Here is a 144,179-nt window from a genome sequence, read left to right on the forward strand (position 1 = left end):
CGGTGTCGAGTGTGACGCGGCGCTGGTATTCTGGCTGGAATGTGGATTTGCTAAATGGGTCTGGGAAGTGCCAACTGCATAGAGTCACGTACTTATTGAGCATGCGTGGAACAGCCGGGAAACTGGAGAACATTGGTGACGCAACTGGCAGAGTCTGGTTGCTTAAAGGGCATTAACACTTTGTAGCCGGGATCCACCGTCTCCTTCCAAACGAATACCTACCACAACCTAGTTTTCAAATGCACTAACAAAGCAATATATATATATATTTAAAAAAAAACTGTAACATAAGACTACCGCCACCAATTCAGTGATTTCCACCGGTCACGACTGACATCTCTCCTTACAATTTCCACTTTCCCCCCCACAGACTGAAAACATGCTGACATCGCTTTTGTCTTCTGAAATCGGGCGCAATCCGGACTACTGCGACGGTTTGTTTTTTTGCGGTTTTAAGGACACACCACGCAGGAATGGTGTTTTCATTTAAAAAAAAAACAACTGAAAAAAAACACCACCAACGTAGTCCCCCACGTAGGTTATCCAGCACGTTTTTTTAAAAAAAAGCAAAGCACATTAAAGTTTTTTTTGTTCCCTCCTATGAATAAGGTCTTCCCATTGCCACAGTCCTCTCTAAACGGTGCTTTCTTTTTGTTTAATAAATTGGAAGGAGAAACGGAAGCAAAGTACGAGTTGAAGGGAGAGAGGGGGTGGGGGTAGGATAAAACAGCAAACAGTTGAAGTCTGCCTTCCTGCAGTCATCGGCTTTGCGCTCTCGGGCTGAGGTACTGTAGTATTTCTGGCATCGGTTCAATTGATTTTAAAAAAAGGGGGCAGAGACTGCTAGACAGCGCATGCGCTGGAGGGGGGCTGTCGAAGAATCAAGTAAATAGAATTGGAGCTGGAACCACAAGTTTAGTGTTCGCGATGACGTCACCGCTCCACATTGAGCCGGAGCAGTAGTAGTGTGGGAGATAGATAGAGCCGCGCTATAGTAAAGTACACACTGCCATGAACTTCTGTTTGTAACTTAATTGTTGTTGCTGCAGTCAGGAGGGGAAAAAAGGAAACAACAAAAGTTTTTTTTTCTTTTTCTGGCTGTATCTGATTTTAACAGCAACGAGCACGCAGGCATCTGGAGGAAGACCGTTGAATACTTTTTTTTGCAAAAGCTATGTCGTCCGCGGCGATTGCTGCTTCCAGACGGCAGTCATGTTATTTATGTGACTTGCCCCGCATGCCGTGGGCTATGATCTGGGATTTTTCTGAGGCTGTCTGCAGAGGATGTGTCAACTACGAGGGAGCAGACCGGATTGAGTTTGTGATCGAGACAGCCCGGCAGCTGAAGAGGGCTCACGGCTTCCAGGAAGGGAGATCGCCGGGGCCGGTGAAACCTCAGCTCTCGGGGAAGGAGATCCAGCCCATCAACCACACAGCGGCGGACCCGGGATCTCGCCTGCCGCAGCCCCTGGATCGCTACCCCCTCGCCTCGGACCGGCCGCCGCGACTCGGTCCAGAGTATCCGACTGGCAGGCAGTCTAACGGCATCCCTGTCCCAAATGGATTCCCCAAACCCGACGACCCCCCGGAGCTGAACAGGCAAAGCCCCAATCCCCGCAGGACTAGCACGGTCCACGCGAATATAGTGCCTTTGGTGAACGGGACCCTGCCGCCCGTGCACGCTGTCAACGGCAGGTCGGCGCAAATGGGCATCCCGGCGGCGCTAACAGCGGCCGGCCAGAACGAGATTAGCGGCAAGCGGCCGGCCTCCGTGTCCAGCACGGAGCACGACAGGGAGCTGAAGGACAAGCACAGGGCGGACAGCCTGTCCGAGCTGGGGGAGAGCCACAAGAACCGGCCGGACGAGTGGATTACCAAAGGGAAGACGGTCAGGGACTTAATGGCGTTCCACACGATGGACGGCCGGTACAAGAAGGACCACGCAGCGATGCCACAGGGCAGGGTGATGGGCTACGACGCCAACGCCACCGCTTCGAAGCCAGGTAAGCGTCCCCCGACAGAGCCCCGCTTTTCTTTCACCCCCTGTTTTCGCTGAGCGTGTGTTTTCAGACCAGAAGAACGCGTCTCGACTGAGTCAGCCTCTCTGCAGCAGACGTGCTAACGGGTATTTCCGCTGATTATCATTCTTTTCGTGTGAGGGCTCAGGGCTCTACTGTACAGGGGGTGATTACAGTACACAGCAGCACGGTTCCCTGCCTGCCTCATTTTTTCCATGTGTTATTTGTGTTGTAATTTAAAACGTGGGGGGTTGCAGTGCGGATCAAAGAGCGGACCGAAAGCGGCGCCTGTTTAGGGCTTTCATGCATGATTTTATGTGCTTGCCGTTAGCCCAAATTTACGTGTTGTTTTTTAAACTTCCCCAACCCCTCCCCCCCCCGCCACCACCAACACCACCACCACCAGACAGAGGCAAGCATCCCCGGAACATGAAGAGAAAGGCGTCGCCAGAGCCCGAGGGAGAGAGCACCGCCGGGAAGATGAATGGCGAGGGTCAGTGGCAGCCGGCCGCGGCGGAGGTCCTGAAGATGCCCACGGTGCCCCCGAGCTTCGCCACGGCGCCGTCCACCATCTCGCCCCATTCCAACCGCACGACCCCGCCGGAGGCCGCGCAGAACGGCCAGTCGCCGATGGCCGCCCTCATCCTGGCGGCGGACAACGCTGGGGGCAACAGCTCGCCCAAGGATGCCAACCAGGTGCACTCGACCACCCGCCGGAACAGCAACAGCCCGCTGTCGCCGTCCTCCATGAGCCAAAGGAGACTGGGGCAGAGGGAGGCGCCGGGCGCGGGGACGCCGCACGTGCCGGGCATGGACCAGGTGCACCCGCAGAGCATTCCAGACTCTTCCGTGCCCAACAGCATCCCGCTGTGCTGCACCCTCTGCCACGAGCGGTTAGAGGACACGCATTTCGTGCAGTGCCCGTCCGTGCCGTCACACAAGTTCTGCTTCCCGTGTTCCAGGGAGAGCATCAAGCAGCAGGGCGCCACCGGGGAGGTGTACTGCCCCAGCGGGGAGAAGTGTCCACTGGTGGGCTCCAACGTGCCCTGGGCGTTTATGCAAGGTGAAATAGCCACCATTCTTGCAGGGGATGTCAAAGTAAAAAAGGAGAGGGACCCTTGATTTTATTATCGTTTTTTTTTTAAAAAAAAACAACGACAACAACAACAAAATATATAAATATAAATTACACGCATACCATCCAAACAAAACTAATGGACTTGTACATATTGGACGCGAGCGAGGAAAGTGTATACTTCATAAACATGGCTGTATAATTTTTGATTTTTGAATACATTGTGTTTCTATATTTTTGAAGATAAAGGTATGTACTCATTATAATGGACTACATTTCCCCCCCTTTTTTGTTGATGTTTAAGCCGAATCTCTCGATGTTACCTTTTCGGTCTGGTGGCAGTTTCTGTTAAACGTAGAATGTGACTAATGCTACTCTAAGCACTTGACGCAACTGAAATGCTTTTAGCTGTACTTGTATGCACTTGTTTAAAAAAATTGCCAAATACAATTTCTGACCTTGTAATAATAACTTAGTGTCTGTGATTGCTTATTCTTCGTAATCAGCAAAGCCCTAGAGAGGTCTACCCTGTCGATCATGGATCAACGCAGCTAGTGACGCAATTAACTGGAGCACGAAACCAGCGATAGTGTAACACCGCGCAGAAAAGAGAACCGATATCGAAGCCGTAGGCTTGCTCGTCTTCCTAAAGCATTGTATGTCTCGACACTTTCGCGACGTGCTTGTTTTGGCTCGGCAACAAAATATTTCCCTCATTTGTCAGCACTGAATAACAAAAACTGTGAGGCGGCGAGATACATCTGTGTCGTTGTATGTGTGTGTGTGGGGGGGGCAGTGAGTGACCTACTGTACGTCTTCCTAAATAGGTCTCGTAATTGTGGCTTTTGTAAATGGTGCTTGAAAGCCTTTTTTACTGCGTGACTTACGAAACGAATCATGGCCTGCGCGTGCTATAATTTAGGATAATTTATCCTAAAGGCAAACAAAAAAGCATAATAATTGTCCAAGCGTCACAATCGGTTCATGCTGTGAAGTTGGCAGGTCAGATTCGTACTCATCCACCTGTTAGTGGCCTTTGACATGTTCTTATCGGGGCTAATCGTCGGTTTGCTAAGTAGTCTACGCCCACTTTCGCTTGTCAGTGGTAGGTACAGTATGGTACGATGATGCAGAAGAGCCCGGATCCCGCCAAACAAAGCTGCAGTTACGATAGTGCAGAGTCACCAATGGTTGGAGCACGCTAAGGTCTTCCTGTAGTCTTACACAATTCGATTTCAAAATAAAAAAACACCCTGCCAGCCGAACACCTCATAAAGACCACGTCGACTGGCAGATCAGCTTGTGCCGTTTTAAGTTGCGTCAGCTGTAGCTCCAGCGTCAGCTGCATTCCCAATTTCTCACCCTTGACAAATTTGGAAATGGGTTTGCATTGTGATATAGGAGGAGGAAAAACCCACCAAAAACCTCACAATGGCAACGGCGCGAGCAAAGGTTACGCTGCAGAAAATCTCCTCTCGTGACAACCCTTCCACGTGAGAGGAGCCACGTGCTCTCGGGATGAAAATGAGTGTGCTGCAGCTGTCGCGTGTTGACTGGATCGCACTGATAGTGAGATCTGTTAGGTTTCAAACAATTAGCGCAGCAATGGCGGAAGTGCTTGCTTGTTTTAGGTACATTTGGGAAGAACAAGGACGACATTCCTGCTTCTAGATAGAGCCAATCAGTCTGATTTGACTTTAAACCCGTATTTTCACTCTGCTGTAGCATTAACCATGTGGCGCAAGGCTTGAGCTGAAATTTCAGCATGCACAGATGGTGTCGTTTAAAAAACCTGCGGGGGGTGTGCACTTTTTTTCTCACGCTACTGCGCCATTCGACGTGACAGCAGGAATAATGAACGAGATAAACCGTGCAGATACTGAAGTTGTATTGAAAATTATTCGAATTGACGAGTGCATTTTTGTCGGGGTCTTTAATCATTTCTTGCATGAAACCTGAAGAAAAGAAATATTTGCACTGATACTTTTTATTAACGTTTTTATACAATTTTAAAGTCTTGACACTATAGATGTGTACCATTTACCAGAATTAAAAAAAATGAATATCACGTTTTGCACTAAGTACTTAGCTTGCAGAAACCGTGCCTACGCGATTAAAAAACTTAATGAAGTAAATACCAACAGTAACACCCGGGCCCTCGCGTTCTCTTGCTGCCCCTCGACCTTATTAATTTAAGGTGGTTTATCCACCGACTTTTTAACCTTGTGAAATATCGGATCATTGAGAAATCCGCGAGGCCGATCACGTGCTCGCCGATGGAATTCCTGAGTCACAGTCGCCCGTCTGCCCTGCCTGGTTCACGAGCCAGCCGCGCGAGAACACGCCTTCCCCTGTTCAGGGACGATTATACAGCACAGCCGATGAATGGAGGCCTGTTCTCTCCCCATCTTCACATGCGCTAGCCCTTCAGGGTTGGTTAACTCCCAATTAACTCTTCACAAGCCAAGCTGAAATAGAACAAGCGCTCGTTGTTTCCGAGGGACTCTTTCTTTCTATTGTACTGAAAGCCAGGAATTGCAGTACAGACATTCAGAAATACCTACGTGCATGTTAATATGCAGGCCTTGTGGCTATGTTGTAAATGTTCCATGATAGTTTTAACTGCCCAAATTCACGTTTATGTGCAACTATCCAATAATCCATATATATATAAAAATGGAAAATGTGTTCTATAGCACAGCATATACTGTACTTCTGTGATTTAAGAGCAAGACGTGCTCCAGAGACGGGCACATCTATAATTTCTTTGCTTGCAGTAAATGTGCATTTTCCTTCACCAGCCATGTAGTTTATAGGCTTACACATCACCTAAACACTTCATAAACAACCCAGAGATCCTCCTTGGCATCTGTTTGTGAATGTTTGGAAATGGAAGCTTGTACAAAGATGAGGTGACGTTGTCTCTGACCCCAATTTTAAAAAACAACCTGGGGTCTTCAGTTCATGGAAGACCCTTAGCCTGCCAGGAAGAAGATTGTTTTAAAATGCAATAAGTTGGGCGATTTCAAGGAGTGTAAAAAGAGTGCAGTGTATTTGTTTTTAGGCATTACTTCCACACCTCATTAAATCCTTGTGCTTGAACTTTTTTTTGCCAACATGCACCAAACGTGTGATGTAAGTGACCTTAAAGCATTGAAGTCCATGAATTATCATCTTTAAGACCTAACTTCAGATTCCTCAAAGATTCCTTTAAACCTTTAAAAGTCTGCTGTAGATGAACATAAAGACATGATTTTAGTTGCAGAAAATGATCCCAATGTGGTGACCTGCATCGTCTCAAAGGGCTCACAAAACTCCTAATGAAAATTTAGTACTGTTAATGAGGCCCGGTATATATGACGTTTAGAGTTTTAGCGAATTTCTTTCACAATTAGAATATTTTCTCAACCCGGATGTAGTCTGCGAAGTGACAGTTCGACACACGGCGTGCCCTGGCTGGGAAACTTTCCTAGATGCGTGAAAACCCTTTGATACAGGTTGCCGGTTGCCGTGCAATCTCAGCTGTTGACGTTACAGAAGTATTTTCCAAGTTTGCCTCGTTACACTTTACCGTCTTTTCGTGACGCAAGAAACAACGTTGCCATTCCTTGTGAGACGAGGCACTGTATCAACATACACGCTGGGTTCAAGGCAAGGGAAACGGAGGGAATGCTGGATATCCAGCGGACCCACAGCTCTCGGAACCAGCTTGGATCAGACAGACGACCCGCGCCCGGCTCGTCTGATTGTGCGCGCCAGTGCTGTTTTAGATTCCGGCTTAGCAAGCTCATTTCTTCTCGTCTGTTACCGAGACTCAGCACCCGCAGGAGAGAAAAAAAACAACAACCAGCCATCAGAGATTAACAGGTCAACACAAATTACGTGGCACAGACACAAAGGATCACAAGCTCCTGGCTTTTTCCAGCTGTCTTAGCTCGTCGCCTTGAAGCGATCCCGATTACATTTCCGAGACCGCTGATTTACAAACCGGGGAAGACACGAAAACGGGTTTGAAAAACGACTTCTCGTCCACGAAATACAGATTTCAGAGATCTGGTTGGATGTAATAAGTGGGCCCACCTGACTTTTAAACGCACACTTAATTTAATTTCTCATTGAAAAATGACATCGTAGCAATAATGGCGTTTTGTGTGCTGATTTAGTTCAATCACACTACAGCTCTGCTCATTCTTATTAATAATTCTATTATATTCTATAATATTATTAGCAATTCTGCTTCCCCGACTCTGCTCACTTGACAACTGTAGTGTGCATTGTGTTTATGTGAATGAAAAGGTGTGAAATACTAAATCATTCAGTAAATTCCTGGGGGATCCGGAGTCATTTAGTGGAGTTCAGGCAAGTTGACTTCAGTTTAAGGACTGCAAGCACTATCATGACAAGAATGTGGAGCACCATGTGGATTCAACACAATGCGGGCGTGCGAAATCCGTCCAAGTGTTTTGTAAACAGACGGCAATAATAATGTGTTAACCCTTTGCATTACAGACGAAAGCAACGCCGCAAAACAAGTTTGGGGAATTTGCAAGTATGGTCATGTTCCAGGTTGCATGACTATGCGGCTGTTAGTTGCAACCAAATTTGAAGAATAACCGTTTAATCTCCCCTAATACCAGTTTATTTTTAACTGGTAAACCTTAATTTTAATGCAAAAGTCTTAATTTTTCCTTTAAAAAATCACGAGGATTTCCCAGTTTTTTAATATATATATATTATATATTATATAATATATATATATTATATATATACAGGAACATATCATTGTAAACTATGAATTCAGTTGATTAAACCTGCACTAACGTTAGAAGTCTTTTAAAGGCAGTTTCTGCCAGAAGGAAAAATGCAAGACACCTTAGTGATAGTGCTACGATTTAAGCTGTGAAATCTGCGTTTCTGAGCAGCCGCTGCGAGACTTACACAGTGTATTGCGTGCGTAAAACACTCAAGTCTTCTACACACTGCATGAGAAAGTTATTTACTCGATGGACGATGCCGTATTCTAAAAACAGAGTGTCTTCAAAAGGTAAGTAACCTAACTCAAAGCCTTCACCTTGCCACAATGTTGCGGGCAGGCGGGCTGAGAGTCCGCTTCGTCAACCATTTGAAAACATTCGCCAGGGGATCTCGGAAACCTGCGGAGAGCTCCCTTCTTGTTCGGTTTACGAGCTAGACTTGGAACAAGTGAAAAACGCTTCTCTCCGCATACCAAGGCGTCTCATCCCCAGTCAAAGGAAAACACTAAGGAGAACAGAGAGAAGGGAGGGATCCGCCAGCTGCGCTCACTATAATTAGACAGAAAACAGGCTAGCTTCTGCCATCATTAATCACCGACAGCCAACTCCAAGAAAGGAATTTGTGTTCTGTTGACTTGAAGTCTTTATCTGGAAAGGGTTATGTTGAACCAAATATAGTGATCGCACACTCTTTGAACTTTGGATGTGCCATAACAGGGTTCCGTTGCCTGGTTACCTTTCAGAACAGTACACAGAAGGTATCTGGGTATGTCGTGTCAATCTAAGTACAGAGCCCATCAGTCTCAACGGCTTTATCCATATGTCAAAGGTTTTATGGACCGATTAGTGCCGGGAAGCCAGAAACAGTGGTGGAGGTGAAAGCAAACAAAAATGATAGTATATTTCTATTTTTGGATTCTTGTGCAATTCTATATGCAGGCAGTGTGCACCCACAAAGGCATCAGACCCTGCACAAAGATGGGATGCTTCTTCTGCATATTCTGAATGTTCCAAAGTTTTGGGGAAGATAAGAGATGGAATTATATCGTTTCATGAAAAATAAATACATATTGTGGAGCAACATTAATGAGGCATGATGATAATTGATAGCATGAATATTTTCCCTTATGCTTTTGGTTTAGGCAGAGAGCTAAAACTCTCTGCTTGCCCAACTGCCAGAACCTGCTATATTGCAGGGACTTACATACCTAACCTGTGAATTATGTCAATACCAGATCCAAAAAGACATTAAGGAAGCAACTGTATCTGAAGAGATGCATAGGAGAGTGTGGTGTAGCTGCAATACTGTACTACATGTAATGCTCAGGACTGTAGATTCATTTCACCTCTCACCATAGAAGGGTTCCTATGAACAAATATTTGCATGTGAAACAAGTGTTTATATTGCCATTAAAAAAAGTGTTGCATGACTGTGATGGAAGCCTTCCTCATGGAATTAATGTAGGTCACCTGCTTTTTACTCTTGGGCCACATGGGCGATGGAGGTATGTAATCTTCCTAAAAATCTTGGCTGAAAGTATAATGACGTGAAACCTTTGAAAAGCTTTTCTTCTTTCAAGCAGCGGATGAATGATTCCTTGCAGCACTCCCTACCTCGCTGATTGTGTGTCAGATTAAGCACCTCAGGGACCAAATGTCCTTTCTGCTTTGTCGCAACAAGTCAAGGCTTTAGGCCTCAGATCCTGTAGAAACAGGAAGGTGTTTAGAAAAGAAGGGATTAAGCGGTGCTTTTTTTCAAGAGCAGACTGTCCTGTAGCGCGCCTGACAAGTTGTACCTGAAGGTAAGAGTTAGAAATAATGAAGCAATGTATCTTTCTGATATAATTTATGCGTTTTCTCATTTCCTTGACTCCGTGCTTACCGCAAAGCCATGTTTTCGTTTTGTACAGTTTTTTTCCTACCCAGGTCTCATGAATTACTCTTTCCTGGGGCATCCACATGGTCTGGGGATTGGCCTCACTCCTATTTTGACCTGGCGCCCACATTCACATTACTACACCTGGCACGATCTCCCAGATATCACAGTTTCCTGCTGCTGAGGTCAGTTTCGACCGAGGCACCAAGGTCAAAGCCAAGCAGCTGAAAGATTCAAGAATGGAATGCATGTAGATTGAATTTAGGAGCAGTGTAAGCCTTTGGACTCATAATTGTAAGGTTGTGGGTCATTGCAGTCATTGCCCTTGTACCTTGAGTGAGGTGTTTTACCCCAGCTGCCCCGTACTCTTGGTTGTTTAAGTGGTGACCAGCATAGCAGGGGGTAAATACTGTGATAGAGGAGTCATGTGCTCTCAGTCTGCTTAATGCCCCACAAACCAGGATAAATTCTGGCCCGATGAGCTGATGTGGCTTCGATATGGACAGTTCCTTATTGGCTACTTTAAAGATAGATGCATACAAATGGTAGTTGTGCCAGCTGGGCACAATGCTTCATTCAGTGCTTAAATATCATGCGATGTGCCCATGAACTGAACTCTAAGCAAGTGACAGGGCACTTTTTCAGTCTTGTTATTTGCTATAAGCTCTCGATCTGGTTTGCTTATATCCATGTGTATGACTTGAAACTGCAAACCATGGCAAATAATTGCTGTTTTACTCCACATTTCACATTTTATAAGAATAAAATGTGCTTTCTTTGGTGAAGTGCCTGGTATAATGGAGAGCTGCTTTGTTGACTTTAGAAACGTGCCGTTTGCCATTTTTAAATTAATTAGTCTAATTTTTGCCTTTAGTTAAACTCTTAACAGTATGTTTGAGGTTTCCCTAAGATCAGAACTTTTATAAAACGTTGAAAAGAAATCTTAACAAAAAACAAACCTCTGTTAGTCTATAACATTATATAATTGTTCCATTTGTTGCTGTTATTGATTTTTTAAATTTTATTCTATATAATCCCTGAAGTATTGATGAAACAATATTAATTTATTTGTTCTGTTTTCAGCGTGTTTTATGTACAAAACCTTATTGTACTTGGGAGTCATTTGGTATGGTATACTATCAAAAGGGTTTCTTTTCATTGCCTCATTGCAATTTTTCAACCAGTATCCCATTTCAGGAAGAACAAACTTTGATTCATGCTTTCAAGCAGATAGTTCACATCCTTCCTGACCTTTTTTGTGCTGCTGCAGCAACACGCTTGCTATAAAAGGGTTGTTTTAGAGAAACCTACCCTTCCTTGTGGGGTGTATATGCAGCTTCCTTCAGAGCTATAAATGTAAACTTTGTAATTAAACATCAAGGAGGTTACTCCAGGTTTTTTTTACAAAAACCTCCATGACCCCATTAGTTAATGTTTAACAGCATGTGTTGGTATGGCCAATGTTTGATTTTCATTTCACAACATCTTCTGTTGTCAACCCAGTGCAGATCTTTGAACTCTGGAAGCCTTTTTTTCTTTGTTTTATTAAAGTGGGTGGTTACTAGTATAAAACTAAATCATAACAGCAGGCTCGTACGATGTCAGCCTCAAAGACCAGGCACCTACAAGATTTGTTAAGGCAGCCATACTTTAAAAAGTAATGGGTTATTCAAATCAAAGCAAAATTATTCTACCAAGCTTTGCTCTACCGATGAAATGAATTTGGCTGTGCATTTTTTAATTTAAAATGATTCAGTGGTAAAAAATGGCAGATTAAATATGAGCTGTAGTATTAGAAATATAGTCAAGTGTTCCTTGAGCTGCAATAGTAGTAGTATTTTTTCAAGCAGCAAAAATCTAGATAACTACATTGGCTGTAGCAAATATGAAATAAACAGAGAAACAAATCTATGGGTTTTTAATTCATTAATAGTCAATGAATATATTTAAAATTAAAATATAGGTGATTTTTATTGGGTGAACTGTAAGATGTGTGCCTTTTGTGTCTTTAACAACAGAATGTGAAAAATAAACGTCACCTTTCTGTAATCATTGGCCTTTTTAAGTCATTTTCAGGTTTAAGACAGAATTTAGCGCTAACAAAGTTTAATGTATGGTTCATAGAAAAGTTGTTCAGTTTTGCATCTAAATTATGTCAACCTTGCAACACATTGGATTCTCAAAATAATTTCACACTGTAGAAATTCCTTCTCATTGGGGTTTAATGGATTTATCTGACGTGTGAAATCTGGTTAAGTTGCTGAGCTGACAGAATAACATTATCTCTGCACGTTTCCATGCAATCGCTACACCTACAGATCGTCACGTCTGAGTTGTGTCATGAAGCTGATGCAACAGGAACTTTTCTGTAGGTAAAGCTGTAGTCAATAAAAAAATATACATTAGGTCAGATGGCAGTTATAAACTACTCAGAAACATTTATTGCAAAGTCCACACAAATCTCAGTGTTTGTCCAAGGAACACCTATAGGCCAGCTCATCAGAGAAATTCACTTTGACGTTTTATAGGGCAGAATTCCCTAACATTGTACTTAAAGCACTTAATTCTCTTTTTCTGTGCCTTTATCTTTGCATTACAATTTATTGCACCTAATTTTGTGAGTCACTGTATTTCATAGCTAGTGCCATTTCTGTGATTGTATTTTATTACTCCTGTTAGACCTCACCTATTTCATGCCAAACACCTTAATGTCACGAGAAGCATTAAAAAGGAAATCTTATAATAAAACCTGTGATAGACTAACCTTCTGTGCAGTGTGTTGTCCTACCTTACATGTCATTTTTCCAGGAATAAGCAACTTGCACTTACATGTGGATGATAACATAACTTTTTAAAAGGTGATACGAATGATGCTTCTTAATCAGGAATTTCTCATCCGGTCACCAGTTGTGAGTTTCAAAAGTATTACTGAACAAATATCTTACTTCAATGACTAGCCAAGAGTCTATCCACCCGGTACATGCTTAATAAATCAATTTTTTATAACGTAGTGGAAGCTTGTTCAGCATACAAGTCATCAGCTGGTTGGTTACCTGATGGAAACTTCTCAGTGGCAGATAAATACTGATACATATTAGATAAATATTAAGTCAAAGTTTTCTCAAAATTCAATAAACGTGAATGCACACTGTACCAGTGAGCAGTCAAAATGTTTTTAAATGCTCCTATATAATCTTTACATGCCTCCTGCCAAGTACTAAATTGACATGTATAGGATCACCTCATGTTTTTCTACATAAATGAACAAATGCAGCAGTTATCATTGAAATACCTCAAGAGCCTAACCATTAACAGAAGCTGCAATGTCTACTGCCATGATAACCTCTGGAAAAAGTTTCACTTGGATAACGACATTAGGAAGGTGTGCAGGTGTAGTACAAAGGGGTGGCTGTCCTTAGCTAATTGCAAGGCAATTTTTGTTTTCAGCTGGCACCTCACTGTTAACATGTAAGTTGGTGAAACATGTTTCTCTGGCAAAAAATTGTGAATTATTTTTCCATGAAAGCTTTTTTATTTCTGTTCACAGTGTATTCCAGTGTTATTTCTTTGTAATAAAAAGAAGGCATTTCTTGTAGTCTTATACTGTATATATATACAGTATGTGTGTATTCTTGCTACATATATTATTAAAACAGGTATTGCCTTAGGAAATAATATAATTTTTAGTGGACACTTAAATTTTAACTTAAATGTACATCGATGGGCTTACCTTTTATAACCTATATATACTGCTCAGTCAAAATGTGATCTATATTGCTATATGGCGATGGGGTGTAAAGGTGAACCACAAAGGCTGAGATGGGCTTGATCTGGAAGATATTCTGTTATCTAGAATGAAACCACTTTAGTAGTTTACACAATACGGTTCTTAGTGATTGTTTGGATCATGTGCTCGGCTGTTTGCTGTATTTATCTGGTGAGGTTTACACAATTTTCTTAAAGGGGCTGCCATCCAGACAAGAACTCTATTGATTTCCCACATTTATTATTGTAAGAGAGACAGATCACACGTCTGTGTAATGACCCAGATAAGAGCTTAACGCTGTAAACATTTGAGATGATCTTTATAGTCATGAAATTGGTAGCCTCACACAGGCGGCAATAAACATTTTATGGTTGCCCAGTATGCCTGAATTGTAATTTCCAAAACAAATCACTTGTCTTATTTTATTAAATGTGTACCTACTGTATGCGTTACATGCCCAGGATGTTAAGGTAAAAAGCTTTTCCAAGCCTTGTTTCAGACACATTATGAGGATGTTTATTCTAATTCTTAGCCCAGCAAAGGTTTTAAATATTTATCTTCTGTATCGGCATCAGCAATTAATCAACTATTACAAAACTGGTTGCATGCATTGTGAATGACCCACACAATACGAGGAAAAATTGAATTCATTAACATTGGTTTTTGTCACAGAGGGGCTGTATTTCAGGGAACGGAAAGGTTCTGTTTGTTGAACGTGTTTCCTGTTTTGTTTGCTCTGTAAAAGGAAACCTTTTTTGTCTACCCCAGCCCCTTAATTTGCCCAGCATGTGTTGCTCAAGGATGGAAGGACTGAGGTGATCTGCTCTTCATGGAGATGTTGACTTCTCCTTGTGGACTTACTGAGTTACTGTTTAACCTATTGAAGGCAATTCAGACCCTTTGCAGTGAATGCCCTTAACCCCACTGCAGCAGTGTGTTGCTGGTGGGAAGTTTTTAAAAAAGTAAATTCAAAACACAGCCCAGTGCTCGTCAGACTATTCAGTTGTCATTTAACAGAAATCAACTTAAAAACTGTTTCAAATTATATCCTCGTTGTCCATGTCATCTGGTCAGGCATTTTCTGGCCTTGCAACATGTTAAACAGAGAGAGGTTCATGTTATCTGTGGTCTTCTGTTTGCACTCGCCCGAGATGGCCTGTTCACCCCAGAGAATGTTGTATGTAAGAAATATGACTTTTATTCAAGATCAGAATCATTGTCCTATGTAATTTCTGTGTGACTTTAATTGACTTCTCCGCAACCATGCTGTCTTAATTGCAGTTACAATCTGTTGAGTTTCTGCTGTTAGCTCACAGTGCTTCTGCTGTGTATCCCTTCTCCAGATCCCTGGCTAAAAATTTTAAATCAAGTCAAATTCAGTTGAACCGTGTTTTGTTTAGCCTGAATGAGGAAATGCACCTATTGCATTTTGGAGACTGAGATTGCACTAAGCCTGTAACTCACTGGGATGTTGATAACAGGCTGGTGCTGACAGAATCACTGTCTGGTTAAATATGAACTGCTTTAAGAGGTAATATTAACTGTGCCAACTAGCTATTCTGAAACTGTTCCACAAATGTGATCACGTGTTTCTAAATTCCCAAAAAGAGGACTGTATACCAGTCTATAACAAAATGGCCCACTTTACAGGGGGAATGGTGTAAACATCAAAGCTTAAGTTTTGTTTTTGGTTCTCTGGTTACCAGTGAATACCAGAGGCACAAGACTGGATATACATGTCAATGAGATTTGTTTGGTGATGTTCTTGTAAGAAAGGCAGTCATTTTATATAGTGTTTACCTGACTTCCAGAATGAAAGTAAGATAGAAGATGCTAAACTGACTTAGAAAGAAAAGTACTTTCTTCTTCAGTTCCTGACTTCCAGAATGAAAGTGAGATAGAAGAAGCTAAACTGACTTAGAAGAAAAGTACTGCATTGTCACTGAAAGATGCTAGGCAAGTCCTCTGACGGTGAAAATCGGGGTCATGTGAAAAATGATAGGTGTTCAGGAAAGACATCGGTAATACATGTGAGAAATGGCTCACAAAGATGATTGCGTTTTTTTGCAGATCTTGACTCCAGTTGACTAGCCTTTCCAGTCTGAATTCACTTTTATATCATAAACTTACAGCTCTGCAGTCGCCATCATAAAACGAGAGATTAATGTCTAGTTGTTTTTTTCCCATGTGTTAAGGAAGACACTCATCCGCCAGGATGAAGATCTCAGCTGTGCTTCCAGTGATGGTTATGTCTCTCCAGCTTTCTGCTTGGCTGGTTCACTGAAAGAGTGAAACAGCTCTGAGTATAGCAGTAAATGAAACATGAAGCACCTTTACAGCATGTAAGCTCGGTTGTTGATATTTCATTTCTTGGTGTTTGAATTTCTCAAATGAATGTAAACTATAAGGCAGCATTTACAAGGTCAGAATCTCAAGAGATTTACAAAATTTCCTCCAATGTGCCAGACAAGCCTGATCTGTGTGTGGTTCTTTGAGCAGGGCTATCAAGACAGAGTGTTTGTAATTTGATTTGAAAAGTCCAAGGATTGTCTGCCCTGTCCTAAACCTTCCCTATCTTCAACAAATCGTTCAAGTTGAGCCTGACTTACTCATTCACGTGTTCCCTCAAGATCAGTTTTACTAAAATATAAACAGCTTTACCGATAAAGAAATAGATAAATCGATACCTGTAGTACTAAAGAATAACTCAATTTGTTTACACATTTCCACCACTGGTAATAGTTAGTTTTCCTGTGCTTATATTGAATATGCCTTAATCCATGTGTGGTTTAAAGGATTGAAGCATTTTCTTATTGGAAACTGAGAAGAAGTTGCTAAGCGTGTTGAAGAATTTCTGTTAAATAGAAGATGTGAATCTAGCACTGGTGACATTCCATCATGATATTTCTGTCGATTATCTCATATATTATATACATGAGAGCTGTGCAGTCTTTTCCGTGATTAATTGTACTGGCAAACTGCATCTGATTAGATATAACTATAACTGTATGTATATGTATATAACCTCAACAGTTGATATATCTATCATTTAATATAAATGTGTGGCATCTGCCATAATGGTTGTCTTGGGAGAAATATTATACTGATTCAACACATTAAATACATCTCTCCAATGAATCGCTATGTAATTTCATGAATCAAAAGGTCCTTTGGCTGCCATTATGTTTCTAAAAAAAGTGCATATGTAAATATAACAGAAAAAACGTTTTTGCCAAAAATTTCCATAGTTAATGTGCAGAGGTGAATAAAGACGTCGGTGGTTAAACTGTAGTCATTAATGTCAACTGATCCACCCTTAGATCTTTTGTACAGAATAAGGTCTGGGCAAGGCTAGTGTGAGACACACACTTGAGTTTCACCTTGTGAATTTACAGCAGTGTGGGGGATCTTCTAACAACTGCGCCTGAAAGACTGAGTTTCAGTGCTTGCTTTTGGTCTGTTGAAATAGTGTCCTCAATAGGGGTGAGTTCTGTTTTGCCGTCGTCGAAAGATAGCGTTAGCAATGGCATTGAAAGGGGTGGGGAGGGCAGACAGTACGAAAACCCCTCTCCAAACCCACCAGGCCTTTTCCGGAAACCCGCGAGGGAAACGGAAAAGAGGGTGCCCACGGAAAACCCGGAGGCCGACATCAAGGGAACTGTTATGGTTTGGAACGAGTGGGAGAAGATTGCCCCAAACACAGCACGGTGGCTTATATTCCTGAGGAAGTCGTGAGATTAAATAACACCGTGTGCTAAGATCAACTGCAAATGGTTAAACAAAACCACCACACACCCCTCTCCCTGCCCCACCCCCCTCAAAAAAAAAACAAACAAACTTAATTACATCCTCTTGAAAGAACAATCGGGGAAAGAAAAGGGCGATAGGCACAAATATTTGTTTAAATGTCAGCTGGTAACACTTTCTGCCGAGAGGGTTAATGCCAGTTCCCCCTCATCTCTCTGAACTGACAAGCAAAGCACTAAAAGCCTGATTAAAATGTAACTGAAAAGGCTTATTCTTCTCCTAATGCATGATTAATGCACCTCCTGCAAAGGCAGTTCTATATTTAGTGAGTGATGTCAAGAGTGCTTGGATCCTTAGGAATAGCAGGGGGACCGTCGCTCACATGATGGATGAAATCACTGCAAAACACCAAGGGCAGCTGTTCGATTAGCCAGGAATCAGGATAATAAGAAAACAAATGAGATATTATTTCTCTTTCATCTCGCGGTTCTTCTTTTTTTATCTGCTGTTGGGATTTTTTTTCCCTCCTCTGCGCGGTACACAGGAGTTGAGCCTGTGAAATGGAAATGAGGGCTCTTTTGCAAACATCAAAACGAGGCTGTTTGTGCGCCTGGAATGTTTTTCTTTTGGATCTTGGAGTGCTGCCAAGCACAAAACCAGAGCAAGGAGCGAGAGAGAGAGCAATAGAGAGAGATGGAGAGGGAGGGAAAAAGAACGAGGCAGACAGCTAAAGCATTTAACAAAATATCCAAGCAGGAATGTCTTTGTGTAAAAAGGCATTATTTATGTCCTTTAGAATTGGGATCAGCTGATACAGTGCACCGATGAGGCGACTCCTTCAGCATTTCCATACCAAATTCAGGAAAACAGAAGGGAAGGGAGAAGACTGAGGCAAACAGGAAACACATAGGCAGCTCATGGGAAGCTATCGTCTCCACAACAACCAAGATATAATTACTGTTATAGCAGGGTTTTGGCCAGGGCATGAACATCCTTTATGTAAAAATACTTTATGGTTATTTTTGAGAGGGACTTGGAATAGACTTCATTTTCAAAGTGCATTGCCCTCAGCCTGTCAGCACCATCAATGGGGTATTAGTATCTAGTGCAGAATGTTTTCATGAAGGATATTTAGACAGCTATACTTACACTTAGCTGCACCCTCAGTCGCTTGCTCAATCTCAAGTGAAACTTTATGTCTTATCCTAAAAATAGATTTGGTGTCTTTGTGCTGAAAGGTAAATGCCAGCTTAATTACACATAATGTAAGAGGGTGGTTAGGTTGGACAAGATGGATTACATTACCCAGGAGGCTATGGGGAATGACCTGCCATCCTCAGTCACCTGACTTCCATCAAAAACAGTGGAAACCAGGAAGCAGAGGTTTCCAATTGGGTGAGCAGGGAAACGACTGACTGAAGTCTTTTGAGGAGTCTCAGAGAAGTTTTGATTAGTATTGGGGTGAATTAATTACTTGAAGAGGTTGTTTTGAAATAATTTTTGATGGAAACTGAAAGAGACAATTGATATTGAAGCTGGTAAGCAGTTTAGCTTCTGGGTTGTTGTTAGAAAGGGACATTGAAGAAGTTTAAATTCAGACATTGCTGGATTTTGTCAGGTTTTGTTGTGACTTTTCCCTATACTATTAATAAAGAGTGCTGTTTTTACCTTATGGCTCTATTTATGTCTGTTTTTACTTAAGACCCACCTATTTAAAGATCCCATTTGACATCCCTCCCCCCTGGTTTGCCAAAATATCTTTAATAAGACAACACCAGACTGTTCTCTGCATTTGGGTAAGTGGTTCATAACCTTTTATTGAAGTTGAGCCAAAGCTCCAGTTTTTGAGATTTAATCACAGATCATAGCCACTGTGGATTTAAAAGGAAACATTCATTCTGGAGGCTTAACAAGCCCCACTAGATGTTTAAGTTATCTGATCCTGTAGTTAAAATGTCAGGATACGCAGAATAATTGGAAAAACCATCATATGCTTAAAGCTTGGTTAATCAAAGCCTAATGAGTATATCATTATTTTCAGAGCACATGTAGAAGTGATAGTCTCTAGGATGTTGATTGTGGGAAATAAAGACAAAAGGGTTTTTCAAGATGTCTCCTGTGTTTTGATGCTCTTAAAATAAACGGAGGAGGCATGGGCAAAGACAAAGAGGCAATTTGAAATTTTCATGTTTTTAAAGACCAACCTGGAGCTGGTTGGGCACCAGCCTTCAGTCTTTTGAAAGGCTCTTTAACATCTATGTGGAGAATGGATCGCTGCTCATCTTGACTTGCCCTTATACCACGTTTACATGTAAGGTGACAGATAGGCATCCTTTATTTCCAGAAAAAAATACCACACTGGTAAAGACAAAGAAAATCCTTTCAGTTTCGATTTGATATCACTTTACCACGCTATTTTGAAATGCTGTTTATAACGCTAAGAACTACAGGTGCATACTTTTTGCATTTTTATATTAAAATCTAGTGAAAACATTCTGTTTGTTTTAAGCTTAGAAATAATAATGGTGGTTTTAACAGGACCAGGATCCCAAAGCATTGGTGAATTAAGCTGGAGGCTTATTGAAGTATTTGTGAAGCAGCACAACAAAGAGAATCCCATGGTTGGGATTGTAACTGTGGAATTGCTCTGCGTTTTTATAGTGTGATTTGAACAAGAAGATTTGATCCTGTATCCTCATGGTAAACATGCTATGCACATGTGCAATAACCCCAAAGAAGCACTTAATGTATATATCTATCCATTGCTACCTATGCACATTTCGTGCATCTTCTTTTGATAAAGTCCCTGTGCATATTTTTCCAGTGTCTCTGCCCACTTTATTGATTTTGCACTGTCTTCTGAAATACGAGTCAATGCCTCTTCATGCTCTTACCTGGGAGGCATATACAAGACAAATGTGCTGGCAGTAACCACCAGGAGCTGCATGAATGGTCAGTCTTAATTGAAAACAGATTTTTCTGTTGTTTCCTTGGCTACAGCTCAGAGAAACACAAAGGGGAATGCAGTGTTTAATCGCAGCTTGTGTCACCACTCAGTCCTACAGCCTACAGATAGCTTAGCCAGTCAGGAATGAAAAGAGGTAGCCACATTCCTCTTTCCTAACTGGGAATTCCTTGGGCAACCTCTTTCCCAATTCACACGAAAAAATGTTTCTGTGGCCATGCACAGATTAAAGGCTGAACACTCTTTTCCGTTACTTATTAATACATGTTACCGGAATCCAGGAATAAAGACTTATTGGGCTGGATTACAAGATGGATGGGAGACGCTAATAGGAGTGACCATTCAAGGAAAAATTTGAATGAACAGGACAGGTCCACCTAGATTTTGCTCGGCGTTCCTTAAGAAAGTATAGCTTGTAAAGATTAATTGATTTTTTTATCCTTTTAAGTACAGTGGCTAACAAGAGCTTTAGAAATGCTGATCCATTCTTTCATGAGATAATGCACACTAAGTGTACTGTACCTCCTGGACATGATTTGACTGACACTTCTTTGGTGTTCATCAAGCCCAGATGAACAGGGTGCACTCTGTATTCCCCAGAATGGAATTCACACGCTGCGTGTTCATGGGTGGCCTCAGGAGGGAAGCATCATAAGATTAACAGAGGAGTGCATGATCATAGCAGCAGCTGGAGAAAGACAGGCTTTTAGATGACAATGTCTGACACTCTATCCAGACAAGCACTGATGCGTGCTAGCTTTGCCAAATCCAATATGAGCTAAGCATATCCATATAAAGACAGCCTCTCAGATGTTGCCTGAGAATGATACCATTTTCTTTCACTACCCACTGGCCATTATTTCAGATCATATTGAATATGTATTTTTTTATTAACATTTAGCTCTAATAACATAGTGCATGTACACTGTTTTGCCTCTGATGACACAGCTGGCATTTGGATCAGACCTCAGGATGCTCATTGTTATCACATTATATGCCTTTATAAAACGTTTCCCCCACAAAAGCATTAGGGTAGAGGAGCAGTTAGATTTTTCAGTGAATGCTAGGCTAGTATTATGGCTGAAATCCAAAGGCCAAGATTTAAGCATTCACTGCATTTTCCGAGCCACTTCACATCAGCGTGTTGGTGGGTTAAGTATTTTGTGAGGCAGCAATTCATTGTTAGTGCCCCAGCTGACAGGCTATGCACAAGGACTTCTGCAAGGAAGGACATTTTCATTGGCTGAGCTCTGGCCTTGTCTTTGGACGCTTGCACACACTGATCGGGCTTTTAGCCTCAATATACATCTGCTACACAAACCGAGTTTGGAGCTCTGACACAGACTGGCTCTTCCTTACATTGTACTAATCACAGCCCTGTGCAGCATCATCGAGGACTAAAAATTAAATAAATTAAAATTTAAATGTAAAATTAAATTGGTAGGAATCTGGAGATACAACAGGAGTCAACACTTTTAAGCTGATTTGGTTACAATAAAAAAAAAAACAATCCAGAATAAATGAAGTATCTTGATTCTTTCATTAATTGCTTTAAATGTCAGATATGTTGTTTGGTAAATATTTTATTTTAATGGAGTAAAAATCAGTATTGCAGTATTTTCAGTATTGCAGTTATTCCTTTTTTGTGTGAAAAGAAACAATAAATACACATAATACCTCTTTATCAGGGGAAGAGCTGGAACATTTGACCTCATATCTGAGGTGAAGCAACTATAATTGAATACTGGTGAGAAAAAAATAGGATTGTACCCTGGCTAATACTCAATGTATTTATTAAACAAAGAATTTAATGGTTTAGCAATTATTTTACTTATCCTAACTTTGAAAGGGTTTGTGTTATCAGTTAAAAGAACTAACTTGCTTTAGAACTCCTGTTCATTCAAACCATATTTCATTTATTCAGCCTATTTTGGGGTCATAAAGAGTAGTTTTGGATTAGTGACCAGCATGCAACAGGAGAGTGTCGCTGGGCATGCCTGAGTCCAACATTTCTTTTACTCTGTGACACTGTAACTCTTCTTTGTAGACAACTTGAAAGCTTTAAGCAGGGACCATGCTGCGATGATGCTTTGCAATAAAATGCCTACTTACTGTATAAACTATTCCACGTACCCTCATCTGTTAGGCATAAAAGAGACTCATTTCATGCAACATAGCAATTTATCTGCACAGCACTGCAATTGGCTCAGGGATGTAACAGCTGGGACCTTCCCTTGGTAGTAAAGAAAGGTATGTACACATTGCTCACTCTCTGCTCTTGATGTTACATAAGCTGGTGACTGGGAATAGTGCTTCTGCTGAATGCTAACAAGTGGATCAAAGGTTTATAGCTCTCAGCCTCTGCCACTGTGGGTATTGAAATATGATTTTCTCCCCTCGATGGGCATACCAGTGTGACAGCTCTGACTGCTTTATATAATCTGTCTGGCAGCTGGCGCGTGGGCCCCACCGTTTATTAAAGGGGTCCCAAGGCTGCCATTTATCAACTATTGAGTGAACAATAACTAAAAAAGTAGAAAAATGGTGACCTCAGGGTATGAGCAAAAGAGACTGAAGCCTTTGGGGCAGTGGCTTAAAATGTGAATGGCTCTAAAGCTGATATTGCAAAGTTGACTGTGGAAGTCTAAGAGTTCAAGAGATCGTTTATTTCTTCATTATAGCTCTGGGTTTAATTCGGCATAAACCGAAACAAACGGATGTCTTTCCATAATTCTGCAGAAACGTAAATGAAACTTGAGAATCTTGTTTTTCCTATAGTCTGAACACTGAGGCAAAATAAAAAAGGAGAACCATCATTCCTGTTATAAGTCTATGTATTTTCTGGATAAAAAACACATTTCCTGAAGTGCTTACAAGCACGTCTATGTCCAATGTGCATATACTGTATTTTAGGGCAGTTAAATAAATTATTTCTTCATTTAACACAAGCCTTCAGCCCGTGGCACAGTGCAGCAGTGTATCGTTTGACTGCACAATCATTATGGCAGAAGTACCATGTCTCCTGTTTGTGTACTGCACAGCCTTCAGCAGAGGGCTTGGGGTGTAGACCGCAGCGAAGTTTCTGAAGATCAGGTACATTAGTGTCGCTTTGGATAGAATGACATGAAGGGTACACCTGCATTGCTGTTTCCAAGACATACAATTGGCTTATTGACTAAGGATTCTTGGCCGGGGCACTGCTTCATATAAGTCTTTTCCTCTCTTCTTTGTGATGAGTCATTTCTTACTCTTGCCAGTGTCTTTATGGTACGTTCTGTTTACTAGTGGTTGGGGTTGTGTCTATGTGTGTGCTGGATGTATCTCAGAAATAGACCAGAGGCTGGAAAAAGGAATTCAAAGACCACTTCTTTGAATTTCCCTGACTCCTTTTTTTTCGCCTTTTGAGAGAGCGGGGTGGAATGTTTTCAAACACGAGCCAGTGTGCCTTTTCCCGAAGCGTGAGCCGAAACAGGAATAAAAATGAGACAACATGTTCGAGCACATTTCTGCCTGTGCTCCTTGTGATGGCATGGGCCCAGCCAGTAGTCATGAGCGAAAAACATCACATCCCTCCAGGGGAGTCCATCTGGATAGTCGACACCTTCAAGATAAAGGCTGTTCTATTCCTGGGGGTGAAAATACTCATGTAAATGGTGCAGATTCACTTAGAGCACATCAGCGATAAACTGCTGACATACATATTGTACAGAATAGCATTACCAAGAACACAGGGCTCAGGGCTACGTTGAAAACTCTTTTGTGTGTCCTCTTCTTAAGGCTCTCTAGTTTGGACTGGTTCCAGGACATTCATCAACGTAGATGTGTCTCCATTATCTCAGCTGGACCAAGATAAATGTGTAGCTCAGGGTCAACCGAGGATTTTGTGTGGAGTACCATTCTGTCTTTCACCTTGTGATGGGGCACTCTGTTCACCCCCACCTCCCTACCACACTAGAACAACCGTCTAGCTTTACATTTGTGCATATGTTTTACCATGTCTGGAAGAGCTCCCTCCCAATAAATCCACAGTGTTCCACAATCATCTGGGCTGGGGGATGTTAAAATGTGGGAAGGGCAGAACAAAACTCATAGTTTGCTCTGTTTCTTCTTCTCCCTCCTTCAAGCAAAAAAAAAATGTTAATAATAGCTTTGCTTGATAAATTGGACTGCCTTCCCACTACTTGTGCACATCTGGTATTCGGTCATGATATAAGTAGCCAGAGAGTTTTTCTCTCTCTCTTGGCAGAGGGCGTAGCTGTGGGGGGAACTATCCAATGTCATGCAGCGCTGTGGAAACTCATCTGTTGAGCCAGTGGGATATGTTCAGATAGGGGATATTTCTGTGTGAGTGCGCTTTTGAGTTTACTGGGCGTCGGGCCAGAAGGGCTGCAAAAAAATGGGGACTGGCATTGTTTCAGCTCCACTAGCACGCAGCTGCTTCTGGAAAATTCTTCTCCCCGGCCTACTGAAACCATTAGGCATGACATGAATAACAAGGATTGCAGAGCTGTCAACAGCAGATTCTTTTCGATGTGTAGCCGACAGATACTGATACAAACTTTGGCAGCGGGCATCATGGGAAGAAAATAACAATGCAAGAAAACTCCTGAAAAACTATACGTATCCGAACCCCCCCAGTGTCTCCATCGTTCTGCCAGAGTGAAGCAGATTTAAAGCTTGTAAGATTCCACTGGGGGTACAGTACTGTGCAGACTGGCATATTTAGACATTTTGTGCCACTCAAGTCATACGTGTGCAATTTCAGTGATGTATCGAAGCATAAGGAACACACTTTGTGTATCAGTAAAAAGCTGTAATGTCACTAAAAGGCCACTAAAGGCAGAGATTATAGGACAGTATGGCTCTCAAAAAGTATATAGCACCTTTAATGTGTAGCACCTTTAACAAAGGGATATTCAATTAAAAAAGGGGAACACTTTCAAATGGAAGAGCAAGAGACAGGTGTGGAATCAAAAGGAAGCTTAATTAAATAGTACATTTATAAAACAGTGGAAAGAAGAAAATCAGAGTGAAACTGTGTCCAAAGTGCAATACTTATATTTGGCATACAATTCCACAGAGAATGGCGCACGGCACCACAAAGCTGACACACCAGGGTTGAATGTGGTTTGGTCTGGGAGGGGTCTTTCATCTACATCAGGGCACTGGATATAAATAAGTGCTGAATAAGAGAACCCAAATTGAACTGCAGTATTTTGCCAGAGTTTATGGGATGTGATAAGTTCCCTGCCTTCAGGGAAAGACTGCAATCAGGGCAAATGTGGTTTATGCATCCTAAGCGATAAAGATACCACACCTCTCTGCAGTCTTTCATTGCCATTACATCACTGGATCAGACTACAAGATCAGCTTTTACCGCTGATTACTGACATGTGCTTTCAGTTGCCACTCCCTTCCGTGTGGGATGTGAAAGAACATCCCTTTCGGATTGATGTTACCTCAATCTACACTGATGCACTTCCATTCACTTTAATCCATGAACATTGCATTAAGTCAGACGTGTGTGCCCAGAAGATGAATTGCAGACACATGGACACGCAGACTGACAGGCAGTGAAAGGTGATTGACTGTCAGGCAGGTAATTAAATAGGCAGTCCTATGCACATGGAAAAGACTTGCGAAGGCAATTAGACAGGTAGCACAATACATGATAGGCAGACAGATGAAGAGTATGATTCATACTGATAAACATACTGGGGAGACAGACAGTATTGCATAGCGGAAGGAACGAGATGGATTTTCTTGGAGATATGATTAACTTTTTTAGACAGTGATTAGAAGAATGGAGGCTGCAACATTGCATAGCTTTCTAAATGAACTAAAGCTTGATTCAGAACCACAGTAATGGTCCTGGGAGACCATTCTGTCGTCTACATTGTGCTCTGCATGATTTCATAATCACAGGTTATTTAATTTTTTAAATGTATTGCAACTTAAAATCCTGAATTGGATCTGTAAGTGATGTCCACTGTGTATCGAATTCAGAGATGAGCATTTGCCCTCATTTGGGTGTGTTATCTGAAACATTCTGGACCTCTGCAGGAAGCAGTAAAGCAGGAAGCAGGCCAGGTATGTTTGAAGCTCTGGGCTGATTGCAGGAACAAGAGAATCAAAAGATCATTTAAAGGCATCACTAAGGTGGGATGATTTAGAGCTCATTTGGAATGAAAACCATCAGACAGGGTCCCCTAAGAAAATCTAACAGCCTAGAATGAGGCTTGAGAATCTTGGGCTGGCAAACTATTTTAAGAATATAGCTTGTAAAAAATAAAATGTGTTAATGTCGGTTCTGCTTGCTCAAATTAAGTTTTTACAGGGAGCAAGACTTTTAAAATCAATTTTACCTCACTCCAAGATTCTTCCTGTCTTGCTGAAGACGAGTATAAATAGTCATGGCACAGCAATGAACCCATCTTGGTCCTGACATTTGACATTTCATGCCCTAGGAGTTACTGATTGACAGCAGGAATCCTTTGCAGGTTTTATGTGACTGTAAAACAGGACTTGGGCGTTTCTATTTTTTCACCTGTAACTCAGCTCCTCCAATTTGTAAATCTATTTCTGCAGCCCATGTGAACACAGCCTGACCTAGGCTTTTCTTATCCAGAGAAACTAATAATAAACAAGGAATGCAGAAAGAACATTATTCTTACTAAGGCCCAGCAATTCATAGCAGCCATCTATTTATGAAGCATCAGCATGGAAGCAGATTAGCATTACATCAACTGCTCAGTGTGCTGACAGCGAGAGAAAGAGAGCAAACAAGTGAGATAGAGAGAGGGAGAGAGAGAGAGCAAACTACTGGCAAGATGCCGTATTTGAAAAACCCGTCAATGTCATGGTTACCTAGGTAACACAGAGAGCTTCATGTAATATCTAATCCCCTCTACCCCCCCGAAGACGCGCATACACATTTGTTTATTATGTCAGTGCGAAAAGATCATGGACTCGGAATAAAATTTCCACATGGCTCTAAAAATAAAGAAGAGAATTTATTGACTAAACAGAATCGTAACATCCCTGGCAGTTCTCTTCCCCTGAGGGTAACCTTTGAGGACAAAGCAGCAGGTGGAAAAGAGACACTCTTTTCTCACTCTTGTCGCTTAAACCTCGTTTCTGGTGCATTCCTTTGCCGAGGTTTCAGTGACACACTCTGTGAGACGAGAGAGGATTCACTCCCGCTGTGTGAAAGACTGCGAGGCATTTGATGGTGTTGATGGCGGTAGCTGTGAGAGAAGGAGATTACGGTCCAACAGCAAGTCGACAAAGAATACCCTAACCTTAAAATTCTTGGAGGTGATAGGAAGTGAGTCTGCCCACCTAGCTCACCTGCGTCTCTGCAGCTACGTGATCTGAGAACCTCATCCAGCCATATCTTGAAAGAAGTGATGATATTGGCTTGAGCAACGAAAAACGTGGCCTTTGTAGCTGTCTGTAAAGAAGTATTTCCTGTTTTAAATGGTCTTGAATCAGATTAAGATCTTTGAGAAGGGTTGTTAATATTTCCAGTTTCCACACTGCCACAATTTCACATGACCAATTATTAGTCCTCCACTTTCTGTCTGCCCTGAGACAGATGTAAATTAATGTGTTTCACACAGTTTTTTTTTGCATTACTTACATTAAGCAGGGAATCCCTAATTGTTTTTTCAATATTGTTCAAAAATGGATGAAAAGGTCCATGGCTAATGAATGCAGCATTCATTTCTTGTTTGCCGATGACAACAAAGCAAGCGCATTTAAAGAAAAAATGTCAGACTTGCTTTTAAAGAACAGCATTCGTTGTATTGCATCTAAACACGCTGCACAAAAAGGAAAGTTTTAGACTTTTTGTTATATAGCATTGTCTTAATAACCCCTATCTGAAGCAAACATGACAGTAGATTTCTAAAGTAACTATTGCTGTTTGTTGTCTATGGCTTGTTATCCTGTCAAGTATCAAAGTTATTGTATCAAGAATTTGAAAATTACCTCCCTTGAGAGCTTTGTAAAGCAAGGAACTGAACTGGAGCATATTCCTTCACTTCAGCATGTTTTCAATGCTTCCTCAGAACAAATCAAGCACTGCTCTGCACCTTAAAAGAACTATTCCATCTGGGTTCCTGGTTTTCTGTTTTTTTCTCATAAAATGTTTTAGCCAGTCAGAGAAACACTAATTAAAGTTGCATTCACCCTAGAATATGTCAAAATAAAACATTTAATTTTGTCTCTCGAAAAATACCTTAGTTGGGAGATCATGACTGGTTTGGCAATCAGTCTCTAACAAACGTGGTACAATGCAGGGAGCGTCTGGTGTGGGGGGCAGAGCCCCGGATTAAGGGATACGCGTGGAAACCACACCTGACGTGAATAAGTGAATGAACGGCAGGTGTAGAAGTGGTTTAAAAGGGGGAAAGACGCAGTAGGATCTCGGCATCGCTGTGGCTGCAGTGGTGAGAGAACAAACGTGGAGCCGGGCTGAAGCATGACAGCAGCGGGTGTTAGACGCTACCAGTCGGGGCGATGTTAGAAGGGCGTGCCGCCATGTACAGTATGAGTGAGCAAAGACTTGATTAGCCGCTGTGGTAACCCCGTGAGGGGGTGGAGAAGAACGACAATTCCGGAGGGGATAGTGAGAGGAATAGCCTGCGAGGAAAAGTGGAAAAAGTCAGTCTGCCAGAAGACTGATAGAAGAAACGGAGCTTATGAGATCATCGAAAGATTTAAAGGGACAGCATCCTGCTAGGGTGTGAGAGTGTGATGTGCGCTGGCAGCTGTAAGTTCTCAACCTACGGGCGTGAGAGTAAGATGCCAGAGAGGTTGTGATTGTGTGTTAGAGAGGGACAGTGTGTTGGGTCTCGGCACGGTGTGTAGTGCAGAAGAGACTCGGTGATGTAGGTAGTGTGTGTTTGTGCAGCCCAACTTGGTGGTGTTGGGGAAGAGGACGTCGGAGCTGGAGGTGGACCTGGGAGTCCGAGGCACTGATTGTGTATTGAACGGTGGCCTAATGGAGTAGGAGCAGGAGGTTCCTAGCAGTGTGGAGAACAGGATGAACTTGAGACTCTGAAAGTAAAGGGCCCAGAACTAATGGAATGTGGAGTCATGTATCCTATTACCCTGATGAGGGGGTCAGGGTGATCCCTCGTTGAGGGGAATGTGTGTGTAAGATAAAGAAAAGAGCTTATAAAGGGATGTGACAGGGGAGAATGAGAGCCTGACCATGCCAAATGCAGTGTCAACTACCCCCATGGCACCACACAAAGAACAAATGTTTTTTGCCCACTGGGTAACTGGTGTTCCACTGTATCCGGCACGCTCTTTCACCTCTGCTGCTCAAGTGGAAGCAGAACAACAACCTCTCCATAAGCTTCAGAACCTCATAAAATTTGTAACGTAGGAAATGAAAAGTGCAAAGAAAAGAAGAGATTGTTTTATACCTGATTTGGGACCTAATTTACCCTATGCAGAGAGCAAAGACAATGCTGTCCTGTAAGCCAGGATGTAACATAAGCCTTTAATTAGCTGGTTTCTTTATTGGAAGCTACATGTAGAACTTGGCACTGTCCAGTTTATTTTCAATATATGAAGGATGGTGAACTGGAATTTTGCACCTCATGCCATTGTCTGCTCATCTCATGTGTCTCTTTGTAATTAAGTGTTCTGTTTGCCCATCCCTTTGTCATCATGGTAACATTACAAGCCATGTGGGTGGCTGGCAGAGAGGACAGCACTGTTTGCTACCTTGTGCCACTCTCTGTGCTGCCAATTATAATGCCTTGTACCACATTGCGTGCTTTCCCAGTAAGCTCTGGGAGATTTCTCTTCTAGAACAAGTTGGAATCGTACCATATCGACTGATTGGTAGATTCCATTAAACAGTCCTGTTTTCAGTGCATGGCTCTGCTGTAGGTTTTCATTCATTGCGGGAGTTGAAAACCTGTACGATACGGAGGTGTGGCAGGTTTCCGTTTTTGGCAGTGCTTGGGCAGAGCGGGAAGAAAGGGTCAATACTTCTCCGTTCTCTTGTTCTCCACCAGTCTGACAATCTCCTTTAGAACCCTGGTTCAAACCGGTCATGGACAAAGGCTTCGTGTGCGAATTATGAAAATTAAAAATGAATAATATTTGGCTTGAAGTGAGGGCGTCACTTTTTTTTGCCTTCTCTGCTACAGTCGAGTGAAGCCTCTTCATTGAAACTGAGAGTTTGTTCTCAACTGACTTATTTGGTTAAATTATTTTTTTATATAAATCCATGTGAGTTCTACCAGTATAAGTGTTTGTTTGCCTATGGAATTAAAGCATATAATTATACACTAATTTATCATTATCCTGTCAGTTCCATTACTCTTTTCAAAGGAAATGGAAAATTAAAGGTACCAACTATAATGTACAAGAAGGCTTTTCCAAAAGTATGTCTGTTCTTTTCTTTGAGTGTTGTAACAGCTGTTCTCATGTCTAAACCTGTTCCAAGCCGCCTATAAAAGTGCTGATGTGCCCAGTTATTTTAAGACTGCAAATGAACCCAAATGGGTGGGCATGGTTTTTTTTATTATTTTTTTTAAAGGCAGTTTCACCTTTGTGATCACTGGTTTCATTTCAGCCTGATTCCTCTGTGTCTTTTATCGGATAGCTTTTCAGTAGCTTGGGCTGTGAAACTAGGGTTATGCTTATTCATAAAGAACATGCGTTTAAGAGGTACACATTAGGATGGGTGCTGTGTGTCACTTGGACGGTTGTATTTTTAGCAAATCTTTTTGTAACTGGTGCACTTCATCCTAATACATCTTTGGTAGTGTGCTTTTTATTCTTATTAATATTACTAGAAATATATTCGGGGCTTCAAGTTAACAAAATATCTTACAGTACATAACATAATGCCATATTTTAAGGATGTTTGGGATTGGCGCATGGGTTAGGTTGGGTACTGGCTCTCCTTCTGTAGTTTTGCATGTTTCCTTCATGTTCATGTGATGCTCCTCCCAAATACACATTGCCTTGACTCTACCCAGGAATAAGCAATAAGTGTGAGGATAGATGGTTGTTATCTTTGACAGCACCATATGAGTGTGCTTCAGCACGGCCTCTAGCCCATTGCAATGGATAACTGCATCTCAGCTGTCTAAGAAATAGAGACAATGACATGTAACTGTTTCCTAGCAGTAAAGCTCTTTCAATCTTTTGATAAGAGGATCTGAGTCATCCACTCAACTCATCTATCCTGGTTATAATTTGCAGAATCACACAGTGACTAGGTCATTCCCTACTGCCACAGAATGTTGTTAACCCCTTGTCCTTGTTCCTGCAGCACAGGAACTGTTTCATTGTGAAACCAGCCACATTGTTTTTTTTTTTGCCAAAGCCATTAGAGCTGCATTTGCCACAAAAGGTGAACACAATCTAGTTTCCTTACAAACTTCAGCCTATTTCATCATCTGGGAATAACATATGCCTCTATACATGTTTGTGTTTTTATTTAAAATTCTGACATTATACTAACTTAAATTTTTATGTGGATTGTCCCATTAATCAATTCTGTTAAAGTTCATATCATTCCAATTTTCTTTTTTTCCGCCATTATGTACTAAGTGCTTTTTTTACAGCTTCAGCTGAAACAAACCTGGGTATTTATTGTCTCAGTTACATTGTCGGTTGTTTTCCCGAAAGCAGTTTGAGAACAATCTAATAGGAAGAGTCTAACCTTATGTTCAGAATTTTGTTAACATTCAGACCTGGATGATCTGGTTACATTTAACATTCAATTATGAGTGCAAATAAGAGCCGTGTAAGCAAATTGAATGAGCTGAACCAAGAGGGTGGGATAATTAGTAATGTCTATGCAGAGTGAGTTTAATTTAATATTGCATACCACTTAACGCCAGTCAGACCACATGTAGAACAGCACACATGGCAAAATCGGCTCCAAGGAGAGAGCTGGATTCAATTACTAGGATGGCACAGTTTTCAACAGCTGGATAGGCTGAACTAGATTTCAGAATTTTCCCCAAGAAACAGTATCATCCAGTGCGATTGCTTAGAATGGCAAAAAATGATAACGTGTAACTCTGTAATGTCAATGGGGGTGAAATAATCTCACAGAATATCTTCTCATTTCACCTTTTCAGGATAGCAGGCTTCCCTGTGTATTGTTCCGGCACACAATGAGGTGGTTTGAATGAGAAATTAAAGCCTGTTTTGTTGCCCCAGATTTTGAAAAAAGTGCTCAGAAAGGTCAAACCCATGCTACTCCAAGTGGTATCTTCACACTTAAGGGGTATTTTCGATTTCTAACTATAAGGCCATCCTTATTCTATGCAGTCACAACAATGCAAGATTGTTTATGGAGAAACAAAGAGCTTTTTATAAGCCTTCTTCCTCTTTTCAGTGATTAGAGTGCGTGCCTTTTTCTGAAAAAAAAAACTTTTGTTTTCTCCACAGACAAAAAAGACTTTGTTGCTACTGACCGAAGCTGCGATGATGACATTATTTTGGTTGAACTCCCTGTGACCGAAGAATAACATTCTCGGATATTTAAAATGAAAATAAGCATGGGGGCGCTTGTTCGCATTTCTCAGCTGTGGAGGAAACTCTCCCACTCTGCAAGAGTGCCTCCCTGTCAGTTCTCACCAACCAGAATGAAAACAACTCATGACAATAATCTTCTCTGTTACACTAGAAAGCAAACACCTGAAGCTCCCTCAGCAGAGTTAGATAAGGGACACGGAGTTAGATAACCTGCCTCCTATAATCTCTGCAGCATAGTGGCATTTTATCTGCTCTCAGCCTTTCATCAGCTCCGGCTGAAAACCAGGAGTCAGGGGTTATTTCTAAGCAGAAAAAAAAGTTTGCTTTCCTTTTTGCCTCAACATATCCATGAATCCTTAGTATATTGTGAAGTTCGCGATGTGATGTTGTCACATAAGAGCAAAGGGCTTTTGGCATTTGTCTTTCTTCTCTTTGCTCTCAAAATGAGGAATTTGGATGTGAGTGTAAAAGAGACCTCAATGATCCCCCCCCCCCAAAAAAAAAGAAAGCAAAATAGAACTTCCACTGCAGAAGAAAAAAAGTTGAAGATTTGTGTAACTGAAACAGGAATTAATTTAGGGAATTGTAATGAGTCGTTAAACAGGCCCTCTCTCTGGTTTGGGAACATGGAGTATGTGACTATGTCCTAGCATAGAACTATAGGAAAGAACAGGACACGGGCAGCTGGTGTCTCTCCTCTCACCTTATTAAACACAGAACAGTCTGAAATGAGCTATTTTGAACGTGGTTGGGAAGAACTCCTGAGAACATCAATCAATGGTGCTTGCCTGAGTACAGGTTGAACTCTTTTATCCCAGGCTGAAGCCTGGATTGTGTCACTGTCTGCTGATTTATCAGCCAGTTAAGGAAGAAGGTGAGTTACAAGATTCTGTCTTTTAAATCGATACGGACTCCGGAAACGCAGGGGTGCGATGTTCAAACACATCATGCGTGGGACACTTTAAAGCAGGAGCACCCGAGATATGTGTAAAGAACTGGTTATCAGCTGATTTCAGAGGGAGCCCTGGGGGAGAGCTCTCCACCCCTGTATAAGGTTCTGCGTAAGCTGACACTGGACTAAGGATAAAGCCTTTTTATTTGCCCCCTTCCCTAATATCAGAAGGTTAGAAAATGGCTTTCAGGCTCTGAAACACTATTCCCATCCCTTTGATGTTCAGAGGAGTCTCATCTTTCAAGCTGACAGTTTTAACCCCTGGCCAGGTCACTGGCATCAGGCTGAATTTTCAGCAAAAAAGACAATCGTAGTTAGTAGTAGTAATAATAATAATAATAATAAAAAGTCAGTTTATTTATGTATCAGTGCAGCTTGGATTCATCATGGGATGCTCTCTGATTTTGCTGAACTATGTTATCGTTTTGATGAAAAAGGATCAGGGGAAAGGATAGTGCAGAGGGGTGACATTTGCAGTCATAGAAAGTGAAAGACACCTTCCTGTGCTTCTGATACAGAAGATAGGCAAGGGCAGTGGAATGCAACACAGCCAGCCAGTTGACTAAGCAAAGATGGCTCGGGGAGTTATTTGGCAGTGTGTTTCAACTTCAGAGATCTAAGGCATGCTCTTCCCAACTCAGCTGTTCACAGCTTCCCTAACTGCCTTCAAACTTTCTCTCTGCCAGAATGTAGAGTTTACTCTACAGAACGCAGAGAGAGACACATTCTCACGCAGTTCCCCATTTAAAATAGCAGGGGAGCTGCAGAAGCTGGAATGAAACCTGAGAAGTCACCATGCGAGTGTTCCTGGAAATATTCTGTGTCTTCTAAATGGGACTGAAAGAAACGACGGGTCAGCATGTGTGAGAGAAGAAGTCAGCCGACGGGTTAAACCACGTGCTAGCTCTGTGTCACAGGGGTGTTCAGTGAGTCTCGGCGAGGAGCTGAAAAACAACTTGATGTTGCAGCAGGAGAGGGGAAAGGGCTGACACCTGTGCCTGATTCTGAACAAACTGTCGCTGAAGCTAAATCGTTTTCTTGTAAAAACGTAATTCTGTTTTCATTCTGAAAAAAGCGGAAACCTTTGCGAATCCTTTTTTTTTGTCACAGCTTTGCTGTTGTCAGAATAAATATGAATTAGTACAATTACTTACAGGAAGTAAAGATCAGCTTGTGCCACACCCCCAGGGTTACGACTTAAGGCTGAAGATGAATCAATCGATCAGCATCTGGCTTGGAGCACAGTTTTAATTAGTGTTGACTTCATATGAAATCTACAGGAAAAGTGTAGTTACTGTGTAGCAGAAGTGCTGTCCAATAATTACAGCTGGGCAGAGTTCAGAGAAAAAGCACAAAGGTTGCTTAATCAAAGTGTGGTATTCTCTCTCCAGTCTACAGTCTACAGTAAGCACAGGTGTATGCTTAACAAGTTAATAACAAGATCCACGTGCACATAATAGAAAAGGGTGGCTCTATAAGCAAGCCAGACCCTAAACCAAGGTGTGTGGTCTGTGATGGCAGCAGAGTTCTTAGGGTTTCACTGAAAAGATGTGTTGGAGATGTTTGGGTGTGGCGTCCAGGTGGGTACAAGTACAAACACTAAACCTTTTTGATTTAATTGTTCTACAGTTTATTTCATGAGCTGTTCAAGTGCTCTCTTTCTCTGTTTAAACAGTGAGAATGTGAGGACTGTTATGCAGGCTTTACCTTCTGAAAAAGTTTTGGTATCACTCATTTTACAAGTTTTAAGTACTAAGGAATGAGCTGTAAATTAAACCTGTACTGTAACATTTGGTTTGCCCTGATGTTTGATCACAGACACATGGCCTGGCTTAAAGGTATTGCTTTGATGAACAGAAAATCCTTTCAAGGCTTCTGATATTGACTGTCCACTAGTTTCTCTGTGGTACACCTTTTCTCATTTCCGTCTGTCTTCAATGTTTTTTTTAAATAATACATTGGCCTTTCAACGCTCCGATTTCCTAAAGGAGAGAAAATGATTTTGATGAATTAATCACTTGCCTGATTAATGCCGTCCTAATATGCCCAGAAATAGATGCCTTTTTTTAGTTTGCTCTCCCACGTAGCTTTAATTAAAGTCAGTGACAATAAACAGCCCATCTCTTTGTAAAAACAATGGCCATGGTATGAAAACAGCCTTTCTAATCTGCATTTATGAAAGGGAGTGCTGGTGGAATCAGACATGAATTTCTTGATGGCTGTTGACTGGTGCACTCTTCATAAACATCTAAGTGTACATGGTAGATCTACTCACTAGCCAAGATATTAGAGCCTCCCCACTGAATAACATGCAGTGTAAGGCCAGCTTGAAAAGGGCACAGCATGTGTACCACAAGATCGTGCAATATCTTTACCCCAGTCCCAGTCTCATTTTTCGTGCAGTTTAGCCTGAGGCTGTGCTGAGGGTAATGGGGTGTAGTTTCGAATTGCATGTTCAGTAGCTTCCACTAGTTTTCCACACTGTTGAAATGAAACATATCTCTGGTCAGAGAAGATGACAGAACTCTCAAACACCTCAAACTAAAAACATGTATCCCAGCACCTTTGCGTACAGAGTAAATGAGAAATTGCAGCATTTCCTTTTTCACTTACAGTGTTTATCTTACAAAAGACCACAGAAGTTGGAATCTCTTTTCAACTCTTCATACTCACTTTTTTCAAACCTGTTCAATTGTTTTGCCATTGGTCACTGAGTAAGGAATGAAGAGAATGTCTTACGTAATGTATTGACATGTTTCTGCTCATATAGTACAGAAAGTTTCAGTCACATGATGATTCCTCACAGATACTGACATCAGAGATGGATAACTAAAATATTTTGTATCATAAAATAGTTGGCTAACACAGTTCTTCTGCTTTGAAAGAATTCACTTATGTCTTTAAAGCAAGGAAATGCCTTATAAAGACAATGACTTGACTGATTAGATAATTATTAGCTTTGTGGTCTTTTTTTTTAACTTTTTAACATGATTTACCAGGATTCTTTCAAAGAGAGGTATGAGAAGGGTCTGAGATCAAGATGTTTATTGTTACAAGGAAATATAAATGGGCCAACTGGAGTCCTCTCCTTTGCCTCTACCTTTTCTGTGGCCTTGTATTCAAAATGTAATGTAACTGAAGCATTGGACAGCAGCCTTTTAAAGTTGCTTGGAAAAATTCTCTGCCACTTGATTGATGACTTCTTGATTTATACATGATACCAACAACTTGGTAACTTGGTAAAACAACTTGCCTTTGGTAAAAACAAACCACCTCAACAAAAAGAGCAAAAGTCACTTTAATTAAAAATACAAAATGGAAGATGGGCATTTTATCAGTCATTTCATTAAAATAGTTTTTTTTTTCTTCTGGCTCTTGAAAAATAAATTTGCCATCCAGGGCCAAAAAAATCTTGACTTGTTTTGAAATCCGAGTTTATCCGAGAATGTTTAATGTAATAGGCATTTTCAAACGAGCTCAAATGCACACAGAGAGTGAAGGAGCTCTCTTCTGGCAGGAGACTTGTCAGGGGCACAGGAGTCCGAGACACTGGTGCCCAGTGCTTTTCCAGGAATAAAGCCTGAAGCTGAAACTCGAGTGCTCAGAGTGATACTACCTCAAGGCTGACCAGGAACACACAGTGAAAGCAGTGGAATGAGAAGTGGGACCTACCTAAAATAGACAGGCGTCTCTGCAGAGAACAGGGAGCTCTATGGCAACCCAAGCTGTTTGTGCTCAAACATCTCCCTGAGTTCATGTTTGGAGCTAGCTTTCGTGACCTTTTCTTTTCTGCATAAGGAAGATAAAACTGCCTCCCGCTCTGTCTTTTTTTTCAGAGACAGACGTGTACTTGTGAGAGAAATGCACCTGCGTACAATCTGCCAATGACTGCTGTGCGCTGGCTTGGTTATATTGAAATAGGTGTTTTGACAAAAGGGGATCATTTTTGTTAGGATCATTAACAGAGGCATCGCTTTCAGGCTTAAAAGTGTCATTTTTTCGTTAACTGTAAAAGGAGACTGTAACATTGCCCTTGTAAACTAATAGCCTTCTTTACTTTCCTCATTTTCATTTTCTTTTCAAGTTCGCTTCTCCAAACAGAAATCCTGATAAGTAATGCTACCTCATGTTTGCCAGCTCGCTGGTACACACAGCAGTATAAGGGGTGTGTGTTTGTTGATGTTGCCTTCAGTTGGAGAAGCGAGTTTCTCAGTCCAGAGAGACAGATTGTCTAAACATATGACTCACTGAAATTGCAGTAAGTAGAAAGCAATATTTGACCTTATTTGGAAGAAATTCCCACTGTTATTATAGCTGCAATGTTTTATTATTTATTTTCTCTTTTCTTACCAAGCTGTTCTGCTGTACATGGCATTCAAAATGCATCGGAGAGAGTAGAAACTTAATTTTACAAATGAAAGTGGCATTTGAGCTTTATGGACTGAACACGGTGTGTTGTGACTCATAAAGAAGAGGAATTGGTTATTTTTCTGCAAAATGTGTATCTTATTCCTACTTCCCATTTGATAGGTAGTCATGAATGAACTCATGGAGAGGAGTGTGAATTGGGAGGGAGCTGAGGAAAGTTAGACATTAAAACACACAAGCTGTGAAAGATTGAATATATATTGACATTACAGTTGCCAGTTCTCCTGGATTGTTGTGGAAACATGGAAATGATGTGCTCTCCCCTGGGAACCGCTGGGATCAATCTGGGACAAATCGCAAATCCCCACTTGCATAGAAGCATAGGAGAGAAATGTCACCCCTAAAAAACCTTCCAGACCTCACAGTCAGTCAGGATGTTGAAATGAAATTGTATTGGCCCATATTGACATGCATCATTTGGGTTGTTTTCTGAGACCAAGAAGACATTAAAATATTTAATATAACAGTATCTTGATGTTTGCTAATTAAGCAAATTCAGCAAGGATTTGGACAACAATTCATCATATTGCAAGCTAAGACACCTTCTTTTTCTTAATGTGCAGACCTACTTGTTTTCATTGACAAGACAGTGAAATCAGATTACTTCCCCAAACCTCACAGGACTTGTGTTGCTAAAGTTGTGGACATTTGGGACAAACCAAAAGCTTGTGTACAAAATTTTTTGGTGAAAAAAATATTAATTTAAATACATTTTCTAAAAGCTTAAAAAGTATGTAAATTAAATTAAGCAAATTAAATAACATAATATTTGTGTAACATTCAGCATCCTGGTGGCTGTCTTTTTTAAAGCTGTTTTGAGCAAAGTTTTCTCTTGTCCTCTGCAGGGCATTAGTGAAACAGCCCCTGTTCTCTTCACTTGGCACTGCAGCTAAGCAAACAAATTGATGGACTGTATTGTCAACCACAGCACACCATTTGTGTCTAAGTGCTTATCATTTAGATTTGTTCAGTGCTTCTGAAAGGCTGTGCACTCTCGGATTTGGCAGGAAAGCAAATTTTAATCTTTTGATATCTTAGCATTTGCTGCTTCAAGAACAGTTTAATATAAACAGATGCTCACAGTCATTGGTCACGAAAGAAAGGGGCACCTTTGGGAGAGCTATGTTCCACTGAACTGAAAAGCACCTCAAGGTGTCAAAATCCTATTGTGATAGTGTGCTAATCATACCATCTCTGAAGATCATCTGACCTGTCTGAAATAATATTCACAAAATTGTACAGCATTTCATTTGTATTTTCTGTAAAGTGCTTTGAGAAGCCGCTTTTCAAAGTGCTATATAAAATAGTTTATTATTATTTAAGCTCTTGAAACAAACTCGCATACAGCTGATATAGTGTAGGATTTGCAGTGTTGAAAGATCAGGTGGCAGTCTTGTCACTGTGGGATTACCTTCTCTTAACCTGTCCCCTGGGTGTGCATGTTAGGAATCCAGATTCTAGGCAGAAATGTGCATCTTATACTTCTCAGTACAACACGCTGGCTGAAGTCAGTTTCAGCTCACTTAGTTTCTGACATTTTAGAAATAATGTTGCTCTTTCACTTATAAATCAAACCCTTCTATTTCACGTAATGCATGTCTCGAGATTAAAATCTGGTTATTGAAGAAGAGAGTACAGATAAGGGGTGAATGCACTTAGTGGAGTACCACAAGGATCTGTATTAGGAACATTGTTCATTTTAGTAACATTGTTGTAATTCAATTATCTAGATTCTGGTAGAGCCAGTAAATCAGGCAAGTTCTCAAATAGCAAACTAGGTGTATCATCAAATATTGTAAGAGCTCCAAAAAAGATTGAGATAAAATTCAAAATCTAAGACTGAGCAAACACCTGGCAGATGACATTTAATGTAGACAAATGCAGATTATTATGTGCAAGTAGGAGTAAAATAAACTATAGATATAAAATGGTCAACTGAACTTGATGAGGCTACTGCTGAAAAAAGACAGTGATGTTTATATCAACACACTAAAACGAAGTAATAAAATTGCAGTGTTTTTTTTATTATAGCTCTTTAATATCCTTCTATCCTAGCGGTCTGGGTGACAGCCTGACTGAGCTGCAGGGAATTGCTCTCAGAAACTACAACATTTATACATATGTTGGGCTTTTATGACATTGCCGGTGGTACAAGCATATTTTTGTGACATTCAAACAGAAAGTAAAAATAAAAATACGAAAAAGAGAGGCATTAATATTTGCTTCTCACAAGAGTCACAAATGAGTGACCTGGTTTTCAGGAGTATAACCCCATCATATAACACAACCACAAAGATGTTAACCCGTTTACTGCTTGAAATTCACCTGTTCATGGTCACGTTATCTAACTGGAAAGAGGAACAGGAGCCAGAACACAGGCTGCACCCGAGGCCTGACTGCTGCTGAAGTGAACCTCATTTCAGTGAATAGAGACTTTGATGTTCATTCTGCGATGCTCTTGGGGAATAGGAAATCATTCTAATGAAATGTAAACAATGGAAGAAACCTGTGTTGCAGAGAAGAAAAATGCTTTGAGGATCCAGTGACTTTCCCCTTAAAACAATTTGCCATTCCCATAAGTTCCCAGGTGTTCCCCTTCTAACTCAAAGAGAAACAGCCTTGGGCACTGTTACTGGCTGTAGTATCTCCAGGTCAGTCCTGATTAAATTGTTGCAAGTTCTCTGATAGGCTTAGTGTTTTAGTACTATTTGGCAATTTCATGATTTGAGAAATGTATTTTCTGCTATGATTTTCAAAATATGGTTATTTTTGCATATGTGAGCCTTAAAATTGCCCGTTGGTTTGTTTCTGTCCTATAGCAAGTGGTTAAAATGTATCAGCTATGAGTAGAGCCTGCATTTGAAACGAAGTGCTGAAGGAACCTGAATAGTTTATCTGGTTGTTGATCAGATAACAAGTCACTGCAATAGGACTTATCCAGCGATTGGAGAGTGACTGATCGAGCTTCGTGAGCCATTCTCCCTGGGAGTGAGGGAATGCAAAAATAGTGGGATACAGTTCTAGGCCTTCTCCAACGAAACCACTGGATTCTTCTGCTGCTCGTACTGTAGTAAATGCTGTGTTAACTGGGGGTTATATATCTATTTATCTGGAGGCTGGTCATTGTTGAAGTCTTCAAAATACCCTCTGTGCTGTAAAAAGGCATCAAAGCTACTTAGTTATCTTTGAGATGTTGGCAATGCAGACAGTGAAAGTGACAAACAAGCCTGTGTCTCTCTAGATTTCCCTTTTTAAGATTTCGCCTTAAACCAGTTTTCACAGTGATTACATTTACCATGAATCTGGCATTCGGTAACCAATAGCTGATTGTAGAGCTATAAGCCAGTGGGAGCACGTGGTTTTCCCTGGGTGCCTGTGCAAAGCTGTGTCAATTCAGTTTGCAGGCTTGTTTATATCTCTGCCTACATCGGTGACATTAAATCTTGTGAGTGCAGCCTTCCTGCTGGGGTAGATAAGAGGTTTGTATTTACTAAGCTAGCAGAAAGCATCTTCTGCTTCTCGCATTTGAGACAAAATGCCCTAGCACTCAAATAGTAGTTTTCTTTTTTTATTTCATCCACTCTTTATTGCCTAGATCAAAAGGTTCAGTTTTCTATGCAATGTACAACCCATTTCAAATGAAATGCCTAAGAACAGACTAAATTCAATAGGACATACTGTAAGACCTCTCCATTAATACCTACACACATAAAGTATACAATATATACAGCTTTAAGAGGGTTTTTACATTTGAAATGATGTAATTGAGATGATGATATAAACAAGGGATTCAATAATAATAATTCCTTACACTTATATAGCAGTTTTCTGGACACTCCACTCAAAGCGCTTTACAGGTAATGGGGATCACCTCCACCACCACCAGTGTGCATCCCCACCTGGATGATGCGACGGCAGCTATAGTGCACCAGTACACTCCCCACACACCAGCTTTCAGTGGGGAGGAGAACAGAGTGATGAAGCCAGTTCAGAGATGGATATTATTAGGAGGCCATGATTGGTAAAGGCCAGGGGGAAATTTGGCCAGGACAGCGGGGTAATACACATACTCTTTTTGAGAAACACCCTGGGATTTTTAATGACAACAGAGAGTCAGGATCTTGGTTTTATGTCTCATCCAAAGGACAGTGCATTTTTACAGTATAGTGTCCATGTCACTGTACTGGGGCATTCGGATCCACATAGGCTGCAGGGTGAGCGCCCCCATACTGGCCCCACTAACACCGCTCCCAGCAGCAGCCTTAGTTTTTCCCTTAGCATTAGGTTCAGTGGATTGCCAGTTGTGAGTGGCAGGATGCTGGCTAATATAATTAATAGAATATTTAAATAATACTGCTTTAATGATACTGCTAATAATAGTAATACAATAGTTTCATCCATCAACGATTCAGTATACCTATTATGTTGATGAAAGAAATTTGTGTAAGACAAATTTCCATTTTTTTAAACAAAAATTAAATTTTGTGAGTAAACTTTCAATGTGCATATCATTAATATTAAGCAACTGTAAGCTCATGTACTGAGAGCTCAATACAGCGTGTACTAATTTTAAGGATTTTTTTTTTAATGTTACTGCTGAAATATCCAGCACTCCAGTTGTAATACAGATCCTAAAGATATGTCTGTATATAAGTTATATATCACCTTTGCTTATTTTTCATGTGTCCTACTTTCTAAAATCTTTCAAAAACAGCAGCTGGAGTAAGGCGAAGAAAACATTGTTTTGTGACAAAAGGTGGTGAGAATAGAAGAGGCTGCTCTTGTCTTTTATCTCATGGCTGGCAGAATACACCAGCTCTTCACAAGAAGAGAATACGTTTGTTTGTATGCATGACTGCGAGAAAACGTAAGGAAGAAAACGCAATGGTATGATATGATACATTCCTAATTACGTACCACACCTTAGTTGCTGGGGTTGGGTGTAGCGTGGTGCAGTGGGTAAATCACGTTTTACAGTGAGAGAAACCAGCTCACTGCAGGTGTCTCTGATTTACCTACAGTGCGGAATGCACACTGGTGTTTCCTTTGTTTCATTTTACATATGGTGCTACAGAAACAATAACTTCATGCACAAACTCACTGGAATTAGGGACAGCATCCACATTTTGATGAAGGTAACAAGAGTACACTGAAATTGTACCATTCAATAATTGTGATTTGTTCTATCTCCATGACTTTAACCCTGCTATCTGGTGTTCCACCCAGAACTCCTCTATCCTAGAGATTAACCTGCAAATTCACAACAAACATACAGTAAATTATCCTGCAAGCTTTTCCTGGTCTCTTTAAAGCTTCAGGTCTTATCCTGATTTTAATCTGTCGTCCCACATACAGCAAATGAGTTTTGCTCAAAATATTAACCCCTGCTCCAATGCACCCTGGGTTTTTGTTATCTAAAAATGCATTTCAGGGAGAAAAACATATCTGGCCCTGAACTGGAACTCTAAGAGGATCTGGGGGAACTAAGATCCACTTAAGAGCATTGGAGTTAGCTGGTTGTAAAAAGAGAAAAGTAGATCTCCCAGCGTGCCTTGTGTGTTCAATTGCTCAGAAGAGCACGGAAAACAGGAGGGAAGACTAAATATAACTCAGAAAACTATAAGACAAAGGAACCTAAAAATCAACTGTAATTCCTAGTTTCAGCTTCCTTTTTCATCCATGAAACATCTCAAGATTAAAACAGACATGTTGTTCAGCTCCTCTTTTTACAATGCTGTTTCATTCAAAATTCATCTTGGTCTCTTGTGATGCTTTCATACAAAGTGAGAAATAGAAATCAGGTCATCCTCCTAGGAAAATAAAGCTGTCTGATAGAGTTCAGATGCTTTCTGATAACACCCTGCCAAATGCATTTTTGAACATCCAGACACCGGCTTTGAAGTAAATCAAAAACAAAACACAAACAGCAGGAAATGAAAACATCAACAAGGACTGTAATTGCAAGCTGTTTTGGTGACTTCCAAGTAATTTCCATTATCATAAAATACTATAGTGAAGCAATGTGCCAATAAGGTTAAGGAGTGGCTGTTAGTAGGAAAGAAAGAATAGACAAGATATTTGTCTTCACTAATCTGATACTGCTACAAAAATAACCTTTAGACGACTTTTAGGTTTCTCTGAAATGTCTCATGTCTCCAAAACTACTACTGTTAAGCAAAGTTAGATGGCTATAAAATGGATGTTAGTTAAGTCTGCAGTTAACTGGCAGAACAGTTTTTGAACAAGAGTAGTTTGTGGTTCAAGTCACATTTCACTAAATTTTAGTTGTATTGTTCCCATGTTGTTTGGTTATTTAGGTTTTAGCCAAGTAGTTGATATAGGAGAACAGAAACACCATTGGTGTTAATGGGAAAAACTACACTCCAAGTTTCAATTCAATCCATGCTTGAGGTATAATAGGACCTCATGTGTTAATTGGTTGGTCTTTTGAATAATAATTAACTAATTTGAAGTTGATTGGTCTAATTGTCGTGGAACAAAATTAAATGACTGGGAGATTTTGAAATGTTTTCATCCTTTTGGCACTAAGAGTGCACCGGTCAAGTCTGAAGTTATGGCCTAACAGTTTCCGGGCCGTGTTCTGAAACTAATTGATGGTGTGGGTATTGAAGCAGCAGATGGCTGTCCAAGAAATCCGTGAGGTTCAAATTCAGCAAGTATAATGGTTCGCAGGGTGAAAAGTTCCAAATTGTTTTCAGAAACACAGGTCAGGCCATCTTGATTGTTGCCCCACCACAATTTTTGTCAGAAATAAAATAGCCTATCTGTCCCAGTACACTTGTATGGTTTGAAATTGCTTGGCAACTCAGCATGGGACCACAGTTCACACTTCAAAGATAGGAAAAAATCCTACAATCACTACAGGCTTCCATGCTTGAAAGCCCTACTACCCGACAGCTTCTGCAATAATAAAGTCCATGTGTCCTGCGTCTATTTTGAGCCGCGCCATGGAACTTTGGCATCAGGCTGGCTGAGGGCTTAAGTGGCTCCAGTTGCTGAAGTTCCACATTGCTTATCATTATGAAGGTTACAAATTACACAGACAGGAGGGGCAATGAAGAGTGAAGTAACATGTTTAATGGTGTCATGTGAGGAGCTGTCGCAGGCGTTGGCTGGGGAGTGGGTTCAGATTAGCCCAGGCTATCAGTCACAGAACTGGACTTTGTTTTACTAAGTGCCGGGAAAGGGTGTCAAAGGCCGGTCCCTCCCACTCCTCCCCCTCTTTCTATGGAAGTGCAGGGAACAGCTGTGCCATGTGACGGTATTTAATCGACTGAGGTGCTCAGGCAGGCTTTGCCCTGACCGGCCGCAGATAAGCTGCGGGTAATTGGGCCGTGACCTTGTTGTAAATAGCTTGGTTGTTCCTGCCAGTTCTGTTGACTGTACATTCCAACAGGCAAGGACACCCGGCCACAGGTGACAAACTGCAGCCCTTGCGGAGTTGATGGAGTGGTGAGAACCCAGCGCGCTGTTTGTCCCTACCGTGTGTGTAATGGGCTTAGGGCTCATCGCCGTAAGTCCACTGTATAAACATTACCACTCCAGGCAGCCATGATCTCTCGTCAGTGTGGAGTTCAGAAGTTTGAACAGTTTACCAATCAACAGAATCAACAGATTCTCTCCAAACTCCACATTTGCGTGACAGAGAAGGAAACACAAATAGGAAGGACAGTGGAAGAGACACTATGAACTGAGTCGCTCTTGTGATTCTACGTGCAATCATCCTCTTCTCTTTTATGGTTACTCTGTAAACATGAACTAATCACCAGCAAATGCACAGTCTTTATCCTTCAAAACACACCAAAAAAATCTCCTGTTGATATCTGCTGACGTTCAATGGGTCTCGTACAGTTTCCATGTTGAACGCAGGCCTATCTCTGGTGAGCAGTCGGAAAGTACAGTGTCTGCCATGGCAGGAAGTGTGCTTTGGTGGGGCCTTGCAGGGAGATGACATCAGTGTCTGCTTGAGAATCTTGGCACACAAACGCTGGGGTGGTGCTAAGCAATGGGAGATGCTCTGACACGCTCTTGAGGTGCAAGATGAAAGCCTGTCTAACCTTTGAATAGTATTCTACCATTTCATCATCACTGAGGAGGGCTGGGCAGGAAAACTACTGCAGAGCCAAAGCAGATTAAACAAAAGCGTTATCAGAGACAGAACTCCTCTGGGCGGTTTGAACCGGCTCACGGAAGAGGCATGGTGATCGATGAAGTTTTGATTAAAAAAAACCCACAGAGTTTTGCAGGGAAAGGTGTGGGTCAATTTTGGCTTCTTTCGTAGTTGGTTTTGGGAACAAGGAAGGTGTGGCAATGGGAATGGTGATTCTAGAAAAGGACACTTCCGAAGCCGATGAATCCAGGGGTAAAAAATTAAATCCGATTTCCATGAAACTCTACTAATTGATAACTGTTTTTTACATTCTATTACTCATTTTGTTACCGCTTCTGTGTTCAAGGACAAGTTACCTCTGAAATTATATGCGAGTGCTAAACAAAATATTAAAAAAGACTGCAAAAACACAGTGTGCTTGGCCTGTTTGCTTGATTGTAGGTGCAAAAGTAAGGGTACACTTGATATGTTATCCTTTGCCTGACTATAATGAAGCTCACAGCCTTCAGATACGCTGACAGTGGTCAAGTATTAAAACTTTTCTTTATCTTTCTTTGAATAGAAAAAATAAAAGCAAGAAGTGTCATTATACTGCGGGATGTCTGATACACCAAAGACTGATTTGATTAATCACTGTACATTTTACTTTGAAGTCCAATTTATCTGCGTGTTTCATGGTGAATGTGCACTGTGCGGACAATTTTGACAGTGAGGTGCTGCCTTTCAGAAGAATGGAAAATCTTTGTTTTTCCTGGGTGCTGTCAAACTCTGCTGGCACCCAGATGGTAGAAAAAAAAATCCTATCAGCAGCAATCAACTAATGTTTTAGTTTTTCAGCAACAGCAAAGTGAATATACAAGGTGTTTATTTGTCATTACATGGAAGAAATATTGAATGTCAGTAATACAGACAAAGACACCTTCTTAAGCAACTTCGAAAGTTATTTTATAATAAGTAAATATTAAAATGAAGTAGTCAAATAGCTTTTTTTAAAGACAAATGTAACAACCAAAGTTGTCAAATAGAATACATACTTAGCATTAGGCTGGTATCTGATTCTTTTTTGTGGAATGGCTAGTGGTCAATTAGCTTACTGTCCAAGAGCTCAGAGAATCCAAAGCATCAATTACTAAGGTGTTGCCATTCAACACACATGACAGACGAACTCAGCCAGATGCTGTTCAGGCAGTCCTGTTGCCGCACATTTGTTTGTTGGTATCAACGTGCAGTCTTGACAGGCAGGCAAACACTATTAAGGGCGAGGGCACAGAATGTACTGCCTGAGCCTGCTTGCTGGCATGGTTCACCCATGTGAGCAAACCCCCCTCTTCACAACAATTTAGATTTTCCAGTAGTATGCAATGGGATGTGGGAACGTTCGAGCCCAAACCGCAGCAATAAATGGATCCGAGACGCCCAGGAACAACCTGGGGGTGATGCCTCCGAGGAAGTAAAGTGTGCTGAATCCATTAAGAGAGGTCTGCTTGCTAACATTATACAGTAGGAAAGAGCTGCAGTGGAAAATTCAGCCATCTGCTTAATTGTCATGAAAACCCATGGAGTAAACATGTTTTTCAAACAGTGCGGCTGGGCAGACTCAAAGGAGGGTGGATAAAAGAAGCCAGTGATGTCAGCGTACAGACCAAAGGTTTTCCATAAAGTGCAAAGCTAAACATAACACTGACATAACACATTAACCTTCCCCTGCAGACGTGTCCAGAAATGGACGGTCAATCATCTTCTTTATGCACCAAACACAAAGCACCTCTGTGATTCACGGTAGGAAGAATCCTCCCGATACAAGTGCCTCACTTGCAAAAGTTTAAAAAAACAACGCACGGAAAAAAAAAAACACTTTTTCTTCTTTGCGTGTGTTGGAAAACCACACACAAAAAAAAAAGGAAAGGAAATTGAACAAACCCAAATGGAACCTTGAAAATAATATTACTTGGTTAAAAAAAATGATCTTTAAATGTCAGTATGTGTTCATCCTTTGCTGTACGTGAAAGGTAGTTGAAAATGGTATTGTGAAACCTGAAACATCTACTTTACTTTAAGATGTTTAAGGTGTTAATGGGAACTACTTTTAAACTGAAAGTGGCTCCGTGTAGCTCAGTGGCAGAGACGAAACTTAATGGGATCACATGTAGATGAGGTCAGGGTTAAAGCCAACTGAACCATTTTTCGTGTTAAAACTAGAACGCAAACATCTCATGCTCGAGATAAATTTGCCTCTAGACATTGCCTTTGCAGCTAAGTATGATACGTGGAATTAAAAAAAAACAACAACCACCTCATTTTGATGTCAACTGCAGTTTGTAAGACTACCACGTTCCCAGCACAGCCTACCTGAGAGAATACTACACTACACTGGAGATCTCCATAGACTCCCTTTACAGCGCACCTGGAATAAAACTTCAGGAGGTATTTGAACTGAGCTTCACTCGGGTGGAACGAACAGAACTGGAATTCTGCTGCCTCTTGTCGGTATGCTGTCTGGGCAGAGCCTGATCTGTGAGCCTGCACATGAGGCAACGTCCCTGTTATCAAGAATAATAGCACACAAGAAATTCCATCACCGAGAGAGAATCCTGAGAATGTGCTGCCATGGCCACAATTCTGCTCGGTCACGGCTCGGAATACGTATGTAAGTGAACTATGTTGCTGGAGGCAACGCAGGATCTCAAGTACAAATCTCAGCAAAGTAAATTATTCACTCCTTTCTTAGCAGGTTTTATATTTTTCTTTCACTGGCAGTTTCACCATCGCTGTCCCCTGCTTGCACAACGCTCTTCACCATAGCTACCCGTTTGTCTTGCAGTGAATTGCTGGCAGCAGCAGAGGTGAATTTACTGCGAAAGGATGAGACTGGGCACTTCCGTGTTCTCAGACTTATTTTAAAAGTCGCAATTTAACAGGTGTACCACCTTGAAGTAATTATATGCTGGGTAGATTCGAAAGAGCCATTGCTGTTCAGTGAAAGTAAGTTTGATTCTGTCGAGCCGACATAAATGGTACGTGCTTCAGGATAAGTAGCACAATGGGGTCCTTAAACTGCTAACCCGATCTCTCTTTTTGTTTTTATGAGCTACGAAATGGGATTTCTTCTGAAATCAAGTTGACTTTTGGATCTCAATTTACATCATTCATTTTTGCATAAAAGACTGGGACATCAAAAAACATCTGTGTAAGAAGGGCAGGTTGATTTTGAGTTATTTTCATTACTTTCATTTCTCATTTCCTTGGTTCACAGCCCTGTTAAATAAGGCCAGACACATTGCACAATACCACAAACTAACACACCCCCACATAATCACACAGACCAGCAAAAAACTGGGCCTCATTCACTAAAAGGCTCTTATGTGATAAGGCACGTCTTATCCAAGGATAAAGTGTGCATTTCTTCAAACACTATTTTCATCAACCAGGATAAGACACGTCTTAAAGCACAGGACACGTTAACACACTCAGTTTGAAAAATACGTTGATGGGCTCATTAGCATCTGCTGAGCTTACAAAATGCATGATAATATATGCAAATGGTGAAGAAAGATAGTACTAATGAGGAAAATGATATGCACATGGTAATCACTAAATCATGCTAAACATAAGGTGTACCTTAAATTATATGCTTATGTAGCACTTCTGGAATCCAGATGATATGAACAGAGATCCTTCTAATAAACTGCTTTTTACCACAAGAGTATGTCACTCATCATGGAAAAGACCTTGTTTTCAGGAGCACAATATGAGCTCTGCTAACTGTTGGTGCACACCTTAAAATATGGTGTGTGTTGCTCTGTTATAGATACTCCAATGACCTCCGTAGCACAAACCTCTATAACTGATTTACCATTATATAAGTAGTTAAACACATTATTGGATGATGTTGACATGTTTCTTACCTACTTCTAACTTTTTGTGAATGAGGTTCAATGTGTTTCAATGCCAGTTTTTATCCCTGTCTCTTCCATAATAGAAATTGTTAACCAATCTGTGCTGACACAATGAAAGGTCTCAGAACAGCATGGCAAGGGAACTCATGATGTTGGACACTGGAAGACAAAACGAACACCACACACGTACTTGTCGGAGTACGAGGGTTTATGAAAGAATCACCACCGGAGACCTTAAGTCTGCTCTCCAGGGTGGGGTGTTGATGCAACTGCTGGACATGTGGAAAAGTTTCATGACATCATACATGCGAGCTGAAGAACAAAAACATTGGAAAGTCAAAAAACAATGGTCGACAATTTAGCCTAGTTCACACGCGTCTAGGAAATGAATCACAGTGTTCAATATCCACTGCCTGGCCTGTTGATATTTTTCTAAACAGTTACCTCCTACATCTCTGTTCTGCAGAATGCAAGCCAAGCCATGGCTTGTTTTTAATACAGTATGTCTTCCCAGTAAGCCCCTAACTGGGAAGCAGGAGTAGGTCTTCCCCTCAGCACCAAGCACAGCTGCAGGATGCTAGAAGTTCACATATCTATATACTGTAGGATATACACATCGTATGTAGGCCATGCAGTGTTTATCGAAGTTTTTATGTTTAAAATAACGTCTTTATTATGATGAGTCCATTTTAAAAAAAACAATATAAGCTAAAAGTAGGCTTCAGCTAAAACAGAAATCCTATAGCTGATAATATTAACGGGAACACTCCCATACATCATGCTGGGGGAGAAAAAATGAACACAATGCAAAGTGTTGTTAAGCTGGCATCAAAATCTTAACAAGCAGCCCATTTCTTCCCTAACGTAATTTACTTACATGTAACCGTTTATTTTCTACGTAAATGTCAGTCCTAAGGGGTGGATTTGGTTTTAAATCCAATTACAAGGTGACATCATTTTCCTGGGAAGAGACAGGAGTACACCTAGGCCTAAAGCCAACAAGTTCGTCTCTGTAGCACACAGTGCCTTTTAGGATACATGCCCTGTGACCCCTCAGGCGTTTCTGTAGATAAGCACATCAACACTGTTGTCAAAGCAGTTTGGGGATTGCCTGGGAAATATTTTGTTGACACCTTTGTGCAGATACCATCAAGCCAGAATCATTGTGCTGGCTTCTTCACATTGCATAACAGAGGAATATAATACAGTATGAGGCAACAACAATAGCAGATCATATAGATAGCATTCTTGGTTTGAGAGACTACAGAAGAAATTGAATTATTTTTTAATACATCATTAAATTTGTGTAGATAATTAATAATGTTTTTATCTGTTTTTCAAAACATCCTGTTTTGGAATAAGTTATCACCCTCTGTGCTACTCCTGTTTGGACAGAGGACATCCTGCACAATCCTTTGGATATATTTATAAAAGAAAACCAAGGCTGGCAAATTTACTTTTGTGACTGTACTTCGTTGAAAAGCTCTCCCCTGCAGAAAGCAGAATGAAAATGTGGGTGTTGCAACTTATTCTTTAAAAAAAAGCATGTTGGATTTTTCCCAAACATAACAAAGAGTTTAGCAACTTTCTGAAGGCACTGCTTTAGGCAAAAAAAAGAGATAGAAATGAAAGTGTGAGGGGAAATGAAAGAACTTCCTGAACCTGTACAACGTGTCTCTAATCATGGGAAACACAAGCCGACAGTGACAGTTTAACTGAACTGAGTGGGGTCCTGGCAGTTCTGTGTACGCAGGGTGTGGATTGATAGAACTGGCATGTTGTTTCCATCACTCAGAGGAAACTGAACTTGCTCTAAAGATGCCAGCTAGCCTGCAGCACAAGGAGCCTTATTAACAAATACTTGTTAATAGTCTGTGCATTTGGTAGATGCATAAGTGGGCAGCACAGGACAAGATCTTTTAAAGTTTTTTTATCTGTTCAGTTGTGCATGATCTTCTTGGCAATTATATCTTCCTGGCAAACCTGTTCCTTTAAGTTACCCTTCCAACGCCTTTGCAAGATTGTGCTCACACACCTGTCAGTGGAGATTAATGCTATCATGGAATACAGTAACAGACTGCAGACAACATCCAACACTGAGCTGCTGAACAAAGTGGCCTGGGTTCCACTTCTGACTCCCAGATTCCTTAGGTAGAACTAAGGGGAACTCAGTGTTCAGCTCAAGCCAGCTTCACAGTCAGAGAGACGATAGAAAATTAGGGATGACGGCTTTTAATCTGCTATTTTGTCGTCCTGCCACTTGAGCTCCTGATTAAAAGAGGTTGTCAAGAAGAAGCAGGCGTCTATGAGCTCTACCACTGTTGTGTTGTGAAATACATACTGTGCAGCACTCAGCTTGGTGGTAATACACTTTTTAGTAAAGGGTGTTATCATGCCCAGAAAATGACGAAATCACCCCTTTCACACCTTTTGCTTGGTGAGGTAACAACTGCATAGCTATTGAAAAAAAAACAGCTGTAGCTATTTTTTGCCTTCAAACTCTGTGTCTGTGAGTGACACTTCTCAGTGCAAGGGTTAAAAAAAAACCAACAAAGCAAAAAATAGCATGTTAATATAAATGTGAAGCCTGCTCGAGGGGAAATATGCCACATCACTCACCAGGCCCAGCCGCCACTTCCTGTTCAATCATATGACAGTGTTGTTTGCACAACTTTTGTCATGCTGTGGTTTATAACAGAATTTTTTTACCAGTTCCTTACGCTGTAGTGAAAACCACCACACGCTGCAGCGAGTGAATAATAGCACATGGCTTCTGTTATGCTGAGGCCTAGTTTTTTTGGCCTTTTCTGCAGAGCTCACAAAAGACAACGCTGTTAACAAGGCAGGCTGAAAATGACAAAGCGCCCTGTTGTTACGGAATCCCAAGAATGGCGCATCATGACAAATGCATAGCACATACTTGACAGACCGTGGTGCTGGCTGCAAATTGTGCGTGTGACTGTGTGTGTGTGGCTGGGTGTAGCAAAGGGAGTCTGTTACTCTGTAGAGGACACTAGCGAAACCGTGATGGATTAACACAGCTCTGCTGAGTAAGGCAATGCAATGTTTAATCTCTTACCAAGGAGGTGATGCATGTCTTCTTATTTTTAGCTGAAGTAAGCCAAAGGCTACGATTGGTCGATCCAGGACCTTTAGTCATCGTTTTAATTGGGCTCTGGGTTGGATACTTCCCATGAAAAAAATGCATCTCACAGATCCTGCCCTCTGGGTTTCGGATGGAATATGTGGATGGAGGCAGTAGATGTGCGATGCCAAAAAAATTAGTTGAAACCATACAAAATGGGGTTAAACCATTACACAGAACGTGCTTGTGGCGGGTGATAAGTTCGATGCAGCATTCATGCTAAGACAGTGAATCAGAGGCAAAGAAGTGCATTATTCCCAGAATTTAACAACAAATCCTCCAGTGGCTGTTTCTATTTTAAAACAAAAGCAGTCATAGAAGTTGGAGGTGAGCATTTCAGCACACATCAGCCCATTGGAATGGATAGATGGTGTTTATAAAAGAAAACTTTTCAAAGGAAACCAGCCACTTAGACATGTTTTTGAGCACACTTCATTTTGTCAATCAGATGATAATCTTGTTTCATGAGGACTTTTTTGTTGGAGACCTGCTTTAAATGCAAGTATCCCTGAGGGGCAAAGACAGCACACGTGTGTAATTACTGGTCTTAATGTAGACAGACAATAAGAGACAGTAAATCATATTATTTTTAATCTGAAAACTGCATGTATATTTTTGCTTGGAGTCATGTATATTGCATGTGAACTGAATGGATTAAAACAATAAAAGCACATTGATGCAGTGTCACCTTGGATAAGGAAAAAGGCCTACTGTTATTTGTACATGCAGAAATTAATTGCAAAGCAGATTAGCTAGGCTGCGTCAAGATAGACATTAGTGCCACTATGCTTGGCACTTGATATGACATTGTTATAATTCTGGCAGAGAAGGAACTCTTTATGCGGTAATTACAAGCTCCAATACAGCAGACACAATGTAAAAATTGACACTTATGTAAGCTACAGAAGTCTCCATGACAACCAGAAGAATTTTAGAGTGCAATGTCTTTGCCATTGCCCTATACACTTTGTTTCCATGGAAACACAAAATCGGGGTGTTTGCCTAAAACAGTGGCCTCCGGAATGAAACCTACTGGTAATAATGAATCCTGCTGAAAGCTTTAGTGAGGAGCACTAATCTAATCAAAGCTACAAATCTAGGCACATTTTTTAAATTCAAAATCTCTGGCTGTGTATTTGGCAATGAACACTTTGAAATCTAAAAAAAGCTGCTCAGCATCTTTATCCGGAAAAGATGTATCACCGAGGTGAATAAAAAGAAAGTAATTTGCTGCTGAATCTCCATAGTTTGCTGCTAGTTACAATTTTCATCTGGGTATTACCAATCTAATTTTAGTTGATGACAAACTTCCCCACCATGATTAAATCACAAGATGACTGCTCCTGCCCTCTGTGGCAGTCTGACATGTGATAGTGTGACTTCGCCTCTTGTTGTGTCACGTAAAATATTCCCTGACAGTGAAGGGAACAAGTAAGCAAGGGCTCGGATGGTTTAGCAATTTATCCTGCCAATTTTACTTACAATATCGTTCTGACTTAGTTTTCAAACGGGGGTGAAGCTGATTATTTTTACTTTTGCACCATGGAGCAGTTTGAAATGAAACAGGCAGACAGCACATATTGCAATCATTCTTTGGCAGTCTGGAGAGGCTGAAGATGTGAAAAAAAAAGTAATACGTCAGCTGGTTAACAGTACTTTACCAGTACTTTGGCTTGCCTTAGGACGTCTTTCTCTTTTTCTTGTAAATCAACAATAATGTTTAAAAAAATCCCATAGTGATGCAGTGAGTGGTGGCTTTTTTAAGGAAGCCACCATCTTGGCTAAAAGTTGAAAACCATGGTGTGGCCTTGAGCCAGTATGGCCAACTATTATATGAGACAAGCTGCAGAATGAGGCATAGCTGGTCTGAGTGATGAGTGAATGGGATTCCACTGGACCGACCATGAGAGAGGAGTCAAGATAAGAGTTCCAGGTTCTCCCCGTCTCTTCAAAACAGCAGAGGGACAGGCAGTCTCAGACTGAGAGGGCCGTAAAGTAACAGCAAACCCAGCTGCTGCTGTGTCAGGGATGCAAGGGTTTGTTACAGAGAGGCATCCCTGGCCCGACAGGATCAGCTGAGAGAGTTCCTGAAGACAAGGCCTGCTCGCTGTGTTGGGCAAAAGTCGAGTTGGGCACGGTGAAGTGAGTCAGGATGTACTGTATACGAATGCTCAAATGCCGAGTGTAAAGACAATGCAGAGAGAATCTGAGAGATTGCAATGAGCAACGAGTTGTGTCAGTAAAATCACCTCTCATATCTGAAATGATAAAAGAAGGGAGCACAGTGCAGAAAGAGATCCAGGGACAAAAGGTTCATATACAAGTCTATGTCTAGAAGAAGACTCCATGTACCCAGTCAGTGTACATAATCAAAATCGTAAACCACTATATGTCAGTGCTTGTTGTCGGTACTCGTCACATATGCAAGCATGCATTTTGAAGAGGCAAAAACTTTTTTTTCTGACTTATTCAGCACAGTTTTCTGTTAGTCAAAACATCTCTTTCAATTTAAAGAAAGTTCTTTCATGTTTCCCAGGTCACAGGCCATTTGCATGTTTCTGCACAGCCAAGTTGTTTTGTTTATACAGAAGCATACGTTAATTTTGAACAATCCCTTGGCATTAACTGTAAGTAGTTTGTGGTTTGGCGGCCACTGTACTGGTTTTATTGTGCAATTTCTCAAGGCTTAAATGCAGGAAGGTCTAACTGAAACTGCACTGTGCACCGACATGCATGAGTTGCTGGAGTGTCCATTGATTATATTTGCATGGCCGATCATTCCCAAAAGGACTTTTATAACATCAGCAAGGGGTTTAAGGGGGCAGCTCACTTATTTTTGGACCACTCAAGTTCAGTGCAGCAAAGTAACCATCTCCACCAGGCTCTCTTTCTCAATGCTTTTGAGCAATGAGCCCTAGTAAATTACTCATCTTAAATCTAAAGAAAACTTCAGAAGGTAATTAACATGCCCTGTGTGAGTTTGTGACCAAGAGGATTGCTCTTGGAGCTGGCCATACTCTACATCAAGGAATGAAGTATACTGTATGCAGCTGAGAACAAGCAAGAGACAGTTCAGATAACTTGATGAAACTTGTCTTGGTGTGTCAGCCTATAGGAACCTCCCAAATGGACAACAGCTGTCCGTTTTATCTTCAGCCGTCTATTTTATGATTTACTAGAAGCAATCTCCAGCATTCCACGTCTCATACATGTTGCCTTTGGGCTCACTTGGAGGACTTGAATGCTTATTCAGAAGAAATCCCCTAACTTGTGATTGCACTTACAGGAAAAAAAAAACATTGAAACCACCAAAGTGGCACAGATGCAAGATAAAAGATCCATAAGAGTACATATTAAGAAAAATGTTACTTTCTGTGTAAGACATCAGCAACCTCTGACTCTCTGGAGATGCACCATTTATAATATTTTAAGGATAAATAAAAACTACTTCTACCCAGAAACATCTATAGGATATATCACATCCATGAAGCCTGAGCACATTTAGTTTTGTGGATCTGTCAATGCACACATATTGCAAACTCACAAACAGAAACAGATTGCTATACCTCTATAATCCTTAACAGCCTTTAGATTGAAATTAAGATAATTCTAAAAGCAACTGATGAGCTTTACACTTTAGGTTTATAATACATTTAATTAGATTATGTACCCAAAATCCTCAGTGCTGGTGGCCATACTACATTTGTGAACTGATGTTCAAGTTAGGCAAATAAATTAGGACCTCTCTCCTCTATATGGAGAAAACAAGGTGAGGCATGTAGTGCACTCTTTGTGTAGAGACGAAAAAATAAATAATAAGAAAAAATAAGCCTTAATCCTGAATGAGTCAGTAAGAACTGGGAAAGTACTGAGAGCTTCACGGCCACAGTGATAAAATATCTTTATTTGCATCCCCTGAACTTCAAACAGTTCTGAGCAATACTTTTGAAACTTTTTTCTCCTCCTCCAAAGCTGGCTCTTGTCCTTCCTGTCTGGTGGTTTTGAAGTGAAACTGCATTTTCGTTTTGACTCCAGAACAGTCATACAGCTTTAGTACACACTGTAATTCCCCATATTTATTGTGGTTAAGGTCACAATACGTCACTGGAGGCCCCTGCATTAGGTATTTTAAGGACCTCATATCACTTTCGGAAAAAGCCGATAAAGAACCTGCTTAACTGTCGAAAAAGAAAAGCATTCTCTCACCACTGAAAACTTACAAACGTGGCAGAAAAGTTTGTTGATGGCAAAGGGAAAGCCCAAGATTTACATATGAAGTACATTTCTTTTGCAATTTTGACATGTATCAATCAGGCGATGCATGGTACACAATGATGGTTAAAAAGAGTAGGGTTCTTAGAGGCATGCCAAAATTGTTGTTCTTATTTATTTTGGAGAGTTTGAAAAATCAACATAGCATCCACAACAAAAAGATTATTCTAAAGTTTGTTGTGGCCTAATGTGTATCCATCATGACCTTGGTTTTAAGGCCTGGGAAATATGGAAGGAGGTATTGCATACTGAATGGTGAAGCAATATGCACTTCCTATAAACCTCATGCTTATGTGGACATGATTGCTTGCTTTATATTTATAAGATCGTAAATCGTTTTATTATTATTTATTATTATCTAGAAGATTGACACCATCCTAATCAGGGGAAGAAACTACAAAAAAACATTTTTCTGATATACTGATATACGGTATGAACTGTGACTTGCATAGGGAGTTCTTCCCCTGTTCCCAAGAAAGGGATTAATACAAGTAAATCAGAACAATTACATTTATTCACTGAAGCAGCTCAAGCAATTCACTGATTTCCAGTGTTAATTAATTTGATGTTTAGAGGAGAGTCTCAAGGCATTCTCTGGTTCGGGGGCCAAGTGGTCTAGACAAGGTATTTTCATTACAGGGCTCATAAAGGCTGTCTTCTCCTGGCATTACATCTCACTGGGAACTTTGTTCACAGAAAGGTTTCGCACTGAATTCTGGGGAGGGAATTACAACCTGTGAAGTTTTAGACCACAAACACCTACTGAAGAAAATCTCCCAAATAACCCCTTTCGCCCAAAATTACTGTGTAAACACCACTGAGCTTCAGGGTCTTGAGGTCCTTTGGTCTGCTGTCTCAAAACACCCACATTGCTGTCTAGGCTTCAGGAAATTTGTGACCGCAAGTCATAATTTCCTGCTTTTCACTTCTTAAAATGCTTCGTATGTGTCACATTCTCCTTCTGACTGTTTTGCACGATTGTACTGTAAAGGATTTTTGGGTAGGGGCCTCCCTTTCTTTCTACTGGCAGAAAAAAAAAAGATTTCAAATATCAGTTTCCTTTCACTCAGGCATTGTGGATCTGAGCAGGGAGTCTGGTTTTAGTCCTGAAGATTCTTTCGTCAGGGAACGGGCACATGACATGAGGGAAGCAGGCCTCGCATTAACGCGTGTTCTACTCATTATCCCACATACAGAACATTGCAGAGCAAGCTCTGAAAAGCCATGTGGCAAGCTTTCCCCCAAAACACATCTCAATGACGGAGCTATAATGCTTCACAACATGGTGTCCGTTGTGATTTTCGGTCTGTGGTGGACACAACGGTTTGCTAGGTCCTGATGGACCACTGCAATCTAAAGATTCTCCTTTCAGTTCTTTTCTGGGCTGGATCAATGTACCTCAAAGAATTTTCTACATTCTCGGGACGGGCACATGTAGCAACGGGTTGCTATTTATTGCATCGGTTTAATAACAGTGCTTGGGGCACAGTTCCTCTTTCTGATTTGCCTGTGATGTTGTAGCCAAGCAGCTGTTGCAAACTGTACTGCAAAGGGATCCAGAAAAAGCCTTCTGATGGGGGAGATACAGAAGTGAAAGCCTTGCAGGGGATTTTCTCTGGAGTTTTGGGGTTGAGGCGACTTGTGTTTTTACCATTGAGGACAGAGGGCATAATTAACATCCATTGCCCCTTGGCGAATGTGTTCCAAGCTCGTTAATTTCATTTCTGTTGCCTCAGCCCTGGAAAATGAATATGAAAGAGAATCGTTTATGTGGTAAGCATGGGAAAGGCCATTTTTAAAACAGGTGTTATTCAAAACACCTTTTCTGTTCTCTTCTACTTGCTGTATAGTTGACTCTTAGGACTCCATTTCTGCAACTAGATAACAATTTCCTTCAAATGCTCTGCAAAAAACAAGCCCGCTATCTGAACCTGTTAACTGTAAAGGAATGAATAATGTTATGAGGGTGACAGCTGGGACAGACTCCTTATTGCGTAGTTAGGATATGGCACGCCAGAAAAAAGACGAGTGGGTTTAAGTCTTTGATATTGATAACATCTGAAAAGAACTAGAAATAGAGGCGTGAAAAGAATGAGGAAAGCTTTTTTGTGGAAAAACGTAACATACCTAATGTCCGACCTCCGTAGAGATCCGGTTGTTTGGTTTTTTTATTACGTTCCTCTTTCTGGATATAAAAGAAACTGTCTCCCACAGTTTGTAAGTCAAGTACAATCGCATCTAGAAGTGCAAAAAGACAAGAAGCGCTTTTCATTTGCGTATTTGTCCTATTATTGTTCCAGTGTCTCCCCCCTGTAACAAGGTCACCATCACAGGAAAAGCTCCAAATTGGCATCTGATACCGTGACCTTTTCACGCAATAAGTAAGTCACTCGCAGCCCTATCTCCCCACATGTGGCTTTCAAATACATCCCTTGGCAGGTCCAGGCAACACTTGGCTTAAGGGTAGCCAAGCCCTGCGCCAGCACACTGAGGTAACAGAATCCGAGATGAGTGTACAGTATTTCACTGTTTAAGCAGAACCTGACCTTAGGCCTTGTCTCTCATCATTCCCAGTACTATCCTTCCTGGTTGCCATAAATATGGGTGACCACTCCACCTAGCATGTGGGCAGCTAAATCTGGAAGAATTTCAGAAGCCAACAGGTAAAAGTGTAAGAGTTCAAGTAGGGAGCTGTGGAGCAAAAACGTTGCGTTTCTTTTTTCAGCATCAAATAAACCTTTATTTGTTCCTTTGGAGTATGTTTTCATGTTTTCATCTGAGGTAGACTAAGACTAGTGTGGAGGACCAACGCTTACACATCCAGTGAACACAATGAAAAGGAACGGAAAACAGTTTTTTTCCCCGTTTTTTTGGCATCTAATGTTTATAGGTTATAAAAAATGACTCAACAAATTCAAAAGAAAACAAAATGCAGTGCTCGATCTTTTATTTTAGAGGCAGTGGAAATTGAGAAGATGCCCTGTGTTGACTTTAGAGCTCAGCAAGTTTCTTTTGCAGCCAAGCCGTGTATGGTATGCTAGGCTTGTATTCTACAACTACAGTGCCAATGCTTTGAAGTGGCCCTAATTAGTGTAACATAAATAAACTTAATGAGCCCCTTGGGCCAAGCAGACTCTTACTGTTCATAAGAATAAACACAGCACAGCAAAAACAATAACAAAAAGCTTCTTTTTTTTTAGTCTTTATGACTAAGTAAATAAACAATTAGAAGTAGAATCTGAGTCAATCAAAAAGTAAGAAAATGGCAAACTGTGTGTTGATAGCACCATTTTAAAGTTTTACTTAACGAAGTTTCATTTCTCTGGCTAGTCGGCCTCTCTGTATTGCACATGAGAATTGAAAGTAGATTGCCTTTCAAGCCCAGTGCTGAGTTGAGAGTCCTGTCAGATTTTGCTGCCAGCACAACATGAAATTGAGGTACCAATTTCAGAACCCATGCGGTGCTCATGAATTTCCTTGATTGCTCTTCATTCCTCTCCAGCCTTCCTGCTTATTCTTCATCAGACCACGGTGTTTGTTCTCCTAACTGCTCCATTATGGTTTGGGCTGTGTAGGCTCTTGGTTCAGCTTTTTTGGCAAGATTTAAAATCATAGAGGGGAGTGTGTCATCAAATGCATGGAAAGATTAAATGTTCCCTTAGAAATAAAATGGAATAGGTGGTGAATGAATGTATGGCATGCTTTTAAAAACACCCCAACCCTGAAAAACTACTTAGTTTCCCTGGCATATGCAATGCTCTTGAGTGCTAAAAAGGGGGAAACAACCATTCTTGGCAGCTTACTATGACTTGTTTTTTACTTACCTACCTGATCTAGAATGTGTGGTCTCATTAGATGGTCAGAGCTAATTAATATTCACATTCCCATGAATGACAGCAGCTTGATTGCTTTTAGTACACACCATATCACAGAAAGGTGTTTCTGGGTAGATGGATAGATAAACTGTCTGCCCAGACACATTGTTTTATATGATATATGCAATATGGAATTGCTATATTCTCACACACACCAGGTTTTTCTCTTTATTTCAACTCACCCTGTACATGATATCAGTACATTGTTTCTTTCTGAACAAAATTGAGAGTGCCATAGGCAATTTTGGGATTTTCGTTCCAGCTTCATAGGACTCTGTTCCTGAACGGGAACACCAATAATGCAAAGAACAGATGTTTTTGATCTCACAAAAGTCCACGACCTCTGCAGCGCTTGTTAGAGCTGTGACAGGAACAACATCTTGCCATGAGACATCAAAATCAGATTTGTACTTTTTTTTAAATATGGAAGGTATTTTTAGCAAAGCAAAATGTAAAAAGCTCTCATGAAACATTGCTTTTCTCTCCTGCACACAGTAAAATCTATCCACACAATGTTTTCAGACAGAAAGCAAATCCACAAATCTAAAAACACCAATTTCCAAAGCACATATATCATCAATATCACCAGGGAACTCTTAACAGCAGTGATAATGGAAATTATGTACAGCTAGGAAGTTCCTGGCAAGGGTTTAATTTTATAATCAATGAACTTGGTAATATTTCATGCTACCATAAACCAAAAGCCTTTAATTTACAGCAACCTATTTCTTCTGCTGAATAATGATACACATTGGAATTGTGCATATGTCGCAATCACAGCAGCTAGGTTGGCCTTAGATCGTTAAGTACCAAACACACGGTAATGTAGTTTTTCTGCTCCTTGTCCATTGAATGCTATTTTGTGCCTGCAGTAAACCCCTATGCTGTCCAATCCAAATAAAAAAACACACAATCACCTACCTCACTATCGGTATTATTGCTGGTGTGTCTAAGAAAGCTGATGGCTGCAGTCATCAAAAGAAAATTAAGACATGACTTCCTTGACACATCATTGAAATAAAACCCAGTGTTAACGAGAAGTCAGTCTGTATCTCCTCCAGCCTCTCGCCTCTGTTTCCAATGACCAAACGTTTTATTTTTCCAATGATCAATGGCCTCACTGGGTGTCAAAGCCAAGCCCCGACCACAGGCTTCTCGCACTGTGTAGATGACTTGTAGAATCCTAACAGAATCTTTGCATCGGTTCATACAAATAAAAAGTTGCTCATGCTAATGGTACTAAACTACAGCTCCTTTACTCTGAAAAAAACTGTGCATATCTGAGTGTTAGAGTCAGGGAGGGCTTCTTTCAGCAAGTCACAGTTCACTTAAGATGTCTTAAGATGTTTCAGGATACAGGAAGGTAGAATGGGCCTCTCTTCTTACATCCTTCTGACTCCTACCAACAGTCTTGCTCTTGTTATGTTTCATTACGAGGGATTCGGGTTCAGAGTGGGTGTTTTAAATACCTGACTCTTTTGCTGTGGATTTCTTTCAGCCTGATCAGCAGTGCTTCTTCAAATTCCTGGGAGAAGTTTTCACTCCTGACCCGGGAAGATTACAACTAATAATAGAAAAAAACCAACCGAGTTCCCATCATCCATAAAATCACAAATTAACCACCATATTATCTGCCAGTAAAGGCTTTCTTAGGAGTAATCTACTGTAGCTTATCATTTGCATGTCTTTGTGTCTAAATCGATTTTGTCAGCCCTATGCTTCTTTTCCAAGAGAAGAAAGAGTACTTGTAATTTGCTTGAGTACTACAGCAACCGTGCTGATTTATGAGCTACAGACAACAAGGCAGACAGATGATGTACACTCAATGTCATGAGGTAACTTCCTTTGTATTAATCATTCACCATAACAGTTCTGATTTTCGTTCTTGAATGGGATCGGATTTAACAGGGATTTTTCCAGCCTAGGTGAAGAGGCTTAGTGCTCTAAAAATACCTTGAGACAGGTTCCTGTAAATAGAGGCCACACAGAGCTTCCAGCTTTTCTCTCACACCCTTGTAAAGCCTGAGTGACAGCGCAGTTAATAAAAAGTGGAGAGCAATGAGTCAGCATTTCAGTCTCCATTTAATTTCAGACACACAGGCCCTGGAAACATCCAGAACTCTCTCACAGCTTCTCACAGACTAACCCTTTCCCTGCTCCATTATTTTCAAACCAAAAGAACAGACAGCACAGGCTGGATACTTCATTTTTTCCCTTTACTCATCATATGACTGCATACCCAGCACACTAAGCAGAAAAGTCTTCCAGGGCTGTCTGAGATTTAAATTATATATCATGTCTTTGAAATTGTCTAACAGCTCCTTTTTGAGCATTCGGGTAGTGGCGGCTCCCCAGTTCTCTGCTATAATGCAATCCATCTTAAAAACTGGAAGCCCCTTAGATTTCTAAAGAATAGTTTTTAGACAAGGAGTTGGAAATGTCTGTCATTTTCTTTATTCCACAACACAAGTCGAGAAAAAAAGGCTTGGCAATACGTTGACATTTTTACCACAGACATCACGATCATTCAGATACCATTGCAGTCTAATGTCTCAGTCCAAGTTCAACCCATTTTGGGTTCTTTTTAATGTTTACAATAAATTGTTTTGAATTAACATGGATCAGTTTTGGTTTGGCTTTTGGTATTTTGAAGAGAATACCAAATGATGAAATCAAATACACAGAAGACACAGAGTTCAGAAACCCTGTGGTTTTGATTGCTAGATGCACATACTGTACGGCATACAGTTTGGTTAATAGTCTACTTTATTTTTGTATATACCTACAGCTAAAGCCAGTTTATTGAAGAATCAAAAGAAGGTACAAAAGAGCTGTTAAATATCTTCAAATGCAATTATGGGAACTCATAAAGAAGCCAACTAATATAATCAAATATTTTAATGATGCCAATTGCAGCCATGTAGTAACATTTCTCCCTTCTGCTCCAGCCCCAGAGCGACTTGTTTTGAAGGTGATGTTCATCCACTGCTCTATGGCAGGAGTGAAAACATTTGTATGTTCTTTTTTTAGTTGGAAAAAAAACACATTTTTACAGATTCGTAGTCGAGAAACTCAACCAAAACAAAATGTAAATAATAATTTGATTTGCTAAATTGCCATTAGAGAAAATGATAAGATTATTATTTACTTCACTGCTAAGATGACATGGGATACTAGTGTTGTTATTTTTTGCATAGCTAGCCCATGGCTGCTATTCTGCGGTTTTCTCTTCTGAGTTACCAGACAGCGGATTTTATGGTAAACATGACAGCATGGTTACTACGGGGGCTAGTGTTACTGCCTAAGAGCTCTAGAATCTAGGGATAGATGGGATGACCTCAGACCTGTCTGGGTGGAGTCTGCATGGTCTCGCCCATGTTTCTGTGCGTTTTTTTCTGCAGGCTCTGGTTTCCTCCCACCTCCCACAGATGTGCTGTTTGGGTTTTAGTGACTATCTCGACATGTGCTTTCAGTCCTGCCTTCGCCCATATGTTTTGTAAAAGCATTCTGGCTTGTTACTGGGTTCCCAGGGCTGGTTTCCTACAGACTGATTATCCCTAATTTTGGAGCTGCCCAATATTAATTTTAGGTAAGCTTGTCTGGGACTTGGGCTAATCGCACTCTGTGAAACAAGCTTGAAAGTTCTTCTGCAGGCTAGGGTGGCCCTAATTAGTTGGTGTGACTGCAGGTTGGCTTTCTGATTGGCTGGTTAGCTGTCATGGGAATGGGAGCACATGCCTTATTCTGACTGTCTGGGCAGCTTGTCAGCAAGCTGCTCAAGGGCCAGTGTCCATCCCATAAAAGGATCTTGTGAATGCCTCACAGTGCGCTAGTTGTCGGCGAAAGGTTGTTGGGGTTTGAGTTCTGATTACCTTTAAGGAAACCAATTAATAATAACATATTATTGTAAAAACGTATTAAAATAATAACTTCTTATTATTTTTAAACTTTGTTAAAGAAGGTACAAAGTTTTTTTACTGCGGTGTTGTGTCAAATATATGTGTCAAAACGTCTTGTTAAATTGAACCATACCTATACATCACCTATGAACAGCTTTCATACAGGAATGAGTCTATTTGTAGAATGTGAATTTTCCTGTAATTGCTTTATTCTATTGACTGGAGAATTACTAATGAAGAATATGTTCATCACAACGGCAACAAAACCAATTCAATTTACGAATAAGGAAACAAGTTAGACGAATGTCTTCCTTCTGTCACATATAAGGTTTTAGAAACAATAACTAGAATTTAAGATAAGATCACTTTATTGGCTATATACAATTTCTTGTATTAGGAATTTGTCTTTTCACATACCCCAACTTCCTCTCTAGGAGACACACAGAAAGGGAGAGAAGCTTGTGGTCATAGCGCAGGGTCAGCCATTTATACGGCGCCCCTGGAGCAGTGGGTGTTAAGGGCCTTGCTCAGGGGCCCAACGGAGGATTCCTCTGCTAGCCGCAGGATACGAACTGGCAACCCTCCTGTCACAGAGCCACTGCACCCCCCAAAAATAGGGGATGATCTGAATGGTACAAGATTACAGGTGATAATTTATATACTGTATATAGAAAATCCAGGTTAAAGTTAAACTTTTAAAGTACTTAAATAAGGGATGGCAGTAATGGATACATACAGAGCATATGGTATGGTAGACATATTTTTAGCAGTGTCTAATTCATATCAATGACTTAGATTCTGGCATAGTAAACCGGTCAAACTAAAATAGAAGGATCAGCAAATTCTGTAGGAGCCGCATAATAAATTTAGTCAACTGATTTGGACAAAACTCTACACTGGGCAAACACTTGGCAGATAACATTTTATGTAAACAAGCGCAGAGTGTTAGATACAGTAGCACAAAATGTGCACTACAGATATGAAATGGGAAACAGATAAATTTACCTCTGATGGATTCTTCAGAATCCAGACTAAAACACAAACCAGGGGACACAAGTGGAGAGTAGGGGAACGTCATTGAAAACTGGGAACACTCTTTAGGCACCTTTTAACACAAAGGGTTGTGGGAGACCGGAACAAGCTGCCCAGACAAAAGCTGCCAGAGCTGATACCTTATCTTCTTTGGAGAAACAGCTGGGTGACATTTTCAGATTACTGTGCTAGCCACCACATGAGCTAGATGGGCTTCAAGTCATTTGTTCTGTTCATATTCATGTGCTGTTTGGCATCTGCCAAAGACTTAGAATGACGCTAATGCCAAAAAGAAAAATCCAGGCCTCCCTTTATATATTTTGCAGCTGCTCTGCAATAACTGTGTTCTGTTTTTCATGTTCCGACATGTCCTGTTTTAAATAAGCACCCATGGCAATTTAACAGCAATCTGCCTCTTCCCTTTCATTGTGTTCCAGTCATTCCTTTTTTTTTTTTGGAGGTGTGCCACAGAACCCCTCATCTTCAAAGACTCGTTGCAGATGGATGATTCACAGTTCTAAGATTCTGCAGCCATCACTCCCCAGCCTTAGAGCACAACAGCTGTATTCCAGGAATCAGGGTGCCACAATGGCTTTGATTCTGAAGCCACACAGCCTCTGCATGTTTGTGCCCTAATTACTTTATGGTAAACCTATAGCGCCACTTTGCACGGCTTTTTTTTTAAAACACGCGAAAAATGTTTTTCGCCCATGTACACGCTAACATCCCGAAAACAATGGATTTCAGGTTTTAAGTCTGTGCTGTTTTAGTTCTGTGTTGCGTTGCATGTATCTTAGACAACTGTAAATCATCACAGGGGGTCATAAAAGGGCACAATGAAAACCTCACGTTTTGATTTCACGAGCTGACCCTCCAAAAATGGCCGAATGGATGTCTTTTTTTAAAACCCTTTGGATATGTTCATATAGGTTGAGCTATTTCCTCTAAAACTCAGAAACCAACCATCGTTTGGCAATCTTTATATAAATGCACACATCACGCGGGCAGAGTGACCCCATCACAGATTAACAGTTAAAAGCACGTTGCAGCCCATTCTTTAATTTTCCAGCACACAGATGCAAGGGTCCTTTCTTATGAATTTTGCAGCGGTTTTATCTAAATAAGGGAGAATGCAAGCAATGTTGAGATGTACGTGGAAAAAGCAACATTTCCTGCCTATTTCAATATACGCTTCAAAATGCAGCTCTGAGTCAAAAGGACATCCACTTCTTTATTACAGAACTGATGTTACAACAGTTAGCTATCCACTACCAGACACGGCTGCTGGCTTTCCACACAGATCCGAGTCTGTAACAGTGTCAGGCACGTCAACAACCGAGGATGCTACTCTCTTTTACAGACACTCCCGGGAGCTCTGTGAGGTTGGCCCTCTGAAAAACAGCAGAAATTATGAAACCCACTGTGTTCGTTAGTGCTCCACTTGTGCTGGTTTGTGTCATTGAAAGTAGCATTTGTGCTGCTTTCGATTCCAAGATATAGCGCCTGATGTTTCCGGGGGTGCGACGTCACTCGGTCCCCCTACAATGGCGCAGGAGAGCCGAACCAGTCTCATTGGTTAGTGCTGTGTTTGTGCCAGTTTGATTCATTTAAAGTAGCTTTCCAGTTGCTTTCATCCCTGAGATACAGTGGCTTCTTTTTTCGGGGCGTGACACCATTCAGCCCCCCTACAACAGCACAGGAGATCTTCACGGACCTCTCTCCAAGACCGCTGCTGGAACTTTCTGGGTTGTGAACTTTCAGTTTTTGGTTACCAGCTACAACACATGCTAGCCAGAGTCTGACCCCGCCAAGTCGACTTCAAGAGATTTCTCCTGATACTCTGTTACTCGCTGCCACACCTCGTCACGAGAGTCATACTCCTCTGAGTCGACTTCAAGAGCTTTCTCCTGAGACTCTGTTACTCTCTGCCACAACTCGTCACGAGAGTCATACTCCTCTGAGTCGACTTCAAGAGCTTTCTCCTGAGACTCTGTTACTCTGCCACAACTCGTCACGAGAGTCATACTCCTCTGAGTTGACTTCAAGAGCTTTCTCCTGAGACTCTGTTACTCTCTGCCTCACCTGATCATGATGGTCCAACTCCTCTGAGTTGACCAGGATCATTCACTTCCTGACTTGTAAATAGGGAAACCGGTCGCACACAGCTGATGCCATTCCCATCAATAACCACATGTGCACCCATGCAGTATGCACCCTCCCTCTGCCCGGTTACTCTACATACCCTATGAAAATCGTGCCCCTTTTCTGAACAAACTGACCAATAGGTTTGCCTTATTTGCGTGTGTATCACGAGACACTGTGACAGATTTATCTGAGCATCACATATTGCATTGAAACTTGTATGGTGTTTCTTGTCTGGAGACCAGTAGTATGATGACTGAAGAATCAATATCAATATCAATATCAACCAGTAGTATGATAACTGAACTTAAGAACGTAAGAAATGATTATCTGAATCAGAAAAATAAAAATAAAATATAAATGTCAAGAGGTCACAAAATGTTTTCTAAATATGATTTCCACAGTCGCATTACAAATTATTGTATTTTTCACAAAGACTAAAGGTTTGCTAAGTGTTTTCATGTACAAAGATTCTGTAACCTTAGAAATTCAGTCATTTCAGTGCTCAAGGCTTTCCAGAAAATTCCAGTTATTTCCTGCAGAAAGTCAAAGGTAATGTTGCTGTGGTTACTTTCTCTCCTAGCTTACCCATGGTGTCAGCCTCTAGACAATCTACAATCCAAATTACAGAGGAGCAGGAGACTAGCAACAGGATAATTGTGGAAAAAGTAGTTATTTATAAAATCGGTTTATGTGCAGTGTCCTAAAATAAAGACTTGTCAGATGGTGGAGATTCTCAAAGACGAGATGGGTGGAAAGAAGCGATGTGTCAGGAAGTTTTATGAAGCTCCAAGGATGCAGTGGAACATTGAAAAGACCCTGTGCTAAATATTGATCAGGCCATGTTCTGTTTGGGGTTTGAGTTCCAGATGACTTAATTGATTTATTAAACTAATAAATCAGTCACAAAAACACTTCCTATTCTTACTGTCATGTCCAACACAAAAGCATTGAGAATAATCTTCCCATTTGATGAAGTTTAGGAAGGAGATTCCCAGAAAACGAACACACATGGCCATTCAGAAATTACTCCTCGAAAACATTGCAGATTGGATTAAATGATACCAGAGCCTAAGACTTAACAGGTCTTTGGCTTGAAATGTATTGTAGAGTGCACAGAAGAAAAGGATACATTTTGTTTTTCTTGTTAAATTGCGTGTAAAATAAAGTCAAATATGTGTTTTATTGTATAAAGAAGATCACATGGCTAGTCTGAGCTATTAACCTATGATTTAAGAGTATCACACCACATCCTGCATGGTTTTCCCCTCTAAACACAGCTCCCTGAAAGCATAACAATGGGACATGAACTTGTGTAATTCCCAAAAAAACAGGCTATCCTGTGTCGGTCGGTGCTCAAAGCAGGTTCTGTTCTAAGGGTGTGTGTGTGAGACAGGCTCGGATACACACGAGGTTGCCATAACAGAGAGAACTCAACCATGCTTGCTGGCTTAATGTGCAAGTGAACCTGAAGTGCAATGATGACATTCTCTGAATATCTTCAAGCCCCCTGGTAGGCTGTCCTCCGAAAAATGTTCAGACATAGTGAGTGGTGGGGAGGGGGAAGTTGGGGTTGTGGGTGAGAGAGAGCTGTCAAGGCTGAGTGAAAAAAGCCCCTGCCTTCCTTATAACTCTGTTGCTGCTCTATTACACAAGATACCACCCACTTCCCTTCTGGAACACTAATAAACTGTCTGCGTGGTGACACTGTAAAAATAATGCATAGAGATTAAGTGGAAGTAGACTAGCATGAGATCATGCAAGATCTGGCTCATTAGCTGCACTTAATATAGGCTGTCAGAAGGGCCATCTGTTCCAGTGCTGTTTGTGCCAGCGATGATGTGATTCTGGCAGCCATGTTTTTTTTCTGTTTAGCTCTTTTTTTTGCAATGTGTGTTTTTTTAATTAGGAAGGTTGGGAGGGATTTCGATTAAAGACAAGACAGTTTTATTGGGCTCACTTTGGCCTTGTTAAAGAGGAACTCTCTGTAACCAAAGCACAGCTTTTATCCTCACTTCACCTCAGCTCCTCTTTTTTATTTCCAGCTGCCTGGTACTCTGACTTTTATCAGGTTTTAGTCCCCCTTTCTTTCTCTCCCTCCTTCACAGATGCAGCCGTTGCTGTGTCTGTTGTTTGCTAAACCTGGGACCTCCTCCCGAAAGACCATCCGCACTATCTCAGGCTCTGTAGGTAAGGGAATTTCCAAAAGGTCATTGCATTTAAAACCTATTTCAGTGTAGAAAAGCTGACACACACAAAGACACACAGAGACAAAGCTAGAAATGAAAATTAAAGATAGCTGGGTAATCAAACATCTTCCTATTGTTATTTAACTGCACAAACAATCACATTTTGAGGTGTCTAGTCCTCATGGTAACTGAAAGTAACATGAGAGGCTTGAGAGAGGTTAGGCTGAAAAGGCAGATCTAACACTTCACCCCTCGGAGGTAAAATAAAGAAAAATATTTGTTAGCCCAGCTTTAGCTCAAAGCCCCACTGGGAAAGGGTTCAAGCAGTAAACTTCACAGTCTGCCAACTTCACCACATTTTGTTTAGAGGAGCACTGTGGATCAGTGTGTACGTGCCATTGCAACTTCCCTGCAACAGTGTGACCTCATTTGAGTTAGGGCAGACAGTCAAACTCCAGACCTCAGCTGGAAGGGTTGGGGACTGAGTTACATGCTGTACGCTCTTAAAGGTAATTATGACGAGCTCTGTACATCTCAGTTCCACACAGAGCAGTTAATCTAGAAAAGCTGGGTTAACTGTTCTTGATCAAATACTATAAGAAACAAAATCAAGCAAACAAAGAAAACAAAACACTCTCCTCTGAGTGATGCTCTTACCTTTTTTTTAGGCCATAGTTTTCTCTTTGAGTCTTTGCTCATATTAATAGTTCACTAGTAGGAAGGAGAACATTTTACAGGTTTTAAAGTTCTTTTTGTTCTTCAGCATTTTAAAATTAATTCCTCGGGGTAATTTTTCAGTTCTGAAAAGGACTACTGGATTCAAGGACTACAACTATACCTTCTTTTTTAGTAAAATCACTGCTTTTCGTGTTTGCATATGCGGTACTTTACTTAGAATGCCTGAAGGAAATATTTTGAATAACATTAATTTGTCAGGGAAGAGCTATTCTTTTATTCTTGTATATCAATTACACTCCTGAGACCTGTTGCACTCTACTAAACAAGATACAGCAAATGTAGAATAGTGACAACTTACTCTCACTTTCAGGAGAGCTCCTTTTATCTTGTATTATTCCACAGTCGTATTTGTTTTGATAACGCAAATGGCAAAATCTGAATTACTGTCCATCTTTGGAACATGCTAACTTTCATTTTCATATCTTGTAAAAAGGCATTGTAGAAGGAGAAATGTTGGAATGAGATGACTTTTAGAATGAGGGTGAACAGCTTCTCCAAAGATAGACTTACAGGGAATAACCTAATTTCAGATTTTGGAATATTTAATAATTTAGCTCCAATCCTTTGGTTTTATTAAATGAAAGTCTGAAGAAAAGGTGATACATGGGATGTAACACTTACAGTACAATTTATCAGCCAGCAGAAGACAAATAGGGGAATTTCTCTGTTTTCATGTTGTGCTTGGTGGCAAAACCCATTACTTATTATGAAGTATTGTTCTAGGGCACTGCTGTGCCAGTGAGCCACAAAGACGATGGCATCACTCTCAGCCTGGCCTTTTGAGGAATGCAGAGTGACTGCCAGAACTTTAAAACAACACGAGACTTTGCATGCAGCTTCATAGAAACCTCTTCTCCCTTGTTTCTTACTGAAAAATAACACCAACCCACAGAGCTTAAACCTGGCTTTTGGGAGCTCGATAATACGATGTTCACGGAATGAACTGAAAGCACAGTAAACAATTTTTAGAAAGCTTCAACTGGAAATAAAAGCTTTTCTGCTGTAGATGGGTGTGTTCATTTTAAAAGACCCACAGAGAGATGACTGCATCTGAGATTATTTAGTTTCTGCAAAAAGAACATCATAGGTCTTTAGGGGAGTTTCTCATGACTGCATTCTTGTGAAGTGCCCAGCTGTGATGGAAAATAAAGAAAAGGTCTTTCTGTATCAACTTGTATTATTTTGTTCTGATAATAAAAATAAACAGACTTTTCAAACAAAATGCACACAATCCCTGAATTTAATTGTGTGGCACATGGGGAAAGATTTAATAAATTCCAGATTGATCAATTATGAATGGAAAGATAAGACTTAAACGTGCTGTTTAAGGCTTGCTAAGTGAACAGTGAAAAAATAAGCCTAGGCTCTGTGATCTGTGATCTGTGATGAGACGTTCTCATGCCAACGAAGACTTGAGGGAATTTTCAGATTCAGGGGCTGCTTCGCTTGCGAATGCGACCGAGCAAATTGACAAAGTTTCGTGTTGTGTTTAAAGAAACACACGTGTTGCAACAGAAATCATTAAATTAAAATCATTCTCTCACCAAGCAAAGAGTTTTCTCAGTGACGGAAAATATACATATATATGAAAATAGAATGCGATCCTGTAAAAAATCTTACATCTACAAAGGTGTATGGGACCTTCAGCAGATTATATTTTGCACTATTCAAGAAAACAGAAACTAATTGTAATCATATGAATAAGAAACACTTAATTTACTGGTAAAAATTATTTGTGATAAAGCTGTACATTGTACATATAGTTCAGCTGGAAATGTTTAATTTGTATCCTAAGTAAGGAATGAGGGAATAATTCCAAAGGATATTGATCTTATTTACATTATTACATGCTTGTTTTATAGTTATTTCTTTGCTTAGGCATTTTTTGTTTCTAATTTCAAAATATTTTGCATCACGTTTAAAACTCTTACTTTTAATCATTCTGAGAGGTTTTTATTCTTATTGTGAATACAAACAACTCGGTCAGTAGATTTGAAAATTATTCTTAAACTGTTTGAAATTTTGTTGCTGGGTAATATTACTAGTATCAGCTCCTAAATTTAGAACTTTCTACATTTAAAATTATTTTTGCCATTAATTTCCCTTTTTTGCAGGAGTTTAACAATTTACCCAAATTACTCCAGTATATTCTCAGATACTAAAAACAGTTGCAGTCTATTACTGTTGCAGAGAAACACATCATATTATCATGAAATTATATATTTATTTTATTTACTTTTTTACTATTCAATGAAAAGAGGCCTGAATGTCCATGAAAGTTTTCAATACAGTACACAAGCAATATACTACACTGTGTTCAGAGCTTTGGTAAATTTTAATTTTAATGTAGAAAAGTAGCACATAGTTGAAGAATAAGCCTGCACAATGCAAGTGTAAATTATGCAATTATGTTCTTAAGCCTGTACATTAATGGATCTGTTCTTCCTCGCTACATATTAAACACAAAATATTAAAAAGTTTATGTTGTTGAAATTGTGCATACTTTGTTGACTTTATAAACATTAAAAGGTAAGACAATGTCTGAAAGACAAAAAAACAATTCCTAGAGAAAGAATTCCACATAATAAATAAACACACTTCATAGTAACATATTTCTTAAATATCTTCTCAAATATTTTAACATTGCAAAGGCAATTCTGAGGCAGAATTAATGAAGAATTATTCAGCAAATGTATATAACACTACCAGGGAAGGGACAAGACAAACATAAAATAAATGCTCAGTAAAATAATTATACAAAGAAAGACATAAAACCATATTGGAGGAGTCTTCGCACAACGGGTGTTATTTTTTTGTTCTTTTTTGAGCCCTTTCTTCCTCATAATCCGACCAAGTGGCTATTAACTGGTACTGTGCTTTTCTGGGGAATAAAAACACACAATGTTTTTGTTTTTCAAGAAACGACACTCAAAACTAGTTTGTTTCTGGTCCCTCTCTCCCTCTCCAGTCTGATGAAGTCTCAGCCCTAGGGAATGAATTCTGAAATGAGTCCTTGTCATGAAAAAAAAGAAGAAGAAGATGACGACGAAGAAAAGGAAAGAAAGTTACCAGAGGCAAAACCGTGAGCTTTATACAGGTACACCTCTACAGCTTTAAATGAGAGCTCATCAAAGGCACTTCTGTGACTCTGCAAGCAAACGTAGAAAGTTCCCACCCTTCTGCCAAAGGCGAGTAAACAGTTGTGGTGGCTGTTAGTCATTTATGGAAAGCAGGGAAGGAGTGGAGTGTGAAAATAACATCCATATTCTGCAGATGGTATCATTACAGTGACGCCCCTTGCCCATAGGGCAAACAGGCTGATGCAATCAGGTTGTAGAGGCCAGACAGGTGTTTTGAAGCTACAGTATGACTCAGCTGCCTTTCCCTCAGTATAAAGTACACATCTTACAGTGCCTCAGGCTGCTCTCAGATTAACAAGAAAACAGGCTGAGCAACAGTACATGGGAGCAGGAACCTGCCTGCCAACATGGAGGGCTAGCCTTCAATTACTGAGTTAAAGATGAAGGGCATCTCATTACACAAAAGACTTCTGCAATTTGGCTGCTTCTTGTACCAGTGTTGTTTTTCTCCTCCATTAAAAATAGTTTCCTCCATTTTTTTTGGGGGGGGTGGCAAGTATTGCATTTAATATGAATATGTAACAGGGAATTTGTTTTAAAAAATTCGGTCTGAAAGCCAATTATTTAAATATTTTCCTGTTTTACAGTGAAAATATCCTTCTTTGTGCCAAATGTATTGGAATTATTACCTTCGGTAATTTTCATCTCTCCTATTAGTTGTAATTATTCTCAGTGGTACCCTGATAATTAAAGGCCAGTATTACCATAATGCCATCAGTGATTATAGTAACAAGAAAAATAAAATCTTTAAACCTAATTATTTGTTAAAAAATTGATCTAGTAACATGCATGCAAGCTTGAACTCATTTAAACTTTCTTGTACAGTGAATAATAGTTTGCTCACTCTCAGAAACTCTTTTTCCCCAGTGCATATCTAAATATATCAGGAAACAACTGCTTAGTGTGTCTGTCTGCTATGTTAACTACAGACGCTTATGTCATTAACAAAAAAGACCACCAATAATGTGTTTATGTTGAAGTAAACCACTGCAGAGGGTGTTATTAAAGATTACAATCTGAAATTGCAGCTAATCACAGTTTAGTCATAGTTTATTGGGACTTGCTCAGGCAGTCCTCCAGAAACAAGAAGTGGAAGAGGACTTCCCCCCAGTTTGCTTGAAAAGAGCTTTTGAAACACATGCCATTTTCTGTTTGTATTCCCCCTTTAGTCTGATATTAACCTGCCTTGATATTTTAATGACAGTTTGGTTCCAGGTTTATCAAGATGACGCATTGAATCTATGGAATCTGTTTTGCCCAGAAAAGTCCTAAATTACCAGCGACACTGATAAAGTGTAGCTACACTGATAAGGTTCTCTGCATTTTGGCTAATACATAAAATTTTCATGTGCTCCTTTTTATCCGCAACCCAAAAAAGGAGGATCATTTTCAATAGTCTTTTTAAAGGATGGTTGAATACCATCACAATAATAAAAATTCCCCTACTTTTGCTATCAGTCATCTAAATCATGGGCCAATCCTATGTGCCTGCCTACACTTCCATTGTGTTTAGGAAATATGTTCAAAAGGGGCTTCCTGGAATATTTTTCATATGTATTTTAGAATTTTATAGGTCTGTACCTGAGATAGTTACTTCCATATTTCTAGAGATAATTAAAAGAACAAATGTTTTGCTTTTTTTCTTATCCAATACAGAGAAACGATTCCGTTTTTTAACCTTGTAATTTTAATGGCAGGTGTAATGGTTAGCATTGCTTCAGTGCAGCGCTGGGTCTGGGTGCTGCACCTGGGGTGCTATCTGCATGGAGTATTCTCTCCCAATGTTTGTGTGTTTCTTGTGGGTGCTCCGGTTTCCTCATAGTCCAAAGAAATGCTGGTAGGCTAATCGGCTTCTGGGAAAGTTGTCCCTGCCGTGAGTGTGTGTGTGTGTCTGGGTCTGTGTGTGCCCTGCGATGGACTGGTGTCCCATCCAGGGTGTACCCTGCCTTGCGCCTGCTGCTTGCTGGGATAGGCTCCAGCTCCTCCATGACCCTGAATTGGATGAAGCGGTTAGAAAATGGATGGGTGGATGGATTTTAATGGCATTTACCACAAAGGTTCAAAAGTTGAAGGAGGGAAACGGCTTATGTGCTGTTTTTATCCGAGTTGTTTACATAATTGCCTGTGGGATTGCCTGTGTTTACTCGGTATGGTGTGCTGTCCCCTTTTCCTCTTTGTGTTTGCTTCCCTCTCCTTATAAAGTTGTGGGAGGCAATTATCACTCTTCGAATGACATGCTGTTTGCCTGAACTCTTACACAATTACCACACAGTTATGCAACACCTAAGCAGTGTGGACGTGTTGGGCCAGTTGGGAACCATACCTGGATGAGAGGAAAGATAAAAGAGAAAGGAAAGAGGGACAGCTGTCCGTGACAATTGAGAATGTGCATGCAATCATGGTCCTCTAGTTGCCAACAGTTGTTTGTCTGCCTACCTCCCAATGATCAACTGGACACTTCCACTTCTCACTTAAGTCCTGGTGTCCCAGCTCATGTGATGAACATCCCTGGGGTGGATTAACTGGCCAGCAAGAGAATATAAGAACCCCAGTCAGCGAAGGCTCAGGCTGGGGCTCTTTCTTCGTTCTTTGCCCTGTTTCCCTGTTGCAGATGACAGGGCAGAGGACGTGTAATGGAACACATGGTTTGAGACTGTCAGGATGTGAAAAGACTCTTGAATAGACACCATGTGTGGGGAGGATGGTTCTAGCACTTTGCTAGTTGGCTAAACTTTCTGCAAATACTCTCCATTGTGACTTCTCTCTGACTTCATGGCCAGACTCTCCTCAGACATCTACTGTAAGTTTTGCTTGTGAAGCAAACTAATTCAATCCTGCCTCTAACCCATATTGAAACAGAGTTTGGACAAACTACTGCAAAAAACAAACATTGGAGGCATTCCTTCACCTTACAGGAACATTTTGCCCTTGTTGAGTGTGTTTGTGTTTTCAGCAATTAATTGACAGGCTTCAAATAGTCAGAAGCAGAAGCAGTAATGTTAATACCATCAAGTTTCAAATATGTTTTCTCATTAAAAAAATCCATATACATTTGAAGTTAAAATGCATTTTGTTTTTAGGCTCATAAATGTCATGAACATGTTGACTTGTCTTAATCCTTCCATACTTGGACTATATAGAAGCCTTTGTCAAATTTACCTGTCTTTGTAGAACGGGAAATAGATAGCATGCAGTTAGGAATGTTTGTCTACTTCGACGATTGTTATTTTTTACCCATTCCATTTGGATAGCCAATTGCATGTTTTGCACATCTCTACTAACAGCTCTGATCCCTGTGACTGCACACAGGGGAGAATGAGAAAGTGTAGGTACTGCAAGTCTATGCCAGCTTGCCCACCTTAGAGACACTTTTTTATTAACATGTCACAGGTACCACAGCTCCACATCCCATCACAGTATTCACAGCCAGCTAGTGACATGACCTGGGCTCAACCCCCACACAGGTGATGGGATATATGGGTTAAACCAGTTAGGAGGCCCAAAGAGAATGTTTCAACCCTGTTGCATACAACACATAATGTACTGTATATACAGGGAAATTCCTGCAGTGTAATGGGTTCTACTATAACACATCTGCATTGATGGAAAAACATGTTTTTTTTAGTTTTGTTGAAAAGATACAGGCCCACGTGTTAAAAGCATATCGACATTTTTAATAAGCACATCAACGTCAACTGTGATGACAATATTTCCACCTGATTTGCTAACTGCAGATTATTCATATAACGCATTCACGTACGTTTGTAATTCAACATGTTATTCTGCTGTGTTGTGCAGTACCTCAGTTCCATCTTGTTTCCGTGTTATGAGGTACACCGCTCCCATGTCCTGCAAGTGACACATATGGGGTGATAATAATAATAATAATAATAATAATAATAATAATTGCTTATACTTATATAGCACTTTTTCTGGACACTCCACTCAAAGCGCTTTACAGGTAATGGGGACTCCCCTCCACCACCACCAATGTGCAGCATCCACCTGGATGATGCGACGGCCGCCATAGTGCGCCAGAACACTCACCACACACCAGCTATCAGTGGAGAGGAGAGCAGAGTAACGTAGCCAATTCATAGAGGGGGATTATTAGGAGGCCATGATTGGTAAGGGCCAATGGGAAATTTGGCCAGGATGCCGGGGTTACACCCCTACTCTTTTCGAGAAACGCCCTGGGATTTTTCATGACCACAGAGAGTCAGGACCTCGGTTTTACATCTCATCCGAAGGACGGCGCCTGTTTACAGTATAGTGTTCCTGTCACTATACTGGGGCATTAGGACCCATACAGACCACAGGGTGAGCGCCCCCTGCTGGCCCAACTAACACGTCTTCCAGCAGCAACCTTAGTTTTTCCCAGGAGGTCTCCCATCCAGGTACAGACCAAGACTCACACCTGCTGAGCTCCAGTGGGTTGCCAGTTGTGAGTTGCAGGGTGATATGGCTGCTGGTGATGATTTCATGTTCTGGAATGAAACACAGTCCTAAGTGAAAGCTGCTCGTCAGGCTTATTTCAACTTTCCACTGTCAAGCCTTCAGGAAACGACTGACGAGGGAGAGCTCCCATTCACTTCAGGTTTCAGTTACAACACAAGTGGTTTCCATTTCCTTGTCTTGACTCTTGTGAATCCAATAATCACCTCTCCCAGCTTTAAATCTGGAAAAAAAGTTTGAGATTACACCTCTATGGAGCTGAATCCACTGATACAAGCAGGCGCACGCCAGTATTTTGGTAATAAGAAGGGGTGCTCTTTCAAAACCTTGAGAGGGAGACATTGTAAAATTAAAGCAGACATGAAAGACCCACAAGCTGGATCTTGGTATTGCCCTCTTATGCCAAGATTATATTACATTTGTGATACATGTGCCTGAGGAATATTTACTTTGGTGCACTCTGGTATTCTTATGGCCCAGTGCAGTAAAGCACAGTGAAACCATACGAAAATCACAGAAAGTACAAACATCCTTTGAACAAATGTACACTGTGGTAAAAATATGGCTCTTATATTCCTTCTCTGCAGCTTGCAAATCGAGATTACACCAAGGGAGAATAAACTGAACCCAAGGGATAATTTTCTGTGTAATTAAAAATTCAGTTTAATCTTTTTTTTGTTGTTTGTTTCAGACCCAGAAACACTCACTGTGTTTTTTGTTTTGTTTTGACGAACAACAGTCAGCCATCAGAGAAACAGAAATCAAAAGGGAGTGTTTTATTACAAGCGACCATGGTTTCAATAAGCCGGGGTAGAAGGATAAGTAGTAACGTAGTATCTCCCCCCTCCCCGCCGCCCCCCAGCAGTTTCCATTTTTAGGACACGGACAAAGGACAGATGGCCTGCAGGGACCTCGACCGCCATGAATCTGACGGCATGTCGAGGCTGGTGTGTAGCGCGTCGTTCCAGCCTGAGGCACCTTTGTCTCATTTTAGGTGGATGGCTGGAGACGGTGAATGCTTTAAAAAAAATGCTACGACTTGGGGAAAAAAAAAGTAGAAAAGCAAAGCCGGAGAAGCGGCGGAGAGGCCCCAGGGCACACTGACTGATGATGAAATCGATAAGCAAGCTGAATCAGTCACATGCAAATTGTACTGTACAGCCAGTCTGCATTTCCCAGAATTGTTGTTCTGTGCTACGGTTGGGCATGCCCACCCACCAGAGCAACCTTTCAGGGTCACATGGCTGTTCTCTCTCTTTTTTTTTTTCGTGAAAGCACCGCCTCCTTGTTCGGAGCAATGTGAGGTCACCCGGTTGTTTGTTCAGATGGCTCTGAAGAGGAAATGAGAAGCATGAGCTCATGTTAACCCTTCACAGGTGGTAAAAAACTGAACCGCAGCCGCAGTAGTTTCCGAGCTGCGCAATTTTCTTAACGAAGTTTTCTCCTGCTTCTCATAAAAAGTCCATCCTACCCTCTTGCCCCTCCGTGAACCTCATCCTAAACTGCTCAGTGTCATTGTTCTTAGGAAAGTGCTGCTTGTTTTTAGAATCTTTATAAGCTTGAACACCAGTGCTTGGAGCACTATATTAAACACTATATTAAAAAAATACAGTTGCTCTCGATGGAAATAAAAAAGAAAAGAAAAGCATGCTGACATGATTAATGAGCACAAGAGCTTTTGTTGTATATTTTATGCCTAAAAGTTTAACCATGCAGTGGGTGCTGATTACCTATTTAGAATTATAATATAGAATTCCTATAAATTAAAACTTTGGTTACTATGTGGAAAGGTTACTGAAACTGAAAAGATAGTCAGATACATATCTAGACTTATATGTACATATAGATTTATATGCACATAATTACATCTATGTAAAGATATAACATATGTATACAGAAAAAATAGCTTACTGTATATAGCATATAGAAATAAAAGGTAAAATGTATGTATTAAAAATCTAAATATGGATACTGTTAAAACTTAAAAACAGTTATAAACATTTCTGCTGGGAAACTCAAGAACAGTTTGTCATTTCTTGTACCAATCATTCTGTCGGAGCTATAGGTTTGCTAACACATTCAGCACCGAGTCCTTGTAACTGTACGAGCTCCTGAGTCACATTGCATCTCATTGTGCACTGCAATCTCCCTCATCAGCATTTTCCTCAGAGCTTCCTGTGTCAATGAGGTGTAGCCCAGTTCTCTGTTGCTCATGAGGCTAAATGACAAGCTTAGTCAGCAGTTTACAGTCACATAAACTCGGCAGTGATAATGTATTCACAATACCCTGAATGTGGCATTGAGACAAAGAGACACATATAAGAAAAAAATGTGAATTCACATTAAAATGGCATTCAACCACTATAAAATACGAAGAAAGGACAGGCGATAAAAATGACACACTTAAAAATGCAATAAGGTTAGCAAATTACTTCCTTTTCTTAATTGATTGTTTTTTTTTCTTTTTTATTGCATGTATACACAAAAATGATTAATTATAATTTAAGCCCCACAAAAATTAATAATGCAATGAATTATTGTAATTTAAAGACTGGCTCTATTCGTGTCTTGCTGAGCTTGCAGTAAACATGAATACATTTTTAACAGCCAAGTCCCTGCTTCAGATTGGCAAATGGTAGAGATTTGCTTTATTTACACATATAGAGTAAGAGCACAAGGATAAGATCTAACAATAAAAAAATAATTGTTTGCAATGTAAAAACATACAGATTATGTAAATTAGACCTTCCAAATGTGAATATTTTATCTCTTTCTTTGGCTAAAATCAACAAAGCTTTGGCAGTGACACCACCTGTGTTACAGGAGAACCTTCTACTGTGTTTTCTCACTCTTTCTGTGAGGACAGGTTGGTCATGGATACAAAGGGGGTATTACAAGCACTGTTTTGACTGCTGCCTTTTTGTTCATGTAAAGCAGACATTTGTTTGAATAACCATTTTGCTGTGTCACAGACACATCAAGAGAATGTGCAGTATGCAGTTTTGTGTAACCCCCTTTTGTCTCTCTGTTCAGTTTGAAAAGGCACATTCATACTCTACTTTGGGTAAGTGTTTTATATAACTATGGTTTAACAATGAAACAGTTCTAAAAAGACTAAAACTTTGGTTGAAAAAACATGTTTTTTCTCCTTGCAAGAACCTGTATTGCTGCAAGAGAAAATAAAGGACGAGTTCTACACTATTGAGATAAAATTGCTCTGGGCTTCCTGTCCAGTGCCTTTTTCAGTTTTTAGAAAAAGGAAGATTGTCAATACTTTTGTAAATGGCTTCAGTTTTGGCAGATACATGATTAAATGACACTGTGTGCATTTATTTGTTCTTAGGCATGTGTGGCTGTTTATTTACAGAGTCTCTTCAATAAATCATCATGACATTCTGTGCCCTTGGAAATGTCAATAGCTTATTACATAATGTAACCTGGAGTTAAAACCACCCTGTGATGAAATTGCTGGAATAATCAGATGTGATGACCTGAAGATGTTGGGAAAGTCTCAGTTCAAGATCCTCAGCTGGAAAGTTACAATCATAAACCAATATTTATCTATTATTAGGAAACACTGGTAAGCTCTGAGAGGACAAGATTGCTCTACTCTTCAAATGGGATTTGAGTCCATAGCAGGGTAACTGGGAAGGGACAATTTACATCAGAGGTCTTCTTCCTGGTCCAAAAGTGTCAGTATGGTTTTCAGTCAGACTGGCCCCTATTTCATTTCATTATATTGGCTTAATTGGACCAGATCAACTTCTCAAGGCTCTTCAGATGCTTGTGCTATAAGCAGACTTGACAAACCATCTGAAACACCAGCCCTAGCACCATACAGCAGACCCCACATTTAAAACGTCCAATCAAACGCCACCAGTCCACTCACAAACTAATGTTATGTTATCCAGAAGGGTTACGTGTGCCTAATGAAATGAGGATAAAAGGTTGTGACTTGGCTTTGGCTTGGTATCACTCACAGAATTCCCAAAACCTAACCAGATAATGGGTCCCCTTTACAGACAATGAACTGCATTGTTCCTCTGATTCAGGGACCAATAACTCAGTTCTAGCAGTCAAAATCAACAAGCAATCATCTCATTGCAAGCACGACCAATGTTATCTCAACAAAAATTGCTTTTGTCTTAGACAAAATCCTAGATTTAATGTGAGCTGTTCGTGCCAATTGTAAAAGCATCAGATCTGATAGAATTGCTCAAAAGAAGTTTTGGACTGAAAATCATTACTGTTCATTGTTGTGGAAAACTTCTCAAAATCCTGAAGCTAACATTCATAGGAAGAGATTTCATCCAGTCTGCTTTTTCTCACGTAACATAGCTAGTAAAGCATAGCTAGTAAAGCACTTTATTGCTAAAGCTTATTGCATTGCTGCAATATCTATTTTTAATTAAAATGAATTATTTTCACACCAACTAAAACCAAAAAGACAATAATTGAAAAATGTGCTTTTATCTAAAATGAAGTTGGCATACTTGGAATTCAGATTGTTTTATATAAATTGCTTTGGTGTATTAACTTAACTTTTGGCCCCAAACCAATGCTATATTCTGGCCAGTGTATTTTCTGGAACCTGAAAAAAATACAAGGAAAGATAAGTCTGTAAAACACAAAACAGCTGTGTCTGACTTTAAAAATACTTTTACCATAAGTATGCTTACAGTGGCCTCAGTCCAAAGGTATTATGTTTGGAAACATTTAAAGGAACATTATCAACTTTAGCCTTTCTCAGACAACAAGAAATGGCAGAAAAGTTATGTTGGTGTTTACACTTAAATGAATAAAGGTTTTTCTTACAAGTGTTGTTACATAGCTTTAAACAGTACCTTTATTGTTTCTTACATTTTAAGAGTATCCTTCTATTTAATTATTTTTTACAGACACCCTAAATTTCATTGCATGGTTTATATTATTTCTTTTAAAGTTTCTTTCTCAAAGGAATTGCTGCCAAATCGACTTTCCACAGCTAGAACCTTATTTAGGTCTGCAATATAGTATATTAACAGGTGTTGCAATAACAATGATGCAATATATCCCAAAAGGAAAGTGTGGGAACTCAGCTGTAACAGTAAGCCTCCTGTTCCTTGTGTTACTAAGGAGCTTTTACATTAAGAAGACATGTGAAGGCTGCTCAACTCACTGATCTCTCACTGCCCCTCTCCACCATCACCACTGCTGACCAAGGCCAGCTCCTCTTGCCTAAACAACATATTCTTGGAATCTTGGGAAGCAGAACAGTTTTCTCTGGCAGACAACTGAGCAGATAAGTCCTTATGTGTATTTATTAATTTGATCAAATAAACAGGATGAACTTGAAAGTAAACACTGGGTGGGTGGGAGCAAAGATCAGTAATGTCCCACGTTACAGACTAGGACACAACATGGCAGTCGACTCGGTTTTTAATACACTTGATTTATGCACTTCAGTCAGGCTAAAGCACATCAACGACATTATCTAACACTATCTGTAAAATCTTTTTTTTTGCAAACTATACATCTTCTGAAAATCGCAGTTCAAAATTGGTCCGTGTTCGTATATATTTTTTATTTATGCCTTGTCTGGCTTTAACCCTGCGCTAGGTGAGAGGGGATTGGACAGCAGACTGATCTACATGTATCTTTCGGTTGCCACAAGCCTTTATAGAAAGACATACTGCTGTGACAAATTGAAGAAACGGCAAAGAAAATGTGGAGGAGGACAGGCATAAGGAGAAGTAACGTCAACAAAAAGATCATGATTTCCCATGATCACATTATTGCCCAGACTTTCCATTGCTTTTCTGGTTTCATCCTGTTGCAGAAGAAAGTCACAGCTATAATTGAGAAGGAAAAAAATCAGGAAGGAAACTCATTCATAGAGTTTATGGGAAGAATTTGCTATTGCTTAAGTCATTCTTTTTTACTGCTGATTTGTCAACACATTGGCAGTATGCATTTCAAAGAGCGTTGCACAAGAAATTTAAGTAAAATTGTCTGATTTGTTTTCTTTGATTGCATCATTTGAAGTCCTGATCTACAAGCCTGTGATAACTGGATGGTATTTGGTGCGGCATCCAGGTGGATTCTACACACTGGTGGTGGTGGAGGGGAGTCCCCATTACCTGTAAAGCACTTTGAGTGGAGCGTCCAGAAAAGTGCTATATAAGTGTAAGCAATTATTATAATTATAATTGGCATTTCTGTTTTTAGCATGTGGTCACACCACAAGAAAATGACACCCGTTGCCACACAGAGAAAAGGTTAAATGGCTAGCGCATATTAAAAAAAGGCATTCAGTGAATTAAACCAAGAACTTTAAAGAACAATGAGTTTTTTTTAAGATGTAATAAATGTTTGTAATTTTACAGCTCTTGTACAGCAAAATATCATACATTGTCATTCAAATCCTTCAGGTTCCTGTAGGCAGACTATTGCGACTAATACACTATGTATGACTTGTTGCTACAGAAAAAAATGAAGAAAATACCTTACATTAGGTACAGTAAGTATACGTGTAAAAAAATTGACAACAATGATCTCTCAGTCGCTGTGTAGTACTTCATGAGCGAGTATATTCTTTTCCAGGTCCTGAATTTCTATTATCAACTAACATTAAATATAACTCCTTTAAATAATCCACTCTTGGCTACTGGTACCACTTGTACCACCTCTAATGCTTTTCAACTCTTTCATTTTATACTATCACTGCTTGTTCAAAAACAACATTGCATCTGTGAAATTATTTTTTTCTATAAGATACAGTAGCTATTATCTAAGCACATCTACATTTTATATATAAGGATTTGTCCCATATCTGCCCAAATGTCTTTCCTGTATATATGGCTCTAAAAATAAATAACTCACTACTGTCCCAGGCAGAGAGAGCTGTGACGCACTTGGTTGAGAAAGCCAGAGGCCAACACATCACAGCTGGGATAGCCTGTTAATCCATCTCGTTCACACAGGAAATGTCAAGAAACAATGTCCTTCCTCAAGACACTTCTCATTTTTTAAAGAAATCCCTCCAAAAATCCAGAATAATTAATTAATTCCTTACACTTATATAGCGCTTTTCTGAACACTCCACTCAAAGCGCTTTACATGAAATAAGAACGCTCACCACACATCAGCTATTAGTGGGGAGGAGAGCAGAGTGATGAAGCCAGTTCATAGATGGGGATTATTAGGAGGCCATGATTGGTAAAGGCCAGGGGGAAATTTGGCCAGGATACAGGGGTTACACCCCTACTCTTTTCAAGAAACACCCTGGAATTTTTAATGACAACAGAGAGTCAGGATCTCAGTTTTACATCTCATCCAAAGGACGACGCCTTTTTACAGTATTGTGTCCCAATCACTATACTGGGGCATTAGGACCCACATAGGCTGCAGGGTGAGCACCCTCAACTGGTCCCACTAACCCCTATTCCAGCAGCAATCTTAGTGTTTCCCAGAAGTGTCCCATCCAGATACTGACCAGGCTCACACCTGCTGAGCTTCAGTGGATTGCCAGTTGTAAGTTGCAGGCTGATATGGCTGTTGACCATATATAAACAGAATATATATAAAAAAGAATAGATAAACACAGACCTGAATTGTGTGATTTACTGATGTAACCACTCTGTACTTAATCCAAAGTGTGAACAAGATTTTTCTTATGTTGACATAAGGGAGTGTATATATATATAAGGGAGTGTCATCCAGAATTCTCATGCTTTAAAACACAAACAAAAAATATATAACACAAGACAATAAAGAAAAGTTAATGGATGACTCATGGGACACAAAAAGGTGCCTATATTCAGTATGCTTTAGCTGATCTTGCTATACTCAATGCAAATCAATTTGCGATCAAAGAGTACAAATACAGAAGAGAATGCAAAGACTGATGCCTTAAAAGTTTTAAAAATAAAATGCATCTATGTATTTCAATTTACTTTGACACAGAAATCTGTTACTGTTCTAAAACACCTCTGCAGTATCTGTAGGCAGGAGCTATTGCAGGGACATCAGTAAAACGTTATTTTATAGTGACAGGAGTCCTGAGCTTTATAATGGAAAGCAGTTATTACTGTAGGTAAGTGTGACTTTGAAATGTTCCATCAGCTCTATCAGGAAACTGTTATGAGTGACTCAGCCTTTAAGACTGTTCATTCCTTTAAAGGTCAGATTATATTTACGTGGCTCTCATCTCTGAAAGCATTCTTGTAGGCAACAGTGTAAGGGTGTACACATTTTATGGAGCGTTCTGTACGATGGAATGCATGAAACCTTTGAAGATCTTATTTGTTGAAAAGATGGAGAGAATTACATCTAGTGAATTTGCATCAATCTTTCTCTCCTTTGGTCATAGGAATTCCAGAAACTTTGCTGTGGTTCATACAGTAGGTAGATCAGATGGTTGGTTTCACTCTAACATCATTGTGACATCAGTGATTTTGATGCTACGTTGTCAAAGTCTTAAACATAATTTTTACTCTCCATTCACTTGTAATGAGTTCATGCATCACTTGTATTGATACATCTGAAACGGCAGCATGAACAATAGAAAAAATAATGTACCATGATATAAAATAACAAACCCATTGCACTAGTGTATTCCAAGCCATGAAAATATTATGTATTAACAATATTACCACCTGCAGTTCTTGCAAATGCCATTGTGATTCGCTGTACCATTTAAGGAAAATACAAGCCCTGAAAGCATTCTATTTTTTATATTATGCTATAAAATATATTTTGAAATTTCAATCACCACTTTAAGTTTAATAGATGTTTTAGATGTTTCGTAGCTCTTAAAAAGGTTTAGCTGCATAGCCTACATCTGTAAAGTCCAGGTCTGAAATTGCTCCAGGAAGTCTCAGCTTGCAGCTGACAGACCTATTCATGTAAAGCAATTATCCAAGCAATAATCAGCTCCTGTAAAAAAAGAAGGGCATTGGAAGACAAGAAACCATCTGCACAGAAAGCCTCATTATTTGAAACCCTTTCCCAGATTCAGATCATTTCTTTGTGGATGGTTTATACGTCCAGAATGTTTATCATCACTGCAGACGCTGGCCTTTAGGGAAAGCACATCTTGGTCTAAGCAGACATGACATTTCATTCATTTGAGCCAGTCAAGGTCTGGTGTCCCCTATCTCCTTCTCTCAGGGTTGCAAAATCATAGTACCTAACCTTGTTAAGTGTTGCATGTCAACCAGAAGAAGGGAAACGCTTTCAAGACAGAAAGCTCTAGAGGAGATCTTAAACACAGAAACTTCTCTGCTTAAAATGGGAGTGAGAAGTATGGGGAAAACTCTTATGTCTTTATGATAGTATTATATTGTAAAGAATATACTGTAAAGTAGACCAGTTGTGTAGATTTTTCTCTTGAAGGTGTGATGATCTTCCGAAATATTGAACCAAAATAGAAATGGAACAGCTTAAGTGAAATCAGGGACCCAGCAGATTAGATTCGTCAGCTACGAAAGCAAAACCAATGGTCCACTCATTGCTCCTCTTAAAAGATGGGAATCAAAATGTGCATTAATCCCTTTGAAGCCTGTCACTGCCTTGTTTTTAGGACTCTCCTGTTTTAGGAGTCTTAAACAGAATAAAGGTGGGATAAGGAAGCGTTCGATTTTTAACATTATAAGTGGATAGTAACCTTTTAATTTGTTCAATTTTATTTTTTAAATACACCAATGTGTGTCATTTTCCTAAACAAATTCCAAAGGCCAGATGGCCCAGTTGGCCTCTCCTCATTTGTAACTTTTCTTAGGTTCTGATCTCTTTACTCTGGCACAGTTCAATCTTTTTTGTTTGCTGTGGAGATGATATGCCCCATGCCCTTCAACAGAAAAACTGTTCTCAGTATAATTCCAGGAGGGGGAGGAGGGGAGTTTTGCTGAATTGTTTGTCCGTGTAATTCAAGATATATCAAAGCTGGAACGGGGTTTCTGAACGGCTAGGATTTTGCATGGTGCATGTGGCACCACTCTGCTTGCTTTGCTTTCTCTCTGTCCCACATGGAAACAAATACAGTTGCACACTTCCTCAGAATAAAACACCCACTGCATCATGTCCAAGGACGTGCATGTAGCTGTTAGAGGCTTTAGTGCTGGACTAAGCTCTGGCAGCTCTTTTTTCACATTTGCAATCATTCTCTTGCTCCCATCTACAGAATGTAAGGGCACTGGAAAGAAAGATAGAAGGGATGGAGTTTCTGATTCGGGGTTGATGTCTGGGGCCTTCATTGCTGATGACAGCCACAAACCCAAGGACTTGTTCGCTGGTGGTTGTTTTTTCAAATGGGTAGGTGGGTGGTGGGCAGTCTCTCCAAAATGATGCAGTATTGGTGGAGGGCAGAGGAGATGGGGAGCGCTGGGCGAACAGTGCTGATTAATTTACTTGATATTTTATCCTTTTAGAAATGACTGAGAGATGTGCTGGCAGCTGAAGAAAGGACTCCTCTGACAGCGATCTTGCGAGCCTGGTTTTAGATGTCTGTTCTCATCAGGGAAACCTAAAACCTCCTAGATTGAATTGCAGCTACCCTCTCTCGCCTCTGCCTTCTTCCTTGCTTGTATCTCAGCATAGCTCCACTTCCCTACGTGTCAGCTCTGTAAATATTTAGATGGCATTTCCTGTACAAAGCCTTGCTGATTCACAACAGCTCATTGATGAACTTTCAGGTCTATATTTGGAACTGCCACTCAGGATTATTATTTTAACCAATATCATGTGACATCTTGGAGCAGTATTTGTGAGTATATGTTATATTTCATTTTTTAAGTATTGTTCAGTAACGTGTTACCCCCCACACATATTGTAACTCTCACTTCTAACGCTAATTGCTTTGAACAGCATGGAAAATTCTCATTGTGTCATGAATGTAATGCACTGTGAGCATCAAATATTTCACGTCAAGCCACTAATTAGTCTTTCCCACAACTGACATTAGTTCTAACCCTGCCCTCGATACCAGATACAATACCAGAGATCCAACAGTGAGAGGTCCGTAGCAAATTGTGCAATTGAATATAATTTCACGGCCATCGATGTATTACAGCAGGCACTTCCAGTCTGCAGTTCACAAATTTAAATGACTATTAAAATATCTTTTCAGAAAAAAAATGCAGACTGTACAATGTCGAGGTCTAGAGATCACAGTAAAGGAAGCAATATAGTACTTAAGGGAAATTGTTCTCTTACTGCAGTGAGTGTGGTTCATGTGCAGGGCTATTTGTACACTCATTAAAGAAGTAAGCTGGAGTTTGGCATTAAATTAAATATTTTTTTAAGCTACTAGGAAATATCTGACAACATATTATTTAAATATTGCAACTCTTCAGGTAAGACTTATGAGGAGTCGTATAATGGCATTGCTTTTTAAAGATTGTTTTAAATGTGGCTTATTGTAGGGGTTATTGGGGAGTTACCTATACACGGTATAGTCACAGATGAATTTACACTACAAATGTGCAAACATGAACATAAAGACAGACATTTATTTTAAAACAATCAGACCCTGATTAGGTTGAAACGGTTAGAAAACAGAAGGATGGATGACCAGCATGCTTGTGATCAGACTCCAGCCATATTCTCACCAGAACAGAAGGGCGCATCTGAGGTTAGGTGCTGCGGTAGTCACCTTGGAAAGTTTTCAGTTCCAGCATTGGTGGCAGCTGCCATGACATTGATGATACATTGCTGAAACCTGAGCTCACCTCTAACGTCATACCTCATAATGAAACAGCGTGTCTACCAACAAGTGCATGAGTCCTGATGCCACCCATTAACCTGATCCCATCCTGCATTGTGATATCCATGTCATTAAGCTACTGGAGTTGGAAGGGAGATCAGGGGAGGCAGATGACAATGGCTTAAATGGGTTGCAAACAGGATGAATAGCTGGCAGCCAGCAGAGCTAAAGGCTACAGACGATGACCTTGCAATGTCTGCCTGGAAAATGTTGAAGCTTCTGAAGCAGGACTTAAATCTGAGCTGTCACCATTGTCGCTCTGCAAATAATAATGCAGAGCTGATGTCAAGCCCTAATCCTGACTGACAACCACAGGCTATGGGCTTTGTTCTCCTGTTATAGCATGTCCAGTCTGGGGGTGGGGGGACTTTTGTGCATAGTGTTCAGTGCTGTTTCCCACATCACTATGCAATACAGTACAAAGTATAGTAGCCATTCACTTGAATAATACAGTTATATAACTCAGAAGTCCGTTCCTTCAGAAGATGAATAAACAATTGCAAAAAACTGGAGAGAGCATCCATCCATCTATTTTCTAATGGCTGTTTCTAATACAGCATCGTGGGAGAGCCAGAGCCTATCCCAGCAAGCAATGGGTGCAAGGCGGGGTACACCCTGGATGGGATGCCAGTCCAGTACAGGGCAGACACACACACACTGACACTCACACCAGAGCCAATTTTTCCAGAAGCTAGTTAACCAACCAGTATGTCTTTGGGCTGTGGAAGGAAACTGGAGTACCTGGTGGAAACCCACGTGAATATGGGGAGAACTCAGGGCCCCAGCGCTGGCAGAGCTGGAGAGAATAGTTTAGCTTTACGAGATAATGAAGTTTTAAAGCTGTACCTCACAAAAACACTGAAGTATAATTTTCTATTTTTAGGATAAATTACTATTCTTAATGTTTATTAATTTTTATATCAACTAAGCAAGTGCAAAGTGTGATGTAGTTTGTCATCAGACTCCTTCGGTTTATGAAATGAAGGAAAGCTTTTTCAATTGCAATGACTGAATTTTTGATTGAAAAATAAAATAAACTATTTACTACACAAGTGAACAAACGGTTGAATTTTACTCAATTTGCATGTCAGACTATTTCCGTGCAGGAACTACTGTTGCCACAGAATTGTCTGCATTTATCCGACTTCTGCTGTCACTTTCTTCTCACAGTGATTCTGAATTGTGCACTAGTGAGCAAACAGATATGATCCGATTTGCCAAGGACTAGCACGCCATTAAAAGCCCTGATGGTAGCATTTACTCATTGTGCTCTGCATCCATCTTCACAACTTGTTTATTAATCTGTAACTGACATTCTACTGTAAAATGTCATGGCTTACATGGTGTCAGCTTGGTTTCCTGAAAGTTGAGCTTTGGAAGAGTAAGAAAGCTTTAACTTCCCAGCAGAAGCCATTGTATAAAGTGCAGATGGTTAATCTCGCTCTTGTTAATCTTTTTCTTCTGTAAGGAAGCAAACACATTTAGTTTTGGAAGGAATAGTAGTGCTCAGATAGGTCATTGCACCAATCGCTGGCCTCCTTAACACTAAACAGAATCTCAAGGATAATATTTCATTCTCAAGACTTCTTAAGAGATGTAGCAAAAGCATTATTAAATCCCCATGGGTGGTCTTGTAAATATGTCTCTGTCTGCATGACCCTTGCATTGCTGGTATTCTACTCATTGTGCTAGGCTGAGATTGAAAACCTTGCACTGCATTTTTGTGTCAATTAAAATTAATCTTCTTCCGAGGAGTAATCACAGCTTGTGGGCTCGTACGTTTCTCTTGAATTCTTCTGTGATTGGGAAAATCACATGAGGTTTGATAGCAAAGTGAGATTTTAATGGTGCTTAAAGGTCATCCGCTGTGTCGGTTCTAATGTAGCTGCCAACCCATTGCACTGCACAGGACAGTATTTTTCATTCCCAAGCCCTTGCTTTGTTGTGATGTTCTACTTATCATCCTTTACCATTTTTGAAGCATTTTTTTGTAACTGTAACTGATGGCGAGATGTGTCAACATCCTGCATCAATAGTGGAATGTAGATTTCCTCTCTGATGTGGAGTTAGATATTCAGGTCAGCATGTTGTTAATGATCACCACATTAGGTTCAGGAATGTAATAAATTAGCCTGGGATTTTGCTGAATGGCAGCTTTGCTATTCTTTCTGTCAGATGTTGTTGATTTGAATGCAATCAAGCGATGACTTCTCTGCATTTTAAAAAGAAATCCTACTTCCCTATATTTAGGGCAGACTAATGTACCCACAAGCAATTATAATCAGTGCCAAGTAAAGCAATCACACACCCCAGCTAAAGACTTTTCCTCTCTGTTCTCAAAACAAAGTTATCAGGAGCTGACTTACATAGTTATATTATGTCTGTGGGAAAAGTGCGTTATCGAAATGCAGTGGGATAAGTTCAGATTGAATTCTCCACAAACAGATTTTTCATTTCAGAACTGCTGGCCTGTCGTTTTATCGACACTTGCATATGTATTGTACACCATTAATCAGACAACACAGTCAACTGTGCAGTGGCGGGCCATGCCATAGATTCCAAAGCTGCTGAGTGAAGATGACACTTTGAGATGATCTGTCTGTTGCAACACATGTCCGCCAACCTGCACCCCTTATAAATCTTATCCATGAAAACAGCAAGTGTGTTCACTGGCTCATATTTCATCCTTGGGCCAGAGATGGGTGAAAAAGACATTATATAATTACAAACATAGAAAAAACATAATTTCAGAATATAATATGGGTCAACATAACATTATCAACCAATTCGGTAGGTTGTGTCTTCATAAAAATCAAACGGACACACAATAACAATACTGGGTTTCACAACGTGGTTACATAGGTAACTTTGTTTTTCAAGTGACACTTTATGAATGCATGAATAAACAAACTGCCCATGGTGTATTATTTAACCATACAGTATATATATCATGTAAATATATATAAATATATAATAATCTGACCTGTTTATAAGCAAGCAATTAATCATTGGTGAAAATCATATCCTATGAGTTATCTGACACTGCTAATGCTCATTTAATACATTGAATATGTCACAAATGAAAAAGATGCATTTTTTTACATTGGGCGCGTTTTTAAAAAAAATCCAATTACAATGTAAAAATCTGCAAATTTCCTTTTGGTAAAACGTTAAATCTATACTGTTAAATGGTAAAGAAAGCTTAGTTATTAAAAATAAAAATACGATTTAAATATCTCTTTCTGTGCAAGATATGACACAATTGGCATCATTAAACTGTTCATCAAGAGTCATGCTGCAGGGCCTAAAGACAAGCAGAGGATAAACACATACCTGCTCAAACATACAGCAGCTCCAATTTTATTATAGTTTGACTATTGTGGACTAGGTGCTTCTGTTCCAGGTAAACATAAATATTTATAATGGACGAGGGTTTCTAATTATGTTGCTAGGCTGTCTGTTTATCGTCCTTACTTCCTTTGAACTTTGTGCTTCTTTATTTAACTTGGGTAGAGATCAAGCAAATCTGTTCCACATACACAGCAACAGTCCTTTGAGCAGTAGTGTGATCAGTGTTTTTCTTTTGACACAAGTCTCCAGACACCTACAATTCCAGCTGCTTACTGAGGTACAGACGTCTCAATGTCACACTGCTGTAATAACAATAGCAGCAGAGGACTGGAATGAAACAACTTTTTTTATGTGAATATCTACTCTTATGTTTACAAATGCTTTCTTTGTAAACATTAGTTGGTCTTAAAGTCCAAGCTTCAGTGAATTTTAAGGAAGCATGTTTGAAACTATACAGTCCCGAATAATTTCAATGAAAAAAGACTAAGAAAAGGTGGGTGATTAGGGTCATTTATTTTTTTCTGTTTTCCTGGGTTGGCTGTATGACTGCGTCTGTGTTCCGAAGGTTTCGCTCTTTCATCTTCCTCTGTGTAATCTACCCATTTGACAGCTATCTTTTCCAAGCTTATGCACAGCTGACACCAGCTGATTGATACTGGCAACACACTGGCTCCAGTTTACTGACTGTGCAAGGCAATCACTATCTGAGGATAATAGAACAACAGAAGTTGCGGACAATGAACAGTACAGAAAAAAAGATGTAAAAGAAATATTACTTAAAGGCAAAATAATCTCTTCAGAACACCAGTGCAGGAGGCAAACTCTTCTCTTAAAGGGAGGATTATCTAGTTTTGCATTGGAAAAAGTCCTTGATTTCAGAAACAGATAATTCTTGCCCAGCCTGGAAAGACTGTAGTGACTGGACGTTTCAGTGCAGTTGTCCTTGAGGATGGACAGCACGTTTGACAGGGTCATGCTGAGCCCAGGTGAGTGAGAGGAGACCTGGGATATTTACAAATGTGTTCTGTCAATGCCTAGGGACTCTTAAGAGTGAGAGAGCTTGTGTAGAGCTGGAAAAGAGACTGTGAAAGGATGTGGAAACTCAGAGAAAGCATAACTGGAGTTCGGTTAGTCAGTTCCATCCTGAGGTAACAGCTGGATGAAATATCAGAAGGACATGAGAAAGAGCCTGATCTGTGAGCAGCTCATTAAGTCCAGGACAGACGTACCTGATCAGTTTTACCCTGTTTACAGGCTTCAAACATGTTCCACCACATGCACCCAGTACTAATTACGAAGATGCTTCGTTAAATTGCAAAATCCATTCTCTTTGAAGAAAACAACTGCTACCTTTGTCGATTGCATGGCTAACTAATTGAACCGGCAGCTTGTGTCAGGAAGGGTGATGGGATATCTGCAGTACAGTACTCTAACACTAGTTACCCCTTTATTCACTGCTGCCATGCTAGAATACCTACAGTATTATTCTTGCCATGTGGGGGGGGAAGCAGATTAATATTCAGCTACTGCACCAGTCAGTGAAAAGTCAAATTCATCTCCCATGACATAAGCTCTTAAGATGTTTGAAATGGAGAGAGAGAGAGTAAAAGAAACACTTAAAATGATCTAATTTGGGATTTGCGGAGCGCTAGCATTAATTTTATATAGCTGTGATGCATTATTCAGTGCAGGCCCACAGATTTATAGTTATTTACCAAGAGGGTTTCACTGAACCTGGCCCAGCCCCCCATCGCCAGCAAAGGTGAGGGGTCTGGTATGTTAATTGGTAACGGGTAACAGGGGGTCACTCAGACACCATGGAAAACACACACTCATCCCAACACCAGGCACCCCACAGAACCCAGGAAGAATTAGAAAACCTGACAAACATATCTGCTTTCTTCTTGCTTTTATCAATTATTAATCTTCTCCCTCCTCCCTCCATTCAGGGAAACATTTCCAGCATGTTGTTTGAGAACAGTAGCAGTCTGAGGATCTAGGCACGGCATGTAATGGCTTTTTTTCCCTCCCCTCTCACAGCTAGAGCTCCGTAAAAACCCATCCTCCCTGATCCCCTGACAATTGCCGGTCACGGAATCGAGCTAAAAAGGCAGCACAGAGATTCAGCCGTTGAGATCTTCTGTATAGTCACAGAATCTGTGTTCAGCCGCAAGGACATTGTGTGTTTCCTGTGATTTATGTCGAATGTTCATTGTTGATTGCGTGTTACGTGGTTATTCAGATCTGGTACTGTTTCTCAGGCAATAGGAGACCAACAGACCATGCAGTCTAAAAGATGTGCCGTTATATGAGGTTCAGAAAACATGGAAACAAATAAAAAAAAGGTTCATTTGTTACCAGTCTCTGTTGAAAGCTCAGTTTCTAACTAATGTATGTAACATGGCTGGTCATACATTACCTGTAGCCAATCTAAACATCCTCCAGTGTGAAAAGTACAGACTAAGTACCATGATCATTTTTCAGATAATCTGCCTCAGAGATTTTAGATCCATCTATGAGGCCATGGTTACACTTACAGTCTTCTCAGTCAAGCCTTCGATGAACACAGCAAATCTTTATCTACACTTCACTGAAACATAGCTTTTAGGGTGTCACATTCCCCAACAGAAATGGGAATTTGGAATGAGAATGAGAAGTGTAAGAACAACATTTCAAATGTCACGTGATCTTCTTTCAAATATACACTACAGTGAACCAGGTGAATAGTCCTAGTGTCACAGACTCCATTCAATCTTTACAAATCATCTGTATGTGGAGATTGTAGATACTTACAGTGACGTTTTTTCCATGTTTCAGTATCCTATTACATTTGTGAGTAATGAGACAATACTAAAGCTCTCTTAATGGCCCAGTACATTTGGAACAGACCCATCTTCTTCCAGAAATCTGAAACTAAATCAAATTACCTAACGTTAGGGATGATGGCACAAACTGTACGCTGATATAATTTCGCAACCTGGGTTAATGTAGTTTAAAAATTATCTAATGATTCATGTGCTTAGCGTTAACAGCTGATGTGTTAACATGGCTCTGACTCTGTGCTTTTCTCCCTTTTCTGGGCCTTTAAGAGCCCTTTTGAAAAATAAAAAACGAACCATAGAAGTGACAGTATTTAAGTTTTTGAGAGCCCTTGAAATAGTAAATGACTAATAAATACCTTTATTTTCACTGCATACTGTAATAGATTGGACATATGACAATAAAAAACTGGCTTCCTTCAGCACATTTTGGGGATCTTCCATTTGTTCATTGGGATCTACACTATCTTCTATCAGTTTCTTACTTCTCTAAACCAATTCATAATTTACAAGCTAACTTTGTAACGTAGGAGCTGGTCAGGCAGTGCTGTATTCAGAACAAGACTAATGGAGCTAAAGACATTTGTAAACCTATGCTTCTGATGTCAAGACCAAGGTTTTAATTATCTAACAATCACAGATAAGGAATTTTGAAAAGCTAAGGTTGCTGCAACAACAATGTTTCTCCCCTCTACAGCCATATATTGAGCTTCATATCCTGAGTGATTCTTACTGATAAAGGGACTGGGACAAATTATGGATAGTGAGTTAAAAAAAACAATGTATGTCAGGAGTCAAAAAAGCCATGCCGTGCTCCAACCACGCCTTGCAGAGACAAATTTGGCTAAAAGGAAAACCATCTTGTTCCCTGAAATTATGAACTCCAATTAGAGGAACTGGACCTTGATCTCCACCACATAATTTCTATTAATCAACGATGACAGAAAAGCCAAGCAATTAAAACTGCTTAGCAATTAACGGAAACTTGCAATTAACAAAAACATGCTTAACTTGGAATTTATGCATAGCTGAAGTGGGAATGAGGTAATTTATAATAGTTATAAATAAATCTGCTAACAACAGGGGAAGCAAGCTTGTTAGCGCTGTTTTTTAAAGATGCGTTTTAGGCAGGGGATGTTAAAACATCACAGCTACATGCACATTTAAAGCAAACATGCCAAAGTGTATCAATAGATAACACTGACTGATATTTTAATAAATGTATACAGATAAGAAGGCCTGGTATTAAGTGCCAAAGGTAATGTTTATTCATGCAAACCTAAACATTACTTGTAAATATAATGGTTGGGAAATAAACGTGTACTGTCTTTAATTACAGGGCATGTGAAGCATTAGCCACAGATGTTGTCTGGATACACAGATTTAAAAAGGAGATGTGCAGTAGTCAGATTTTACAGAACAACACAAGCCAGTGTTCCACCATCCTGTTTTTAGATAAAATATAGATTAGGACACAAGTGTTTAAAAAAGGTTAGTCCTTTTAGGTTTTGACAAGAAAAATCAAACCTATTATGTGGCTACTCTGTATGACAAATGAAATCTGCATCATGAACACATTTAGAGTTAAGCATTGATCACTGAGCGATATTCACTTCTTTTCTTACATTATCCATTCCACAACTTGTTCTAATTTTAGTTGATTTTCAGTGGTTCAAGTTATCAATCCTTTATTTTCTTTTAACTGGAGAAAAATAGGTTTCTATAGCTTGATCCATAATATTTCCAAATCCGTTCAAGAATGTGCTGACCGATTTCTGCTATCAATTTGATTTCTATCTGGAGTCAATAAAGATAGTTACAGTACGTCTGCAGTGTCATCTCCTGGTAAAAATAGGAGATTATTTTTTGTCGCCAACTTACACAATATCCAGTGTGGCATCTGCCACCTAGAAAAATTAACAGAAACCTAGCTGCATCATTTTTGATTATGCGCCTCAACTTTCTTCAAAGTGGACCAGAAAGAATTTTAATGCTGCTGTTCAAACATGCTTTTTAAAAATGGAATGGCACTGTTAGTGAAAAAGCATTGCTCTCTGAAGCACACCAATAAATCCAATTCACCCCCCCCGTAAATCAGAAAGACAACCCACGCAGCACCAGTGTTCTTCAATATACAGTATAGGACGTGTGCAGAAGAAAGGCCTAACCTATAAAAAAAATAATTGAAAATCCAAATCATGTGTTTTCTCAGTTTTTTTGAGTTGCCAGCGTCACAGTCTGCCTTGTGAATATCTCATATTCTTGAAAAAAACAAAACAGTGAGCACATCTGCTCTCACATCTACTGTCACTGTATTACAGTTCTCTTTTAGAAATGGTCGTCTGTTGTCTGCTGGCTCTTGTTACCATAGCAACAATCAGCTGAAGCTAGCAACACAGAAAGCCTTCAGAAAGGAGGATACAGAGCAATAGTTAAACAGGATGCTCAACAGGGGAGATACATACTGTAAATGCTTTACGATCTAAAAGGAGTAAGGTAAATATGTGGTTAACAACACTTAAGGATGAATGCTAGTGATAATTGTGCTCTTGTATCAGTTGCTTCTGTTATTAAATCATTTTTTTAGGATGCAACACGGACTGTTTAAGGCTTAAGGTACTCCTGGAATATAGTACTTTCTTTCTCCCCTGCTCTTATTCTCCTGGAATATAAATTTGGTTGTCTTCTAAGTGCCACTGTTAAATGTGTAAATATCCATTTAAGGATTCATCGGACTCACAAGTAATAGCTCTAAAATGTTTGTCAGATCTTGCAAGTTAAACATTACGTACCATTACGTACCATACACAGCTAGATATTCAAGACCTGTTGTTTCATCTTTCTGAAGTTATTCTGTCAGTTCTGTTTTGATCTCAAGAAGGAGCGCTATATGAATCATTCAGCTTGACATCAGTCATGATGGTTGAACACTTTGCCTAATGGTGTTATTTAGGAGGCCTGGAGCCTGCATTTCGATAAAAAACTACTCGCTCAGACCCTGCTGGATTTAAGGAAGAACCAGCTGCCAAAAACAAAAGAAAATTGGAACCCCCCCTCCACAATCATCTCTGCTAGTACCTGCCCCTCTTCCTGAAGTCCCCCATACAAAAATAAACTGTGGTCTTTTGATACAGCTCCCCTGTAATTTAGGTGCATTGAGAGCAGTCTGTTTCGTGACCAGAGGTGATTACAACTGGTAACTAGGCTAACTGGTAGCTGTTACCCCCAGCTTTACGGTGAAGCACCTGGTGATATCATGCTCTCTGCATGTCTGCCAAAGGAGGGAGACATCAAAGGCAGATAATGCATTTATATGGCACCTGTACAATGACTGCAGCATTCCTCCTGGATAAAACTGATAAGGGATTTTGAGATATTGGGGTGGGGGAGAGAACAGAGGGAATGTGATAATGAGTTTTTAATGACAAACGCATCTGCAGAGCTTTATCGGAAAACACTCCAGATTCGGCTTTGAAATCTCAGAACCTTTTCTGCACTAAGAAACTGCACATGGAGCATACTAAATGGAAAAGGTCTTTCATGCATTGATGATCATTTGGTATAACGAGATAAAAAACGCTGCCATATGCTCTGAATGAAATGCATATGGGCAATTTATCCCCAAGGGGTGACTGCAGAACAGATTTCCATACAGTTGGGAATGTATTAAGTAAATTATTTGTTTAATGTTTTATATATATGCCAGACAAGTCACTGCAAACAAATATCCAATTTCACTTTCAAACACTTCTGGGCAAGTTGCATGACATGACTAATTACACTTTAACAAAAGCGTACAATTTGATGTCGGACTGGTCTATTTGCCCTAAAAATGTCAAAATCATGTTTTTTTCACCCTCACTAGCACTACAATGCACAGGTACTGTACAGGAACTGGGTAAAAAAGAATGTGTGATGAAAAGAGGCAAAATTTAAAATGCAAACTCAGGCATTTTGACACGTTTGTGAAAAAGACACATTTTGAGAAGGCCTGCGTGAGTCAGCACGCCGTGAAGGCACTCATTCAGTGGCCTCGGTGATCCCTGCCGCGCAGACTGGTCCTCCCCCAGCTGTGACAGGGGTTTCCCAGCCAGTGGCAAATCATCCAGGGCAAAGTGGGCGTCAGTGGGCTGTGAAACAGCGCCACCTGTGAACCTGCAGCTGTTGTCAGAGAGTTTCATTCCTCTCCTCGAGCTTCCACCCCACCTCCTGCGGACACTGCAGGGCACACAGTGTGGAAAACTGGAGACGCCTTGGACCAAAAAGACCAAAGACGCCATGTGACTAGAGTACACGCTCATCAGATAAACAACGCAAACCAAAATGTATGGGCTTGAAGCCTCAAATGCTTTTCTTACATGAGACATTTCTAACCAAATGTTCTTAACATTTCTTCATCATATTAGCCTAAGACCCTCGAAAATTAAACCAGTGAAGGGTTTTATTTTGTTATTGTCGGTAGTGGTTTGTAATCGGTACAGCTCAACATTTTGTATGAAGAACAATGCCATATTAAGCATTAACCTTCTGCTCACAGCTTTGTCAGCGTCTACCTTAGCTGCTCTGAAATGACAGTATAGAGTTAAAGACACAATCTTCAGTTTGAGAAACCAAGCCTTGAGGTTAGGGAAGCTAGTTTCACACTAAGATGCCCTAAATCCCTCCATTTTGCATGGGCTGAAAAGACATTACGAACCCTTTCTTTATGGGAACGGGGTCTTTGACTCAAGCATTGAGTCTCCTAGGATATCAAGTCCATATATAAAGTGTAGTGTATTCACACACTGCAGCTGTAGGACCAGCCAACAGTCCACTCGATGCTATGCTTCAAATTCCAGAAATGTACGAAATGAATGGAGGTTTTGTTGAGATGGAGCCCTGAGACCCAGGGTGACTGGAAAGACCTGTGTCCTGTCACCATGGAAACATCTCCAAAGGCTCAAGCAGCTGCAGACAGTCAGCTGATGCCTGCTGGGCTCTCCGTGTCTTACAGCAACACGTTTTTTTTCTGAAAACTGAGAGACAGGTCGTACAGCACTTCTCCCTCATCCACCCTGCGTTTCTTTCCTGTTTGTCTTGTTCAGTTTTTTTTCAGTGGTAAGAATGGATTTTGTTACAACAATCATAATGGGAAGAAATGGGAGCCAAGTGGATAAATGCCCAAAGCATTTTCATGCAGAAATGAAATACGGTTTGCTAAGACAGTCATTGCCAAATAGTGGGGACGTCAGACACTGTGGATGGAATCGGAGTGTCATACACTGAGAATTGTTTCCTTGGATCACCTGCTCAGCTGGGCTTGCCTGTAAAAAATAATGATCAAATAGATCTCTTGTCTTAGTTCTTTTTCTCAGTGTAGAATTGCTTGATTTGGCACCAAAGACTACTGTTTAAGAAAAATGTAGTGTTTAAGTTTTTTTGTGACACTGGATATCAGGTGAATTTGTTTAAACATTAATTAAAAATATTAAATCTGAGTTTGGTAGTGTTCATTTGATAAATTAGAAAAAAATTAAAGAGCCATGGAGATTTAACACATGAATGAGCCCTGTGAGAACAGCACCCAGATCTTTACACAACCCAGCACCAACATATTGAACATTAAGGGTGGTTCGTCTGACCCCTCAGAAAACCGTTGCTAAATGCTGGATGTGTGAGGACAATGCAGCCAATAGAGATTCTGTAACAGTGGTGGATATAAAACAGAAAGAGTATCTCTTTCAGGACCTGCATTTTTGTGTGTGTGTGTGAAAGAACAGAGGCCGTGAGCAAAGAGTTTCAGTTTTTCTTTTCAGACTATTTATAAAGTTATAGAAGCCCCTTCATCATCACCAGCCAACACACACCCACCCACCTATGCATACACCAGAACATTCTTGTGCGGTTTCCTGTTGATATAAAACAAATTTAAAACGGCTAAAATTAAACCACGTAACATATTTATTCAAAACCATATATAGTCATGGGCAAATGGAGGCAATAAGCACACTGACATATGGGAAAACCAATAAATAAATATCTAATGGTTATGTGCTATCAGATATAGAATAAATTACATTAGTACATTTTAAGTGTATTAAAGGGGAAACTGGTCCTCTAGCAGGTCTCTAGAAAAGGACCATTTAAGCTGAAGTCTGCTGCAATTAGTCAAAAAAAACCCAACCGCCACCCAAATGAATTGGATCTTAAAGATGTCTGTGATGATGATGTATACATAAGGTTGAAAGCTATAAGGATTCAGAACTTCCTGATAGTAAGAACCTGTTATGATTAGTCTTGCACGTTGGGGAGAGTCAGTGAGTTCAGAAGAACAACCACACACAAGCACACACTCACTCTGATGGCTGCCTTCTGACACAACACGATAGCATCAGACGTTGTTCAGTCTGGAAGTTCTGCTAACCACACAGTAATGAAAAGGTACGGTACAGTAACAAAGGAAACTCTCAGCCGTTACTCGTAGCAGAACCATGTGACCTCAGAACTTCCCCTGACAAGGAGAGCTTGGTGACATACAGTGTGATTTAGCTGAACCACAGTGGTCACAATGAGTAGTATCCTACATTATGGTTTAAAGTCTAAGTTTGTGATGAGGGCTTTTACTTCTTAAAGCTGCGTCCAGATTTAAATGGTAAAAGAAACGTTTCTGAGGAAGTGAGATAATCATCCCTCCTCAATTTCCTTACATGGTCTCTTTGAATCTTGCTGTTCTCTGCGATTGGTATTACAGACAAGAAAGCAAAGAGGTTGGTCTTGGATTTTTTTGTGCCATGAGAGGGAGTAAAAAATTTAATTAGCTGTATTTTGCCACATCCTATAAGCCTGTACTTAACAAGCCTTGAAGATGCTGGTTTACACTTCTGCATGTGACTGATATTTTTTTAACCCAAATATGAAGGGTTGAAAGTTAAAGGTACTGTACACTCAGCAGTTGTAGTGTTATAATTGTTCAAAAAAAGGTTTACACCTTTTAACTCAGACATTAAACTTTTACATTGTAAAAAAACAAAGGATAGACCTGGTTTCCAACAGACAGGACCAAAGAGGTCACAGAGTCATGAATAAGTAAATAGAGTAATGTCCTAATTCATTGCAGTCTTTGTTAACTACTGCTACTGTACATCTTCATTTACAACCTTGGTGTACAGAATGGCTTACAGGAAGATACAATTTTTTGAATGGATTTTAAAATGCGCACAATGAAATTGAATACAGAACAAGGCAGTCGAAAAATGGCAAAATCTAACCCTCCTGTGTAGGCAACTTAAATTAAAGTGTGTGTGTGTGTGTGTGTGTTTTTTGAGGGGGGTGAGTTCTCTTATAATTGTTGAAATATAGCAACAAAAATAACTGCATCTCTTAACTCTAGCTGCTTTTAATGCAGTGTCTAAATTAGAAAACCTGAACATTTAGTTTTCTCAGCAACAATTATACTTACGAGATGCCAGTGTGCAATGTGAAAATGAGAACAATTGGATAGAGAGGAGAGGAGGGACTACCCTTTGCTATCATAGCTGAACACATGCCTATTGTGGCTTGACCTTGCAATGCCAGTTCATTAACAGGCCCAAAACAAATTTTACAGACAACCAGACTGACTGGTTGAGCAGCCGATATATGACGAGCGTTGTGCGCCCTCATTATCGTCACCCCTCCTGCTACTGGTAATCTAACCGATCAGCAGCCCAAACAAACAAACTGCGGCGCAGGTGTGTCGCAGGTCTGGTGGTGAAGAGGAGGTCATGTGCGCAGACGCCTTCTAAAACATCTCCACTTTCAGTCCTAACCTATGAAGTGTGGGAAAAATATCTTTCACAAGAGGCGTGGTTACAAATGAATAACATGTTCTTTCTGTTGAGTAACAAGGAGGACATCTGATTCCGTTGCAAGTTATTCTTTTTGAAGATGTCAGGCCACATTTGCGCAACTGGTACAGTTGACCTGGGAGGTACAGATTTCTTTTCACACTGTCACGCACATTCATGAGGTTTTCAGCACAGCTTAGCACGGAACAATGCACTGCATATTTACAAAATTCTTTGTTGTACATATACAGTGCATGAAACATGCATCTGCTTTTTCAAAATGTTATGAATGGTCGGTTGTAACATCCAGTATGCTATAAAGGTTCGAATGACAAAAATGTATTTGTTGTTCCTTACTGACAAAATATAACTGGTACTAACATAATCTTAATGCTTTTACTATCCATATGGCTACATGGTATGGCATGGTAACACATACTGGCTACATTTGAGCTCTTGTGAGAAATGGAAATTTGAAGTCCTGGTCAGGGCTGCAACAGGCGAGCCCATCTGCAAAGCACAGGGTTGGAGGCAGGACTGATATCATGTGATTGCTCTGACCCTGAATGGGACACCAGTCCATTATAGGGCCGAGACAAAAGGAATACTGTAGGTGAGAATACCCAGTCTAACCTAGCCAGCTTGTCTGCGGGCTATAGAAGGAAAACAGAGCAGCTGGTGAAAATCCACATGAACACAGGGAGCAAATGCAAGCTGTATACAGACAGGAGCCCATTGGGGCAGGGTGGCACCCAGCATCCTGCAGCTGCAAAGCAGACGTCTGACCACTATGCCACAGTGCCAGCCTGGATAATAGATTTCAGAAAGTTAAATTACAAGAAAGTTGTAAGTTCTGTGCCGCAGTATAAAAGAGTAAAAAGATAACCCATGTGAAATCCATATTGTGTTTGAAACCCACAGGTATTTACCACGAAGAGAAATAATTCATCCATCTAAACGTTTTTGGCCTGGATATTGTCGTCTGCAGCCTGACTGTATTGTTACCACCCTCATACGAAAGAAGCTCTCGAATGGACTTCCCTGAAGGTGCCTGAGCAACTTATTTCTCCTTTGAGGGGGCTCTCCCCACCCGTCGACTGACTGCACTTTCCCAAAACTATCACTTTTCAAACTTGATTGCACACCCCAAAAAGATATGCGCTTACGCAACAGAAGCGTTCAGATAAAGATGTCGAAACCCACAACGTACTGCAGCGTACCTTGGTTTGATTTTAAATCCCTCATATCCCGTAAATCTCTTTGCTTCCTGAAAGGCAACTCCTCATTCACCACGTTGCCACATAAAAAGGCATGAACAGCAATGTAACCCAAACCCTCTAAGGAAAGAGTAGGAGATGGTAGCTTCTGAGGCCCCAGACGGAACACCACTGTGTTTCTGATCAAAGTAATGATACATAGCATGATACTGATAATTACTATTTGCATTTAACACATATTAATATATTTAAGGCCATTTTGTCTATACAAAACACTCATTCGTGTTTAGAAAGCCAGTTTATGCTGCATACTGTAGTACAGGAAATTCCCATTCACCTAATTTTTAATCTAAGTAGTTAAAAGTACTTTGAAAGTAAACTCACTCAGTTATTAAATGTGCAGTGAAAGCCGATGTGACAGCAGAGGAACTTTCTGATGTTTCAACTGGGGACAGCTTGGTCAGGAAAGAGGAACTGCAGGAACTGATGCATTTATCAGTCTTGTGGACTTTCTAATGTGCAGCTGCTTAAACACTGGCCAACCTGGGAAGCATCCCCTGTGCAGAGGTTAGCCTCAGTCCTCACTGGCCTTTGAATAGCTCAGTAAAAAAGGTGCAGCCATAATCAAAGCGATCCCCCGTGGAAACGTGACTGAGCTGAGTGTGCTTCTCTTTACAGCTAATAAGCAAAGTCTGAAATCATGGCTTGTCGTCATAAATCAGGATTTTACAGCAGTATTGAAGGAGCTTTATGATGTGGGGGCTGTAAGTTGTAATAGTTTACAGCCCTCTAGAAATACCATTAGCCGAAAGATCCTTTCCCCACAATTTGTTATTCAGTAATTTAGGAATTGTCCTTTTGAGGCGTATCAAATTTTGTTCACAACAGATTCACCTAGGCTGTGAGTACCTAATGCATAATGTGTTCATTTGAGATGAAGGTGTGGTCCTCCAAAGATATTGATTATTTTTACAATGACCTGCTGGTCTAATGCACAGCAGGCAGGGAATAGGAACAGCAATCATTTAAACACCTGTCAGGACAGTTGATTGAGCAATTACATACAACTCCCAAAAGTCTACCATTACAATAAAAACCATGCTGCTTTGTACACTCCATAGATGATTTTCTGACTTTTCTTCTATTGAAAATAAACAAGTGGCCATACTATATGTTTTGCATGACTACCTTGCAAAATGTCTTTAATTCCATTTTTTCATGATGCTGTGTAAGGCTATTGAAAACAGACAAGTCTTTGCTTTCCCTTTATTCACAGGAGGCCTTGTGTATGAATGGACAAGGGAGAGAGGAACGGTAGTGTTACAAAGAAAAGACCCTCTCATGAGTTCAGAGCTGAAACTTTCCTTTCATTATTGGGATGAAATGAAGACAGGAACCTGTTGTCACAATAACCTGATACAGCTGAACAAAAGTGAATATAAACGAAAATGTTCAAAATAGGGGCTTTTTTATAGATGATGTAGATATTGTGGGCCTGAATATTAACGTATATACAGTAGAGCAAACATTCTATAAACTGTGTAAGAGGCCGGGACAAAAACATACTTTTGAACATGAATGTTAAATTAAACTATCTGCCCTGTCTACCTCACAGTGCTCTGTCTAAGCTTTATCAAGGTGAAAAGTTTTTAATGAATGAACAATTTTAACAAAATGTTAAATGAGAGTAATAAAGTATAGGAACAGCTACATGAAATTTGGCGTGACAAGAAATATGATTTCTATAACTTTTTTGTTATTATTATTAACAAGAAATAAGAATTATACAAGATAGGGTATTTTTTGCCTAAATAGTTTAAACTTAAATTAGTTTTCATTGAATGTTTCAAGTCAGAGAAATGAGTTTCCCATTTAACTGTAAAAAATGTTATATTTGACTGGATGAAAAATTTACATGTGTCCTGGCTGTTTAATTCAGTGATACCCGTTTATTAAAAAAAACTTCCAACCCAATTGCTCTTTGTAGTAGAGAACTGCTGATATATTATGCTACAGCTAAACTGTTTCTGTCTTTGACATTGAAGCAGCAAGGATGCAAAACAATGATAACCCTGATCCTTTCTGCTTAGCTGTATCATGATAATTTAATCTTAAGAATGACAGATACATTTGTAAAAGAAGGTCACCAGTTTGATTCATAGTCCTTGCTTGGGAAGAATGCAGCTGAATCCAGCGTTACACTGAGACACAGTGGGACACAGTGGTGACAAAGTATAAATCAGATGGTTTTATACTGGGGTTCCTGCTTTTGGGTAGCCTCTAGAATGCATGTTCTCTTAGTATGTATATCTAATGTATCTGTAACGTATCTGTATCTAACGTACCTCTAGATAACTTTTTACAAATTAGTTGCACAAAAAAGGTTTTCCTCTTTTTTAATGAGTTGAATCAACAGCCTCTTATCCTGAACTAGATCTCAGTCTGTGGTGGGTGAATAATGATAATTTAGACTACTTTGCTACTTTAAAAGCCAAAGAAATATTCTCAGGACCAAAAGAATTACTCAAAACGAAGCTGATTGTCCAAACACTTCAATGACCCTATTTAAACATAATTTATTTCTGCTCTTATTTTTTGTCTTAGTTTTTAAAGTCTGTGATTTCAGCACCCTGCTATACTGCACTGAGCCTGAGCAGGGTTCCCAGTCTCCAAGAGCTTCTGTTCTAACAGCTTTCTCTCTGTTTCAAGCCCCTTTTCTGTTCCTGCCTGTCAGGGATTTACAAAAAGCACTGAAACTTCCCACCTGTCTGGTGTTAAAACTTTGGAATTTCCCTCATTCTAGTTCCTTGAGGCAGAATAAAACAGTGGCACAGACACAGGGACGGATGATGAACCACAGCCCAGGCTGGATTGCAGGTTTAGATCACTTGAGGAAGGTGGAGTTGAGCAAGCTGTTAATAATGAGATGGTTTCAGTCATCCCCTCAGGAATTACCCTTTGCTTTCACTTACAGATATTTTTTTTTTCGTGAAAAAATAAGCTTTTATTCAATTGGGATATTGTTAATGCCTTTAAATAAGAGATATCATTAGGAAAAAATAAAAAGTAAAAGACTTCATAATGCGAAAAACTCAGTTTCCAGTCGAAAGTGTTGATTTTTTTCTTGCCATGTGACTGAATGAGGAGCGTGATGTCATAAGACAACATAGGCCTTTTTTACTGATCGTTCTGAAGTCTGGAATTGCCGCTTTGTTTTCCTGAAACTGCTCATGATCTGAAAGCAGATGTATTCCATTTTTTTTCAAAGCACCAAAAATAATCCAGGTGCAGAATGTTCTTCTTTGCCCTTCAGCGGTGTACGTTTCCTTGGCCTGTTGCTTCAATACATTCCTGTAACAGCATCACCATGGGTGAGTACACATAAGTAGATCATAAATAGTAATTGCAGAGCTAGCACAGACACACAGTGTACCACACCTTGGGTGCTACAAGTTCAAGTTCCAGCAGGAAGTTTAAATTTCTTGTAAGAATGTGGCAAGTCTCCAAGACCCTTCTTTTGACACTCGTGTGTGTTTTTTTTACATTATGATGGAAGACAGTCACTTCCCCATTGGTAGAAAAAGTACAGACTGACATAACCCATGCTTGCTGAACTAGTACAAGCTGAAGCTTCAAGAACAGGCTGTGACAGGCAAAGTCTTTGGGGAGCTGAAGGAAGATGCTAATCTTACAGAAGAACCTTACCGTGCTGCAGATCAAAATAATCATTTCCTAGTCATATGTCTAAATAACACACGCTTCAACAAAGCTTAACCCTTTGTTTATGCTCCTAGACATGGAAGCACAAGCTTTGCTACATGCATGTAACACCCTGCACTTGTCCACAGTGCATTAAACACATTCTGGCAGGTGTTTTATTTGTTCCAAAGCTTCAGTTTTTTTTCCCAAGGTCTTCGAATCCTTTTTTTTTACAGCAGCACTTTTTTCAAATCCCATTAACTTTTACTTTGACTTTTCAATGGCTCAACACAACATACAGTACTTCAGGGAGAATTAAAGATATGTGCAACAGACATTTTTTGGTCAGTTTTTTAATTGTAGTTGCCTTGCTTATTCTGAAAATGCAGCTTTTTAATCCTTCAAAGTTCATAAACAGTTGTACCATCAATGTACCATGACTCATGAGGATACACAGAATTTAAATGGACACAATTCCAAAACACAGAAAATAGTGCCTAACTACCATTTATGATACAACAAAAGGAAGTCAAGTAATACTATTGGCAAACCAGCATTAAACATGAGATTCAGTAGTATGTTGAAAGAATTTCCAGTTAAATCATTTTGGAAGAGAATTTAAAGGATTAGGAAACAGGCCGGCATGAAAAAAAAAAAGATTCTCTTAAAGACTTAAATATGTTCACACAGTACTGCAATGACATTTTCTGTTTCACAGAAAGAATGATAGTCTTGCAAAACTTAATCTGGTTAGGCAATGTTTTTATGTCACACATTCATCACCAAAGGGCCGAATGCCAAGAAGTTGCTCAATTTATATTTACTTAAAAGTTTGGCAGAGTTTACAGAGGCGTTTGCCCTCAAACTAAACAAAAGCGAATTGTGTGACTCACAGACCTTTTAGGTATGCTCCAGGGACTTAAACAAGACATCCTGTTTGTGCAGAAAAGTGGGAAATTGACTTGATTTTTGTTAACTGTTTCACTTCCCCTGATGGATGAAATATTTAGAACATGAAAGACTTTTGTATGGATTACTGTTTTAGAAGAGCAATGGATTAGTAGGGAGGAATTCAACACTCATTGTGGAATTCTGCTTTGAGAAACAAAATATGTACACCATTTATTTCAGAGCCTTTGTTGGCTAATGGCATTTCTGAACATTGCATTTGTTTAGCAAAGCTTCATTTGTGAAGTTTCCACAATGTTGTGAAGTATTTCTTTATGGCTTAAATGCTTGAAATTAATAATATTAGTGTAGATTAAGTCCTTTGCACACCAAATCAATTAACTTTAAGGTATTAATTTCAACACTTCACAACAAAAGTCAAAATTTGTTGTATGAACAGATTGGTTGAAGAATTGATATATCATATGATATCCCAAAATTATGCCATCCAAGGGCCTTGTCAGTTTTATCATAGCTGTTGTAGATAGGGCTCCTTGCGACTGTCAGTGCAAGGGCAAGTCTGTGTTAAAACTGTCTATACAGTCTGTTTTTGTAGACTTGTAGACTTCCTGTGATTGGTTTATTCAACAGGGCAATATAGTATTGTTGACAAGCCCTCTGGGAACAACCAGTATTCCTGGCTTGAATAATTGTTCAAAAGGTAACGCTGTGAAAATGATCCATATCCTGGAAGCTCTGTAACAAAAATGCTATTTCTGTAGAGTATCAGATAAACAAAAACTATTCCAGACCTTACTCAAAGGGCATTATTTATCATTGTCTTTTGCTTGCGTTCACAACATTTTACAGAGGAACTATAAAAAACTGTTTTTCAGAGGCTGATTCTGTAAAAATGAACAGAAAGCGTGCGTACCGGTGTGTGTGGAGGGAGGGACTGGGAGCACTGAGCACTTTCCTTAGAAAAACAGAAAATAGGTATCGATGTGAGTCATGCTGATTTAACCGATAGTTTTATTTCTTTGCAGAAAAGCAAAATTCATGCAGGGAAAAATGAGCACTTGGCTTTTTCTAAACTGGTAATCATGTGTTTTATTTTATTTTCTTCTACATGAATCAACATGAAACAACAACATGGATCTTTTGGTAATTAGATAATTCTATTCCATAATTAAGACGTGTTAAATATGAAGCGCTGAGCCTGGAATTGTATACAATGTGTTAAGAAAAATACATATTATGATGCACTGTATACTCCTTGAAGAAACCATTCTGCTAAACTGTGTACAGTATCTCTAGAACCCATTTGTCTCTGTCTAAGCTCCACCTTTGCAAACATTTTGGAAATTCTCAGTCACGTCTGGGTATTCCACTGAGGGCTTCACTTTGTCATAATCACTTTAATATCATTCCTTACAAATTCAATTAGAGACAGTAAATAAAGAATTACGACTTTGACTGCTGTTGCCCTAGAACTGTATATTGAAGAAGGTAATATGTTTTTAATGAGATAAAGCTTTCAAATGCAATTTGAGAAGGAATAATCTTGCTATAATTCTCATCACTTACATAACTTCTACATTCTCTGGAGGTTTTGCTGTTTGGGAAAAAAACATACATTGTTCTGACTTTCCTGAAGACACTGTTTCACTCCTGAAATTGACATTTTGTTTCCTATGGTGAGTTTAGCTTTAGTTACAAAAAGGAGCACCAACCTCTGACCTCCAAGCGATCAGAAAGGATTTAAAATGTTTAAAGGAAGACTTCAACTTTCTTCACCTGAGTTCTTTCACTTTCTCCATGTGAGCAATGTCCTTCTCCATTACTAAACGTTTAACTTCACACTTTAAGAGGCAGCAAACGCATGAGTTGCTCAATCTTGTTTCGCAATAGCAAGATTATACAGCTCAGGAATTCCCCTCCATCAACAGACCACACATTAAGGACCACTTTTCTCCCTCTCCTCTCTTGATATAAAACACTTTTGCTTCGTGACAACTTAAGTGGACAATGTTTTGTGAATACAGCACAGTTTTTGCTCTAAATATAGACTGAGCACATTTAAAAATCAGCTCATTAATACTAATTACTAAAGGATCTATAATGAATCTGTACTAACAGTCCAGGTGCAAACTTTAATACACATTAATTATCCCAAACACTGTTATTACACATTGTGTTTAAAGTACATCTTATTTAACATACTTTAGACTGTACATCTGAAAGCCTGAGTAGAGTACTTATTTTTTAAAAATATTTCAGTTCAAATAAACATTTATGTTCATTTTCAAATACATTTCCATTTTGATGAAACTGGCAAATGGTACTTGACTCACAATTCTGCAACAGAGCATGCAAACAAATGGTCATTTGTTTTGGTGAGAACATTCTGCCCTTTTCTAAGAGTCACTATATAGATTATGGGGCATACTAATCTGTTTATCGGATTTAAAAGCGTTTCACAGGAATGACTGAAAGCGATTTGTGAAGGTCTGGCACATTAACGCATAGAGAAGAGAAGCCAGGTTTACAGCAGCTTTAACCCATGGGACTGCTTTTTGGAGTTACCACTCCTTGTGTCAGACTAGGCCGGTGTTTTCAAACTGGCTGCATTTCCAAACCAGTCGTGTTCATTGTCAAATGCTGTGCGCCAATGCCAGAAATCGAAGCAGAACAGAATGTCCTGGGATGCAGACACTGTATAGTAGATGGATAACTGATCCAAGCAGTTGTTGTGGTGACTGGACATGTAACATTCCACTGTACATCTCATGATTTAAAGGCAAATGAAGCCGTCTTCACTTTCCTTATACTCACAGAATAAGTACAATGGGGAACAGTGGACAGCAATAACAGTGCACAATTATAGACTTTATGCCTTATACGTTTAGGACCACACAACGACATTGGCACACTTCGAGGAAATTATATCTGCATCACTAAGCACGTAATCTTTGGTTAGTGATCTTTGGTCCTGAACTGCGAAACACTCCCCATGTAAATATTTGTCGGGAAAAAAAAACATTTAAGAATATATTGCTTATCTTTTTAGGAAAATAGCCTGAAAGCTCAGAAAAAAGCTTGGCAGAGGTCACATGCTGCTGCCATGAGAGCAGTCATGATCATCATTAGGCACATGGAATGCAACCTTACACAAGGCAGATGCCAGAATGCTGACTCGTCTTTGCACAAACTCACTCACCCCCCATAACCACACAGGCCCAAACGCTTTCCTCTAGGTCAGCTGAAGACTGGTCTGTCCTGTATCTCAGCCCAAGGGCACAGGCCAAGAGGCCTTGCAGGGGAAATGTCAGTGGAATGAGGCTCTGGGAGGAAAAAAAATCAAGGGAGCATATTTCTGTGCTCATGTGTTTATGGTTAGGCCCTGTGGGTATGTGCAGACAGTATTAACGTTTTTCTTTACACAGGAAGGCGGTACAGATGTTCCTCAGGCTGGGCCCCTCATTTCCGTGTTTTCCCTCCCATCCATGTGAGCCTGCCGTAGCTTGCCAGGCCTCGCTAATACTGAAGCTTTGTTTTTCCTGAAAGCAGCTCCAACAGGAGGGTCATTTGCGGGCCAGCTCCAAATGAGAAATACTTGGCTCCATGCCTTGGCAGACTGTCAAATCCACCCTTTTGAAAAGATTACTGTGCTTCGGCCTCCAAACGAACGCGAACCCTTCAGCCCTGCCAGATCTGCTGAGTGAAGTGGAATGCTGAATGGCTGAGGCTCGGGGGCATATTTTATTTGGCTTTTTTCAAAAGTTTCCCTCTGGTTTTTTTTTCTTTCTTTCTTCCCTTCAAACATTTGAATTTTGCTGTTCAGACGAGGGGCCTACCGCTGCCAGACAAACCTAACGAGATTTTTCCATCCACCAAAAGTGTGATACAGTCCAGCTCAACTTTCCACTTGCCTAGCAGTTTGTTTTCGGTCCTCGGGGCAGGCAATGAATGATCAATTGATACAGCTAAGAAACGTCCAGGCGGCTGGGGCTATCGCTGCTCGGCGGTTTTACCTGATACCATGCCGACTCTAAAATCTCCAAAGCCTCGCCAATAAAACTCTTCGCTTTGCTTTGCATTGTACAATCCCTGAATCTGAACGGCGTGCAAAATTTCAGAGAGCTCTTTTTCCTTTTTTTTTCCCAAGTCCTTAATTCTATAAAATATTGGTCTTTAATAAACCCAAAATTGTGAAAGATAATGTTTTTTATCTAAAAAAGTAGACGATATACCGATTTTAGAACATTTTTCTGAAAACATAGACATTTATATTGCTGCCTCTTGATTTGCTACATCGCTGTAAATGAAAACAGCAACACTATACATGCATTTTCTCTTTATATGATTTTACAGTGTGATTACTATTGTCAAATATGGAATGGTGGGCATACTTAGTACTTAATGTAAAACCCTTTTCTTCAATGTGGTTAAAAAGATGCCTATCTTATGCAAACTGCACGCTATCACAAATGTGCAGTCTTTGTATTCTAATGTAGTACAGTTAGAGACCATCTAAAGTATGCTCACAGAAAGATGGCTTTTTGTGACTCCTACCACAGTCCAGAACTTTTCCTCCATTATTCTGTTAGTGCCTGTTACATTGATCTGCTGCAACTTTCTTGAGTTAATTTCTCAGCAGGTTCCACACAACGTGACAGGGAATGTGTGGCTTTTTATGTGGCCCCTGTTATTTTATTTTTGAAAAGTTGAGGAAGCTCGCCGGAGTGCTGGTGTTAGTGTTTTTGTTCTTGCACGCTACACATCCTACTTTTGTTCCTCCGTTTTCAATCAACTCCATTTGTTTCTGAGCTCTAAATGGAAAAACATGACAAACATTTAGCAGTGGAACAAAAGGAGAGTAAATCTTGGCTTAAGGCTCTCTTCCCTTGGGTGGGTTCTTGAAGCAGAGGCGACATTTGTAAACTGTCTGCAGCATTTGTTCAACTTCACATTTTCTGTCCTTTTACTTCAGTGTTCATACATGCCCAGGCTGTCACTGGTGCAATGCCTGACACTAGCAGCTGCAAAGACTGATGTTTGGAGGATGAGTCAGAGCTCAGTGAGGATGGCCTGTCATTTACCATGCCTCAGAGGCAATGGTTCCTAACTTGTATGGAAGTGCATTATAAATCATCCCCTGGTCTCTCTTTCCAAGCAGTATTTGTGTCTGCTGCAAAGATATATGCTCCTAAAAAACTGAGCTTTCAGCTTTTTTAAAAGTATTTTGTCCAGGATCCCCAGCCCATAATCAAATAATATTACGGCTATATCATAAAATATTTGCAACTTAGCAATGAAACATCACAAATTTGCAGACTACTTACATTCAGGTGTTGCTGTTCACACTTCTTTCAGTTGTGTCTGGTTGTAACGTAAGCACTTTGTAATCTTGCCTTTTCCGTTTGGGAGTTCAGAAAATTGACAACTCTAAATAATAAGTATGAAACATCTCTCCTGCTGATGTCTCCTAAAACACTTACTCAAATGATGCACATGCTTTATTGAATAGTTCTTAAAAATGCCAAGGCGTTTTACAGAATGATGAAATTAGAGTTTGGGTAATATTTTTTGTCATCTGTAGGAACCTTAGTGTAATATAGTGTGCAACTGAATGACCAGTCAATCCAACCTTCCCTTTTCATTTTTGAACAGCTCTCGACCTGAGTGTAGGCATCCTGAACTATTTATAAGAAGAACAGTTCTTCATGGGCTTTATTATTTAAAGCCTGACTTGAAAACCTTGGACACCGTATGGAATTGGGTTCATTAACATCTCATGTGACACAAAAGGAGTCAACCTTTCTATTTTTAAGGCAAACCTATTGCAATATCTCCTTTATAACACATATTCAGTGACAAATAATGTTAATTAAAAGCAATTTGTAATTCAAAGCCCTGCATTTGCTCAGGTTAAAAGAGTAAAAGGTTATGTTTTTGCTTATACTACCTTTAATTACTATTAAAAAAGCTTTAAGTTGTTATTGTTGCTATTGCTTATACAGTATTGAGTATATACAGAGAATCCCAGTTAATTTGACATGAAGTCCATGTGCAAAGCTGCACACATTCCTGCAGAGCCTGTTACTTGGGAACATATGTTTTTTGTGTAGGCCTCTGCTCCGAATGGCAGATGCTACAAGCAGAATGAGAGTGAGCAGCAATCGTCAAACTGCGTCGTACACGAGTCACAGTGCAACACCGAAAAGACAGATTGCGTAACACCCCTCCCTCCCTCCCCTGCACACACCCCTCTCCCTGTGTCCTTTGGGAGCTGAAGAGGGCTGTCCGAAGCAGCGTGTCATGAGAGAAAGTACCAGCAGCGCCGTGGCATAATCGCGAGTCCAGTGCTGAGAAACAAACAAAATAAAGACAAAGAGCACCAGGGTTTAAGAGCATTCAATTATAAAAGCAGGAGGCAAAAATAGAAAGGGCAAGGTCTGGGAATGGGGATGGGGTGCAAGCAACAGAAGAACTCAGAAATAATAGAAAAACAAGTGTGTGGGTATCTACAAATCCTTGGCTCAGAGTTGGACCGATGGGACTCAGCCCTGTTCCCACAGATGTTTACAATGTGTTGCTTTGGCAGTCATAACAAAGAGCCCAGTGTGGGACACCACGCTGAACTGAAGCTTGGAGCCGACTCCTCAATACTGTAACCAGATGCAGCTGTGTCCTGTGACCCCACTTTGAGGCTGCTGGCTGGAGGCCAGAGGCACAGTCACATAATCCCCTTGCCTTCCTTCCAGCCATGAATTACACAGACACGCATTGTAGGAATGAAACCAGTTCTATTGAATCTATATCTCCTTCTGCTGCCCTTCTTTTTTTTTACCCTTAATACAAAACACGCGGGACTGTAAAACTTGGCCAGAGACCTGGACGGATGTCTTTGTTGCAGGCAGACACAGAGAGGTCATCGGGGAAAAGTGCGAGCATGAGGAAGTCTCTCCTGAGGGCGGAGCTTCTGGGAGGGAGTTAGGAGGTGGCGTGGGGCGTGTTTTGTTCTGCACCAATCACTTGAGTTCCTGGGGCCGTGTGTGTTGGAGGGTTTCCACCCTCTACTAATGAAGCTATTGTCTCCTCTTCGACCAGCTCAACAAAGTTCACATTCCCACTTGTTCAATCTCTTTGGTGTTGTTGGGAATCCAGCAAGCAGTAGGCTTTGACTTCTGTGGGTTTTTTTTTTAAATGTCCACAGAGTAAAAGTGTTTGGTTCAACGCTACCTACCTTTCCTAATGCCAACCTGTCTCCAAAATGTTTTTGTAGGTGCTTAAAATATTGTTTTCCCCCCCAAGGAATTGTGGGAAATGGGTTTGTTGTGCTCAATCAGAGGTTTTCAATTATTTGGCCATGTCAGGAAAGGAGTGATCATTTCTGATCTGCGGCTAGGAAATCTTTAGTGTTGCTTGCTTTCACTGTGGTAGGCAAGGAAACAGAAATGAAAGAGAAGCTGCAATTTCATTAGTCCAACTGTCCTTCTTATAGTGTAATGTACCAAAGCTGCTACAACACTGACTAAGCACTCTGAAAGCAGGAATTTCAATGAAAAGCTTCATCAGTGTTACGATTTAAGAGTTTTGAACATGTTTTTGTTAAGGAGATAAGTTTCTTGGCAACATAAAGTTCAGAAGCTAGTCTTTGCAGCCGACACTGACAATCAGCTCAAGGACTGGAAGACAAACCTTGTCTTTTCCATTAGAACCATCAGTCTGAAGTAATTCAATTCAGCGACACTAATGTCTTTAACCTGCTGTCAGCGCAAGCTATTATAACAATGCATCCGAGTTCCTTCCTTGTCAGCTCCTGTTTCATTGGGAAAAAAAAGAATCATTTTCTGGCATGTGAAGAAAAAGTTACTTAGTGTTTATTTTTTTAATAGAATCAGTTATAAAACTAGATACATGTATCTAGGAACTGTGTCATAGCAGGTGGCTGTGTGTCCCTGATGGGGTGATACAAGGAGTCAGTATCTAAGATCTTCACCATACTGTAGAAAAGAGAGAAAAGAATTGTATTTGAATTATTTTAATTGAAGGTTTTGGGGAGGATCCTTAGAAGCCACACAAGCACAGAAAACAATTGAACACATTTGCCTGGACCAGAAAACAAACTCTGGTGTGTAAAATTATAGGATTCTGAGAAGTATCTTAGCATTCCAATCAAGCATTCCTGAACTGAGGAAGAAAGTAAGATACGAGGCAAAACATGCAAGAAATGCATGTAGAGGTATGTATGATTGCAAGCATGTATAAAATGCTTTGATTTATATTGGATGAATGCTTGTTAATCCCCAGCCAATATCTCATATTCGCAGTGGTTAAAAGAAGATCTACACTCTTCTGCTGTCAGAGCAAGTGCTGTTATTCACTAGCTGCAAACTCACTCTACAAACAATGAATGTTTCATAGTTGAACTGCTGCAAACCTCCATTACTGAAATAAATTTACTCAGAACAATCTCATAGATTACTGTTTCTTTCGTTGGATTATTTTAAATCTCCATTTTTAAGAACAGCTAACGATAGCAGGATGACCAGGACAGTCACTGTCCAGGACAAGATAGAGAATTTTATAGGAAAAGGATTAGACTAAAAAGGATCATTTTCTGCTCCTAAATTGGTGCTTTGCTCAATGTTTGTAATATAAAAGACATCAACACACAGAAATAGTCTGGGGCCATTTTTTTCAATTCTTCCTAAAAGTGGCCTCCCATTGCCAAATGAGATTCACATCAGTGGGATAAATGTCAAGCTAGTTTGCTGATGTTGCGTGTGTGAAAAGGATTTGCTGTGCATAAGTATCAAATACCATAATGTATTTTCAGATGTCTCATTTCTGCATCTGTTTTTCCTTGCCAAAAAAACAAAGCATTTTACAAACCTCACAGTTAAGTGCTGCCTGGAAGTTGAATAGCAAATCTGTGAATCACTGATGACCCTCTTTCCACTTCAGTGAGGGGGAACATTTCGATATATCCTGTTTCACACAGAGCTGAGCGGGCTCTTGCAGAAACACTCAAAGTGTTTTGTCTGCCCACTGTAACAAGAACTGAGCACAATAGCTCCACTGCAAGACTCTGAAACTCTAGCTTTGATCCATTCTACTCAATTCTCTGTGCATCAGTCTCCCCTTCAATGAATATTGAATTAAAAAACACACCAAACTCAATAGAAATTAAAATTCTGTTATAATTACTGCTCTTGTTTAAAATGTCTGAATAAAATCAACCAGAAAAACTTCAGCTATAGAATCCTGCTCTAATTTCCCATATCCAGCAAAAACTCTACAGTCTCCCCCAGCCTTATTCTTAATTTATCCAGCATAAAGCATTTAACATGAAAGGGATCAATGATCCTTGAACACTTTTGCCCCTTATCTGAAGACTTGAATCTCCTTTACTAAAGTACATTTTAACAAAGCTGAAGGTACTTTCTCCAGATGACCAGATGTGGACAAAAACTCCCTTTAGTCATCCACTAACTTGCATTGTCACAGAAAAAGAAGAAACCCTTTTAAGTTTCTGAAACTCGAAAGAACCTAATTTATGTCAACTGAAGTTCTAAATAAAATTATACATTCTAACATTCAGTCCACTCAGTATTTCTAAATCCTACAGAAAGTTCAGTATCTAAGGTCTTTGCCAAATGTCTTTTACAATAAATATGATGCCTCCTGTGATGATCAAAGCAGAGATTAATTGTTATATTTCAGACACAAACAAATACCAAATACTTCCCAGTGAAGTACTGGACGATAGGACTGTATTAACTTCTTAATTATTGTAACATACTGTAGTTCAGGCATAGCTAGCCGAATTGTGTATTCATCGACCTTATATAAAGCTGTTTGAATGTGTGTGTTTAATTTTAACAATACCCCATTATAGTATTATGTGACATACAAGTGCTTTTGTAATTTCTTTGCAATTTTCACATGATTGAGCGTGTGATAAAAATATTTCATTTTGTCCATTTCAAAATGGACACATTAGAGAGACCAAAATAGGTGAATTAACACAGAGGCCTGAATGTTTGCAATTGAGAAAGAAGATGTAGTTATTTCCCTTTGAATTAAGTACTTTCCCCTTCGTCTCAGAACTATCAATTTCATAACACAGAAAATTAGATGAAGAAATGTGTATTTGTACTCTTTTTGTGGTTTCTCTCTGTAGAATTCCATTCACTGAAAAGGACTCTTCATACTGGATCACTAGCAAGACCAAACCTGGTTTTCCATCCTGTGTGGAAAGTATGTGGAACTATTTCTGGAACGTGTCAACACAGGGAATTTCTGTCTCTGTTTTCTGTCCAACGATTCCACTGACTGTCAGCTTGTTTGACCAGGATTTAAATTTCATACAAATTGTTAAATATTAATCTTGTGGTGAAACAATCACTACACTGGGAGACCTGAGTGCCTTACGTGGAGCCCTGAGTGAGAATATAAGAGTCTTAGACAGGTAACAAACGAGAGGAGAGTAGTTAATGATCTCAAGATCTCCTCTATCCATTTCTTGAACGGGCTGGGTAGCTTGTTCCATACTCTCACAAGTACGGTTTAGTTTTCCTTGTTTATTGACAAGAACTATGCCAGTGACAGGACATGTTTTATTGAGTACGGTAAAGCATTTGCAAGGAGTCTTATTGTGGAAAACCTTGCCTATAATATAATAACCTATATGGGAAAAATATTCTTCCAATTACCAGGCAAGAGTCTGTGTATTTAATTTAACAGTGGCTTGGGTAAATCTAGTGATTTAGAAATATGCTCTCCTTTAAGTCAATACACAAGTGAGTATTCACGTAGCTGAAGGATTTTAAAAATGATTGCTTGATAAAATAATATTCCCCACAGGTTTTTCTACACCAGCTTTAATAGTTTGCAAACAATTGTAAACTCAAAGCCTCCCCAAATATATGCACACATTATACTTTTCTTAATTTAATAATAAGTACTTACAATGATTTATTGAATTTCTTTATCTGTGGGATTGAACACCAGAGCATTCTTTCCTATCATACATTATTCATCCGGATATTATACATTATTCATACATATTAGAAATCATTAAAAATAGTTTTTTATTTAGAATCAAAATATGATTATTTCTGTTCATCAGAAAGCAGTACATTTTTTCCCATAATCCTTTCAGTCAAGCAAATTAGAGATGTTTCTCTTTCACCAACCCCCACCCTCCACCCCACTGATACATTTCTTATTTTAATAATAAACTATAACTGTTGATAGTTTCTGAGCCGGCCTTCTTTCATAAAGAAATTCAAGATCTATAAAGAATATCACACAATAAGGGAGGCTTAAAAGTTCCAGCCAAAGGACTCTCCACAGTTTCACACTTTGTTCTTCAAATGTCTTGCTTTCTTTGGATTAGATGGTCATCATCTACTTAATTCACAAAATTATATCAATATATTAATCACTGGTGAGCAGCATCGTGACACAGTGGTTAGCATTGCAGCCTCACAGTGCTCTGGCCTTCGGGTCAGTTCCGCACCTGGGGTGCTGTCTGCATGGATGGAGCTTGTATGTTTTCCCTGTGTTTGCATGGGTTTCCTCCAGGCAGTCTGATTCCTTTCCAGAGTCCAAACATATACTGGGAGGTTAATTGGCTTCTGGGAAAATCGGGCCTGACGTGAGTGTGTGCATTTGTGTTTCTGTGTGCCCTGTGATGGACTGGCATCCTGTCCAGGGTGTACCCTCCATTACAAAGCATCCCACAATACACATTGCCCATTGCTTGCCAAAATAGGCTCTGGCTCCCCCTGAGTTGAACAAAGTAGTTAGAAAACCAAAGGATATTAATTACTAGTGGGGTGAGGTTAAAAAGTATTTTTGTTGAAATAAGTTTTTTGTTGAAATATTGTAAAAATAAAAAAACCTAAAATTCACCCCCAGTGTGTTTTGGCAGCAGACATAATGCAAACATTGTGGGGAGAGAAAAGGAACCTCATTACAAGTAACTGTCCTACTCTACCTTAAAAGTGATTATTTTGAAATCCGTCAAATTCTTAGACTTTAATAATGCAGATAATAAAGATTTATTCAGAAGCTGAAGAGTTTCCAAGGGGGGGTGAGAGTTTTGGGATTCAGAGAGCCAAACATTCACCAAACCCACTGATTTGTGGCAAATTCTTTTGTCTCCTTGGTAAGCGCTAACGAGTGGATCCAGATTTGCTGAGTGATTCTAAGTAAGGAACAGTGTGAGTCAGCAAACGTACCCTCCACACACACACACACACACACACACACACACACACACACACACTTTCACTGATGTTTGTTAACATATACAGTGCTGTGCAGAAGCCTTGACATCGTAGAGACAATCTGGAGAGACATGTATGTAAAGTGAATCAGTGACTCACTCAAAGCCTCCACTATTGTTTCTTAGTACGTTCAATCACTTTGACTGTTAATAATACAGCATGGTTAGGGTGAAAATGAAACCAAGTTTGTAATTTGCCATCTTAATTCATATTGTTCACAATCTTTAAACATGACAACATACTGTAACTATACACGAGCAATCAATATAGAGTGTTGTAGTACTGTAGCTAATCCATCATATTAACCAATCAGATCTAATTGACTCATTGTGTGGTCATCCTCGTCATTAACATTATTTGTTCCTTACTAGACATGCATACAGTAAAGCTAAAAAGACTGCAGTTTGTACTTGCAAAACACTGCTCTGTCAGGATTAACTTTTAGATGAAAGCAAAATGGATGTTTTTCACTGCAAGATCACAACAGAATTGTGTTTATGCACAACGAAGGAAAAACAAAAAGTGGTAAAAAAGACCTTTGCATGGCAGTGTATGACACACTGCTCCGGATGTGGCATCACAGATAAATGTGAAACCTTACCACTGTCTTTGTAGGTCTTCGTTGCATCATTTGATTGGAACATCTAAAAGTGAAAGTGAAATAGCTCTCAAACACTATCAGCAACTTACAGTGCTGGAGGCATGGCTAGGTAGATAGAGCCTTGCTGCTGCATGCTCATAAATTATTTCATGGAAAAGTCATGCATTTTTTAATATTATAGATTCACTGCAGTTCTCCACCAGTAATGAAACGCTATGTAAACACATGACTTCTGCTCTGCATTCTGTACACTTGGTTGAAGAATGAGGTAGCAGACATCCATTATATCCATTTGTGAAAAGAAAGGTCTATTGATTCACTAAGGCACCAGGTTACGTCAGTGCAGATTACCATCTGGAGCCTGATCGTTCAGGGTTGATTCAGTAGAAAAACTCCCTTATTGAGCTTTGAGATATCAAGACAAGAAAATCAAATACATCAGGCAGAAACACTGTATCTTCTCTCCTTCTTTTCACTTTCCTTGTTGTGTTGTTCTTCCATGAATCACCCATTGTTCTGCATAGCTTCTGATTAGAATAACCTTTTTCAACAGCAGTGCAGTTTACGTGATGAAATGAGAACTACATCTAAAAAAGCCTGGATAATTCTATGTTATGTTGATATCTTACATAATTTGAACTCTTAACTTCCATTCATGATTGTGCTTATAAACTAAATTTGTCAAGTAATAGTTAACTTAAAACAGATTATTTTTGTTAGATAAAGATAATTGTTAGAGAAGTATACCGTTCTCCTCTCCTACATGTGACAATCATACTAAAAATCATGTTCCTGTAGGTAATGATGAAATATTTATATTCTCTTCATTCTTTATTGAAACATCACTCCATGCAGCATTTATAAAGGTCAGATTTGCAGAGCATGGGGATTATAAGAGATTCTTGATAGCTAATTGCACCACTGTCAGATAATATTCCCTTTTTTACATTTTGGAGGGTTTCATGCATGAAGCAACAGATTTCCACTACTACCCCCTCAATTCACCAGCTACTATCATCTCCTTTTAAAATTAAAAAAAAAAATACGGTCATGCGATAAAGGAATTCCTATTTATTGCTGAAATTTGGTTAAAAAAAATATAAATGAGTTTGATTTTAATCCCTGCAGTGCCATGGGCCCTAAAAGCCTGCTGTGAAATCCTCAGTGTATGAGAAAGATTACATTTAGTAACTGGGTTTTCAACCTGACCTTGCTTGCACTTAGGATTAGCTCCAATTACCAATAATGGAAACTAGAGTAGACTCCTGCTCAGAGTAAAAGCAGGCTGAGCTCCCAGGCCTCCCTGTTTTAATTCATTTGGCCTTGCCGGGGAATCGCGAACTATTTAAAACATACGCTAATACCCTGTTAATCTAATTTCTATGTGTAAAGGTGGAAACCCTTCACAATGTTGTTTGGACATCTTATTCAACAAGAACAAGGTGCTGTAGCAGACAAAGTTTCTGCCGGCCTGAGATTACATTGTCGTTTGCCACACGTGCTAATGGGATGTTAAAAAAAAATTAATAAGACATTACTAGAATGGAGCACGGATTTAATCAATTCTAACACGGGTTTCTTCAAAAGTGACTGCTGTAAACTTGGATGTGGAAGGAAGATGTCAGTGCAGGTGATTAATTAAGTAATTAAGATAATCTCTTCATTTTTATATATCTGTTACATATTATGTGTAACATACATACATGCACAGGTATTCCATGTGCTGTGTATTGGAGTTTTCTGTGCTGTTATTTCCCAGCAAAGCTTGTTCTTGGAACTATTAGTGGTAAGAGCACAATTTCTGAAAAAAAGTGAAACTCAGTTTCCTGAACACTTTGGATTTGAAAATTGTTTCAAATGTTCGTGTCTTGATTCATGGCTGTCTACCCTAACCTTTCCAAAGGGAAACCTTCACACCATGAGAGCCCATAAGCTGTGAGAAGGCTGCCAATTGATTTTTCTTTCTGTATTCCAGCTAGTCACATATAATATAAGCATAATGCTAGAGTTTTCACTTGTTACTCATGAGTACAGACTGTGCTACTGTGTTAAAATAACATTTTCAAATTACTGGAGATCACATTTTAAACAGCCAAGTAGCAAGAAGTAATGTAGGGATAATTTGATTGAAAGAAAAGCGTTTTGCATGCCCACATCGGATTCACAAAAATTAATTCTACATTTGATCACCTCTTAGACTTTGAGGTAAAACCTAAAGAGGACACAGTTGCTCTTTGATTTCAGAACCTGAGATCCATAGTTGAAAATAATTGCCACATTAATACCTGGGACACTTTATGTGAAGCACCTCATTGAACCTGTTCTCAAGGTGGACCAACAATGGCAGATGGAAAACAGAGGCCTTGTCTTTTGATTCAACTTCCCTGCATGCAAAGACAGGGCTCCTGATTGCCACTTCACATCCTGAAACCCTATCCAGCCCGAGAAGACAAGGCGAAATGTGCTGAAGAGGCCGGCCCTGCCCATTCAAGGACACAGGCCAGACAGGGCCCCCCTTTGTTCAGTGGCCTCTGATGAAATAGCTGATGGATGCTGTTAACAAGCCAGGTTCCTGGGATATCTGATGACTAAGGGCTGTGTGTTTCACTGTACTCAAACGCTTTATTAATGAATGCAGGATCATTGCAGATCGGTTTTCCCCGAGACGTAGCAATTTAACCCTTGGGGTATTGAAGCATGCTTTCCTTCTTCTTCCAGACATCTGTGTCAGCATGACGGTTCCACTTCAGCTTTTTTTTAATATGTCTCATCATTTCCACATTTGTAATAGAAAAAAATCTTAAACGTGGATCAAAATCAAATTGTTTCTGCTTTGTAGCTTGGAAAGGTTTTTCACTTCTTAATTCATGTTTTCCAGGACTGACACAATCTAAAATGGACAGCTTTGTAAAGGAACTGAAAATTTACCTGCAGGAGGGGTTTAAGAGAAATAAATGAAAACAATTTGGACTTAGCTAAAACGAATTAAACACTTTAAATAATTGAAGCGGGAGAGAAACTCTAACCCACCACAAGGGAGAGGTGACATCATCAGCTAAAGGGAATTTTATCCCAATGACCTGAGCAGTTGTAGCCTGTCTGTCTGACAATCAGACCTCAGTCTCTTATTTCCTCTCAGATGGCACAATGGCAAAGAAAAGATATAATAAAATAAATCATGGAAATCTTGTTTAGCTTGTACTAAATAACATGCTTGTTACTGAAGCAAACCAAAGAAAACTGGGTTATATCTTGCTGTGGGTAAATGATAGAATCAGGCAAAGCACAGTGAAAACTAGGTCCAAAACATGCATTTATAGATCATTAGGAAATCAGGTTTGCACAATACATTTCCTGGAAAAATAACTTAACAATTTTCACTACAGTATGCTTAAATTCAGGATCAAGTATGTAACTCAGAAGGCTTGTGAAGTATAAGAAGCAACAGAATATGCTAGACTGACTGAATAGCCTTCCCTCAATTGTAACCTTTATTATGTTAAGTATGACATGTGGAGAAGCATGGTTATGTTGCACAAAATGCTTCAGGTCTAAGATCATTTAAAAGGCTCTTCTGCTTTTGTTTTCAGATGTCAAGTGTAATTTTCTCCACAGAATTTTGAAAGGAATGAACCATTAAGGTTTTGTATCAGTCTGAGTCAGAGCATAAACCCCCAAATGTATCTCCTTTCCTTCTTTGCCGCATGTCTATGCCCCCTTAAATCTGTTTTTTGCATCCTTGCAGGGCCACTTGACTTCAAATAGCAGCAGTTTAAGGACTGCTTTATGTCGGTATTAGTAAACAAATGTTCTTATGTCTTTTGATTATTTTTCTGCAGAGAAACACATCCTAAGGTACTGGTAGGCATTGCCAGTCAAATGTCGTATTATTATTTTTTTTTAATTACCATAAAGAAGTAGAACAAGAAAAAAGACTTCATTCTGCTTCTCGGCAAGAAAGTCTGCAGTGGCGGTGAATTTACCATTGGTTTTAACATTGGCTGTGTCAATGTGAACAGGAAAGATAGGTTTACTGCTTGACCTTCACGCTTAAAGGATCAGCTCATTCAAACTGAATGTTCTGACTTGACAACATCCCAATTAATGGGCTGATTAATGTCAGGACTACTGCAGATACTGGCAAAGGTGCTGAACTTTCTCTATAGTTCTGGAAATCAGACCCAGACTCCCGCTTTTAACTGTAAGACATCAAGAAAGCAGCTTCTAGTAGAGTGCTCTTGTCATATACATTCATGTCGACATGAAAGAAATCAAAGACACTTCATGCATTCCTTCATAGCAATTAGGACACTGGTACCGCTGATGAGAACATTATTCCGGCACTGTGATCGCACTTCTTGTTAGAGGTCATGAATTTGTTTTTCCCTTTTGCATCTTTAGAACATACCCAGTCTTGAATATTTAAAAAACCCATCCCTTCCCTTCCCCCATATATGATTTCTGAAAAAAAAAAACGAAAGGCAGAAAAAAAAGCACTTTCTACCAAAGAAAAAACTGCACAGGCTGATTTAATTGTCCTTAGAGGACATGAGATCTTGGTGCGTGCTGGGAAGGCTTTTTCTAAAGCAGACACTCACATAAACCAGAAGGAAAAAGGGTAATTTTAGTATTATCTCCCTCATCTAGGCTGTAAAATTAGGTGTAAATAAGAGCCATCTTTGACCTTGCCCTTGAAGGAAACATATATTGTAATTATTAAATTAATGAAGTCCCAAGGGGCTGACTTCCCTGCCCTTTTACACCTTTGATGTGGATTCAAGCTGCAAATGAGAAAAAACCACTGTCTGAGAACATCTTGCTCACATTAAGCAGGATGCTTTGGCCAGTGTCTTGCTAAAGGTTCAATTGCTTGGGCTTTATGGGCTCACCATGTACAATATCCATGTATAGTACATGTGCTGTTTTTTGCATTAGTGTTATGTGTAACTCATACTTGACAGGAATCATAAGATCATAAGAAAAAATCCAAACAAGATGAGGGAGGGGACATTTGGCTTGTCCATCTAATTGGTCCATCCTATCCTAACATTCCTTGAAAGAAGTCAGGGTATTAGCTTTCGAGATTTCATACAATTGTCACGTGTGTGCTCTGGTTCATGTATATTCTGAAGAGGTCCACTGGGTTGACTTGAGAATTTGAAATACTTGTATTGGGTCCCTTTGTACTTTTCTTTGTTCTCTGCTCAGGACTACAAGGGTTTAGCTCTGTCAGCCTGTCAATGTACTGTAGGACAGCCTGTCAATGTACAGTAGGACATTCCCTTAAGCCTTAAGCAGAATATATCTGGTTGCTCATCTCTACACTGAAATTTAAAACAATATTCTAAACAAGGTCTTACCAGTGCTTTGTACATTTAAAAGACTACACTGACGTACAGTAGCTTATGTAAAGAACACGCCCCTGCGTATAACAGGGATCTCAGCAGCCCAGGCTGGGGGAGGTCTCCTTTAGCTCAGCCAACAAGTTCCCTGTCGCGTGATGCCAGAGACCCGGGTTCGTGCCCAGGCAGTTGCAAGTGCAAGGGCGGAAACCCCAAGAACCGGTACACTTACATATCCCAAAAGATCTTTATACAGCACATCAATGAACCAAGCATCCATTGGAGTACAATTTCTAAAGATGACCAAAGGACAATGATGTAAAAGTTGCTCAGTCAGCCATCTGTGAGACACAGCTTGCTTATTTAAGCCTGTGACAATGAGACTTCAGTTTTGTGTTATAATGTGGGTTCAGGCTCATGTACTGTGTATGGGTACATTGGAAAGAGATATTACATTCCTCGTTTCTTTGTTTCTTTGTCCTCTAGTTACATTGGAGACTGACACAGCAGAATGTATAAGTGAGAGTTTACCTATGTGAAACGTTTTTTTTGCTAATGTTTTCATCTGAATTCACTTTTCTCTTGGGTAGAAGGTGGCTCATATCTACCAGCTACGTGTTGCTGTGGCGGTCAGTGGCTTATTGGTGCAGTATATTGCTATCACAAGATGCCGTAGAAAAACTCCTGTCTGTTTCTAGCTTATGTCTGTTTCTAAGATTGAGAAAATGTGCATGTGAAATGTATATTTCTTTCCAGACCTTGTCAAATCCACAGTCCTGTTAGTCAATCTGAAAAGATGCTATGCACAGGTTATAAGAAATTTGATAGTGTGTAATGGGTTATTACTCATTCTGTACATTATCTGTTGTTTCTCAAAATCCAGTGATTACAGGGAACTACAAGGAAAGTCATAAATAATTCTTTCAGATATTTCCTTTTCTCTCTTTATTCTTGATGGTAAAAGTTTTCATAGCCTGAAGACTTGGGATTGTTGCTGCTTCAGCTCCTATGTTACAATTTATACTGTCCAAGATGCACCTGAGCCAGAACAAAATGTTTTGAAGAAATGTGAATTAAAGAGCTCTGACTCTGACTCTTCGCCTTTTTGTTGTCAAATTTAATATGTATCAAAGAATCTGGAATTTCCATTCATGGTTTTCCGTGGTTTTGATCAAAAAGAATTTAATTAGCGATTTGTTTAATGTACTTGACTTGGCAGAGCGCTCAGCTTTTACATGACTGTAAACTTATACACTGTTATCACATTACGTGTATGGAACATGCTCATTATGTTGTAAAACAAATCGGCACCTGGTAAGTTTCTGCTAAGTAGCAGAAATTACTTGCAAATTAAACCATCCAGGGTATACATTTTCAAATGTACAGTGCATTTCTGGAGATTTGATGATCTGTGATACTCTTAGTCATTTCCACTAATTGGTTTTACTGGAAGTCGTTGTGCGGTCTTTTAGGTGCTTGCATGTTCAAATTGTTGTACAACGTTCATTGGTGAATGGCATAATTAAATTTCCCCATATGGCTTCCTTGTGTTTAGAGGTGTTGCAGCCAGCTGAACCTAAGGGTTATCGTGATGGATAATGGCTCTATGATTTAATGCGTTACGTCGCAGTGAAGACAAGCAACTGACCCACAGTTGAATGTGACCCTGGCGCGTTCATTCTCTCAGCTTCTTCCCTCCAGCCCTGGAGGCCTGAAGTGAAATGTGGGATCACCCTACTGGTGCTTCCCTGACATACCAGTGGCAGTGCCGGCTCCAGCACTGCCTTCAGCACTGCCTTTTCTTAGACTGATCTTAGACTGATCTTAGACTGATCTAAGATCAGTCTTACTGAGGTGCTTCTGAGGCCAGAGCTGGGTGTTTGGAACCTCAGGGATCCCAGTTCTTTAGGAAATATTATTCTATTGTTTTTTTTTAGACTTTTCTGGAAAGCAGAAAAGAGCTTCTCTTTTAAGCTTAAAAAATATACTACATGATTAACTACTGCTTTCAAATAAAAATAAAGAATAGAACAACATTCCTAGGTCTTTATATGAAGCAGACATTTCTAATATAAAGGTAGTTCTGGGCCATGCTGTTACACTTAAAAGAGATTGTGGAAACACTTTTCTATCATGACTTCGGAATCCTTGCTAGCTCCCCTTCTCTGATGTTTGATAACGATTAACATCTGTATAAAATCGCCACATGCTGCACCACGAGCACACTGTCATTCTGGGGTATATTTTTAGCAAAGTATGTATTAAGAATAAATAATCCTTTAAAAAAATTCCCACAGCTGAGATTTTGCTAGAAAGGTGAGCGTGTGTGTGGAGGGTGGAGGGGAGGGCGGGCGTCGGGGAACAAGCCACACTTTCAGGGCTCGGGGACAGAATGAATGATCTTTCATGCCATGTGATTCGCAGCCAAAAGCCAAGTTAAAAAAAGAATAGAACATCCTATTTCCTTTTTTATGACATTATTAAACTGTTTGCCTGCTTCACCAGACCCCAGAACTTTCCAGGCCAATCTGTGGTGCTATGTTTGTTATTACTTGAGTCCTATTAATCCTACAGGAAGTGAAGGGGTCAGAAGTTACAGGCCTGACAATTTCTTCAGCCAGTTGCTACTGGTCCACATCAATCACTGTCCGATCATCTCTGTGATTAAGGGCTGCACTGCCTTATTCGTTTGTTTTTAAAGACGCAAGCTGAAAAACAACGTACTGTACCATAAAATCGGCATGAAGCAGTTTTTCAGTGTATTGCTTCCTACATTGAAAAGCCTCCACATTTTTGAAAATACCCTACAAAAAAAGAGGAGAAAAAACCCAGGCAGACTTCAAGGGTAGATTTCAGCTTTTATTTTATCTTTATGTCTGTTTCTGGTCCCAGAAAATGTTCTTACCAGGTTTGGCAAAGAAGGGAGAGCACAAGTTAGGTAAAATGGCCCCCCAGTGTGTCTGAAACAAGCCTCGTGAATTCAGTGAAGCCATTCCAAAAAGGATTAAATAAAATGCTATCACAGACAACTGTGCCACACAAGTCGCCATGAAGTCCACTTCAAGATCTACTATATGGATTTTAATTCTAAAGGTTGAAAATGTTTTGCTGAGTCATTGCATAAATTTCCTCATCCTTCCATTTTGACAACCTCTTATCAAGGTCAGGGTCACAGCTCAATACCTGTTTTTAAATGCAGTCATATTACATATCATGATGAGTAAACAGTGTGTTTTGAACTGACTGTCAAATATCTGAGGTGTGTACAAGACAGCAAAGCAAAAAGGCTTATTAGTGTGGGAACCCGGACTTCATTCTTAAAAAAAAAACTATTGGCTTCATTCCATTTTGTGAATTGTTTATTATCACAGTTCATATAAGACGCAGGAAGAGTGTATTGATATCAGCAGAAAGCTATACAAACAGCAGAAGTGCAACTCAATATTACATTTTTGCTTACCTTTCAAGTTTGTGTTTCTGAAATAAAATTGTTTTAGTTTTCAAATTCACCACTACTTCTGCAGCATTTTCGTTTTTCAGCTGGAACTCGCTGCAGGTTCAGTCAAATTATTTATGGGATTTGTTCTTCCCACGCAGTGCAAACTCAGTGAGCGCTAACAGTTTCTGTTATGTTTTAAAATTAAATTGTATTAGAAGATTTGAGATTCTGTGTGAATGTTCAAAACTGAACTATGCTGAATAATTCCTGCTAAAAATGCGATTGTAACATGATGTTTATAATTAAAAAATCAAATTAAGTCTCATATTAGTGATGCACATTAAACACGGAACACAAAAATGTATACATCAACATCCAACCAGTTTAAATCCTTTTCTGACTCTAACCTTAGTGAGGGTTACGGCATGGAAATACCTCAGCTATCAATATTTGTATTCTGATGATATACCTTTATTGTTATGACTGAAGAATTATTTACTAGTACTGCAACTTAAAATAAACAGAAGGGTTTACAAAAGCAGAAGCAGAAGTAAAAGAAAACGTTATTGAAAGGGTGCTCTCTCAGAGAGAGTAATGTGAAATTAAATTTTATTCAAAGAGGTACAATAACTGGTATACGAAGTGCCCTTAACAACAAGAAAATCCCCAGAAGAGAACAATATTTTTATTCAAGGCACACCCCACCTGATGCAACAGCGCCCCCCAGAGTCTACTCTCCTGTAAAGTATTATTTTCACCTCTTTCCCACTCCATTAAGGCTTGTGAACAAAACGCAGTTCACATACAGTACCTTAAATTTATGATGGTCTGTTTTTTAGTATTATTAAACAAAATCCTGGTTAAGTCAATCAGGAAAACATGACCTTTAAGCCCCTTATTGTTGAAGAGCTGAACGTCTGGTTATGGCTATTTCCTCTTTGGGGGCAACCTCTATGTATCTAATTTTCCTGCTCTTACCTGCTCAGAATTAACTAATAAAGTTAACCTATGCAACCATTTTTTATAGTATACGCTTAAATATACTTATCCTGTTTTAACCTTTCTGTTTCACATTTTCAGTAATACTTATTGCCTTGTACTTTCTTCTTCATGGGCTAGGGACTAATGCAAACAGGCATTCAGCTGTGGGCCTAATTTGAAAATGCCTTTTTTCAGAGGGCCCTGCTGAAATGCATTGTTTGTTATTGATTTGCATTCTCCCCTGTTCTTCTGCCTGAGCTGTGGCTTGAAACGGAACCCAGGCAGTCTGGTTCTCAGAATTGTTTTCACCACCTGCAAATATTGAGCTAATGGAAATCATCTCCATTGTGTTTTTTGTTTGCCAGCTTTGAATGGGCTCGAGAGGGGGGAAAAATCAAAAAGAGGTAAATATTGAACTCTGCAAACAACGACAGAACATCACAAAATCTCAACCTTGAGCTGCCAGATGTCAGCCTGTTTCTCTGTAAAGGTTAGATTGAAGATTGAGTAAAAGGACAGCTGGACTGAATCTCCCTCCAGGCTAGTTCCCTTTGCAAATCTCATCACCTGAGTATACTGTCGACACTGCTGTTGTCAGAGCTAATGAGCCCACTAGAAGAAAGATGAAGGTTAGCTCTCCTGTACCACATTTACTATTTCATACCACTTGTAGGTACTGTATAGTGTACCTTGCTTTCCAAACTATTCAAAAATACCATTTTAAAAGACCGTCTTTACACTTAGCCCAAGTTCTCGAATGCTCTGCTCGTAATTTGGAAAAGAATGTCCCAAAAATGTATTACATCCCATTCAAAAAGAATAGGTTTAATGGCCAAGTTATCTTCTGTTTTTATTCAGGGAACAAAAGGCTTTGCTCTGTTTTTGGAAATTAAAACTTGGGAGCTGGCATGTCATTTCATTTTAGGCTCTTGACAATCAAAACCTATGCCACAATTAAAGATGTGTTACCTCCAGTTCTCTACTGCACACATAATGGGTTTTGTCTGTGAAAAGAACATGAGCTCATGACTATTATTTCAAATGGATTGTGAGTTCAGGTGAACACACTAGGATTTGCATCAGTCTTCAATTGTTTCCTGCACTGATGTTTCTCAACTACACTTCTCAGATTGCAAATGAGCCTGGAATCTCGACTGCCTAACTGAGGCTGGGATAGTTGCAAATCAGGCACAAAAACGTCATGGACGCGTTCCGCTTTTACCTTTCCGACATTTCAATGGAATTCATTCTCCTGCTTTCCTTCAATGGAGCAAGAAGAGACATGTCTTATTCAGAAGCGCTGTCTGGTTCCGGGAGAAAAAGCGAGGCCCAGAACAGGCTGGGAGAGAGTGAAGTGACAGTTCAGTGGGAAGAAATCGTTGCTGTCACCGATGAAGTGGCAAGTTAATTAGAAAAGGCTGAAAAGGGGAGATGTAGTGTAGGTGTGTGTTGGAACTTGATAAGCTGAAGGACCTATCAGAATAAATAATGTGTAGTGTTCACATGCGTACATTTCAGAAGGAAAGACCCCCTTACAGAGATGTCACCCATGATGCGGACTTGGCGAATGTCTGAAAGCAGTCATTTGAAGGTGATAGGAAAAGCATTTTGTCTGTCACATCAATTGTCAGTTAATTAGAAAAAGAGATGTACCTTTTTCCGAAGATAAAATATTGTCTTTTGTTTCGGTTCTTGGGTGTCCAACCAGCAGTGCCCTAAACTCCATGTTTTTCCATTTAAAGTACATTAACTACAGAGAGCAAATCACTGTAAATTAATAGCTGTTAATGAATAAGGCTAATGACAAAAAAGAACTAACATCGGTCATGGTCCTACCTTCACTACACTGAAATAAGAGCGATCAATGACAATTGCAGATCTTTGCACTGATCCATGACATACAGTTTTCATTCTCACAGCCAGTTTTCAATGAAGCTGATTATGTTAATGTTGCCTCAGATATCCCTCGTGAATGCATGACATCACTGTAGCACAGCATGTCAGAGGGGAGATTCTGTAATAATGGTTACACTGTGTGTGGGAGTAGCTTACACAGCTCTACAGCATTTTTTGTTGTTGTGAAAACTATGCCACAAAAGAACAACATATACATACAGTATACACATACACGGTGTCTCTTTCATGTAATTTTTCAGAACAAAAGGAAAGAAATATGACTAACATTCAAGCTATTTTCTCTGTCGAGTTGACATATCCTACCATTCGTCATTTATTGTGCTGTACAGGAATGTATGATAGCTGTGTCACTGGAATCATTTAAATTGCTTCACGAACTTAAGAAATGCTGTGATACCATTATACAGTCATCGACTATAGTCCAAAAAGTCAAAGCTGTTTTAGTATCGGTACTTAGCTGAGAAGAATAACAAGAAGGCCGAAGAGCTCTAAGATAACGAACTTAGTGCGAACTTCGCACTTTTCTGCAGTTCAGAAAAGTAATTTGTCTCTGGGTAGCTCTGGCACCTTGTAATTAAAGTGTGCTGCACAGAAGCTAATGGTGATGCTCTGGCATTGTTAATTCCCTCTGTCATCAATTTGATCCTCCGAGCATCACTCTATTCAATACCATAACCCCAGTCCATTCATAATTCTTGTGCAGGTTGCTTTGATTGCAGTAAACTATCCTTGTGAAAGAAAAATAATTGTTCCACTTGCATTATTATAGCTATGGACTGAGTGTGGTGGGATTGTTTTTCTCATCTTCAAAGGAAAAATAATTAATAGTGAAGCATATAAATCTTCATTATTATCAGTATCCTTGGAAACTAGTTTACCATTACATGACTTAGTATGGCATTAAGTGGATGATAGCTAATTATTATTTTGGGATTCAGAACAACACAACACAACAGATTATTTGGTTACTCTGTTATATCCCATCCCTGATCAGGAGTTTTTCCATGAGCTCTTCTTGATTTGAAAACTGCAAAAAAATAAAAGAGAGCTGCACATGATATGAAGCCTTATGGCCTTGTAATCATTTGGTTGCTACAGTAGTAGGATATTGAACTGAGGATCTCATCCATACTTTTCTTCAAGATTTAAAACGAATCATCTGAAATGAAGAACATGTCTTTTTGTTCCACTCTTTCCATAACAGGGTATAACAGTGCCTCCTGCTCTGTTATTTAAAAACTCATAACTTTAATGCCTTTCTGTTTTTGCTTCACTGCTGAGCATAAAGTAACCTATTGTTGTGAAGCCTATAAAAGTTTTTTAGAAATAAATTAAAATTAAAAGTATTTTAATCCCATCATGGCATTAAAGAGCAATATTACTATTTGCTTTGTATAAATAATTAATCTTTTGCTTTAAGTATATCATGGGATATAAAATATTTGTTTAGCAAAGGAACAGTGATGAGTGATGTACACATATTTATTGAAATTCATGAGACTAATGAAAAGATTACGAACCCTTTATGAACATTAAAGTCTGATTTAACCTGTGCCTTCATTAAAAGTTCATGTACCCTTTCAATGACTTCGGGGAATGCTTATGAAACATTCATAATCACACTTGGGGAAAGATCTGCACAACTTGAAGATAAATCTTATACAGAGAAATTTCCAATGCTTTCACCTTTAAAAGGAACCAGTGCAACCAAACAAAGATCCAGAAAATGAGCAACACAATACAACAGACAAAAAAAAATATTTGTTTATAGCAACTTTAACTTATTTTTTAATTATATTATTGTCTACAACAGTTTTCCCCACACTGGCAATAGAGTTCCAAAGTCATTTGACCTCACAATTTGAAGATTCCTGTTTCATATGGTGTTGTAGCCTCCCAGTTAATTTCACTGGAATCTCTCACTGCTGCACTAGATAATGACAGATCACATTGAAAATAAATCACTTGTACTCTACAGCTGACCTTTTTAACTTTTGGAGACACTCTTTAAAAACATTTAAATAAAATTAAAATTAAAATTTCCCAACAGATGTGGATACAGCGTTTCTTTAAAATGATCCCTCAGTAGCTCATGCAAAACAGACAAAAAAAAGAAAAAATTCTGTAATAATGACTTCTTCACTAGGACATACAGTACTGTAAAACAAACTCAAGTCCAATTATTTCTCAGTGGTTTTAATGGACTACGGTGTTAGAATATTGACATACTGTACGGAATATATATATTGATATACTGTTCGGAGGCAATGCTTGCTTGGCTTTATATACAGTAGCCTATAATGTTTGGCTTGTGATGAAACAGTGTGAACTGGGTAGCCAACAGAAACACAGCCCAAGCTGGCCTGCAATATGGGCAACCCCTTGCTTCCTGTCTTTGAAACCACTGCTTGTTTGTCAAGCCTTGACAGAGGGCTGGAAAATGTGAGATCCCGCCCGGGGCTGCTGGGGTCGTGTGGAGCTATGATCACATTACTCCAAAACTGAAAGAAGTTTGCAGACAATGGCCAAGAAAGGAGGCAATCTGAGTCTCTCTCCTGGGCTGAAATCTGTTTTTGAGAAAAATCTGTGACGTGTTTTCTCCACATTAATTTAGTTTATCAAAGTGGATACACATACAATATGCCCTTCTTCCTTTTTACACATGACCTCCACACTTAGAAAGCCCAGTAATTACAGAGGGAAATGTAAAAAACCTCTGCAAAACATGCTCCCTTCAAATACCTGCCATAAGAAAGCTCAAAGCCCTTTTTGGTCTAGATGCTTCTGAAATTCTCACTTTATCCAAGTTTCATTACTTTATTTATTTATCGGCTGACATATTTTGATGAAGAAATGTTAAGTGAAGACATATTCTCAACACTGAATATCATCCATATATTCATGGCTTGATTTAAATAGTCAAAGAGATCTAAAAATCTTTAATTCCCTTAAAGCCTAGGGAAGAATGATCCCTGCATTTAGACCTATTGAACGAAATTATTCTGGAAACCTGCTGTCCAAGATATGAAAGTTGTGTAGAAAGAAATTCTGATCTGGTAAAAAATAGCAGTGTACATCCAATACCTACAGGAAATACTGATTTGCTTCAAATGACCTTCATACATCCACGCAGTTCACCACAAGTTATTAACTGAAGTTTGGAGAGGACAAGTCGATCTCACACAGATGTACCTAGTCACCATATAGTGACTAGTTAAATATAGTGAACTCAAACGGATCCTTTTGTATTTCAAGCATCTCTCCTCCACCTCATCTGCACAGTGCAGCTGCCCCTTGCTCAGCTCAGTCTGAATGGGGTTCCAGCCTCCTCCTGTGACCAGGTTAAGCCAAGTGTCTCTCACCTAGTACTCCAAGAGCCCACAAAGCATTCACCCTGCATTCAGTTCTTGGATGTCGTTGTCCCTAGTGAAACATGTGATAATGAAAGTCACAGAAAAATATATAGCAAAATAGTAGGTGGTTTGAAGTTTGTGTAAAACCTATTCAGTCAAGACACTGTATTATGTTGTTTTAATGTAAGAATGTTTGCAAATGAGAGAAGATCGTTTGGCTTACGTACTGTAGCTTGCTTCATATCGTACTCCTCGGTCTTTTGCAGGTGCATAATGATGTATGTGAAAATTAGAACAACAAACCCAACAGCAAATACGCTCATCTCCCAAGTTGCCAAGTTTCACAAATTGCATTATACATAAATGTGGAGCCTCGATCTCTTATGTAACTTGAGACTATTGGTGTTCCATATTTAAGAAAAGGCCCAGAGCTTTTTCAGACCACCCCTGTATTTATGGCACAGTAAAAGTAAAGTGGTTTTGCAGCAGTAATTTTCTTTTTCAGTGAGCTTTTTCCTTGTCCTGTCGGTTCTTTCAGGCCCCTGTAGTGCGGCATCTTTCATTCTCATAATAACACAGTGCTGCTCAGCGAGGAGTGGCAGTGATAATTCCATTTAGCAGAGAATAAACCCCAGTCCTCAGGGGAGCTCTGCTGCAGAGCAAAATGCTGCTGGAAATAGTAATATATTCACTGCACATCCCTGCCGGCACAGAAGAGCATCACCTGAAAATGAATCAGCCTAGAAGATCCAATATTGCCAAAGCTTTCTCTTCGCTGTGATTAACTGTTAAGGGTTCAATCAAATCTTTCAATTCCATTATACACACCCTCATCCACTGCACAATTCCTCATAAACATGCACTGCTGCATCCTGAGGATTAATTTAAGAGTGCACATGGTAGCTGTCATTGTTAAGATTTCCTTTCTACTTTGCACTTGCTACAATGCCATTGTTGTGATTAGAACAAAAATTATGGCTGAAAATTCTGTATTAAACACTTAATTATTCTTTTGTATTGACAATACTGTCTATACTGAGCTGCATTAAACTCAGGATTGGCTTTCACTGTGTCAGTCCCATAGCAATGGCAAGCAGTAAATTCTTGCTATGCCTGCTTCTGAACCCTATTTATGCATGTTTTGTACATACCGTATGAAGCAAACAGTTCAAAACAGTTATTTAAAAAAAAACACATCAGTGTTTTATTAATGGTTCTTAATGGTTATACCTTTTACAGCTGCTTTTCCTTAGCTGCACCGTACACTGCAGTATTCAATGCAACAATGGTAACGATTGAGAATAGTAATTCAGTAAAATGGGGCATCATTGGAAGGTGGGGATCAGTGTACACAGCTGAAGATTGGAAGGTGGGGATCAGTGTACACAGCTGAAGACTTTGGTGGAAGGCAGAGCATAAGGAGTGTTGAGTCATCATGGTAGCATTTCTGAAATACATCCCCAAATCATTATTTTGTTATTCAGATACGTATTTTTTAAAACAAGACTTTGATATATCTAAATAACATATGGAGGAGGCACCAAGCAACATTGTTTGTAACAATCGCAAGGATCACTTTAGTGGCATTAAACTTAATTAATAGGAATCAGGTGTCCCAAAATTGATACTGGTTTTGCTTGTCCCATAGTGGAGCCCTGGAGCCATACTGCTGAGTAATAAAAGGCTCTTCAAAGTGGGGGTTCACAGAAGGGAAATAGCGTTTGATGAATTTAAATTATGCAGATATTTATCATCTTTTAACTCTTGGAGTGTCATGAAGATAATTCTCAAAATGTAATTTTAAGATTAATTGCTTGTTCTTTTTTTCCTGTTTCTCTTATAATTATTTCAGAGGTATCACTGAATTTTGAATTAATGTGAGTTTTTTTTTCTTTCCTTAATTTCCCTTGAACCTTTTTTTCTCCTCCTCACATTCTGGTGTGGTCCCCAATAGGGATTTACCACAACTCCCACATGGTCAGGAAGGTGATTCTAGGCCCCACCCTGTTAGCCAGTCACAGCTGTACCTCGTCAACCAAAGTTTGAGGCCTTAGGGGTATAAATAGACCAGCAGACTGATCAAACATTTCAACAAGGAAGTTGAAGGATAATGAGTGTTGTTTAAAATGGGGGGGGGACAATAGAACAACCTGTGGGAAATGAAAAGCAGTTTTAGGTTCAAGAGAACCTATAGCTTTCAAAGGAAGATAGCGCTAGATAGATTAAGAAAAAAGAAAATTAAACACCAATGATTTAACTCTTTATGCTACCTATAAACTTCTACCTGTATAATCTTCTTAGAAAAATAAGCTCTCTTTGCTTGGATGAAATGATTAGAAAAGATTGACAAATAAAAATACATTAGATGCAAGTCTGAATGAAGCTTATAATGTTTAAAGCTAATGCCCAATGTTACACTTCTACCAGAACTATCTTTATCAATTGTTACAAATCTTACCTTTTAAGAGCTCAGCATGATCACTTGCTCTCAATAGTAAATCAGTCTCTGTCCAACCTGCAATAATAAGTATTAGAGGAGGACAGCTTTTGGAAAGACTTCTGAAGTGTTTATGAAACCCAGGCCTGAAACTGCCAGTACAAAATAGAATGATTATTATGTGAAATGTCACCTGTATTTAGGTGCAATTTCTAAGGAGCAGAGAATTTGAAACTCTCACAAGCTGGGGTGGCATCACAGCATGATGTACATTGGATCACGGTTACAACTTCAAATGATTCTAACATTTGAGTGCTGTTGACCAGATTTAGATTTATCCAGTATTCAAGCCATGAAAGGCAACAGACATGCAACTCCCAGTCTGACGTTTCAGACTTGACCAAATAAGGATTTTGTAAAAAGATCTTGTCTCTGCTCGCAGCGGCTGAAACATTGGATGTTAGAGTATATTTATTGAAAGTTGCCTGTGAGAGCTCTCAGTTGTTCCTACCCAGAAGACTCAGAATGGCAAATGTTTAATGGCTAATTTGAAAGATGTGGTAAAGCTTTACTTTAAATTGAACAGTTTCAATATGTACAGCTTTCATCTGGGGGCATTTCCTGGTCTGACAAGTTTGCTGGAGTGCTGAGGTGCATTAAATAAGTTCAATGCTGGCTTTACTCAGTTATCAATCAAGATGTTTTTTTTATTAGGCCGTGTGAGGTTACAAACAAATCCAGCCCTGCAATATTCCTGTTCACAACCCTGATGCAATTTCACTGAAAAGCAAATCATGTTATCGGCTGCCTTTGTCATTAAAGATCAGATGGGGAGGCGGTGATAGGTAAGCAGCCTGAATATCAATGAGAATACACTCTTAATGGCTGGCTCCCACTTTCCATAAATCATCCCCAAACGGATCAAAGCCGAAGCCCTGCCAGAGGGGACAAATATGTTGCTTAAAGCCAATCCAAGCCACTGTCAGCTCACATCCATTAACGTTGCCAAGAAGGTGTTCTATCTTAAAATAACTTGCTCCATTTCTTGTCTGTGAGGAAAGCATCAAGCAGAAGACTTGCGCCGTGAGCCTATAAAAGCCTTTGACTGGAAAGAAGTTCGGAAAAGCAGCCAGAGAGAAATCTCACAACCCTTCAGACAGGTGTTGAAATGGGGACATGCGCTGCTTTTTTCACGGTGCTTTTTTTTGTCAAGCATCATCAAAGCATGAAGGGAAATGTCAAAGTGCCCCTTTTACGTGGCAGGAGTAGCATATCACTGATACCAGAATCCCATTATCCCAGGGTGAAACCAGAACAGAATGAGCCACACTTTGCAATCCTAAAATGTGATGTTTACTATCAAAGTTGCATAACGCAAATATCACAATCTTTTACCTGTCAGCACCGGAATTGATTTTTGGAGGTGAAACTCTGAAATATATCACTATGACCTGCATAATGTTTTCATGAATCTTGTAAGGAATGTAGTATATTTCCCCTAGCCTTTTTTATAATGTATTTGTATACAAGTCATAAACCTTAAGTATACAGCTTTTCCTTTTGTAAAGTGTACAAAAGCACAGCATTACTGTTGAGCTCCAGTCGACAATGCCTGCGATAGATGGTGATGGATTATGGATGATGTGTTTTGGATAATCTAGTGTCAGAGTGCAGAAAAAAAACTGCCTTTGGTTTTATTGCTTTTCCTCAGTTTTGTTTCAAAACTTAAAGCTCTTCAGTTGAGAGCTTTCATTTATTAACTGTCCATCAGTCCTCACTTTTATGCTGTTTTGATCCAGCCCCTTGCAAATACCTCTTGAATTAGATAGTTAAAAAATAATTAACAACAGTCTGAAGGAATGGGCAGAAGGAGTCTGTGTATTTGTATTTTTTTCCCTTGTTTGTTGGGTTTTTTGCATGTGTAGTGCTTTGCTTCCAGACTTTACCCTTAAATTCTCAGAAGTTAGTCCAAACAGGATATTTTAGTTTTATTTCTGGTTCTTAATAAATTAAATTGTCAAAAGGTGTTTCTTGAAAGGCGTCATATTTTTCCTATAGGTTTTAACCAGGGTGAACAAGATGCTGTCACAGGGTTTAATTCTGACATTTAACAGTTACAGAAATATATTTTGTGATTGATGCACAATCTCCAACTTGAAAAGAAGACGTGCAGCTGTTTAGGACTTGCTCCAATCAATACATGTATGATTACATACTGAAAATGGAAAGCATCTTACTGTACTTAAAATACAAAAGGGATACTCAACTCACTTGGTGAGATCTTACAGGCATGTTATAGAATTAGAAAATTAGCAAACCGAATGGCTGTGGTAATCAAACAGTTTATTAAACAATACTTTTCAAATGTATATACCTGTAGATAAACGTTATTGTCAGCAACAATAAAAAAACATTATGACGAGCACCAAGAAATAGATTAAATATAGTATATATATTGTTTCATTTTTTTCTGTAATTACTACCATCTTTTCTTCTGATTTCTTTGAGACAGCTGAGCCCCACTCCGCACCCTGAGAAATCGAGACAGTGCTGCCCTCCGCGCAGTCCTTCCTGATGTCACACCGATTACATCACTGTGACAGCCCATGCTTTGTGACAGCTGTTTGGGACATGCATTTGTCGGTCCAGCAGGCATTGCAATACCTCCTGGGGTACTTAGGATGGAAAACAAACTGCCTTACGCCCGTGTTTAGAGATGTTGTGTCATACAAATGACAAAGTTCAGGTGTCTGTGAAGCAGAAGTCCCTTTATTACATTTGCATATGGAAGTCCGGCTTGCAACCACCAGACTTAAAATATAAGTAACTGAAGATGGTCCTTTATACCTTAAAACAAAAAGACTTACTATGACACATTCTAAACAAATGATAAGACAGCAACACATGCCAATTAATTATATCTAAGTTGCAGACTAGACAACAGTTAGTTCTTTTCATGTTCTGGGCGTACAGCCAGCTTACCAAATACATGCCCTTTATCTTACTGACCAAGGACAGGCAGCATCTTTATATATATTTGAGCACAAAGCTAACTTCAAGACACTGGACTGCATAGTTTGCAAAAATACAAAAAACAAGAAATTATATTATTATCTCACTTCCCAGGTGGCTCTCTTATCTCATCAGAGGAATGCCATTTTCTGTGACCTACAACTTGTTAAAGACTGAGTGCTCACTGAACCTAACACTGCTCGTATGTGCTGTACACCCAGTTATGCATTTATTGCTACCCGGCTTGTGAAAG

General features: G+C 39.8%; 1 protein-coding gene and 4 long non-coding RNA genes across 10 annotated transcripts; 3 read left to right on the forward strand and 2 right to left on the reverse strand.

The window, feature by feature from the left end:
• Nucleotides 1-831: 831 nt before the first annotated feature.
• Nucleotides 832-3,564, forward strand: LOC148646118 (interferon regulatory factor 2-binding protein 2-A-like). The gene is made up of 2 exons (XM_088609738.1): nt 832-2,003; nt 2,425-3,564. Exons 1-2 carry the CDS (start codon nt 1,175-1,177, stop codon nt 3,138-3,140), a joined length of 1,545 nt encoding a protein of 514 aa, XP_088465864.1. The 5' UTR covers nt 832-1,174; the 3' UTR covers nt 3,141-3,564.
• A 4,317-nt stretch (nt 3,565-7,881) lies between these two features.
• On the forward strand, nt 7,882-107,926 carry LOC148646119 (uncharacterized). 6 transcript variants are annotated; one of them, XR_015927856.1, is made up of 6 exons: nt 7,882-9,649; nt 70,604-70,685; nt 74,391-74,519; nt 89,427-95,097; nt 105,657-105,782; nt 107,229-107,926. It is a non-coding gene; the product is annotated as an uncharacterized LOC148646119 (long non-coding RNA). The 6 variants fall into 6 exon arrangements; XR_015927854.1 differs by lacking the exons at nt 7,882-9,649; nt 70,604-70,685 and having other exon boundaries at nt 74,392-74,519; nt 89,427-89,761; XR_015927857.1 differs by lacking the exons at nt 7,882-9,649; nt 70,604-70,685; nt 74,391-74,519 and adding an exon at nt 83,997-85,182.
• LOC148646120 (uncharacterized) lies at nt 9,658-18,908 on the forward strand. Its single transcript, XR_015927862.1, has 2 exons — nt 9,658-15,344; nt 15,411-18,908. It is a non-coding gene; the product is annotated as an uncharacterized LOC148646120 (long non-coding RNA).
• Nucleotides 73,633-74,809, reverse strand: LOC148646121 (uncharacterized). The gene is made up of 2 exons (XR_015927860.1): nt 74,492-74,809; nt 73,633-74,408 (listed from the first exon to the last, which is right to left on the reverse strand). It is a non-coding gene; the product is annotated as an uncharacterized LOC148646121 (long non-coding RNA).
• Nucleotides 107,927-111,623: 3,697 nt separating the features above from the next.
• LOC148646122 (uncharacterized) lies at nt 111,624-116,062 on the reverse strand. Its single transcript, XR_015927861.1, has 2 exons — nt 115,885-116,062; nt 111,624-115,371 (listed from the first exon to the last, which is right to left on the reverse strand). It is a non-coding gene; the product is annotated as an uncharacterized LOC148646122 (long non-coding RNA).
• Nucleotides 116,063-144,179: the final 28,117 nt, after the last annotated feature.

This window comes from Lepisosteus platostomus, chromosome 17 (genome assembly GCF_059453375.1).
Source record: "Lepisosteus platostomus isolate fLepPlt1 chromosome 17, fLepPlt1.hap1, whole genome shotgun sequence".
Classification (NCBI taxonomy): Eukaryota; Metazoa; Chordata; class Actinopteri; order Semionotiformes; family Lepisosteidae; genus Lepisosteus; species Lepisosteus platostomus.

Bases quoted from the DNA above. Each gene is read 5' to 3' on its own strand.
- LOC148646118 (XM_088609738.1), top strand. From the start codon at position 1,175: ATGTCGTCCGCGGCGATTGCTGCTTCCAGACGGCAGTCATGTTATTTA. The intron at 2,004-2,424 runs GTAAGCGTCCCC...CACCACCACCAG, and splicing joins CGCCACCGCTTCGAAGCCAG to ACAGAGGCAAGCATCCCCGG.